The sequence below is a fragment of the Myxine glutinosa genome, chromosome 5, assembly GCF_964187855.1.
Source record: "Myxine glutinosa chromosome 5, kmMyxGlut1.1, whole genome shotgun sequence".
NCBI lineage: Eukaryota > Metazoa > Chordata > Myxini > Myxiniformes > Myxinidae > Myxine > Myxine glutinosa.
The window spans coordinates 30,710,112-30,854,290 of record NC_136265.1 but is presented as its reverse complement, the minus strand read 5'-3'; the positions used below and the strand labels follow the sequence as shown (position 1 = coordinate 30,854,290).

Sequence of the window (144,179 nt, the reverse complement as noted above, 5' to 3'; positions counted from 1 at the left end):
TCCCCTCTTGCCCCTCCCATCCAAATCCCCCCCCCTTGCACCTACACTCCGAAACTTCCCCCTTGCCCCTCCACTCTTAAACTCCCCCCTTGCCCCTCCACTCCTGAACTCCCCCCTTGCCCTTCCCCTCCTAAACTTCCCCTTTGCCCCTCCCCTCCTAATCCCCCCCTTGCCCCTCCACTCCTGATCTCCCCCCTTTCCCCTTCCCTCCAAAACTCCCCCCTTGCCCCTCCCCTCCTAAACTCCCCCCTCACTCCTCCCCTTCAAAACTCCCCCCCAATCCCTCCCATTCAATTCTCCCCCCATACCATTCCTCTCCAATTCTCTCTCCTCCACCCTCCTCCTCCAAGCTGCCTCCTCCCCACTTCGTCTCCCTTCTATCTCATACCTCCACCCCCCCAAACCTTCTACTTTCCTCTGCCCCCCCTCAAACAACCCCTCACTGTGCCGCATCCCTTCACCAGCAAACCTTTCATCCTCCTCATCCTTCCCTTTCTTGGAACTCTTCTGCAACATCTGAAACACTATCAACTGCTCTCCCTACCTCCCCCTCTCATCCTTCATCTTACCCTACTCCTCCCCTCCCCTGTCCTGTACCCGATGCTCCCCCTCTCTCTTCATTAACGGTATGGACCTCAAACATCCGGGGCCTTCGCTCAAACCTGACTGATCTCTCCATACAGGTTGCTTCTGACAATCCAGACTTGATCTGCTTAACAGAGACTTTCCTCCTTCAAGATGTCTCTGATTCCTTAATATCTCTTCCTGGTTACTCCCTCCTCCGGTATGATAGACCTGAGCCTCGGCCTGGTGGTGGGGTGGCTATCTTTGTCAAAAACTCTCTTCCTCACTCTCCTTGCACTGCTCTCTTTCCTCCTCACCCGCAGGAGTACCTCTGGTTACGGCTTCCTCTCCGCTCCCACCTTTTGTTCATATGTGTTCTGTACCGTCCCCCAAACAGTGATGACTCCATCTACATTTCAATGTCTGACAACATGGACCAACTTCTATCCACTCATCCCAACTCTCTCTTCCTCATATGTGGTGACTTCAACTGTCATCATGCCACCTGGTTGGGTGTGGGTTCCTCTCTCACTAGTCATGGCACCTCAGCAAAGGACTTCTGTGACTCACTGGGATTGACACAATCTGTCAATTTCCCGACCCGGATCTCAGCCAATGGAGTATCTTCTCTTCTAGACTTGGTTATGACAAACTTCCCTGCTAATGTCTGCTGCTCTTCTTCTGCTCCAATCGGTTCTTCTGATCATGTGCTTGTCAAAGTGGACATCTCTCTGGCCATTCTCAGAGAGCCTCCTCAGCGTCGACGAGTCTGGCATTTCACTCAGGCTGACTGGGACGGTCTTCAAGCAGCCATCAATCGTCTGGATTGGTCTCCCATCTCCACTGCCTCTGACATCAATTCTTCCTGGGAATTCTTCCAAAGCAAACTGATCTCTCTCATGCACAGATTTATCCCATCTCGCCTTCAATTGTCTTACCCTTCCTCCCGTCCATGGTACACTGAATCTTGTGGTGAGGCAGTTGCCCTGAAACAACTTGCCTTTGCCTCTTGGAAGGCTAATCCAACTGAAGGAAATCTCAGTTCCTTCCACCAAGCTCGGAACAAGTGTGTGTCTACCCTCAGGAGTGCCAGGAAGCACTATCTCTCCTCACTCAAGAATGAACTCTCAAACCTGTCTCCTTCCTCCAAATCCTGGTGGCGTCTGGTCAAATCCGTTTCTGGTGTTTGTTCCCCCTCCATCCCCTCCCTTACCTCAAATGGCCACACAGTTGACATCGCACGTGACAAAGCCGAATGCCTCAACTCTGTGTTCGCCTCGAAATCCTTAGTCCCAAACCCATCTCTCTCTGTTCCCACCTTTCCCAGTCGAACCCAAATGCTCCTGGACTCTGTGTCCTTCTCTCCTGACAAGGTGGAGGAGTTTTTGTCAAACCTCGACTCTGATTCTGCAACTGGACCAGACGGCATCAGCCCACGGGTCCTAAAATCCTGCTCTGCCGCTCTATCTCACCCTCTCTCTGTACTTTTCACCCTATCTTTTGCTCAAGGTCATCTGCCAGCATCCTGGAAATCAGCTAACATTACCGCTTTACACAAAAAAGGTGCAAAAACAGATCCTTGCAACTACAGACCAATCAGCCTGCTCCCAATTATCAGCAAAGTCATGGAATCCATCATTGCTTCGGATATGAAATCTTTCCTCTTCTCCAATGGCTTGATCTCTGATCATCAATTTGGTTTCAGACCAGGTCACTCTACTCTGGACATGCTGCTTCTGCTGTCTCAACAATGGATGGAGGTCCTGAACGCCAAACAGGAAATCAGAGCTGTCTCCCTTGACATATCAAGGGCCTTTGATACGGTCTGGCACCCAGCTCTGCTCACCAAACTCTCCTCCTATGGTATCCATGGAAATCTCCATGCATGGCTTGTGGACTTCCTCTCTGGTCGTAGTCAACGTGTGGCCCTGAATGGATTTCTCTCATCTCCCCTTCCTGTTCAGGCTGGAGTTCCCCAAGGAAGTGTGCTGGGCCCTGTGCTTTTTCTGGTCTTTATCAATGATCTCTCTGACTCTCTGGAAAATCCTCTCTATCTCTTTGCTGATGACTCCACTCTCTGCCGCTCCATTCCTCTTCCCTCAGATAGGCAGTCTGCAGCCTCCTCACTCTCTGAAGACCTGGACAAAATCACAGACTGGTCAAACAAGTGGAACATGTCTTTCAATCCTGCCAAATCTCACTCTCTTACTATGTCTCTCCGAAAAGATCGACTGGACAACCCTCCCATCTACTTTCTCAACAATCCTCTCCAAGAAGTTCTGTCACTCAAGCTTTTGGGTCTCACTATCTGCCATGATCTTTCTTGGGAAAACCACATTTCCAAGCTGGCCTCCAAAGCCAGTCGCCGACTGGGCATCCTCCGTCGTGCGAAGTCCTTCCTCGGCACACCTGAGCTCCTCACCACATACAAGGCTTTCATCCGCAGCTCAATGGAATACTGTTCTCCCCTATGGGCTGGTGCTCCTGCCTCACACCTGGCTCGGCTTCACGCTGTTGAATCCAAAGCTTTCAAAATCATTGGAATCTCCCGCGATGAAGCTATCTCTGAGGGCCTTTCACTCACTCACCGCAGGCAGGTAGGTGGTCTTTCTGTCTTCTACCGACTCCTCTCCGGCCTTGCTCCCCCAGCTCTCTCCGTGCTCTGTCCCCCAAATATTCCTGCAGGTCGCACAAGATCTGCCAGCAACCCTCTGATGGTTAAACTGCCGAAATCTCGGCTCTCTGCTCACCTTCACTCTTTCATTCCTCTTTTCTCCCGCCTGTGGAACAAACTCCCACACTCCCTTCAATCCCTCTCCTCCCTCCAGGTCTTTAAAACAGCTGTTCACCACCATCTCTTATCTTCCCCCATCCATAACCTTGATCTTTTCTACCCCCACTAATTCACCCCAGATCCACCTTGTTTGAAATTCCAACTTATTTCCTGGAAATCCTGGCAGTGTCCATATGTTTATACCTCTCCCACCCCCCCCCCCCCTTCACATGCCTCCCCCCCTTCACATGCCTCCCCCCTTCACATGCCTCCCCCCCAAAGCCCTCTCCCTCCCACAGATCTCTCGATGTCTCCATGTCTCTCGGTCCCTGCTCTCAAATGTTGTGTTTGTGTCCTTCCCCCTCTCTGCCCATCTTGTCTACCGCTCCCGATGTTATTTGTTTTATGTGTCTGTTTGTCTTTCTGTGTGATTAATTTTCGCTCTTTCACGAGCCTCGATCTTGTATACAAAAAAAAAAAAAAAAAAAAAAAAAAAAAAAAAAAAAAAACCAGTAGATCTCATTGCCATTAAAGCTATAGGAATGGCATCTGGCCATTTTAATCCTGCTTGGCTGCAGATCTTTGATAACTTATTCTTAAGGACCCCATTTTGTTGTTCGACTGCTCCAACCAATTGTGGATGGTAGGGACAATGGAAAGGTTTTTCTGTAAGGCTTTACACAATTCATGCACCACTTGTCCCGTAAAATGGATTCCCTGATCACTTGAAAGTTTACAAGGTATCCCAAATCTGCATATGAAATCTTTCATTAGCAGTTTGGCTATGGTGGTTGCCTCTGCCTTTATACACAGATATACCTCAACCCATTTGGATGACAAAGCAACTACAACTAGTATATTGTCGCGTCTACCCTGTAGTGAAGACCTCAGGGCGACGAATGGCCAAAACGAGCTTTCACTCCGAGGCGAGCAAGCCAAATCGATGGCGGTTCCTCTATATGGTGCATGCGGGAAACGGAGGTCCCGTGGTCTTAGTTGAATGGACGGACGCGACGAGGGTTTATCCAAAACCAAGAACAAATAAACGTACAAGACAAGAAATTGAAAATGCAACAAATAATGATTTAAAGAGAATAATGCAGGCAATAAAGAAATGAACGGTGAGGTAAACACTAGAATTCCTAAATGAGGATCCTCTGCTCAGACACAAATACAGACACAGGGAGAAAGAAATAAAATAAAATGTGGTGTGGTGCGTTGGCTGGTACTCAGCCTGGCGTCCTCAAACGGCCCTCGAACCCTGGTGGTCGTTGAATGGAGCCTGAGTCACTGCGCGGGAAAATGCACAATGGCGCAAATTCGCACCACAGCCAGCCGTCCGCGCGAGGCAGCCAAAATCCCTCCTCCAATCAACACGATCCACCGGGCTTCTACCATTTGCCTCGCGAGCGTGTACCACTCAACACGCAGCCGCCTCCACCGAAGGCCCAGGGAGAGAGATCAACAAACGGTGACCGCCTGCCCCGAACACCGGAACAGAGAGTGAGAAGGAAATGAGACCGCTCGTCACGAAGCCCAGCACAGAGAGAGCCAAAATGCATCCACTCGCCATGAAGCCAGCACGAGAGAGACAAAATGCGTCCGCTCGCCACGATGCCAGCACGAGAGAGAGCGAACCATCATGATCCCTTCGCTTTTTCCTCCTCCGTTCTCGATGGTTCCCTCTGACATCATCCTTCTGACCAATCGCCCAGCGCCGTCGAATCGTCCCAACCAACCATCCTTTGGGGCGTGGTCTCATGGCCATTCTTGACGCCCACTGACGAAGCTCGGAGCATGGCCTAGCCGTTCTTCGGGAATGTTCAACTGGGCTGGGTTCCTCTGTCGATCGGCATGTCCGGTCATACTGTCGGCGAATGCGGTGGTTATAATTGTTGTGCTTTTTAATTGTAATAAAACATAGGGAAAATCACAGGGAAATTACACACTGGGGATTATTCTTAAGCCATACCTAATTAGCATAGCTCCACCCCTCACGTGGAGACACACATACAATCTTACACGAACATTCGGCCTAATGGATTCCCTACTTAGTTACATGAAGGTTCTTCTTCTTCTTCACGACATTCGGGGCACGGTAATATATATACACAAAGAATTAAGTTAAGCACCCCCCCCGTTTTTTTACAACCTCGCACATTACAAGTTTGTTGTCGTCAAAACAGTGTAATATACCCATGATATTGCTATATTTTCTGGAGAAGTGATATTATGGTCACATAAAAACATAACAATCATGCCGTTTTCAATATTTTATTCTGAATAATTTAAGGTGAAATTTTTTGGGAATTTTAGGCATATTTTCACCTCAATTTAAGTATGGAGCTATAGGTCCATCACGGACAGTGTGGATGACGTTTATGTTTTCTAACGTACAGTCATTGTTCTGAGAAGACCTCTAGCGATCTTTGCGTCAATAACGTGTGTAGGACCCACGTGATCGGATCACTGACTCAACCAATCACTTTTTTTCACTTTGATCACTCAATTTCATCAATGGATAATTGCTAATGTCATACCAATCATTATTTGATCTCACATACCTTAGAATATATGCCAATGTATACATATACACAAAGAATATATATTAGGGGGTGCTTACCTTAATTCGTTGTGTAGGGGTGCTTAACTTAATTCTTTGTGTATACATTTCTTTTCCTGACCAAGGTATTTCATTACCTACCCCCACACATGTAACAGTATATTTATACCCACAACATGGTCGCATTTGAACAAAATCCATTTGTATATGCACAAAATGGCCCGTTGGAGGCGGATTTTCCGCAAGAGTCGTCCTTGGGCCTTTCCCTGGGTTATGCTCCTGACAAAGTTGGCAAGTTTTACAGTACTTTTCAGCTATAGGTGTGAATCCAGGAGCATAGCAATGTGATAAAATTAATGCACACGTCCCCCCTTTGCTAATATGGCTAACACCATGTGCCAGACGAGCAAGCCATGGCAACAAAGCATGTGGAGCCACCACGCCGCCGTGGCGTGAAGTCCATAGATGCGAGTCATTGTCATATTTGCAACCCAATGTTACCTACAGATCCTTTTCTTTTACATCAATGGCTGCTTGTAAAGCAGCCACATCCTTTAAGGACAGGGTATTGTCGGCTGGTGTGGCAACATATTGAGACACCAATAGGGTGTTAGGAAAAATTGCTGTCACTGCAGCTTCATCTGCTTTTGCATTTCCCTTTGAAACATCATCAGAACCTCCAATATGTACGTCACATTTAATAACAGCAATAGTGGAAGGTATCAGGATAGCTTTGAGTAAGTTAGCAATTAGATAACTATTCTTTATAGGGCTCCGGAATAAGTTAGGAACCCGCGTTCCCGCCAGAGTGTGCCAAAGTCATGCACGACGTCATATGCATAGCAAGAATCAGTATAAACAGTGATGGTTTGTCGTTGTGCCAGACAACACGCTTGTGTTAGAGCAAAAACTTCCGCTTGTTCTGCTGAGCAATTCTTAGGTAACCTTCCGCTTTTGATTACCCCCAACATGTACAAATGGCATAACCTGACAGCAATGAGCCATCAGGTGCACGTGAAGATGACCCATCAACAAAAAACACCAAATCCGAATTTTGGAGTGAGTGTCTCTTTTGGAGCGGAGCAGCATAAGCATATGCGTCACCACCTCCTCACAGTCATGTGGCTCTCTGTCTTCAGTGGTAGGCAAGAGAGAAGCAGGGTTCAGTGGTGGACAAAGCTGAATTATATCAGTCGCAGCTATTAACACAAGTTCATATGTAGTAACTCTTGAAGCTGACAAATGCTGTGTTTTTGCTCTTAATAGGACAGTGTTAACAGTGTGTGGCACCAGAAGGATTAACGTAGTGCCTAAAACAATAGATTCTGTAGCTTGTACTGCATAGGAGGCTGCTGCTAGTGCCCTCAAACACAGTAAAAATCCTAAAGCCATAAAGTCTAACTTTGTGTTATAGTAAGCAATGGGACGCATATTACCTCCAATCTTCTGTGTTTGTACCGCTTGAGCAAAGCCATGCATCTCATGGGAGTACAGATAAAATGCTTTACTGTAGTCTGTCAATCCTAATGTAGGGGCAGAGGAAAGAGCGCTCTTAAGCGCTACAAATGCTTCTTCTGCTTCTGACAACCAAACTAAAGGTTCTGGGCTACTCTTGGAACTAATATCCAACAACGGACAAGACAAAACAGCATAATCAATGATCCACTGTCTAGAATAGCCTGCTGTTCCGAGAAAAGACTTGATTTGTTTCGCGGTAGTTGGTTTTTGCAGCGCCAGTATTGTGGCTACACGTTCTGAGGAAAGAAGCTGAGAACTTTCTCTCAAGATGTACCCAATATATTTGACCTCCCTTTGGCAAGACCACAGTTTATTTTTTGAAGCTTTGTGTCCTTTGTTTCCTCGCGCTGTCAACAAAACTACAGTGTGTAGTACGCAAGCTTCTTCTGAAGGAGAACACACAAGCAAGTCATCTACGTACTGTATCAGTGTGGAACCCCTGGGAAAAGTGACCTCACTCGTCTTGTTGGAGCACCCAAGAAAACAAAGTAGGACTTTCCGTGTATCCTTGAGAAAGTACCATCCATGTATACTGCTTTCATTGATATGTAAATGCAAGAAGGAATTGGTAATGTGGATGGATCAGAACGGAAAACAAGGAGGAGCAAAGATCTACAACTGAGTAACACTTTGTATTGTTTGGAATGCTGGACAGTATGTTGACAGGGTTTGGAACTATAGGATACACAGGTTTGACGCAGTCCTCCATAGCCATCAAGTCTTGTACAAACCATCAGATCATCTTTTCTGGTTTCTTAACAGGTAAGATTGGTGTATTACATGGGCTTGTAGTTGGGACAATAATACCTTGACCTCGCAAAGACTGAATAACAGGAGCTATACCAGCTTCCGCCTCTGGTACTGCAGCTTACGAGGCCATGGTTTAGACATGTCTACTGTCATTTTGACTGGTCGCATACTCTTAATTCTTCCTACATCATTTGGATGCATTGTCCATAGCCAGTTCGGAACCTGATCTATTTGGACAAGAGAGACATTCGTGGCAGCTACATGCAGGATGTCAATTATCATAAAGGTGGAGGAAGTTGTCTCACTCTTCTTTTCCCATCGGAATCCATCATAGCGTATATGACAGAGTTGGGCATCATGCAAAAGCTACTAAAGCTGTTGCCTCCGACGCTGTTTTTAACCTAGTGATCATTGGACCTATATCCTTAGCCCGATATCCCTCAACCACAGCCAAAGTAACGTGTGGTGTTATCTCAGGTGGTTGCTTAAACAGTTCCAATTGTTCCTTTGACAGGTGTACTTCCATACCTATTCCCTGTTGTCCTATCCACAATGATTGCAATGTTACATCATACCTTTGTTGTAGGCGTGGAGATGCTTTTTCTGCGTCATCACCTTTTGCATCATAGTCTGTTGTACAGTGAAAATGAGGTTTCCACTGCGAAAGGTCTATCCCGTTATGAGTTATCAATCCTGTACTTGAGACACACAATCAGTCAATTTTGCAAAATCAGCCTTCAAAGTACTAGAGAGACCATCATCTATCTATAATTCCAGTAATCTCTGTGTGTATGTATGTATGTATGTATGTATGTATGTATGTATGTATGTCTGTATGTCTGTGACCGCTGTTTCTCGACAACCACGGGTTCGATATACTTGAAACTTGCCAGGTATATTGCTGGGGACCCGAGGATGTGCCTTTTCAAGGTTTCATATTAATCGGACAAGTAGTTACCGAGCTATGTCCAAAAAACGATTCAACCAATCAGAGAGCAGCGAGCTATCACGTGTGCCGAACGTGCCGAACAGACTCTGCCTCGGACGGCAGATTTGAGAGCGTATTCATTTATTTCACGTTGGCAAACTATGTTGCCGCTATGTTGGCGTTAAACTATGTATTAAAACTAATTTGCGATTCTTTCGCTTTCCTGCGCGTTTGTGCACGTTATGGCGATTTCTTTACCAAACTCCGCAAGCCGTTGGCTTTGGACCAAACCATTTCATGTAAATAGAGGGGGGGGATTGTCACCGTACTCGCAAGCCGTTCGCTTTGGACCAAACCATTTCATGTAAATAGAGGGGGGGGATTGTCACCGTACTCGCAAGCCGTTCGCTTTGGACCAAACCATTTCATGTAAATAGAGGGGGGGGGATATAATTTTAGATATATATATAGTACGGGCATGCCCTAGTCTATCTATAATTCCAGTAATCTCTCTGTGTGTGTGTGTGTGTCTGTGTGTGTGTATGCGACCGCTGTTTCTCGACAACCACGGGTCCGATATATACACAAAGAATTAAGTTAAGCACCCCCCCCCCCCGTTTTTGTACAACCTCGCACATTACAAGTTTGTTGTCGTCAAAACAGTGTAATATACCCATGATATTGCTATATTTTCTGGAGAAGTGATATTATGGTCACATAAAAACATAACAATCATGCCGTTTTCAATATTTTATTCTGAATAATTTAAGGTGAAATTTTTTGGGAATTTTAGGCATATTTTCACCTCAATTTAAGTATGGAGCTATAGGTCCATCACGGACAGTGTGGATGACGTTTATGTTTTCTAACGTACAGTCATTGTTCTGAGAAGACCTCTAGCGATCTTTGCGTCAATAACGTGTGTAGGACCCACGTGATCGGATCACTGACTCAACCCTACGTCTCATAGACCCTATAAGCCGTCGTATGCGTTGCTGTGGCAGGTTGTTCCATTCCCGATGCAATGCACGTTCCAATTCATCCAGATTGGCTATTGGAGGGACCATCTTCGCAATTTGTCGTCCCAACATGTCCCAAACGTGCTCGAGGGGGTTCAACCTGCCACAGCAACGCATACGACGGCTTACAGGGTCTATGAGACGTAGGGTTGAGTCAGTGATCCGATCACGTGGGTCCTACACACGTTATTGACGCAAAGATCGCTAGAGGTCTTCTCAGAACAATGACTGTACGTTAGAAAACATAAACGTCATCCACACTGTCCGTGATGGACCTATAGCTCCATACTTAAATTGAGGTGAAAATATGCCTAAAATTCCCAAAAAATTTCACCTTAAATTATTCAGAATAAAATATTGAAAACGGCATGATTGTTATGTTTTTATGTGACCATAATATCACTTCTCCAGAAAATATAGCAATATCATGGGTATATTACACTGTTTTGACGACAACAAACTTGTAATGTGCGAGGTTGTACAAAAACGGGGGGGGTGCTTAACTTAATTCTTTGTGTATACTTGAAACTTGCCAGGTATATTGCTGGGGACCCGAGGATGTGCCTTTTCAAGGTTTTAAATTAATCGGACAAGTAGTTACCGAGCTATGTCCAAAAAACGATTCAACCAATCAGAGAGCAGCGAGTTATCACGTGTGCCGAACGTGGCGAACAGACTCTGCCTCGGACGGCACATTTGAGAGCGTATTCATTTATTTCACGTTGGCAAACTATGTTGCCGCTATGTTGGCGTTAAACTATGTTTTAAAACTAATTAAAACTAATTTGCGATTCTTTCGCTTTCCTGCGCGTTTGTGCACGCTATGGCGATTTCTTTACCAAACTCCGCAAGCCGTTCGCTTTGGACCAAACCATTTCATGTAAATAGAGGGGGGGGATTGTCACCGTACTCGCAAGCCGTTCGCTTTGGACCAAACCATTTCATGTAAATAGAGGGGGGGGATATAATTTTAGATATAGATATAGTACGGGCATGCCCTAGTCATTCAAACTCCACTAATACACAAGGGTTTCAGTGGTTGTCTCTAGCAAGAGGAGACCCCAAATGCCCCCAACAACAGAGGACGTGTGGTCGCCAAATGGTTTGATGAACATGACACTGATGTTATCCACATGTCATGGCCTTCTCAGTCACCTGATCTGAACCCAATCGAGTATTTATGGGATATTCCGGAACGACGCCTGTGTGTGTGTGTGTGTGTGTGTGTGTGTGTGTGTGTGTGTGTGTGTGTGTGTGTGTGTGTGTGTGTGTGTGTGTGTGTGCGCGTTTGTGTGTGTTTGTGTCTATGTGTGTAACTGTGTATCCTTCCGGGCCGGGCTGTAACTTTTATATTATTGAGCTTTTGTCATAAAATGTAAATTTTCAACAAAGCTTTATTATGCAAATATAGAGAAGACAAATTAAGAATTTTGTCAAAACATCAAAGGTCAGCATGACATAAAATCGTCAATTTTCTTCCAATTGACCTGAAAATGTAACACTTTGCATATTGGGTCACTGAATTGGTTCACCAATCGATAGCTTGAAGCTGATTGGTTTTTTTATAGATCAAAAGGTCAAGGTTGCTCAAAAATGTCAATTTTCATCCGATTGACTTGAAATTTGAACAGGATTGGCTTGAAATATTGGGATACTAAAGCCTATTGCTTTTGAGGTCAAAAATGCCTTTTGTATACCATGTTGCTTTTGTTGATGGAAATAAATGTTGTTTTGATTAATTACCTCCAAAAAGCTAATTTACCTAATTTTGCATGTGATTCTGTGGCTTCTTGTCCACTACTGACTATGTAGTTTCCTCATTTCAGTGAACATGGCAATGGAGCGTAAGAAGCGGAAGGTTGACTCTGAGAATCGTCAGTTCAACAAGGAGTGGGAGGAGAAGTTTTTCTTCGTGGACCATAACGGCAAAGTTCTCTGCCTGATTTGCAAGAAGACAGTGGCGTTGCCTAAGAAGGGTAATGTGCAGCGCCACTACTCAACATGCCATGGCTCCATGTACGACAATGTCACGGGTGAAGCACGCAGGGAGATGATATCACAACTGAAGAAGACCATCCATAATCAAAAGGTGGTGTTCAAGAAGGTGACAAGCGAAGCGAAGGCCGTGACATGTGCAAGCTATGAAATTAGCACGATCATAGCCAAGAAGTTGAAGCCGTTTTCCGATGGGGAGTACATCAAGGAGTGCATCGACAAGTTTATGAAAACGTGCTGCCCTGAGAAGAAGGGCCTGGTTGAGAAACTTACCCTGAGTGACAGTACTGTTACTCGCCGTGTTGAATCACTGGCCAAAGATGTTCACCTGCAGCTCAAGGACACGATTGCTGGATTTGAGTACTTTTCGCTTGCTCTGGATGGCAGCAAGGATATCACCGATGTTGAACAGCTGGCAATTTACATCCGAGGTGTGGACAAGGACCTAAAAGTTACCGAAGAGATGTTGGAGTTACGTGCCATTCCTGGCAATGCAAAGGGTGAGGACCTGTTCAGGGAATTCCTTGCTGCATTCAATGCTCCCGGGTTGGTGCCTGAAAAGCTTTTTGGTATTGCTACTGACGGTGCCCCAAACATGCTTGATCCACACATCGGGCTCCAGGGCCACATTGAAAGATGGCTTGAGAGCCTGGAGCTGCCTACAGTGATATGGTACCATTGCATTATTGATCAGGAGGCACTTTGTGCAAAAACACTCCGCATGAATCACGTTATGGACGTTGTGGTGTCAATTGTTAGTTTAATTCGGGCATGTGGGATTAATCATCATGAATTCAAGAAAATGTTGGACGCGGTGGAAGCAGAGTATGGTGACATGCTGTACTTCACAGTTCCCTGGCTCAGCCGTGGGGCTGTGCTCCGTCGATTCTCTGACCTGATGACCAAGATATCAGCATTCATGGAGACTAAGCATCACCCAGTCACAGAGCTGGAGGATCCAGATTGGCTTCGTGATCTAGCATTCCTGGTGGACATTACCACGCACCTCAACATTTTCAACTGCAGTCTGCAGAGGCGTGATATGTTGGTGCATCAGCTCTACAGCACCGTGTGTGCATTCATCATAAAGCTCCGGCTGTGGAAGTGTCAGCTGAGGGAGAACAATTTCACACACTTTAAGGAGTTAAGCAAGCATACCAACACCGATGGGTCAAAGTATGCTGCTATCATTGATGACCTGGAGGGGGAGTTCAACTTCAAGTTCAGCGAGTTCAAAAAACAGGAGCGGAACATGGAGATTTTCGCGCAGCCCTTCAGTGTCGATATAATGATGGCACCTGATCATCTACAAATGGAGCTGGTTGAGCTGCAGGCAAGTATGGATCTGAAGGGACAGTTTCAGATGTCATCAATTCTGGATTTCTACCAGAAGTTGCCCACCTCGTCCTTTCCTGAGCTTCACAAGCATGCATCCAAGTTCATCAGCCTTTTTGGCAGTACATATATCTGTGAGTCAACGTTCTCGAGCATGAAGAATGCCAAGAGCAAATACCGTGCCCGCCTCACAGGCCCTCATCTCGAACAATGTCTCCGCCTGGGTAACTCTCGGTTCGTGCCCCGTGTGGACAAGATTGTGGACAGGCAAAAGCGACTGCACTGCTCGCATACACCGCACTACCCTGATCATTCATAGTTTGACTTGCTATCATTATTATATTTTGATGAACTATTGGTTTTACTCATTCCCATAAATGAACGTCGGTGCATCATCATGGCATGTAGGCCAGATGGTGAGGTGACGTGGTGACTGCAGGGTACTGTTGTCTATCAACTTTATTCAGTTTGCTACTGTAATAATCATGCTTAACGACCCGAATTGCCTCGGAGGAGAATGTTAGTGAGGATGGGGAGCAAACAGATACCCTTTTACTCAAGAACATTATGAAGGGGTGGTGTCCACAGAATGTTTCTTTCAATTGTTTAAAATGTCTCTGGTTGTGTGGCCTGCAAGGCGCTAGGGGATTTTAGTTCTGGCTCATGACCAAAAATATTTGAGGACCATTATCTAGCCACAAAGAAGCTGCACTTCCATAAGATTACCTCCAACAGCAAGGAGATAACGAAAGCTCTTCCAAATGAGGCGACAGTGAAAGACCTGAATAGCCTGGATCTCAACTTTGAAGTGCTGCCCACACAAATATCCCTTGGGGTGTACTGGTCCCTCAAACAGGAGACCTTCACTTTCCAAGTAAAACTGCAGGACAAACCATTGTCACAGCGGGGAGACCTGTCAGTTGTGAGCTCAATTTACGGCCCAATGGGCCTTGTAGCCCTCGTGACCATCGATAGTAAAGTCATACTCCTGAACTGATGGCTGAGATGAGAAAGAAACCAAACGTCCCACGGAACATATGGGAGAGGACACAGCCATAAGTACAGTTGTGGCCAAAAATATTGGCATCCTTGCACTTTTTTTTTTTAATATTGCTCCATTTCTTCCAGAAAATTGTTGAAATTAAAAATATTGTCACGTTCCCGGGGTTAAGACCCCTGGGTGACGGATGGCCGACCGAGCTTTAACTCCAAGGCGTATCAGCCGAATTGATGTTGGTTCCTTTGGCAGGCGCGGGGGGAGGTAGAACAAGGCCCTTACCTGAAAGTATGGACACGACAAGGGTTTTTTGAAACCACAAACAAATAAACGTACAAGACCCAGGAATTAAAAATGCACAAATAATGAGTTTAATGAAAATAATTCAAGGAGAACAAAATGAATGGTAAGGTAAAACTAATTCCTATATTGTGGGGCTTCCATTCGGACTCGCATACAACACAAGGGGAAAATGAAAGTAAAAATAAATAATGTTTCTGCCGGCCGGCACTTAACTCTGACCTTGAGGAGCACTTGGTGGGGTCGCATTGAACCACTGCGCGGGAAACACACAAGATGACGCAGAGCCGCTCCAGTAGCCAGCCGCCAGCGTGAGGCAAGCAGACAGGATAGCCTCCTTACGAAGGGAGTTGTCCACAAAAACTCCCCCCCCCCCCCAGCTCTGAGGTTTCTCTCAGGTGCACAGGGCACGAAGCGCAGCCATCACGAAGCAAGTACCAGAGACAGCGAAAGAATGTGTCTGCCTGCTACGAACACCGGACCGAGAGAGCGCAAAATGGCGATCACTTTGCCTTTTCTTTCCCCGTCCGAGAAAGTTCCCTCTGACGTCACGCGCACTCCAATCGCCAGGCGCGACTCGATCGTCCCATCGTTCCTCAACCAATCATCCTTCAGGGTGTGGCCTCAGGGCCATTCTTGACGCTCATCGAGAAGGTTCGGCTGGGCGGGGTAGTAGTATCTGGGTACCGTCGGCGATTGGGTTGTTGTAATTATGTGCCGAGTGCATGGCTGGCCGAGTAGGTTTTACAGGAACAAAGGGAAGAATCACAGGGGCATTTATACACTGGGAATTTATCCTTATGCCCTATCTAATTAGCATAGCTCCACCCCTCACATGGAGGCACAAACGCTTACATGGACATTCGGCCCTGACTTAGATACATGAAGATTCTTCTTTGCGACATTCGGAGAACGCTACTCTATACACTCTACCTCGTCTAAGGTATTTCATTACCTACGCCCACACACGTAACACAGTCCCCTCCCTGCCCCCCTCCCCCCCCAACCCCCCAGGAAACCGTAGCTCCTGCAATGTTCAATGCAGGCGTTACCATTCCAGCCTTAACACTTACCGACTCACACTTACTTAGCCTATGAAATAAATTAGGAGGGGCTGTGGGAAACGAACCGTAGCTAACTTGCCTGCTCTCCTTACCATTCTACACCCCTTAAGCAACAATTCAAATATTTACAACTCTTGGAATCCACGCTCCTAACTCCTGGGGCGGGAAGAAAAATGTCAACACACAAAGTCTACCTTAACCACAAAACTTGTGAAAAAAATATCCATGAACATTTGTACAACAACCATTTGTACATTTGTAAAGACCACATCCCCCGGTGGATGCCACAATGCCCAACGTTACTTGTGGAGCCATCCCAATTTTTCCATGGGTTTCCTGTCGGTGTGCGGTTTCCTGCCCACCAAGTGCTACCAGGACTCACCTGTCCTGGTCGTACAGGTGAGTCACATGCATCGGCGGATCCTCCCCCATTCACTCACACAACCCCCAGTAATCAGTCACACACATTTATCCAATAATTAAAGACACCCATTCCAAACCCCCTGCAAGACCATGGCTTAAATGTCGTTACACACGTGTGATCCTCAATTAGGCAGCGGGGAGGTACCGTACATGCAAGATTGTGGGGGCACTTCATGCTGTGGCGCCCGCAGTCACAAAAGCAAGTGTCTGACTTGCGACTTCTTCACCCCGCCCCCCCCCCCTTCAATTATCGGCCCCATGACAGCCAAACAGCTCCTTAGCTGTTGTCTCGCCGGGGAAGGTCTCCGCACCAGGCTCCTTCGGCCTCAGGCTCTCATAGACTCCGGGTCGCCAGGGGTCTCCATACCACTGGTCTCCCAACCAGACCCCCCTCCGACGGGTTTTCAATTCCAGACACCACCGGCTGCCAGGGGCAAATTACCTCGGGGGGGGGTGGGGGTCGCAGTCACCGCACCTCCAGAGCTTGATCCTTACCTCCCGACACACACACCTTCCCAACCCACAAAGTCCACAATGACACTCCCTCCCCCGCTGCCATTCAATTCTCAAACTGTCGTGCAAAACATGGTATTCGTGTTCCTACACTGCCATGGCCTGCTTACATGTGAAATCCCCATTCACATTCATTCTTCAACTACATCTCAATCCTTTCTTACGACCACACAAACACTTCACACATAAACAAACGCCACCCACAAGACACTTTGTGGCACACACTCTGATCCCCTCACCGACCATGTAATCACTCTCGCCCGCCGCCCCTTCCGAATTACTCATGTCCAAATTCATGAGCAAGTACCGAAACCCTGGGACATTGCTCATCAAGGCACCTTACCTTAAGTGCAGGTAGTCGCAGGTTGGTCGGGTCCAAGGGTGTCATTTACCACACCAAGTTTCCCCCGCGCCCTTCCAATCCACCCAGGAGCTTCCCGACCCAGGTAGGGGCTCAATCTATCCCTGTGGACTATCTGTGGAAGGGCATGCGGGCCCATCTGAAGTTTGCCAACTGCCAACTACGCCACACCTGCTGCTGCCAACTCCGCCATTACCATGGCCTCGGACCTGGGAGACATGGTCGCAATGCGTGGCATCCCCCAGCCACGTCCCCTGCACCTCTCCCATCCCCCAGTCTGACCACTTGCAGCCCTTCAGCGCCCAACCACATGTGACCTCGCCCAAGGTCTAGTTGGCAGTCGTGTTCAACCAAGAAACTCAACCGCAGAAGACATGGTCGCACACCTCGGCCACCCATACTACCACATTGACCTCCAGACTGCCCAACTCCATCCTTACAACCCCGCATTCCAATATTGGTGCCGTCGCCCCCGTAGCCAGTTGAAGGCTGTGTCCTGCTACTCTACCAATTTTGTCCCAGCCTCCAACACTTTGGTCTAACACACCTGGGTCAATAATGGTGCCACTGTCCCCAGTGTCCACTCGGGCCTCACAAAATTCACGCTTAAATTTTGCATCTAACCCTCAGGTTACCCGTGCCAATTTTTCCGCAATTCACTACTTTCACCAAAGGAAGGCGCTTCTCCATACACTTGACAGCCGAGCATGGCCCCGTATGCTCGGCTTGTTCCAATTTCCTAAATTTATCCCATGGCTCTCTTCCCAAGCCGAGAGTCCACAAATCACAGTGGAGCATCTGTGGAAGATCATTCTCACACAATCATGTTCCACAGATGCCCCAATGGTTGTCCGGTGGGCTATATCATACCTCTCCATGCGGTTCGACCCGCGTCCATAGACCAGCACAGCATGGCAGGTCACCACATGCTGGCTGTCCCAGAGTCTCAGGGAGAAGCTGCCAGGCCACATGCCCAGGCAGTCACCACATCAGGCCGTTGTTGGCCGTCCGTGGTGCTGCCACCAAAGAGCAACCTGCAACACCTCCCCCTAGTGGTCCTCAAGATACACTATGCTAGGTGCCTTGAGTCACCACCTCTGACCCCCCAGAGGTCTCAACCTCCCCAGGGTCCGGCAACCCTACCGGCCCGAGACACTCGCTTGGGCGGCGCCCCAATGGACCAGGGACGACACACTCCACCAGACCCCCCCCCCCCCGACCCTGTGGGGCCCGGGTTGTACCACAACACCCATGGTCGTACCCCACGTCCAAATCTCGCCAGCGCAGCCCCCCAGCAGCCTGGCATAAACCAATTTCAAAGGGGGCAAATTTCCCACCAGGCCGACCCCAATGACCTCTCCTGGTCCGAATTACACAGCCCGGGGACCAACTCCCACCATGGCTGCTCAAAATTAAATTCCCATTTAAATTTGAGATTGATTTTCATTGGATTTCAATTTTTAAATTTAGATTTCCTGTTTAAAATTTTAGCCTCGTGTGCCCAACTGCAGCTGCAGTTTACGACCCCATTCTTCTGGTTTTTCTGCCCTCCTTCGAGCTGTTCCGAATTCACTGTGGAGATCGCTTCCTTGGAGGCTCTATATCCCAACTCCTCCATGTTCAAGTCCAGCTCAGGGCCAAAACACCCCCCCCCCCACCCACAGCTGGGTATCCAATGTTGGAGTCTCCGGTGCCCGTTTGTGGTTCGTGGTGATGGTCACCTTAATCTCATCCTGGGGATATTTGACGGACCGACTCACCTCATCTCCCAAACTCAGTTTGCCCCGAGCAATCTCCTCCTTGGCGATATTGTCCAAAGTGCTCGACCGCTACTGTGTCAAACCCTTCATCTCATCCCCAATCAATTGTGGCCCCAACAGATCTTTGCTACTAACCACTTTACTTGGCACCTTTACAAATTTTTCAAATAATGCACCATTTCTTCCAGAAAATTGTTGAAATAAAAAAGTTTTTTGGTATACACATATGTATTTCTTTGGTTTGCAGTGGAACAAAACAAAAAAAGCTGAAAAAATGACGAAATCTTAGCTTATTCCACACAGAAATCCTAAAATGCCCGGACAATATTATTGGCACCTTTTTGAAGTTGTCAGAAATAATTAGATTTCAAGCAAGTGATTCTTCCTTACTTTGGAATTGAACTCACCTGTGGTGAGTTGCAGGTGCCTGCAATATAAAAATCACTCAGTCAATCAGTTTGAATAGAGAAAAGGAGTCATTCTGCTGTTTTGTGCCACTGTGTGTACCGCAATGAGCATGGAGAAAAGAAATAAAACCAGAGAATTGTCTGAGGCGGTCAGACACAAGATTGTAGCCAAGCATGGACAATCTCAAGTGCATCTCCAGAGACCTTGATGTTCCTGTGTCCACCGTACGCAATGTTATTAGGAAATTTAAGGCCCATTGCACTGTAGCCAACCTACCTGGACGTGGCCGCAAGAGAAAACCTGATCGAAGATTGCAGTGAAGGATTGTTCCAATGGTTGAGAAAGCACCTCCATCAACTGCCAAACAGATTCAAGCTGACCTTCAGACACTTGGTACGACAGTTTCAACTCGCACCATCCATCGCCAACTCAATGAAAGGGGGTTCTATGGAGGACTCCACTGCTGAGAGAGAGAGAGACATAAGAAAGCCTGACTGGAGTTTGCCAAAACACACCTGAACAAGCCAAAATCCTTCTGGGACAATGTCCTGTGGACAGATGAGACCAAATTAGAGCTTTTTGGTAAATCACATCATCTCTATGTTTACAGAAAACAAAATGAAGCCTTCAAAGAAAAGAACACCTTCCCCTACAGTCAAACATGGATGAGGTTCAGTGATGTTTTGGGGTTGCTCTGCTGCCTCTGGCACTGGGTGCCTTGAATGTGTGCATGGCATCATGAAATCAGGAGATTACCAATGCATTTTGGAGCGCAATGTTCAATTCAGTGTCAGAAACCTGGGTCTCTGTCGAAGGTCATGAGTCTTGCAGCAGGACGATGACCCCATACACACTTCAAAAAGCATGCAGGAAAAAGCATCCAGGAATGGTTCAAGAGAAAACGCTGGACTGTTCTGAAGTGGCCAGCAATGAGTCCAGATCTAAATCCCATTGAACACCTGTGCGGAGATCTGAAAACAGCAGTTGGGAGAAGGCTCCCTTCAGATCTGGGAGAACTGGAGCAGTTTGCACAAGAGTGGGCCAAACTGCCAGTAGGGAGGTGGAGGAAGCTCATTCATGGCTAGAGGAAGCGCTTGACTGCAGTTATTTTGTCCAAAGGCTGTGCTCCCAAATATTAAGTCTGGGGTGTCAATAATTTTGTCAATGCCATTTCTTTTTATTTTCTGATTTAAAAGCACATATTAAGTTCTGAATCAAAAACAAAGGTTCTGTAATATTAACAGTGAAATAAAGAATTGTGGAGACCAAATACTTTTGTCAATTTCAACTTATTTTTAGAGAAAATTGTGAGTTCTTTGAAAAAAGTGCAAGGGTGCCAATATTTTTGGCCACGACTGTATGCCTCCCCAGATGGATGTGCTTGCACAACGCACCACATCACTTAGACAACCTACAACTTCAACGATGCTGCCAGCCACAAAGACCTACCCAAGTGATGACGGAAGAGTGCATGAGGCAGACACTTCAGATCTACCTGAGACAGATCTCAAAACTGGTGCTTGTAGAGAAGGCACCTGTCTTAAATTCGCTTCACTCAAAGTAGTGACCAACAGACTCACGTGAACCTTAGTTCCTTGTGTTAATCAGTAAAAACAACCACTGCGAGTATTATTTCGGAGAGGAGTGTAATGGTCACTGTAATCATCATTGTAAACCTTCATTTAATGGCAACTTTTCACCACACTCGGCAGGCACCCTTACGAGCCAGAACAAAGCCATGGTGCCGCTATGAGAGGGACGATTAGCGCAAACGTCCTGCTAACGTATCTCTGTTAGAATTTGGTGCCGTTTCCCTCAGAATTCTGTATTTATATTGACATTACAGATCTTCCTTTAAATGTGACCTGTTGTGGAATCAAACTCAGCCCTCTGGCAATAATTGAGGTTTATTGAACTATTTCTCAAGCCAATCCTACAACACAAGAATACAGTTTATTAGTTCCATATAAAGACAACCAAAGCGTACATCTCTTTCTAGTTCCTTGCAAGCAAGCCTTTACGTACCTGTTAAATCTCGGTAGTCTACAGCGCAGGGATACAGTATGCCACCTCTAGCATACCGAATGGACACAGTTTATATAAGCCTTTCACGCTGGTCATTGCTGGTCACGCAAGGTCATTCCTTTCACGCTGATAGTCTCGCCACTCAGCTCGAGACAATACAACATACAGTCACGTGACAAAGTAAGTACACCCCATGTAAAGTTTTGATTTTTTAAACATATTTCAACATACAGCTATTTGATCTTCATTTCCACAATATTGATAGATAAAGGTGATATAATATAACAAATATCATGAAACAATTACATTTTGTAGTCCATTGTATAATTTTATATGAACATAAATACAAATTTCGCATGTGGAAAAAGTAAGTACACCCTTGGCTCTAATCGGTGGTATTGCCTCCTTTGGCAGAAACAAACTCAAGGAGGCGTTTCTTAAAACTGTCTACCAGTCTCTGACATCGACTGGGAGAAATTTTTGCCCACTCCTCCATGCAGAATTATTTCAGCTGTGCGATGTTTGAGGGGTTTCTTGCATGCACAGCTCGTTTCAAATCCCCCCACAACATCTCGATGGGATTTAGATCCGGGCTTTGACTTGGCCATTCCAGAACCCTCCATTTCTTTCTTTTCAGCCACCTTCGTACACCTTCGGTTGAGCTTCAACTTTCCGACAGATGGCCTCACATTATCCTCAAGCACCCTCTGATACAATGAAGAATTCATAGTGGATTCTATGATGGTGAGCTGCCCAGGCCCTGATGCAGCAAAGCTGCCCCAAACCATAATATTTCCACCACCATGCTTTACAGTTGGCATTAGGTTCTTGTGGTCAAATGCTGTCTTTGGTTTTCGACAAACATGTCTTCTGGTACTGTGGCCAAATAGCTCTACCTTTGACTCATCTGTCCAGAGCACATTGTTCCAGAAGTGCTGGTCTTTGCCTAGGTGTTCATTGGCAAACTTTAGTCATGCCCTGATGTTCTTTTTGGACAACAAGGGTTACCTCCTGGCACACCTCCCATGTAGATCAAATTTGTGCAGCCTCTTTCTAATGGTAGTCTCGTGCACTTTGACATCAACAGTGGCAAGAGCTACCTGTAGGTCCCGTGGTGACATTCTGGGGTTCTTAGAGACTTCTTTAAGCATCTTGCGGTCTGCTCTCGGGCTGAAATTGCTGGGGCGGCCTGGCCTGAACAAGTTGGCAGTTGTTTGGAATCTTCTCCACTTGTAGATGATCTTCCGGACAGTCGAATGATTGATTTCAAATTGTTTGGAGATCTTTTTAAATCCCTTCCCAGACCCGTACGCATCTATAACCTTCTCTCTGAAGGCCTCAAGAGAGCTCTTTTGATCTAGGCATGGTGACGCCGCACACTTCAACAACAAAGAGCAAACCAAACTAAATATCTGAGGTTTAAATAAGACAGGTTCCTCCAAGATCCTCTCTAACGATGTTCTAATCATTTGCACCTCAGCTGGTGCACCTGATTCTAATTTTAGGTATTTGAAGTAGTGATAAATGTCGGGGTGTACTTACTTTTTCCACATGCGAAATTTGTATTTATGTTCATATAAAATTATACAATGGACTACAAAATGTAATTGTTTCATGATATTTGTGATATTATTTCACCTTTATCTATCAATATTGTTGAAATGAAGATCAAATAGCCGTATGTTGAAATATGTTGAAAAAGTCAAAACTTTACATGGTGTGTACTTACTTTTTCACGTGACTGTATTTCATCACAAGACCCACTCCAGAACTACAGTCATGTGAGTAATTCACCAATTTATTGCTTCTTTATCCGATGATCTTGTGGAGAATGATGGATCACTATTTTAATATTGACTATCAATGACCTGATTTCAACATATCAGACTGATTTCTGTAGATAGCATTTCACAACTCTGTGCTACCTTTTCTTGTTATTAAGCATACTGCTTGGTTTATATTCAGATTCTCCTATGGCTTTGCAATATTTTTTTGCAATATTTAGTGCTATTTTTCGTGTTGTATATTTTACAGTCACCGTGAAATAAAGTAACTCGTGTTTCCGTTGACACGAGCTGGTGGAATTTGAGTTACCGCTCGCTTCAGACTACGCTCTCACAGAATTCCATATACTGTATACTGCTTTTAGTTAACTGAATTTCCAGTCCTGAGATTGAGTTCATTTTTGCTGAAGTAAATTTTTGAGGTGTTGGTTGTACATATGAACTGGTATTTTCCTGATAATTTTATCTGAAAAATGCCCTGCGTATTATACACAATAGCGGATTACAGTATACGCAAGTGATTGCAGTATTCCTTTTCTTGTACCAACTATCTATTTTGAAAATATTTGTTATTTAAGTTTTCTAATTTTGTAATAATATATTCAATATCTAAATCACTCATTTTAATCATCATATTGTTACGGATCCGGGTTTCGGGGTTTACCGTGAGGGGACTTCTCGGGCCCCTCCCAACTACCAGTCCTGAGGCAAACGGTCACGGATAACTCCGCTACCCGGTAGGTTGCTAATCAACCATGAACGCCAATCAGATGGCCAAATCTCCCAGAGTCATCCTTCTGACACCGTTTACCTGGGAGTGACATGGCCAACCTAACCAGGGATCACGCCCTGGGTTCGTATTCACCTTGTCTAATCAGTGGTAGCCGAGTATGGACTGGCTAGTGTTTTGGAGACAATTGGTTGGGGAAGAACGTCCCTGCTATCACTTGCACCTTTGCTGAGCCAATAGGAAAAGAAATGAAATGGGCAGGTTGAAAATAACTGTTTACCAAAATAATTCACCCGAGTATTTACAAGGAAAAATAAAGCAACACATTTACACAGCAATTTTTTCAATGGTCAAAATGAAAGCAATTTCAATCACAATTATAATTTACAAGCATAAGTGACAATAAAATAAATCACACAGTCAATAATCACAATCTGAAAAGCTTAATCCCACTTCATGCTTAAAACCTTCTGCAATCTTATTTGATTATTTACACAAGGAAAATGGGCCCAGCAGAATCACACTCCAAGGAAATTCAGAGAGGAAGAAATAGAGGAGGAGAGAATTAGTGCAAGGCTTAGGGTCGGCCCTTATCTTATTTGGGCACTGTCGATGGATGGTTACCAATCCTGATACAGGTAGGAGTGAATAGGGGGAATCGTCAGTGTGATAGTGTGGTGCTGTGCAGTGCAGTGCAGGCTCATCCTCCACCAGAGATCTCTGCTTAGCCTGCCTGCCTTTCACCACTTGCACATGCCCCATGCCAAGTGCAGCACGGGTCTTTCCCTCAGGGCAATGTGGGTTTCCCCTCAGATGACAGGCAAGCGATCCTTCCTCCCGTTTTTCACCACTTGCACGGCACTTCGTGCCCAGCACACATGAATATCCCTTGGCGCAACGGTCCCTCCCTCAACACAATGCGGTTTCTCCTCATATGACAGGCAGGCAATCCTGGCTCCCAACAGATCTTTGGCTTGGGGCCACGGCAGTCTGCCTTTATATTTGCTTAAGTGGAGTGGAGCCTGGTCCCGCACAAAGCACTACTCTACCCCGCTCTGCTGTGAATCATCCGTGAAAGCTCTGCTTCGTGCTCGGGGACCCGCCCCACCGAGCGCCCTACTCCTCGCATTTTCCACCAAGGCAAGTTAAAACTGAGGATGTGGCTGCTTTCATGTGTAGTGTTCGTGGTTACTAATTGAGGTGTTTGTATTTAATAAATGTGTCAGGATGGATAAATATTGGTTTTGAGGGTAATCAAGGGCCAAGAATGTGTACTGTATGTGTTTAAGGGTCGCTACTGTCTCAAATGTGTCTGGAGAGATAAATGAACCTAATTGGAGTCGTGTCTAACTGTATTTTTTATATTTTTTTGTATACAGAATCGAGGCTCGTGTAAGAGCTAACACGTGAAACACGAAAACATGCACGGACACATAAAACATCCAACAAAGGGAGCGGGAGACGAGAGGGGGAGAGAGAGGGAAGGACACAAGCACAACAAAAGTAGAGAACAGGAACGTCGGTAGATCTGTGGAAGGGAGAGGGCTTAGGAGTACACAGTATAAAGCAAATGAACACCACTCGGAATTTCAGGAAAGAAGTTGGAGATTGAAAGATGTGGATTTGGGGTGTTTTAACAGGGGTACAAAAGATCAAGGTTTTGCATGGGGGAAGATAAGAGATGGTGGTGAACAGCTGTTTTAAAGATCTGGAGGGAGGAGTGGGATTGAAGAGAGTGAGGTAGTTTGTTCCAGAGGCTGGAAAAAAGAGGAATGAAAGAGTGAAGGTTGGGCAGAGAGTCTTGATTTTGGTAGTTTCACAAGAAGAGGATTTCTTATGCATCCTGAAGGAATATTTGGGGGACAGAGCACAGACAGAGCAGGGGAAGTTATGCCGGAGAGGAGTCGGGAGAAGACAGAAAGACCACCGACCTGCCTGTCTTTCTGAAGACAGAAAGACCACCAATCTGGAAAGAGGAGAAGCAAAATTAAATAGTGTCTAAAATGCACAACGGTTACCAACCTATATGGCTGTGAATGTCGAGTTACAAAAGGAGGGTGTAGGTAGGAGAAGAGAATGGAGACAGGAAGAAGAAGACCTCCCTATAGCCACTTATTATGATTCGTTCGCCATTCCAGTTGAGCTGACCTCTTCTTAGCCATTCCAAGGAGCCTTCTTTGTCTATCACCACTTTGTCCAATTACTTTTTGTATTATCCTGCGATTTTGTCATTCTCCCAGTTGTTGGTGTATATTTCTTGATATTTCTTTTTATATATATTTCCTTGGCCTTCTTTGTAATTGTTGGGGCTGTATTTGTTGTTTCATTTTCTTGTGCGGCATCTTCTATTCACACCTGTTTTTGGAAGTGTGTGCGCGTGTGCATGCTTCATTACTTCGACCATTACTTCAGCCTTAGACCATGTATTTAACTAGAACGACACTCTTTGACATTGCGACATGACCGATATGTGTCCGACCACATTATTACATACGGTAAATATAATACTTGTTTGATTTACATCCCTTCAGCTGTTCTCAAGTATCACCGTTTTACCTGGCATGACCTTTGACCTCTTGACCCCAAAATTAAATCAGTTCATATTTGCATCATAATACATACTTGTACCAACTTTGGTCAAAATGCCATCACTGGTTCACAAGTTATCGCAATAACAATATTGAACAGGATTTAACAGGAGCAACTAGAACGGGCACTCGGTAGAGCGCATACCTTCGCCGCAGCTACTGTTCTGTACTTGGCATGGGAGTGTAGGGAACAGAACAACAAAAATACGATTTTGACCTTTTCGTGACCTTGACCTTGACCTTTGACCCGATTGCTCCCAAAATCTAATCAAATGTGTCCCGTATAATAACCAATCATCCCACCAAATTTCATGCAATTCGGTTGAATACTTTTTGAGTTATGCGAATAACATACACACACACACACAGACATACAAATAAATACACAGCGATCAAAACATAACCTTCCGCTTTTGCGAAGGTAATAACAGCATTTGTATCCCTAACGTGATCTTGACCTTTGACCTCATGACCCCAAAATCCAAGCAGTTCATCTTTACCTCGTTGTCTTACCGAGGAATTGCGGAGACATAACGAGGCTTACGAAGGACTGGACAGAAAATTCGGATTCACATGCTCCAGGTTTGCTCTTTAACAGTTTAAGCCATTCGGAGATAAACCTTGAATAAGGGAGGATGGCAAGTGTGACTGCGAATAGACATGAATTTCGGAGAATAAGAGGGAGAGGACATTGAAAACTAGAATCCGGGCACTCGGTAGAGCGCATACCTTCGCCGCAGCTACTGTTCTGTACTTGGCATGGGAGTGTATGCGATGTGAAACTTTATGTGAAATGCGATCGATTTTTAAAAATCAGAATTTGAGCAAATCTGTTTCATTCGTCTGTTAATATGCCTCCCCGATTGACAAATCTGCAATTTGAATTTCATTTGAGGTTGAAATGATTGCGGGAGATCGCGTTATAGTGATGACGTCTTGGATGGACATCCTCTTCTTCAGTCGCTCATAACTTTGAGTGAAATACGATCGAGTTAAAAATAGTCAGAATTTGAGCAAATCTGTTTCATTCGTTTGTTAATATGCCTCATCTCTTGACAAATCTGCAATTATAATTTTTTTTGAGGTTGAAATGATCGCGGGAGATTGCGTTATAGTGATGACGTCCTGGATGGACATCTTCTTCTTCAGTCGCGCATAACTTTGAGTGAAATACGATCGAGTTAAAAATAGTCAGAATTTGAGCAAATCTGTTTCATTCGTTTGTTAATATGCCTCATCTATTGTCAAATCTGCAATTATAATTTTTTTTGAGGTTGAAATGATCGCGGGAGATCGCGTTATAGTGATGACGTCCTGGATGGACATCTTCTTCTTCAGTCGCTCATAACTTTGAGTGAAATACGATCGAGTTAAAAATAGTCAGAATTTGAGCAAATCTGTTTCCCAAAATCTAATCAAATGTGTCCCGTATAATAACCAATCATCCCACCAAATTTCATGCAATTCGGTTGAATACTTTTTGAGTTATGCGATTAACATACACACACACAGACATACAAATAAATACACAGCGATCAAAACATAACCTTCCGCTTTTGCGAAGGTAAAAACATATATGGGGCTGAAAGGGCCAAAAAGTTAAAATGTTTGTTTGTCCGGTGTCTGCCTTATTCCATGTACGTAATAAATAGATGATCTGAACTGGAATTATGTTACGTGCTATTTCGGTTGTTTTAAGGTGTCGTTTCGTATGTAATTAACTAAGGAGTTTCTTCTTTGTGAAACTTTTCCCGTAATTAAGGAGTAAATGAGGTTTCGATGCCGGGTCTCACTGGAGGTGTATAGGTCAGCTAGGCGTGTACATCCTCCCTCCTTCCTTTTTATCCCTCATTCCTTCAAAGTGTAAAAAGCTGTTTGGATAGAATAACAGAAGGGTAGATTTCGTAATATAAGATTTATTAATTTTTGAGGAATGAGAAAAACAACATTACAATAGTTTACCTGAATTGTTTTCACATGCACAGGTGTGATCGCGATGTATTTCTCTTTGATTCTGTATCGAGATGACCGTTAACCAACTGTATCAATTCTGTATTTCCATGTTAACGGTCATGGATCGAGATCCCCCGATCTGCACCCACGATCCCAACTCCTCGGACTCCAAGTCGGTCTCTGATGGAGGGAACACGGGGGGTCCGGGAGGGGTCCGTGGGATCTGCGGGTTCAGGATCTTGGACGTTCAGAAGCTTCGTGATGGAGGGGACGGGACGGACCAGGAACCAGGTGCGGGGTTCTCTCATGATGGAGAAACCACCTTGATGAGTATATTTAACTAAATTCGGTAGACAGCGCATACCTCCGCCAAGCTGAACAGTTTATATTTTGTATCCCATTCATAGGCCTGATCTGGATTCGGACCTGAACCAAAATCTTAATCTGCTTGTTATATGCATCTAGATCTACACATCTAGATCTGCACAACCTATCCGCAACTTGTTGATATATCGTGTGCTATATCAATATATCTTTTTTAACCAAATCTCTCAATTATGAAGAATCACTTAAAAAACTAGAACAGTGCTCAGTAGAGAGCATACCTCCACCTGGTTGGCCATATCACTCAATGGTGAAGAATCGCTTAAAAAATTAAATAATTCTCAGTTCTGAATGCATATTCAGATCTTCACCAAAATTGAATCGAATAGTCCTTGTCAGACACCCAACCGGTCCACCAAGTTTCGTCCAAATCCACCCACAACTTTTTGAGATATCCTGCTACGTATCGTTTTTGGCCCTAACTCCTAATGGTGAAGAATCACTGAAAGAATTCTAGTAGCCGGATCCGAATCTTCACCAAAATCTAATCATTTCGTCCTTGTCACATATGCTACATCTCTGCCAAATTTTATCCGAATCCGTCGACAACTTTTTGAGATATCTTGTTCACAAACAGACAGGCAGACAGGGGTGAAAACATAACCTCCATCCACCTTCGGTGGCGGAGGTAATTACCCTTTAGAGTTCAACACAGTGGGTTAGAAAGGTTCTTCTTCATTTTTAAGAGATGGAAAGAAGAACATAGCTAAATATCGAAACGGCTTCACCGCTTCAAAATTATCTAACTCGCATGCGCGATCGGGATGGATTCAGAGATAAAGTACTGTTAAACGGTGGCTTTGTTTTCTGATTCGTGCTCAAAATATAACATTCAATTGAAATAAGTTGTTCCTCAATCATAAATTGATGGTTACAGACAGACGGACATACAAACATGGACCAATTATTTTTTGCTTCGCGTGCGTCGGGTAATTTTTAAAATTCTCATGTGTCCCCTTTTTGCCGGCCCTCTCACTCAATGCTGGAGAATGGCATAAAAATGTTGTATTCGGATCGAGATCTTCACCAAAATCGAATCAATTCATCTTTGTCACACACCCAACCTGTCCACTAATCCGTCCATAACTTTTTGGGATATCCTGTTCATAGAAAAACAGATATGGGTGAAAGCTTAACCTCCATCCACCTTCAGTGGCAGAGGTAATAAAGGAAGTGTTTAAGATGAGTTTGTTTTAAAGTAACAACTCTGAGCCTGAGCTTTGTTTGAAACAGGTTTTGTTTCTCTGCAGATCCTACAGTGGTGGTGAAGGTGGAACCTGAACCTACAGGTGGTTTCCCCTCACCAGGTAAGAATCCATAATAACATTGTACAAGTTGAAGATGACGATACTGGATGATGGGAATGGTGGGATCTGTTGTGTTGAGTTTGTTTTCAGACTCTATTTATGTTGTTGTAGATTTAAATGAGGAGGTGAAGGTGAAACTTGAACTTGGGGAGAATTGTTCTTCACAAGGCAAGTTCAGAACGACATTTAAACATTTATTCGTCGAATTTAAACTACGTTTTCACTCGCTTATTTGGTTATTTTATAAGGACTAGTGCACCCACAGACTCCGGGAGGGGCAGGAAGGGTCATTCCTCTTTGGGGTATATACATTACAGTCAATCTATGGACGGATCTCAAGAACATTGGGTGTGTGTTCATTTACCAAGTTTCTTGTGGAGAGATTGCCAAGTGGTTTAAGCATTCGAGCAAGCACTCCATTCAAAACCGTGAAGGAACGGCTGGCTTGGCAAGTGCTAGCTAGCTGCTTGGTAAAGGAGCACAACCCGAGCAACAGTTTCAGTTTCATATGCAACAGCAGGAGCGAGTTTCAAACATTTGCTACGAAAAATGCCACGGTAGTGGCAGAAAGGGCCATGTTATTAACCCAACATTTGTCGGTTATATGGAGTACAGTAGATCTTCGCTCAGTTCTGTAAGTAAACCTTACTTTACGGAGGTCGGGATTCCTCCAAATTTCTTCATTTAGTGTTATAAAAAGCATTAGCGACTGTTTAAAAAGCTAAGCATACGTGTTTGTGGTTTATAATATTTTTACTTCCTGTAAAAGCCAGGAAGCCAGTCCCATTGAAAGGCCATTATAACTATAAGCTAGTTCTACACATTATCACTGCCGGAAAAACGCCTTGGGAAAGTGAGACATTATTAGTATTTGTATTGTTTTGTAATAACATTAATAATACGCGATTATCATTAATTTTGTTATTAAAGCGTCTTTGGAAAAACGCCACGATAAATCTTCTTCTTTGGAAAAACGCCACGATAAAGCTAACTTAATATGGATATACACCTCAACACGCAACCCATTGACGGCAATGGCGGGGAAAACCTGCTCGGGGGAGAAAAACCCCTTGTGGAGGGGGGCAAATGAATGTGCTACAACCTTCATTATGTAACCCTTGGTCATCCTGTCAAGTTTGGTTGAGATTGGATAAGTAAGGACGGAATGTATTGGCGTCAAAAATTCATCTGACAAACGGACAGACACAAATGGCGTATATTAGTATGATGAGGGTGTTGTTGAGGCACTAACCGAAAACGAGCAGGAATTGACTGTTGGTCAGGCCGGAGTAATAGAGGGGATTTGTGGCACACCCAGGTTAGCGTAGTAGAGTAGTACAAGTAGAGTAGGGTACATGTCGTTGGCAGAAGAAGAATAGACAGACTAAAACCGGGTCAAAGATGGAGCAAAACACCAGTAAGGGGGAATGGAAATAAAAATGAACATTGCAAGATAGTACACTGCACGGTATTTCTATTTTGTGAACACCAGCTTTGTCTCTCAATTGTGTGTCTGATGGTCATAAGGGCTTCGGCTTTTATGGTCTCCCATTGTTCGTTGTGCTGTGGCCGCATATGCCCGTCATTGGGTAAGGGGTTTAAAATTAACAATTACACAATTAATTTCAGAAAATAGCATGCACTTTTCCAAAAAAAAAATCATTTATGCAATTCAATGTCTTATGCCACAGATACAAGCACATTCCCCATAGGGTGATTTCCCCTCCTCCTCCCCCAGTGAGACACACACACACCCCTACACGCATGTGGCCAATTACATTTTTACTGAGTAAACTTACACATGCAATTCTGACAACTCCTCAACCCCCTCCCCTACCGAACATACTTCCATCTCCCAAAGCCTCAACCTCCCCCTCCCAACTCTGTCCCGGCTTTAATCTCCCCCTCAACCCACCCAAACCCAAAGTCCTCACCCTTTCCCTCCCAACCCTGAGGTATCAATCTCATTCCCACTTCAAGCCTTAAAAAAGCCTTCCCACCCCCACAGCACAACTCTTCAACCCCTCCACCTCCCCACAAAGCCTCAACCTCCTACCTCCAAATCTGCCCCATTTTTACTCCCCTCCTCACCATCCTCCCACTCATAAAAGCAAACGAGCATTCCCACATCGAAAGAGTGGAATATTTAATGCTTTCTGCTCTCCTATAATCAGAGAATATGCCAGTGCTCTCTATGTAGGGTTGGCGTGGAAAAAAAAATGTCGCTCTCATCTGCTACATGCAAAACTAAAGTTGGATTTATCTTCTTTAAAAAGTCGTTTGGGCTACATATAAGAGCCTACCTGGTCTGTTCAGCTGATTGTCGAGGCAGGGATCCATTTTCAGTTCTCCAGACCATGGCAAAAGCAAAAAAACCAGATCGGTCAAACCCGGGAATTCATCTTGTTGTTCATAATAATAATAACTAGCCGAAACCCGTGGAACATCCACGGAAGGGAGGATGTGGTGTATGGATAGAGTGTACCATTATGGATGGCATAGGGGATTTGCTTGTCCGAGTAAGAGTTAGGAAGAAAGATGAGAATGAAGAGTGCGTATATGAACAACGATCGCCGACACCGGCACAAATGCATGCTCTGGATTGTCCACTCAGTGGACGGCTTGCTTTCGCCTTCGCCTGTCCAATCAGCGGACGGCTTGCTTCGCCTTCGCTGAGCAGACGCCAATACGATGGCGTCGTAAGATGGCGTCGTATCGGCAGTTAATCGGATGCTTTTGGGCCCCAACGTCGGCTAATTCAGATTTTTCGAGTATGGCTGTACGTGATAAACAAAGAGTGCGGTTCGTAGATCGTAAATCCATTAGTGCTGTGGGCATCGGGTCACTGGTTGCGGCGTAAAAGGGATAACAAAGTCGAGTCCTTACGCTATTATTATATAGATAATAATCTTCTTCAGACAGCATATTTCCGAGCTGCCTCTATCAATGGCAATGATTCTGCTACCATTCGACAGAGTTGTACTTCCTGCAATGTTCATTTTACACTAAAGGGAAAAAATTTCGGGGGGCAGTTATAAATTGTGGCAATTGTAAATTGTTATTGTAATGTGGCAATATAGTGGCAATTGTAAATTTGACAGCTTTGAAGATGCCTTTGACTTCATATTGCAGTGAGAACCAACATGGTGGCTGTAGTATAGAAATTGTGGGTGTAGTCAGGTAAACTGTCCAACCAATGGTTAGAACCCAAACAGATGCACGGACAGACACACAGCTCCTTTTATAGTACTGATGTCGATTCTGAGTACACGTCGAGTCCCGGACATTCCGGGGGGGGGGGGGGGGGGGGAAGTATCGACTTGTACACTAAAAAAAATACAATAAACGAGCTTCATCATCGGTGTATGGTTGAGCTGGGCTTGTACAACTCCCCCCCTCATTTTTCAAAGCCTGGCAAGTTGGTAAGTCACGTTGTGAAAGTGAAATAAGGACCATTTGGACAGGATGACAGGAGCGTAACTTTTAGGAAATGTACTCATTTTGGGAAATGTGAGAACGACCAGTACATTAGTTCCTAGAATTAATTTTTCGATTCACGGGAATGATAGCGGTTTCCTTTCTTTTTGTCCCCTGCCCCTCCGACAAGGTCAGAGATGGGGGAAATTAAAATGAGCTCCGTCTGACCGACCGATCATCTGTCCATGACCGATCATCCATTCAACTACTTTTGTGGGTGCGATATTTCAAAAAACGTTGAACATTTAGTTTTCATATTGCAGATGTCTATTCCTCATGACATTATCTCAACCTCACTATATCAAGGCGGTCATTGGCTGAATTATGTTGCCATGGCAACCATCTCGGTAACTTGGCTTGTGCACGTGTTATTTCAAAACCGTTCAAGATTCAGCTTTCATATTACACTCATCTATTCCTCATACCACCCAAAAGGCGGGGGTCATATTGGATCAGCTCCTTGTTGAAGTTGTGAAGATACGAACGCCAACCAACTGAATCAGTTCTGCAACTCTGTGCTAATGGTCATGGACTGATATCTCCTGTGCTGCGCCCACTCACATTTGGGCTCTGATGGAGGGAACAGAGGGGATCCAGGAGGTGCTGCTGGGATCTGTGGGTTCAGAACCTTAGTGATGGAGGGGACAGGACTGACCTGGAACCTGGTATGGGGTTCTCTCATGATGGATAAACCACGTTGATGAATATCTGGGAGAGCAAATAAAGGAAGAGTTTAAGACTAGTTTGTTTCAAAGTAACGACTCTGAGCCTGAGCTTTGTATAAAACAGGTTTTCTTTCTCTGCAGATCCTATAGTGGTGATGAAGGTGAAACCTGAACCTGCAGGTGGTTTCCCCTCACCAGGTAAGAATCCATAATAACATTGTACAAGTTGAAGATGACGATACTGGATGATGGGAATGGCGGAATCGGGTGTGTTGAGTTTGGTTTCAGACTCGATTTATCTTGTTGTAGATTTAAATGAGGAGGTGAAGGTGAAACTTGAACTTGGGGAGAATTGTTCTTCACAAGGCAAGTTCAGAACGACATTTAAACATTTATTCGTCGACTTTAAAATAAGTTTTCAATTTCTTATTTGTTATTTCATAATAGAGAAAACGATTGGAATTCCCACAAGATGTACTCGGTATTTAAAATACTCCACGGCCATGACGTCATTCCATTTCTGCACAGATGAAACGGGTCAAGTGATACCCGGATATTTCCATGGTAACGTTCCTCAGATGTTGAACATCACTCGTATGAAGGAAGAACCGTGTGAAGATTCACTCACAACAGAAAGTGAGCAATTAATGAAACTCTGAACCCTTTGCATCTGCGTTTAACCAAAATGATGTTTCACAACAAACTCCCTTTGTTGCTTATAATTTTGCTTAAAACATTGTACCATAGAAGTGTAAAGTATCATTGTTGATGTCCGGGAGCTCTTTGTGTTTATAGTTGCAGACACGTGAAAAACAAAAAAAAAGTTTTTTTCCCATGTTTTAATCAGAATTTAAAATGCATGTTTTTATATTTTGCTGTTTTTTTTTTAATCTTGCCTTTTACATTGTAACATGCACGGGTCTTGGTGGACCACCTACTTATTGGACACTGCATTGCCGAAAAGTGTTTATGGTCAAATTTGTAGGTCCAATACTTTTTAAGCATGAGGCACACCTTGCCCGGCCGAATCTTCCTCCGCATCTGTTTGTAGCCCGGTGCCGTGGCAATTGATAATAAAACAAGAATAAGAATAATGAATAGCCCCAAGTGTTAGACACTCATCCTCTGATGGAGGGTGGTTGTAGTTGGGTTGCCTTCGATGATAACGTTGATTTTCAATTTGATTCAATGGAAATTTATGGGCCCTGAAAGGGGTCTGAAAAGCCTGATTACGATTGCATTCACACAGTGAAAACTATGTAGGATGAGCATGTCCTGAATCGCTGAAAAACGTTACATTAGGTTTTATCCAGTGGAAGGTCCCTTATACTAATTTAGACCCTAAGGGAGTGTAAAGGAGTCTAAAGTGTTGAAAGGGTCATTAATGGGACTAAAAAGGTGTAAATTGGATGTTAATGGTCTTAGGGGTCTAAAGGGTATAAAGGATTAAAGGGTCATAAGGGTCTAAAGGTCTGAAGTGTCTTAATGGTATAAGGGGTCTACAAGGTCAAAAGGATCTCAAGGGTTTCTCATGTCGAAAAGGTGTAAGGATCTCAAGGGGTCTAAAGGATGTAAATGTCTAAAGGTGTCGAACAGGTCTAAAGAGTGTATCTAAAGTGTCAAAAAGGTCCAAAGGCTATACAGGTGTAAGGGTGTATAGGGGGCTAAACTGTCAACCCCGGATTGCCTCCATTTGTCGTTCATTTGTGCTAATATTCCCGGGGATGGTTTTTAAAATCTTATTGAGGTTCTTCTTCATCATTCCTGTTGCTCCAATTATCACTGGTACACTTTCGATGTCAGCTCTTCAGCTTCCAGGATGTTTTCATTTCATTCTTGAGGTCTTCATAATGTGATCTTTTTCTTGATTTCTGCATTATTTTTACCAAAATTGCTGGGTACTGATATCTCTATCAGCAATGTTGTCTTTTCCATTTTGTTACTGAGTACAATGTCTGGACGCAATGCTTTGTTTTCTATGTTCACACTCGATGGAATCATCAGGTCGTACGTGAGCATGACATCCTCATTTTCAGTGATTGCCCTTGGTTCGTGTTTCCATGAGGTTTCTGGTACTGGGATGTTTACATTTTTGCAGATATGCCAATGAATCACTTTGCATACTTTATTGTGCCATTGTGTGTAAAGTTGTTCTGATAGTTTTTTGCATGCCAAGGGCAGGTGAATAGTACCCTGTTTCTTGCAAAATCTACACTTGTCTGTCTGGCTCAGTCCCACCATCTTTTTAAATCCATTGGTGTAGTGTCCTTGATCTTGGTCATTTATTATGATTCCCAGTTGAGCTGACCTCTTCTTAGCCATTCCAAGGAGCCTTCTTTGTCTATCCCCACTCTGTCCAATTCTTTTTTGTATTTTCCTGCTCTTTTGTCATTGTCCCAGTTGTTGGTGTATATTTTTTTGTCTTTTTTGTAATTGTTGGGGCTGTATTTGTTGCCGTTTCATTTTCCTGTGCGGTATGTTCTATTCACACCTGTTTTTGGAAATTCTTTGCAAGGTGAGTTAGGGATACTTTTTCAGGTTTGTTGTGTTCATATTTGTTTACAAACTGCATTCGATAGTCTGTTGAGATTTTCACATACTCAGCTAGTCCTACACTCGTCGCTCTGTGCACCTGGTTTAGTTCCATCAGGCCACTCCCTCCCTCTTGTCTTGGCAGGTACATTCTCAGGATGCACTGGTTTTCGTAAAACAATTTGTGGATGGTAAGGAGTTTTCTTGTTTTGATGTCGAACTTGTTGATTTCTGATTGGGGCCAGTTTATTATTCCGCAGCTATATTGGAACACTGGTAGTGCGAGCTGGTTTATGGCTTTGATTTTTGTTTCTTGGGGAGAGGTATGTTTTCAGGATCCGCTTCGTTCTACATCGATATTCTTTGGAGATTGTTTTATGCATTTGTTGTGACATTTGGTGGCCCTCTTCTACTCCGAGGTATTTGTATGATGCTTCGTTTTCTAACCGCTGTATTGTTATTTCTAGGTCAATTTTCATGTCTGTTTTTGTTGGTTTACCTTGTACAAATGAGCACTTGCAGGGGTCGAATTACTCTGTAGGGAGGGCACAGCAATGTTTGCCTTTGATGACTTCAAATTTTTGGGGGCACCAAGGCATTTTCTTTTGGGTTTGGGGGGCACCAAGGCATTTTCTTTTGGATTTAGGGGGCACCAAGGCAATCTAGAATTATTATTGTGGGCACAAAGGCAAAGTGTGTCGGTAACTTAAACAGGCAGGGAAATGTTACTGACAGAACAAGTAAATCAACTTAAACTTTTTGATAATGTATTTTTAGAATATAAACAGTTTCAGAAAACTCAACTCAACTCAGAACTGCATTGTCATCATGTCCATGTAACAAAGTTTAACTTTTGTTTGACAGAGTTGAACTTTTTTCATCATCATCATCAGACATCATCTTTACTCAATACTGACTCAGTCTTGAGTCAGGTATACATGATTACAATTCAATCACCCTTGGGGGAGAGGGGTGTAGTATCAGGTCTAAGTCCAAATGCACTCATAGAATGCCACCTGGCAACGCTACGTGTAGGATCAAAGTCGTCAGGGTCGGGCCCTTCTGTGCTGATGCGCAGAAGGTGTTCCTGCATACCCAACCCCAGTTTTAGCCTCCAATCCCCAAGAATACGCTTCACTGCTGAGAACTGGGGCACAGCAGCAACTAAAGAAAAAGGGCACTGCAACTCTCTGCCGTAGTGATCATGAAAAGTTTGGGGGCAGCACGGCAAATAGCTTGGGCACGCCGGCTTTTGCCGTCGATGCCGTCGATAATTTCAACCCCTGCACTTGGCACACTTGTCTAGCCCAAATTCCATTTGAATGTCCTCGGAGAACTGTTTTACTAGTGTGTGTGTGTGTGTGTGTGTGTGTGTGTGTGCGTGCGTGCGTGCGTGTGTGTGTGTGTGTGTGTGTGTGTGTGTGTGTGTGTGTGTGTGTGTGTGTGTGTGTGTGTGTGTGTGTGTGTGTGTGTGTGTGCGTGCCGTTTGGAGAGGTCCTGGGCTGAAAGGATTGAAACCTCGAGGAAGAACGGTGCCCAGCTGATGATCCATGCAGTGGGGAAACTAGTCAGTTGCTTACGGGTTAACGTTCTTGCTTTAGGTGGAGGAACTATGTTGGAGGTTTAAAATTTAAATAAAGTTGAATATGGGATGTTGTAAAATTAACATCATTTACAACAATCATTTAAATTATTTAAGTTTAGGAACAACCGATACTGTACAATTAATTAAGTGTGTGTGTGTGTGTGTGTGTGTGTGTGTGTGTGTGTGTGTGTGTGTGTGTGTGTGTGTGTGTGTGTGTGTGTGTGTGTGTGTGTGTGTGTGTGTGTGTGTGTGTGTGTGTGTGTGTGTGTGTGTGTGTAAGAGAGGGATAGAATTGTGAGGAACAGAAATGAAAAAACGAGGTGTGTGTGTGTGTTCGTGTGTTCGTGTTCTCCTCTATAACTTCAAAACAATGAAACTCAGTGACCCCGACTTTGCAGGCACACTAAGGGAACATGCATTCTGAGAATTTACCACATTAGCTGAAACCCCTAACGCGTAATTTTTACATAAGTAACAATGTAATAAGTGGAAGTTGTTTGGCAGAACGTGGGTGGATGGGAAGACACAAAGACAGAGAGATAGAGATAGTCTAACTTTTGTTGCAGTTAATGGTGTTACACTCTGAGCACTATCTTTTATTTTATCAGCATTTGCACGAATCGTTCGTAAAGTGGATTCCATAAGTCCAAACGCTCGGTCAATGTCCACGGCTCATTCACCTTTCTCATATCACTTGATCATTTTTTATTTCACATTTTCTGAAATAGCATTCCTTACAGAAGAACTTGTTTCACTTGCTGATCCTCTACCAATCATCGTGGTGAAGGACAAGCAAGATATTGCACGATAAGTTTAGGTTTTGAGGCGTGCATGCACGGATATGACTGACAAATAACTGGAGGCTGAGGGTCGCTGCGTGTTTAGTATTGGTCTGCGCATACTCAGCATCCCGCCAGCCATCTCGGGCAAGTTTAGTTGGCGCAGAGACAGCTTGGTGATTGCCGGCAGCCTCACACCAAGGAAAAATGTCCACGGTCCATGAAAAATGGTCCTAAATTCATCAGCCACTTAATAACGAAGATGCATGAAATGAATGCACGTTATGCGAGGAAATACCGCATTGCGATGAATGGTGAAGCATCGGATACTTTTTCAAAACAATGTCGAGTGTTTCTATTTGTCTTTTTTAATTTATTTTTTGCATTGCAGAGGCACGGATGGAGAATCCCATCAATTTGTGTTCAAGTTGGTCCCGCTCTTTTTCAAGAAACGCTATTTTGAAAAGGAACATGGACAGGAGAAGGGGAACCTCATTTGTTTTGAAGAATAATGAATTAATTCACACTGGTGAGAAAGCACAGCAATGTGCTGTTTTTGAAAAAGCCTTCACTACTACTCCATCTGCTATGAAGATGCACGAAAACACTCGTAATGATGAAAAGCTGTACAAGTGTTCTCTTTGTGAAAAATCCCTTACAAATTCGTTTTCTCTAAAAACACACAAGCTCGACCACAATGTTCACAAGCCACACAAGTGTTCCTTTTGTGAAAAGGCCTTCGCAAGTTTTTCTTATGTAAAGATACATGAGAGGATTCACACTGGAAATAAGCCATACAATTGCACTTTTTGTAAAAAAACATTCCGAACTTCAATTCACCAAATTGTACATGAGAGGATCCATACAGGTGAAAGACCACACAAGTGTTCTGTTTGTGAAAAGTGTTTCACGACTTCATATTATTTGAAGATGCATGAGAGGATTCATACAGGTAAAAAGCCATACATGTGTGCTGTTTGTATGAAAGCTTGCACAACTACATATGCATTAAAGAGACATGAAATGATTCACTTGACAGAAAAGCCACACAAATGTTCAGTTTGTAAAAAATCCTTCATAGGTGCATACGATCTGAATATTCACATGATGATTCACACCGGTGAAAGGCCACACAAGTGTTCTGTCTGTGATCGAGCCTACAGATACTCCTCTCAACGAAATGTGCACGAGAGTAAACACATGAGTGTTGAAAATCCACACAAATGTTCGTTTTGTAAAAAATCCTTTCTAGCTTCATCCGAACTAAAGAAACACGAGATGATTCACAGCAGAGAAAACCCGCACAAATGTTCATTCTGTAAAAAATCCTTTATGTGTACATCTTCCCGCAAGAAACACGAAATGATTCACATGGGAGAAAAGCCACACAAATGTTCTGTTTGCCAAAAATCCTTTATAGTCTCATCCGAACTAAAGAGACATGAAATGACTCACAGGGGAGAAAGCCTGCACAAATGTTCATTTTGTAAAAAATCTTACACGTGTTCATCTTCCCGCAAGAAACACGAGATGATTCACAGGGGAGAAAAGCCACACAAATGTTCTGTTTGTCAAAAATCCTTTATAGAATCATCCGATTTAAGGAAGCATGAGATGACTCACAGTGGAAAAAAGCCACACAAATGTTCTGTTTGTAAAAAATCCTTTATAGCCGCATCCGAACTAAAGAGACATGAAATGATTCACAGGGGAGAAACCCCGCACAAATGTTCATTTTGTAAAAAATCCTTCGCGTGTTCATCTTCCCGCAAGAAACACGAGATGATTCATAAGGGAGAAAAGCCACACAAATGTTCTGTTTGTCCAAAGTCCTTTATAGAATCATCTGATCTGAAGAAACATGAGATGACTCACAGTGGAAAAAAGCCCCACAAATGTTCATTTTGTGAAAAATCCTTCACGTGTTCATCTTATCTCAAGAAACACGAGATGATTCACAGTAGGGAAAAGCCGCATAAATGTTTTGTTTGTCCAAAATCCTTTATAGAATCTTCCGATCTAAAGAAACATGAGATGACTCAGTGGAAAAAAGCCACACAAATGTTCATTTTGTGAAAAATCCTCCATGCGTTCATCTTACCTCAAGAAACATGATAATTCACAAGGGAGAAAAGCCGCATATGTGTACTGTTTGTCGAAAATCCTTCATAGAATCATCCGATCTAAAGAAACATGAGATGACACACAGCGGGGAAAGGCCACACAAGTGTTACGTTACTGAAAAGTTCTTCACTAGGACGTGGACATTGAAGGTACATGAGAGGATTCATGCATGTGTGTATTGTTTATGACAAAACATTCAGATATCATCATCAACTGGACATTCACGTGAAGAATCATAAAAGATGAAAGCCATGCGAATGTTCTTTTTTTTCTTCTTTTTTTTTAATCCCCAAAATCTTTTGTTACATTATCACATTTGAAGAAATATGAAAGTATCCCTCAAGGTGGAAAGACACACAGATGCTTTTTCTGCAACAAAGCGTTCACATCTGCAAATTGCCTAAATAAACATTGAATGATTCACATGGGTGAAAATCCCAACAAGTGTTCAGTTTGTGATAAAGTTTTCACAACCTTTTACGACTTAAAAATACATGAGTTTGATCATACGAGGAAATCAGCACTTCATTTGCATCTCCAATGTACATATACACTATACAGGTTGTTCCAAAAAGACCTGGACAACTTTGGTTAATATGTTTAGTAGGGTGGTCCAAAAAACATCGATCTCTCCGATTTTGATGCTCTACTGGATTATTGTTAGAAATGGTCGAAAACATTCACCCACCAAATATTTTCGCTCAATTCCATCTAGAAACTCATACACACTTCAATTGAAATATGGCGTTTTTCACCAAATTTGGCTAAATGAGAACAATCTAATAGCAACCTAGGTGGAAAATGTACATGCACTATTGTACTAAGCCATTTTGTGGTTCATGACTTTTTGCATGCGCATTGCGCCTGTGAGTATGAAATCATCATGGTCGAAACATGTTTGACAATGCTTGAAACATGTTTGAAACATGTTCATACATGTCTGACTCATGTTTCGACCATGAGGACTTCACAGGGGTATGTACCATCAATGACATTATTTAGGGAAAAAATATTTCTAAAGTCTTTGTAAGCCTCTCAACATGGACGATTTTCATTAAAATTGACCAAAATGACAAATTTATATGTTGAGTGTGTATGAGTTTGTAGATGACTCAGATGCAAAATATTTTTTGGGTGAATGATTTAGACCATTTCTAACAATAATCTGGGGAAAGGCCACATCAAAATCCACATCAAATCACAGGCCACATCAAATCACATCAAATCACAGGCCACAAAATCCACAGGCCACATCAAAAGCATCAAAATCCAGATAAAAAAGTGCTTTTTTTTGCATTTTTGGACCACCCTAATGTTTAGTGCCATAAATGATATAACTATACGCTTTGTTATATATATATATATATATATATATATATATATATATATATATATATATATAAATATATAAACTCAAAAAGTCTTCTTCATTTTCAGGTCTGGTGGTTTAATGTAAAAGAAAATGGCGACTTCATAGGAGAGCTCAGTGCGTTGAATGGTTCATCCGGACGAGATCCGACGCTCACGTTCAGCGTAATTTCCATACAAGGTCTGAATGGAATCCACCATTGAGGACTTGTATCAGAGTGGAACGAGAGGTTTAAGGAGAATGGAAGTTGTCAGAAACAGAAAAGTACCGGCCAACCAAGCACGAGTCCCGTAGATGTCGAACGATTGCGTGAGACATTTCAGCGAAGTTCCATAAAATCAATCCGACACACATCCAGAGAACTGGGATGACCAACCACCACTGCACACAGGATTTTGCATAAAAGACAGAAGCTTTATGCATATAAAGTGCAGAATTTGCAGGAACTCAAAACAAATGATGGACATAAAAGCAAGGCATTTGCCTTGGAAATGCCCAGTCGCATAGAGGATGATGAAGATTGCCTGAAAAAGGTCATGTTCAAAGACAAAGCTTGCTTTCATGTATCGGGGAAGGTAAACCTGCACAATGTGAGGATCTGGGGCTCCGAAAACCTCATGTGGTCATTGAACACATACGCGACAGTCCAAATGTCAATGTGTGGTGTGGCCTTCTCCATGACCGCTTGGTGGGTCCGTTTTTCTTTGCGGAGGATACAGTTACCTCAACAATTTACATGAACATGTTGGAAGGATTCGACCTTCCCACATATTTAAGACCTGCAACCAACCCGATGTCTTTTTTCAACAGGACAGCGCTCTCCCTCATTGGGTCTTAATTGTCAGAGCCGTCCTGAATGAAAAATTTCCAGGTTTCTGGATTGGCCGAGACGGACGAAGCACTTAGCCCCCACGATCACCAGACATAACCCCCTTGATTTTCTTCTGTGGGGCTTTGTCAAATATGTTGTCTACAACACCAAGGTGGCATTCCTGCAGGATCTTCGTTCTCGGATCACAGCTGCATGCGTAGACGCAAACATGCTGAGCCAAACATGGCAGGAGCTCGTGAACCGCCTTGATGTCCTGTGCACGACAAACGGAGCTCACATTGAAATGTATTCATGGTGTGCACAAAACATTGAGTTTCTGTATGGTATAAACCAAGGGGTATCGTATCATTTGTGATTCAAAATATATTTATTATTAACAACATATATTATTAACATATTATTAACAACCAAATAAATATAATAAATAAAATATAATAAAATATAATAACAACCAAATACAAATATAATTGTTAATATTTTTACGGTTTTCCGCCGCCCTTCCTACCCTTACCAAGGGGAGATTAAGCCCCTTGTTCCTTCTGGGCCGGCGTAACCAAGACCTGAAACGCCCCTTCCGGGCAAACGCAAGGTAAGGTTTCGGGACAAGTCTCACACCTACCTAAATACCTGTGCCGCCACAGAAGCGGGGAACCAAGCCTCGCACGAGCCACGTGTAATTTGGGTACACCGAGCGGATTGCATACCACGTGGTCCGTGCAGTTACCGTTAGTATTGGAACCCGATTAGAGCGGTTTTATTCGTACCACGCTTACGAATAAAATGTTTTCCATCATAGTCAATGATGGAAAACACGAGACGATCGAATAAAGGAAGAACACTATTTAATTATTATTTACACTTATATGTACAAGTCGGTAGAAAGCAGACACAGAGCAGAACTTAAGCAGTCTTATATTAACCCAGACACGGGCCCGATCACACTCACAAAGGGGGAATGCAGGTGGGATGGTGTTCACGCGCTGCCTTGGTCGTCCAGGAATGGCTTCGCCCGGCGTGGCTCTCCACGGTCACAGCACGTCCCGCGAAGATGGCAAGCAGGTGGTGGAAAGGATCCTCGTAGCGCGTCTCTCGAACAAAGGGGCAGATGAGGCAGGAAGGCGGGAGGGAATGTACGCGTCTCTCGGCGGCTTTCCACAGCGCGTTTAGTTGCTGGCGCGCTATCACTCACGTAACCCAATAGAGGCTCGGCCTCGAGCTCAACCGAGCGTCCACTTTGGTACGAGCGCTTATACTTGGTTCATGCGCGTCTTTTCCCAGAACTCGTAACTCTCATCACGCGCCTCCCTTCGCAGAACTGCTCAAGCTCATCACCCAGCTCATAACTCATCAAGCTCATCACCCAGCTCATAACTCACCGAACTGCTAGTGGGGGCTTCACTCAACGGGTTTTATTGCCACGCCCTTAGCCTTCTCGAATGTTCCAACCACACCCTATGACGCATTGCCGCAGCCACTCCCTTCGAGCCCTGATTGGTGGCTCGCGCTTACCGTCAGCTTCTCCGCCGCCCTCATTCGGTCCCTGCTCGATTTGCCAGGCCTGCCTCGTGTTAATTCGCGCCAAAAAGCCACAAAGGCAGCATAAGGAGGCGTAAGGCAGCAGAAGGCAATGGAGGAACAATGAAAAGGACCTAACTCTCATTATTCTACTCAACGCAAAACCAACACAGGAAAAGGACTATGCTCACAAATACTAAGAGATAACTGAACTATCGCGAGGCTACATGTTGTTGTGTGACTAAACTATGAGGGGGAAATTTAACCTTTATTGTACAAAACTCAAAACCGCAACAATATATTATGAACAACCAAAGTTGTCCGGGTCCTTTTGGAACCCCCTGTATATCACAGAAGATGAAAGAAAAAGGAGTTGCCTGGCAAGCCAGACACGATACAGCTCAAGACCAGGAGCTAAATGACCCCCGAATACAACAACAACAACAAGCATTTTAAGGCCATTTTCCCGGCTCGTGCGGGGGGTTAGCCTTGCGGGCCCCGTGACAATCTTTTCCATTTTGCCCTATTTTCTGCATCTCCCCTTGTTAACCCCCTTGCCCGTAATTTCTTCTTCCACCATCTTTAGCCAAGTCTTTCTCGGTCTTCCCCGTCCTCGACTTCCTTCTACATTCATTTCCATCATTCTTCTCAACCAGTCATTTTCATCCTCCACACATGACCAAACCATCTCAACCTGTTTCTCTTCACAGCATCCATTACAGGCTCTATTCCCATCATCTTTCGCAATTCATAATTTGTCTTCCTCTCTCTCAACAATACTCCGCACATCCACCGAACCATTCGCATTTCCACCCTTTCCAGCCTTCGTTGCTGCTCTACGTTCATTACCCATGTCTCACTCCCATAAATCATAACACTTCTCTCACATGCAGCACACACCTTTCCCTTCAGCTTCAGACACTTCCCTCCTCATCAGCACGCCACTCAGTTCCCGAAACTTCTTTCATGCACATCTCACTCAAGCAAACGTTGCCGAGTCTGATCCACCTTCTCCATTCAGCATGTCTCCTAGGTAGCAAAATGTTTTCACACCTTCCAGCTTTACGCCGTCTCCAAGATCCAACTCAATATTTCCTCCATCTGTAACTCCCTCTGTGCACACCTTACACTTGAATGTAGCTGCCACACTGGTTAATGATCCTCAGACCACTACATTTTTGATGAACACATTCAGCGCACATTGTACATTGAATGGAGTTCACTCCGACACCCTTCCTGCACACAGCACACGTCCACTTTCCAGTTCTTTCCACCTCACCACATGCTTTACTACTTGCCATCACCTTCGTTTTTCTGATATTCACTTTCAGACCTTTTGTCTCCATACATTCCTTCCACTTGTTCATCTTCTCCTTCAGTCCATCCATACTTTCCACAATCAACACCAGATCATCTGCATACAACAACTCCCATGGTAACCCTCCTTTACATTCCGAGCCAGCATCTCAATCACAGCTACAAATAGTAGTGGGCTTTGTACCGACCCCTGATGCACTTCCACCTTCACCTCAAACTCACCACTGTTCCCGTCCTTCGTCCTTACAGCTGTGCGCGCTCTATCGTACATTGCCATCACTACTCTGATCAACCATTCCTCCACTCCTAACTTCCTCAGTGCCCATGTCACTACTTCGCGTAGAACCCTATCGAATGCTTTCTCCAGAACAACAAACCCAAGAAACAGCTTCTTCCTCTTCTCCATGTACTTCTCCTGCAACTGCCTTACAATACAAAGCGCGTCTGTCGTTCCTCTTCCTGACATAAATCCGAACTGCATTTCATCGATCTTCACTTTCTTCCTTATCATCCTCTCCAACACCCTTTCCAATACCTTCATTCCATGCTCCAATAACTTTATTGCTCGATACGAGCCACAGTCCAGAGGGTCACCTTTCCACTTGTATAGAGGGCCGAGGGTACTCAGTTCCCAATCCACTGGAATGCGGCCTTCTTTCACCGCCAGATTACAGATCTCTGTCATTCTCTTCACACCCCAACTTCCCGCTGCCTTCAACATATCTCCCACAACTCCCGCCGGCCCTCCTGCTTTTCTACTTATTGCTTTTATAGCTTCCTCAACTTCCTTCTCAGTTATCTTCTCTACTGGTCCTAAAACTGGGTTACTCTCTATGTTGCCATCCCATTCATTCTCTGCATTCAACAGCATTTCCATATATCTCTTCCATTCTCCTTTAATTCCATCTGGGTCCACAACGAGTTGTCCCTCTTCATCCTTCAAGCAACTCACCCCCATCACATCGCACCTCTCTTTCGCTATCTGCTTTGCAATCCTGAATACCACTCTCTGACCCTCTTCAGAATCCAAGCGTTCTCCGAACATTTTCCTACATGCCTCCTGCGCCTTTGCTACCTCTTTCGTTGCAGCCTTCTTGGCTGCCTTATAACTTTCATGTTTGCCTTTTCTGCCCCCGTATCCTTTGCCTTCTGCCACTCCTTGAACTTCTTCCTGTTCTCGTCAATCCTCTTTCCAACTTCATCATCCCACCACCATGTTTCTGAGTGCTTCGGTGGTCTTTTTGTCCATCCACATACCTCACTAATGGCTCCCAACAGACTATCTTTCATTGACATCCAACCACTTTCAAGCTCAACCACATCATCCTCGACCATACTCAGCCTCTCTTTTAATGCCTCCGTCACCGTCACCTCTTTCAACCTCCACACCTTCATTCTCGGTTGGTACTTCACCCGCCGAGCTCTCCTCGCACCTTTCACCCTTATGTCGCAGACAACCAAGTGGTGCTGTGAAACAGCCTCCTCCCCAGGATCACCTTTGTGTCCCCGGAGGTGCCCCCTATCTCGCCTACGCACCATCAGGTAGTCAACGGTTGTCGTCGACCCATCTGACATGTACAGTCATGTGAAAAAGTAAGTACACCCCATGTAAAGTTTGGACTTTTTCAACATGCAGCTATTTGATGTTCATTTCAACAATATTGGTAGATAAAGGTGATGTAATAGAACAAATATCATGAAACATTTACATTTTGTAGTCCATTGTATAATTTAAATAAACATAAATGCAAATTTCACATGTGGAAAAAGTAAGTACACCCCATGAAATGTGTTTTATCTTTTTAACATATGTGGACATATCAATATTTGATCTTCATTTAAACAGTATCTATAGATAAAGGTGATCTAATTGAACAAAAAACAATGACAAATTGACTTTGCAATAATTTATTCAACAACAAATTAAGATGTTTGAGGGGCTTCTTGCATGCACAGCTCGTTTCAAATCCCCCCACATCATCTCAATGGGATTTAGATCCGGGCTTTGATGTGGCCATTCCAGAACCCTCCATTTCTTTCTTTTCAGCCATTCCTTGGTGGATTTACTGGTATGTTTAGGGCCATTGTCATGTTGCAACGTCCACCTTCGGTTGAGCTTCAACTTTCCGACAGATGGCCTCACATTATCCTCAAGCACCCTCTGGTACAATGAAGAATTAATAGTGGATTCTTTGATGGTGAGCTGCCCAGGCCCTGATGCAGCAAAGCTGCCCCAAACCATAATATTTCCACCACCATGCTTTACAGTTGGTATCAGGTTCTTGTGGTCAAATGCTGTCTTTGGTTTTCGCCAAACATGTCTTCTGGTACTGTGGCCAAATAGCTCTACATTTGACTCATCTGTCCAGAGCACATTGTTCCAGAAGTGCTGGTCTTTGCCTAGGTGTTCATTGGCAAACTTTAGTCTTGCCCTGATGTTCTTTCTGGACAGCAAAGGTTTCCACCTGACACACCTCCCATGTAGATCAAATTTGTGCAGCCTCTTTCTAACGGTAGACTCGTGCACTTTGACATCAACAGTGGCAAGAGCTACCTGTAGGTCCCGTGATGACATTCTGGGGTTCTTAGAGACTTGTTTCACATCTTGCGGTCTGCTCTCGGGCTGAACTTGCTGGGGTGGCCTGGCCTGAACAAGTTGGCAGTTGTTTGGAATCTTCTCCACTTGTAGATGATCTTCCGGACAGTCGAATGATTGATTTCAAATTGTTTGGAGATCTTTTTGAATCCCTTCCCAGACTCGTAGGCATATATAACCTTCTTTCTGAAGGCCTCAGAGATCTCTTTTGATCTAGGCATGGTGACGCTGCACACTTCAACAACAAAGAGCAAACCAAACTAAATGTCTGAGGTTTAAATAAGACAGGTTCCTCCAAGATCCTCTCTAACGATGTTCTAATCATTTGCACCTGAGCTGGTGCACCTGATTTTAATTTTAGATATTTAAAGTAGTGATAAATGTAGGGGTGTACTTACTTTTTCCACATGCAAAATTTGCATTTATGTTTATTTAAATTATACAATGGACTACAAAATGTAAATGTTTCATGATATTTGTTATGTTATATCACCTTAATCTATCAATATTGTTGAAATGAAGATCAAATAGCTGTATGTTGAAATATGTTGAAAAAGTCAAAACTTTACATGGGGTGTACTTACTTTTTCACGTGACTGTATGTAACAAGTTTATTATCCTCTTTATGGAACTGAGTATTACAAATCAACAAATCAGCTCCATCAGCAAACTCCAAAATCCTTTCACCTTCTCCATTTCTCACACCATATCCGTAACCCCCATGAACTCCCTCAAAGCCGTCCATACTCCTTCCCACATGTCCATTTAGGTCTCCTCCTACCACAACAACTTCCTCATCTTTCACGTTTTCCATCAGCTTCTCTATTGCACACCACAAATTGTCCTTCTCTTCATCACTCCGACCAACCTGCGGAGCATATCCCGAGATGACGTTCACCAAGAGCTTTCCAATCATCATTTTCACCATCATCAACCTTTCTCTCACTCCAGTCACACTCACCACACTGTCTTCAAACTCCTCAGAAAACAGGACACCAACGCCATGCACGTCCTCCGGGCACCCTTGCCACACAAACTTCTATTTCTGTCCCTGCCTACCCTTCACCATTCTCACACCACTTCCCTTCCATCTCGTCTCCTGCACACAACATATGTCCACTCTTCTTCTGACCAATACTTCCACCACTTCTGATCTCCCTGTCATTGTCCTGACATTCCATGCCCCAAACCTCAGAAACCGATCTCCACGTGGGGCATCAGACGTTTCGTCGTCATAAATGGAGTGATTTCCACCCTTGCTTCGATCAGGTTCCCCACCTTGATTTTGACGAGAGGGGGTGAGGTCCCCCACAGGGTACTTCGGGCTGTACCCTGCCCATATGTAGTTGGCAGGGTTCTCTTTTTGTCCCCCGTCGCACAGCGGAGCGAAAGGGGGACTATGGTTTTCCCCTCCGTCCGTGTGTCTGTCCGTCCGTCCGTCCGTGTGTGCATGCGTGTTTGCGTGCGTGCATAAGCGAAGGACCACATTCGAATTTGGTGTGTGGGTGCAACCCACGTCAAAATCCAAGATGGCCGCCACCATGTATGTCTGATGCCATGTATGTCTGAACCTTGTGAGATGAATATCTTGAAAAACAAGCGACGTACCAACTTCTAATCTGGTGTGTGGGTGTATCTAGGCATAAGGAAGAACGCTATTGAAAATTGGGTCGCCACGTTAAAATCCAAGATGGCCGCCGCCATGTATGTCTGAACCTTGTGAGATGAATATCTTGAAAAATAAGCGAAGTACCAACTTCTAATTTGGTGTGTGGGTGTATCTCGGCATAAGGAAGAACGCTATTGTAAATTGGGTCGCCACGTCAAAATCCAAGATGGCCGCCACCATATATATGTCTGAACCTTTTGAGCGAAATATCTCGAAAAATAAGCGAAGTACCAACTTCTCATCTGGTGTGTGGGTGTATCTCGGCATAAGGAAGAACGCTATTGTAAATTGGGTCGCCACGTCAAAATCCAAGATGGCCGCCACCATATATATGTCTGAACCTTTTGAGCGAAATATCTCGAAAAATAAGCGAAGTACCAACTTCTCATCTGGTGTGTGGGTGTATCTAGGCATAAGGAAGAACGCTATTGTAAATTGGGTCGCCACGTCAAAATCCAAGATGGCCGCCACCATATTGTTGCGGATCTCTCTGTCGGCCCCTTTTCCCCTTATCAAGGGGGGATCAATCCCCTTGTCCGCGACTGACCGACGTGAGTCCTGGGGGTCCCAACGCTCCTCCCGGTCGGGAGCAGCCAGGGTATTTGGTCTACGAAAAGTCCCAAGGACCTGAGTGCCACTCCTGACCGCGAGCAGGGGAGGGACTCCCGCTCGAACCCCGGTTTTAGATGTTATAATTGCCGAGCGGTGTTAGCAACACGACGTTCGAGCCATTACCAAAGACTAAACCCGATCCTAAACGTTGGCCAAATCGTGCCACAGGTATTCAATGATGGAAAAGACAAGGACTAACGGATGTGAAGGAAAGAAGGCAAGGTAGGAAGAACAAATATAATTTATTACTAACTATTATGTACAAGACCAAAAGAACCAAGGAGAAGGAAAGATAAGAAAATAATTTACAGAAGGATGGAAGGACCAGAAGGACACAGTGCAATATTAACTTATACAAGCTTACTTATACCCAGGGACAAGACACACAAAACAAACTCACGTACACAAAAGGATGGAACGGCAGGAATGGTTTGGGACGGCAGAGGAGGGTCCAGGTAGATGGTGGCGTCGAGGTCCGGCTCCAAGCGCGCGCTCCAATCCACGCTTTGGGGTCGACGTGAAAACCCGGCAAACACAGCTCCGCTTCGCGTCTCACCGACCGGCAATAGGGCCTAGAGGGTCTCGGCCTATTGCCGCAATACAGGCACCCCCTCACGTCTCTCTCTTTCAGTCTTGCTGGATCACGCCTCTCGTTCGTGCCTTCTCACCGACCTTGTACCTTCTCTGTCCAACTCTCATGAACCTTCAAGCACCTCCCTCCACAGAACTCTCACTTCAGAACTCCTTCTGCAGAACTGCTCGTGGGGCTCCCTCACTCATCTCTGGTGGGGGCTCCCGGCAACGGGTTATATAGGCCACACCCTCTCAAGCCATACCCCTGAGCCTTGGTTGGTCGTTCGGGGCTCCACCCTTCATGATGAGGTGGGGTCCACGCCTTTCTTCTCCGAACCGACCGCGTGTTTAATGGAGGGCGAATGCAATTGGCAATCGAGGCTTTGGGAATGGGGGCTTTGGGAATGAAAGGGAATCTACCTTATTTGAATTCGGTGCAATGTAGTGTCAACTAATGGGAAACACAACCTTAAACTAATACACATACAACAACAACAACAACATGCATTTTAAAAGGCCATTTTCCCTGCTAGAGCGGGGGTTAGCCTTGCGGTCCCCATGACAATCTTCTCCATTTTGCCCTATTTTCTGCATCTCTCCTTGTTAACCCCCTTGCCCGCATTTCTTCTTCCACCATCTTTAGCCAAGTCTTTCTCGGTCTTCCCCGTCTTCTACTTCCTTCTACATTCATTTCCATCACTCTTCTCAACCAGTCACTTTCATCCTTCCTCAACACATGACCAAACCATCTCAACCTGTTCCTCTTCACAGCATCAATCACAGGCTCTATTCCCATCATCTTTCGCAATTCATCATTTGTCTTCCTCTCTCTCAACGATACTCCGCACATCCGTCGAACCATTCGCATTTCCACCCTTTCCAACCTTCGTTGCTGCTCTACGTTCATTACCCATGTCTCGCTCCCATAAATCATAACACTTCTCACACATGCAGCATACACCTTTCCCTTCAGCTTCAACGACACTCCCCTCATCATCAGCACGCCACTCAATTCCCGAAACTTCTTCCATGCACATCTCACTCGAGCAACCGTTGCCGAGTCTGATCCACCTTCTCCATTCAGCATGTCTCCGAGGTAGCAAAATGTTTTCACACCTTCCAGCTTCACACCGTCTCCAAGATCCAACTCAACATTTCCTCCATCTGCAGCTCCCTCTGTGCACACCTTACATTTGAATGTAGCTGCCACACTGGTTAATGACCCTCTCAGACCACTACATTTTTGATGAACCCACTCAGCGCACATTGTACACTGAATGGAGTTCACTCCAACACCCTTCCTACACACAGCACAGGGCCACTTCCCAGTTCTTTCCACCTCACCACATGCTTTACCACTTGCCATCACCTTCGTCTTTCCGATATTCACCTTCAGACCTTTTGTCTCCATACATTCCTTCCACGTGTTCATCTTTTCCTTCAGTCCATCCATACTTTCCGCAATCAACACCAGATCATCTGCATACAACAACTCCCACGGTAAACCCTCCTTTACGTTCTGAGCCAGCACCTCCATCACAGCTACAAATAGTAGTGGACTTAGTACCGAAACTAATACACATAATAAAGAAATAACTATTTAGAAGGGTATATGGTGGCCTGCGTGTATGTATATGGAGTAACTAAGAGGACGACCTTTGACCTTTACACACCAAACGGAGATATTTACAAGAATTCATTACACTCTGCAGAGGGTGATATTTCCAACAATTCTCAAATCCACAACAATATATGTGTCTGAACCTTGTGAGTGAAATATCTTGAAAAATAAGCAAAGTACCAACTTCTAATCTGGTGTTTGGGTGTATCTAGGCACAAGGAAGAACGCTGTTGAAAATTGGGTCGCCACGTCAAAATCCAAGATGGCCGCCGCCATGTATGTCTGAACCTTGTGAGCGGAATATCATATCATAGCATGTTTTCTGCGTCTTCCACTTTGTCAACTCACATCACTTCACCGACGGGGGACCTAGGTGTAACGCTTGTTGAGGCAATGTTTTTATTGGTGGATGCCCTTCCTGACGCCAACCCTTTTAGTTGCCTCTTGCGACATGCAGGTATACGGTCTATCTATTCTAAACCGGTGTACACCCGGAATGGAATACACAATCAACAAGGAAGAATGAAAAACAAATCCTCACCCAATACGGCCTGTAAGGACTCTTCTTCATCAGCCTGAGTTTCCATTGGTGTAACCCTGTCTCAGCATACAAGTACAGGTATCGTTTGGTCTTTGACATGTCTGCGGATAACTCGGCTTCCAACTCTTCTTTTGTCTTTCAGCACCAAGTCGATTGTCGGATTTCTTGTGTTCCTTGGTCACGGGGTGCGTTCCCTTCCAACAACCCATGTGTCCCCATCCATGTGTAACCCATACAAATCCCATGTCTCGCCAATGTGGGCTAACCCACAAAAATCCCATGTACAGCATATGTGGCCGAGCCCAGTTGGGACCATAGTGGAGGCTATTTACAAATCCAGTTGGGGCCCAGGTGCAGGACACACTTGGGACCCACAAGTTAGCCCACATTGGACCCGGCTGGGCTCCTTGGCCATGGCGTCTTGCAAATGGTGAAAAAGGTCCACTTCCTCTCACCATGCACAGAGTGGCAGTTCCTCGAAATGGCGTCGTCCCTGAGGGTAGTCTCCATGGAATATTTTTCACAACCTGGGTTATTGCCTCCATGGAATGGAGAACTTGGCAAAGAAGTTGGTTGTTTCTTATTCCTCTCATATGTAATGGAGGTCACCAGGTGAAGCAGACGGGTCGTGCTGTCATGAAGCTTTGTAACTCGTGTTGGTAACATCGGTGATGGACTGATGGTGCTGCCGAATGACTCAGCAAGGAGGGATTAATTGCATACCACAGAGAATCATCGATGTGAGGGTCCATGGGAAACACCTGTTCTTGGTCCACTTGCTGATGAACCAACTTCGCCATGCTTTCATCATGCTGGTGTGCAATGGTCGTTTGAAGGCCTGGGCCAGGCCTATGAGCCTCTTGACGCCTCGCATTGTCGTATACAGTACAATTGCCTGTCGCACTGTACAAATTCCTCGCCCTGTCGTATACGTATACAAATGACCCCCGAATGTACAGTGCAATTGAACACAAATAAAGCTGATTGGAAAATATAATTGGAAATCATTGTGAGATATTTATTTAATCTCGTATTAAAAAACTTGGATATTGGAAGAATTGGATGGAGGGAAAAGGCCACTAAATATGATTGGGGCAACAGGTGGACAATGCAATGAATGAACAGGAAAGAAGAGAAGAGCAAAACCAAGATGGGAATTTGCAGCTAAGAAGGAGGGAATTAAAAGGTGTTCATGGTGGTTAAAAATGTGCGGATCGTGATGAAAGAAGACATTCGATTTGCTGTGAACTGCTGGCTTGAAGCTGTGGGGGGGGGGGGGGGGGGGGGGAAGAGTGAGGTGGAACTGACTGAAGAAGGTGCTTCCACAGGGGAGAAGAAAGATGATGAAAAGAGTGGAGGTGAGTAGTCAGAAAAGAGGTGAGTAGTCATAAACTGATTCTTTTTGTTGGTTTTGCAAGGCAAACAAGGATTCTGTTGTTTGAGGGACGTGTACATCCTGCAGGGTCTTGGTGGGTTGGAGGGATGAAAAGCAGAGGGAGCAAGAAGAGAGGCGTGAGAAAAGAACAGGAGACAGACAGACTTTGGGACTTCTCTGGAGCTGCCATGATCTGTTTGGAGTGGTCTTTTAAAACCGACATGCACAATGAAAGGGAGCGGGGATGTTCTGTACGTGAACCTGTGAAGGTTTAATGACGCACCAATTCTTTTGCCACTGTGGCTCATCTTTAACCCACTGTGTGCTGGAGCTTCAACTTACTTCCGTACATATACCCTGTGATGTATTCTTCTTTGCTGAACTCCCTCAACACTTTGTTGGACCTCCATGTTGGACATTGTAGCCTACTCCACTTGTTATCTCGAGGGCTATATGAACGCTGCTCCTTGGTATTCCCTCATTGGCACCGTTTTTGATGATGTATGTGCCTTTTCAGGAAGGCAGTCGGCGTGTTGACTCGTGTGAATCCTCAGAGCTTATTTGTCCCTCCAACCACTCCTATCCATTAACCATGTCGTCCTTTTCAGCTTGCAGTTCCCCAATACATTATCTGTGTTGCAGCTTTGACAGCTGATTCGAGTTTTTCTCCAGGATTTGGTGATTCACCTTCTGAGGACTAATGAAACATGACCGCCTGTGTCGGCTTCGCCGTTTTTTGTGCACCCTCCGAACTTTGATCCTTTCAATGGAGCTCACCATTGACCTTTAACCCATTTATAAACCGCTTATCATGGTGGCAGAGCATAAGAATTGTGCACTTTCTTATACAAGTACCAAACATTTTCACAAGTGTTAAGAAATGTATTTCGAATTATTTTAGATATAGAGGCCACCAGGATGGTTCTCAAGTAGTATAAAAACAGGTGCATGGTCGCTGCTCTGGAGGTATCCCGTGTCATAGGCGAGTCCCTCATACGTATACCAATCAGAGCTGGGAATCTGGTCACATGACAGGGTGATGTGATTACGTCTGAGGTCATTACGGCGGTGCTGCAGCTGACTCTCCACACACCGCCTTTTTGATATACTAGGGCATGCCGGCATGCCCGTACTATATATATATCGAAAATTATATCCCCCCCCTCTATTTACATGACATGGTTTGGTCCAAAGCGAACGGCTTGCGAGTACGGTGACAATCCCCCCCCTCTATTTACATGAAATGGTTTGGTCCAAAGCGAACGGCTTGCGAGTACGGTGACAATCCCCCCCCCCCCTCTATTTACATGAAATGGTTTGGTCCAAAGCGAACGGCTTGCGAGTACGGTGACAATCCCCCCCCTCTATTTACATGAAATGGTTTGGTCCAAAGCGAACGGCTTGCGGAGTTTGGTAAAGAAATCGCCATAGCTCGGTAACTACTTGTCCGATTAATATGAAACCTTGAAAAGGCACATCCTCAGGTCCCCAGCAATATACCTGGCAAGTTTCAAGTATATCGGACCCGTGGTTGTCGAGAAACAGCGGTCACAGACAAACATACAAACATACAAACATACACACAGAGATTACTGGAATTATAGATAGATATGCCGTTCATGCCGAACATATTGGCGAACCTGTCATATATCACAATCGCCATGTTCTACCTTTACGTTTTTCATTCTGTGTGAAACACAAACAAACCGATTGTTAAAATGACCATCAAATATCTCTTCCAACAATACAGTATATATAGGCCTTAGGCGTTATGACTCACCTCCGCTTCGGACAAATTAAGCCCAGGTTTCTTAATACAATGGTATCGTTTCAGTCATATCGTTTTCGTAATAATAATAATATAGTAAATATAACCATAACACTTTAATCCCAATGTCGGGAATGGAAAGTTCATGGATTGAAGCGGTGTAATCGCGGAAGTAAGGAATTCACCTCGGTTTTAAAAAAATAATATAATTTTCGTAACAATAACGTAACGTTATTATTATAGTAAATCTAATCGTAACACTAATCCCTTTGTAGTGACTGCAACGTTACTGGAGGTTAAATTTATATCTTATATATACTGTATATATATTATTATGAATTTGGGTAGAGTGATATATAGAGTCAGATAGATCTGTATGGGTAGGTATTCGACTGTCGCAATAGGGAATCTACCTGTAATAAGTTATATGGTTAGCCGGATGTCGGTATAAGCTGTATTGGTGTCCCCGCCACATGGGGGTGGTGCGTGCTAAGTAGTACAGGGATTATGGATAAGATTCCTTTGTTCGTAGTCCCCTCTGTCACCAAACCTGTGTCCCTTATGGCAATACACATTCACATAGACATTAGATAGATCCCTTAGAGCACACATTAAATAATTCCCTCCCCTTACAATGACTGACCGGAAAGACAAGCAGGCAGCAGCTGCGCAGTACGCTATCATGGGCGACCAAGCATCGAGCAAGGCTGGGAGCCACGCCCAGGAGGACTGTTTATTGGCCAGGGGGAGGGGCGAGCAACACCACAGGGCGGGAAGCACTTGGCCAATGGGAGAGGGCACCAGCGCAGTCAGAACATTCGAGAGACGAGGCTCTGATTGGGAACGCGCCAGAATTGACGTCACACGCGAGGTGACAAAACGACTCGCTGGACGACATTTTCTCGCTTCGCGCTGGACCCCTTCGTGTTGGAGATCGCCATTCGCCCTCTTTTTGCCTCTGCGCTGGACCCATCGTGCTTGCTCTTTCTTTTTGCCTGGACCCTTCATGCTTCGCTCTTGGAGATCTCTTGGAGCTCTTAGCTGGTTTGTCGTGGTGCTCGGAGCGAGTGGGACCTCGTGTGCGGCAGACGGGCTGGGAGTGAGGCGTGCCACTGAGCAGACGAGGCCGGGGCCTACCTGGCGGCGTGCGCTCCGGGCCTAGCGGAGTGCGCGAGCAAGGCAGACGGAGGTTTCTTCGCGCCACTGGAGCCTAGACGATTCCGGACGACACACTGCAGACTACTGACAGATAAGGCCGCACCCCACAGAACATTACAGGACGGGACAGTTATTTTATGTAATTCATTCCTTTGTCTCGTATTTGGAAGTCGGTGTGCGGGATCCCGATTTCGGAAAATTATTTATCTTCCGTGGCGTTTCATTGTCTTGGGTTTGACATAAATCATTCTCTTTGTACATTTTACTTCCCGTGTTCGTTGAGTTACTTTCCCCTGCAGGATCGGAGCTGCCGTCTGATTACAGGTACGTGCTTCCGCTTCTTCCCCTTCATTCTTCCGCCCTGTGCTTGTAGTCAAACCCGTATTTGGTCGTTGCCTCAAGTAAGCCCGTTTGGTCATCCGCGAGCCCTGGTGTTAACCGAAGGGATCGCGCGACAATATTAAAGTAGCGGAGGTTTTGTGTCCGGCCGTCATGCTACGTCATTACGTATATGATGTCATTACGGCGTAAACACCCGCTCACTTCGAGTTCGGCAGGAAAGGTCATTCCTCTTTGGGTTATATAGATTACAGTATCTCTATGATCCGATCTCAAGAACATTGGGTGTGTGTTCATTTACCATGTTTCTTGTGGAGAGATCGCCAAGTGGTTTAAGCATTCGAGCAAGCACTCCATTCAAAACCCTGAAGGAACGGCTGGCTTGGCAAGCGCTAGCTAGCTGCTTGGTAAATGAGCACACCCCCAACCCTTGTGGGGTATATAGATCCTCCAAATTTATTTGTTTAATGTTATAAACAGCATCAGCGACTGTTTAAAAAGCTAATCATGTGTGTTTGTGGTTTATAATATTTTAGAAGCCCGGCTACGCCGCTGTTAGACTTTTGGTCTTGTTTTAAGGTGTTTAACTTTTCCCGTAATTAAGGAATAAATGAGATGTCGGTGCAGGATCTCATTGTCGGTGTATATTTGAGCTGGGCTTGTACATCCTCCCTCCTTTCTTTTCACCTCTTGCTCTGTGAAAGTAAAACAAGAATTGTTGACATCGGATGTGTTCATTTTGGGAATGACATGTGTATAACAATAACAACAATAGTTCACCTGAATTATTTTCATATCCACTGGTAGTTTAATTTATTTTTGTTGTTGTGAAGAGACGAACGTTAACCGAGGGGATCAGTATTCAGTTGTGTAACCCTGTGGTGATTGATGGTCATGGATCGAGATCCCCCGATCTGCACCCACGATCCCAACTCCTCGGACTCCAAGTCGGTCTCTGATGGAGGGGACACAGGGGGTCCGAGAGGGGTCCATGGGATCTGCGGGTTCAGGATCCTGGACGTTCAGAAGCTTCGTGATGGAGGGGACGGGACGGACCAGGAACCAGGTACGGGGTTCTCTCATGATGGAGAAACCACGTGGATAAATATGGAGGAAAGAAAATAAAGGAAGAGTTTAAAACTACAGTAGTTTGTTTTAAATTAACAACTCCGAGGTTGATGTTTGTTTAAAACAGGTTTTGTTTCTCTGCAGATCCTATAGTGGTGGTGAAGGTGGAACCTGAACCTACAGGTGGTTTCCCCTCACCAGGTAAGAACCCATAATAACATTGTACAAGTTGAAGATGACGATACTGGATGATGGAAATGGCGGGATCGGGTGTTGAGTTTGGTTTCAGACTCGATTTATCTTGTTGTAGATTTAAATGAGGAGGTGAAGGTGAAACTTGAACTTGGGGAGAATTGTTCTTCACAAGGCAAGTCCAGAACGACGTTTAAACATTTATTCGTCGAATTTAAAATGAGTTTTCAATTTATTATTTATTATTTTATAAAAGAGAAAACGATTTAAATTCCCACAAGATGTACTCGGTATTTAAAATCCTCCACGGCCGTGACGTCATTCCATTTCCCCTCAGATGAAACGGGTCGAGTGATACCCCGAGGTTTCCATGGTAACGTTCCTCAGATGTTGAACATCACTCATGTGAAGGAAGAACCGTGTGAAGATTCCTTCATAACAGAAGGTGAGCAATGAATGTAACTCCGAATCATTCCCAAGTGTTTTTAACCGAATGTTTTATTACACACTCCCTTTGTTGAAGTAATTTTGTCTGAAACGCCGTAGAAGTGCAAAACCTCGTTTCCTCCCTCGTAAAGGATAGGTATTTATTTCCTTTGGGTCCATTTGTCTGTCTGTCCAATTATTACCAACAATTATTTTTGAGGTCAACATTGGCCAAAAGGTCACCAACTTAGGTGAAGTTTCTAAAATCCTCAATTAACATCCAATTGACTTGAAATTTGAACAGGATGTATATATCAGGTCACTTAATGCAACCACCAATTATTTTTGACGTCCAAAGGTGAAAAGGTCAACCCCAAAATCGTCAATTTTCATGTGATTGACTTGAAATTTGAAGAGTATTTCCTTGACATATTTCTTGTTTTTTTGTCTGTTCCTCTGCACACAATGTGCTGACGTAGGCCACAAACATGAGCTGTTCGTAGCCACTACTATAGTAGTAGTACACGTTCTAGTTTTAAACGATGAAGCCACTTCAATGTTTGGCTTGTCCTTCCTTCCATCCGTCCTTAAGAAAATAAGGAGAAGAGCCTTTCTAATCCACTGTGTTTAATTCTAAACTCCAAAGGGTTAAAAGTGTAATTCTAGAGGGTTCTAAAGGGTAATTCTAATGTGTTATCTTGCTATAATTCACCAAATGTCCGTCCGTCTGTTCGTAGGTACCGTAAAACCTGCTGAACCGATCGCAAAGATATTTTGGGTGGGTAATACTGGGACCCCTGGGAGTAAAATAGGGTATTTAGTTTTTCCAATTTCAGCTTTTGTCTCCAGCATTCTCAGGTTTGGACTTCCGCCTAACATTCGCGTTCGCATAACGTCCATTGTTCTCATTGTGACGACGCACAAACGGCTGCACCCGGGAAAGCAACATGTCACCATCGATCGCGAACAGATCGCTGTCTCCATCGATCGCGAACAGATCGCTGTCTCCATCGATCTTGCCAAGGCTGTAACAGCTATCGGCTCAAAATCCTTTTAACTGTTGATTTGGTACAGCTACACGTATCGGGAATTTGGTACACGTATCGGGAGTACATACGACATAGCGATTGTGAACACGATTATCGATCACGATTCTCGATCACGATCATCACGATCATCATGTATCGATCACGATTTGAAACACGATGGAATAATATTTACCGATATGAACAGTGATGTGGCTTTTATTGAAATTCTAAAGATATTGTTTAGATTTTGATGATTTGCGTGTGATATGATTCAACGGATGTTCATATGAATCGTTTAAAATAAAAAAAACTCTTCAATTTCTGATATTTTGCCATCGCCATATGCAGATTCGCCACGGTCCCACGATCGATGTTTCTATACGTGAACGTACCCGTTTGTTTGCGAACGGGTACGTTTTTCATGGAAGTCCTTCGCGAACTTGCTGTCCATGTCTGACGTGCGACTGAAGGTGCAACAGGAATGTGGAATTTATTGGTTTCATGCTTTAGCATTCGCCGTATCTGCATTGCCTGCTTCCTTCTGGCCTCCCACCCGTGCGTAGCATGGGTATCTCCCGAGTAAAGGGTAATTCTAATGTGTTATAAAGGGTAATTCTAATGTGTTATAAAGGGTAATTCTAATGTGTTATAAAGGGTAATTCTAATGTGTTATAAAGGGTAATTCTAATGTGTTAAAAGGGTAATTCTAATGTGTTATAAAAGGTAATTCTAATGTGTCATAAAGGGTAATTCTAATGTGTCATAAAGGGTAATTTGAATGTGCTATAAAGGGTAATTCCATTGTGTCATAAAGGGTAATTTTAATGTGTTCTAAAGGGTAATTCTAATGTGTTATAAAGGGTAATTCTAATGTGTCATAAAGGGTAATTCAAATGTCTTCTAAAGGGTAATTCTAATGTGTCATAAAGGGTAATTTTAATGTGTTCTAAAGGGTAATTATATTGTGTTCTAAAGGGTAATTCGAATGTTTCCTCAAGGGTAATTCTAATGTATTCTGAAGGGTAATTCTAATGAGTTCTAAAGGGTAATTTGAATGTGCTATAAAGGGTAATTCTAGTGTGTTCTAAAGGGTAATTCTAATGGGTTCTAAAGGGTAATTATATATTTATTTAATTCTAATGTGTTCTATGGGGTAATTTGAATGGGTTATTCAGGGTTATAATGAGTACGTCTATAAAGTATGTACAATTATAATGTGAGTACGTCTATGAAGGATGTACAATTATCATGCGAGTACGTCTATAAAGTATGTACAATTATAATGTGAGTACGTCTATGAAGGGTGTACAATTAGAATGTGAGTATGTCTATAAAGTATATACAATTAGAATTGGGGTTTTTTTTTGTTTTTTTTTGTTTACAGAATCGAGGCTCGTGAAAGAGCTAACATTTATCACACAAACAAATCAAACAGACAAACAAACAAAGTATATAAAAAGGGGAGCGGTAGACAAGATGGGGAGAGAAGGGGAAGCGCATAAACACAACATTTGAGAGCAGGGACATCGGAAATGTGTGGGAGGGAGAGGGCTTGGGGGGAGGCGGCGTGGGAAGGGGGGGGGGGGGGAGGGGGGGGTGGGAGAAGTATGAACACAAGGACACCAAGGACGTCCAGGAAAGAAGTTGGTATTTCAAAAAAGTGGATTTGGGGTGAAATTAGCGGGGGTAGAAAAGATCAAGGTTTTGGATGGGGGAAGATAAGAGATGGTGGTGAACAGCTGTTTTAAAGACCTGGATGGAGGAGTGGGATTGAAGAGAGTGAGGGAGTTTGTTCCAGAGGTGGGAGTAAAGAGGAATGAAGGAGTGAAGGTGAGCAGAGAGTCTTGATTTTGGCAGTTTAACCATAAGAGGGTTGCAGGCAGATCTTGTGCGACCTGTAGAAATATTTGGGGGACAGAGCCCAGAGAGAGCTGGGGGAGCAAGGCCGGAGACTGGCTTTGGAGGCCAGATTTGAAATGTGGTTTTCCCAGGAAAGATCATGGCAGATAGTGAGACCCAAAAGCTTGAGTGACAGAACTTCTTGGAGAGGATTATTCAGAAAGTGGATGGGAGGGTTGTCCAGTCGGTCTTTTCGGAGAGACATCGTAAGAGTGTGAGATTTTTCAGGATGGAAAGACATGTTCCACTTGTTTGCCCAGTCTGTGATTTTGTCCAGGTCTGCAGAGAGTGAGGAGTCTGCAGACTGCCGATCTGAGGGATGAGGAATGGAGCGGCAGAGAGTGGAGTCATCAGCAAAGAGATAGAGAAGATTTTCAAGAGAGTCGGAGAGATCATTGATGAAGACCAGAAAAAGCACAGGGCCCAGAACACTGCCTTGGGGAACTCCAGCCTGAACAGGAAGAGGAGATGAGAGAAACCCATTCAGGGCCACACGTTGACTACGACTAGAGAGGAAGTACACCAGACATGCGTGGAGATTTCCATGGATACCAAAGGAGGAGAGTTTGGTGAGCAGAGCGGGGTGCCAGACCGTATTGAAGGCACATGATATGTCAAGGGAGACAGCTCTAATTTCCTGTTTGGCATTGAGGACCTCCATCCATCGTTGAGACAGCAGAAGCAGCATGTCCAGAGTAGAGTGACCTGGTCTGAAACCAAATTGATGATCAGAGATCAAGCCATTGGAGAAGTGGAAAGATTTCATATCCGAAGCAATGATGGATTCCATGTCTTTGCTGATAATTGGGAGAAGGCTGATTGGTCTGTAGTTGCTAGGATCTGTTTTTGCACATTTTTTGTGTAAAGCGGTAATGTTTGCTGATTTCCAAGCAGATGGCAGATGACCTTGAGCAAAAGAGAGGGTGAAGAGAACAGAGAGAGGGAGTGAAAGAGCGGAAGAACAGGATTTTAGGACCCGTGGGCTGATGCCGTCAGGTCCAGTTGCAGAATCAGAGGCGAGGGTTGACAGAAACTTTTCCACCTTGTCAGGAGGAAAGGACACAGAGTCCAGGAGCAGCTGGGTACGACTGGGTACGGTGGGTACAGAGAGGGATGGGTTTGGGACACAAGATTTAGAGGCAAACACAGAGTTGAGGCATTCAGCTTTTTCACGTGCGGAGTCAGCTGTGTAGCCGTTTGAGGTTACGGAGGGGATGGAGGGGGAACAAACACCAGAAACAGATTTGACCAGACGCCACCAGGATTTGGAAGAGGGAGACAGATAAGAGAGTTCGATCTTGAGAACGGAGAGATATTGTTTCCTGGCTCTCCTGAGTTGTTTCGGGCTTTGTGAAAGGAAATGAGTTTTCCTTCCGTTGGATTTGCTTTCCAGGAGACGAAGGCAAGTTGTTTCTGGGCAACAGCCTCGCCACAAGATTCCGTGTACCATGGACGGGAGGAAGAGTATGACAACTGAAGACGAGATGGGATAAATCTGTGCATGAGAGAGAGCAATTTACTTTGGAAGAATTCCCAGGATGAGTTGATGTCAGAGGCGGTGGAGATGGGAGACCAGTCCAGATGATTGATGGCTGCTTGAAGACCGTGCCAGTTGGCCTGAGTGAAATGCCAGAATCGTTGACGCTGAGGAGGCTCTCTGAGAATGGTCAGAGATGTCCACTTTAACAAGCACATGATCAGATGAGCCGATTGGAGCAGAAGAAGAGCAGCAGACATTTTCAGGGAAGTTAGTCATAACCAAGGCCAGAAGAGAAGATGCTCCATTGACTGAGATCCGGGTCGGGAAATTGACAGATTGTGTCAGTCCCAGTGAGTTCGTCTATAAAGTATCTACAATTAGAATGTGAATACATCTATAAAGTATATACAATTAGAATGTGAGTCTGTCGATAAAGTATGTACAATTAGAATGTGAGTGCGTCTATAATGTATATACAATTAGAATGTGAGTACGTCGATAAAGTATGTACAATTAGAATGTGAGTCCGTCGATAAAGTATGTCCAATTAGAATGAGTACGTCTATAAAGTATGTTCAAATACAATGTGAGTACGTCTATAAAGTATGGACAATTAGAATGTGAGTATGTCTATAAAGTATGTACAATTAGAGTGCGAGTATGTCTATAAAACCACACAAAAAGTGTGGGCGAGTGTATGCTGTCTTTGCTCATACTAGTTTATGTTCGGGAGCTCTTTCTATTTATCGGTGCAGACACGTGAGAAATTTTTAAAAAAGATAAAAAAAGAAGTTTTATTTCATGTTGTTGGATTTTTAATGAGAATTTCAAATGCATGCTTTTATATTTTGCTTTAATTTTTTTTCTCTTTCCTTTTATATTGTAATAAATCCGGGTCTTTATTGGGCACTGAATTTCCGAGAAGTGTTTAGTGCTAAATTTGTAGGCCTGATACTTTATAAAGAACGAGGCACAACCTGCCAGGCTGAACCTTCCTCCGCAGTTCTTAGCCTGATGCCATGGCGATTGATAAATAAAACAAACAAACAAAAAAAAAACTTCAAAAGCATCGGAACATGCAAAGCCCGTCCGCATCCATTTGTATTCAGATGTCTTCTTATTCCATAAGCTAAACATGATGAAAACATCGTTAATTTGTTCTGATACGTTTTACATTTTTGAATATCAGAAGGGTTTGGGTGGCGTAGTATACTATTTTTGTATGGAATGTTCATCGTCTTTAATGGTGTAACACTGTGCACTCGCTTTGATTTTTCCGCCATTTGCCCAAATCGTTCGTAAGGTGGATTCTGCAAGTCCAAGTGCTCGGCCAATGTCCACTGCTCGTTCACCTTTCTCATATCGCTCGATAAATTTTCATTTTACTTTGACTGAAATAGCTTTCATTTGTTTTTAGGCACAGAAGTAGTAGTTTCACTTATTAATCCCACAACAGTTATTGTGGCGAATGATGTACAATATATTATGTGATAAATTTAGTGGATATTTTGAGGCAAGCACACACCAAGATGGCTGACAATTAACTGGAGGCTGAATGTTGATTTGTGTTGGGTATTGATCCACACATGCCCAGCATCCCACGACTCATCTCGGACTGGTTCAGTCGGCAAAGAGCGATTGCCGGATGATTGCTGGCATCCTTGTAATAACAAAAATGTACGCAGTATCTGAAAAATGGTCCTAAATCCATCAGCTGCTTAATGTGAGCAACGAAAGCGCATTATGCCAGGAATTACTTTCCTGCAAAGAATGATAAAACATCAGATACTTTTTCAAAATAATATCAAGTGTTTCTGTCTGTGCTTTTTTTTTGCATTGCAGAGGCACAGGTGGATCATCCCATCAATGTGTGTTCAAGTTGGTCTCGTTCTTTTTCAAGCAACACTATTTTGAAAAGTAACATGGACAGGAGTAGGGAAACCTTCCTTGTTTTGAAGAATATTGAATTGATTCACACTGGAGAGAAAGCACAGAAAAGTGCTGTTTTTGAAAAAGCCTTCACTACTTCATCTGCTTTGAAGAAGGATGAGACCACTCACAATGATGAAAAGCTGTACAAGTGTTTTCTTTGTGAAAAATCCTTCACAAATTTGTGTTCTCTAAAAACACACAAGCTCGACCACAATCTTCACAAGCCACACAAGTGTTCCTTTTGTGAAAAAGCCTTCACAAGTTGTTCTTATGTAAAGATACATGAGATGATTCACACTGGAAATCAGCCATACAATTGCACTTTTTGTAAAAAAGCATTCCGAACTTCAATTGACCAAATTGTACATGAGAGAGTCCATACAGGTGAAAAGCCATACAAGTGTGCTGTTTGTACGAAAGCTTTCACAACTTCGGGTGCATTAAAGAGACATGAAATGAGTCACTTGACAGAAAATCCATACCAATGTTCAGGTTGTAAAAAATCCTTTCGAAGTTCATACGATCTGAATATGCATATGATGGTTCACACCGGTGAAAGACCACACAAGTGTTCTGTTTGTGAACGAGCCTTCAGATACTCATCTCAACGAAATGTGCACGAGAGTAAACACATGACTGTTGAAAAGCCACACAAATGTTCGTTTTGTAAAAAATCCTTTACATATTCATCGTACCTCAAGAAACACGAGATGATTCACAGGGGAGAAAAGCCTCACAAATGTTCTGTTTGTCAAAAATCCTATGTAGTCTCATCCGAACTAAAGAGACATGAAATTATTCACAGCAGAGAAAATCCGCACAAATGTTCATTTTGCAAAAAATCCTTTACATGTTCATCTTACCGCAAAAAACACGAGATGATTCACAGGGGAGAAAGGCCACACAAATGTTATGTTTGTCAAAAATCCTTCATAGCCTCATATGATCTAAAGAAACATGAGATCACTCACAGTGGAGAAAAGGCACACAAATGTTCATTTTGTCAAAAGTCCTTCACCTGTTCATCTTACCTCAAGAAACATGAGATGATTCACAGCGGGGAAAAGCCGCATAAATGTTCTATTTGTCAAAAATCCTTCATGAGTTCATCTTACTTCAAGCAACATGAGATAATGCATAGCATGGAAAATCCACACAAATGTTCAGTTTGTAAAAAATCCTTCATGAGTTCATCTTACTTCAAACAACATGAGATAATGCATAGCATGGAAAATCCACACAAATGTTCAGTTTGTAAAAAATACTTTCGAAGTGCATACGATCTCAATATTCATTTGATTGTTCACACCGGTGAAAGACCACACAAGTGTTCTGTTTGTGAACGAACCTTCAAATATTCGTCTCAACGAAATGAACACGAGAGTAAACACATGAGTATGGAAAAACCACATAAATGTTCGGATTGTAAAAAATCCTTTACATATTCATCGTACCTCAAGAAACACGAGATGATTCACAGGGGAGAAAAGCCGCACAAATGTTCTGTTTGTCAAAAATCCTTTATAAGCTTATGCAATCTAAAGAGACATGAAATTATTCACAGTGGTGAAACCCCACACAAATGCTCGTTTTGTAAAAAATCCTTCACTTCTTCCTATTCCCGCAAGAAACACGAGATGATTCACAGCGGGGAAAAGCCGCACAAATGTTCTGTTTGTCAAAAATCCTTCATACAATCATCCGATCTAAAGAGACATGAAATTATTCACAGCTGATAAAACCTGCACAAATACTCATTTCGTAAAAACAACCTTTACATGTTCATCTTGCCTCAAAAAACATGAGATGATGCACAGCGGGGAAGAGCGGCACAAATATTCTGTTTGTTGAAAATCCTTCACGAGTACATCTTACTTCAAGAAACATGAGATAATGCATCACGTGGAAAAGCTACACATATGTTGTGTTTGTAATCAAGGTTTCACAACTTTGTATTACTTAAAAATACATGAGTTTAATCACATTGGGTAATCATCACCTCAAATGTACAAATAAACCACAGAAGATTAAAGACAAAGGACTAGGCTGGCAAGCCAGACACCAACCATCTGTAGACCAGTGGTAAATAACCCCAGAATATATAAATGAACACAAATAAAGTTTATTGGAATAGATAATTGGACATCACTTTGAGCTATTTATTATCTCTCCCACCAAAGGTGTACAGAAGTTGTGTTTTCACCCCGTCTCTTTGTTTATTTGTCTGTTTGTCTGTCTGTCTGTGAGAAGGATATCACAAAAAGTTGTGGACAGATTTGGACGAAATTTGGTGGACAGGTTGGATATGCGACAAGGATGAAACTATTATATTTTCATGAAGATCTGGATACTATCATTTTTTAAAAAGTGATTCTTCCCCATTAAGTGATAAGGCCACAAATGATATATCACATGACAACTCAAACAGTTATGGATGGACTTAGACTATGGATGGATGGATCGACTTAGACAAACTTTGGTGGAAACGGTGTGTGTGTGACAAGGACGAAATTATTTGATGTTGGTAAAGATCCATATCTGGATGCTGATCCGATAATTTTCTAATTAAAAAAGGAAAGAACTAGAACAACACTCTTCGATGTCACGACATCGACTGATATGCCTCCGCCCACATTGTTACATCGTTGTAATACTTGTACCAAGTTTGATTTACATCTGATTTAAATCCATTCAGCTGTTCTCAAGTTATCAAATTTTTACCTGACATGACCTCTGACCTTTCACCTCTTGACCCCAAAATTTAATCAGTTCATTCTTACATCATTATACATACCTGCACAAAGTTTGACTAGGATCCCTTCAGCCATTCTCAAGTTATCGCAGTAATGAAAACCTATCACAGACAGACAGTCAGACGGACAACCTGAAAATAAACTGAACATCAAAAGAAACTTATCACTTTCATTTTTTGAAATGTGCAGCTTTACAAACACGTTTCTTCAATTGTAATGGCTGATTATGTAACGGGAACTTCACTTCAATCACTTGGTTGATCAACAATGGCATGCTTGAGTGGTTCTGTATAGGGATCTTTCCCTTTAATTAATGACCCTCATAATGAAATCCTTCAGTTCTTGTGGTTAGACATTCATTCACTGCTGTCTATAGTCACTCTAGACTCTAGAGGCTTCTGACAGGGAAAACAACAAGAAATTCAGATGCCACGCCTGACATCTGAACAACGTTTAAGGGCAATTGGAATGCTTGAGGCTGGTGTAAGCCAGCGAACAATTGCCCAACGTCTTGGTTGCTCACAGCCTGCAATTTCCAACCTGGCCTGGCGTTGCGGTGAAACTGGAACTGTGAATTATGGTCCACGAAGAGGAAGTCCACGGGTAATCACCCCAAACCAAGACCGCTGGAATGTGCTGCAGCATCTTCGTGATCGTTTCCGCCCTGCGACGCAAACAGCTGCAGTGACAAAAGGTCGCCACAACAACCGCATCAGTGTCTCTACTGTGCGGAGGCGCTTGAGAAGTCGGGGCCTGGTGGTAAGATGTCCCCGCAGAGGTCCAGTGTTAAACGCAGTGCATCGGCGGAACAGACTAAGATGGTGTCTGCAGCATCGCCGCTGGACACAGCAACAGTGGAGTGCAGTCTTGTTCAGCGATGAGTCCAGATTTTGCCTCCATGCTGCTGATGGGCATCAACAGGTATGGCGCAGAGGTGGGGAAAGGTATGCATCATGCTGTATTTGCCAGATCAATCATTGGGGAGGACCCAGTGTGATGGTGTGGGCTGGCGTTTTCACCCGTTTCAGGACACCACTGGTCATCATAGAAGGCAATCTCACTAGTCAGCGTTATGTCAATGAAGTTTTGAGACCTCACCTGCTGCCATTTCTCCAGGCTCATCCTGTCATCACAGTTTTCCAGCAGGACAACGCTCGACCCCATGCTGCTCACCTGACCACCAACTTCCTCCAGGAACAGGGTGTTGAAGTGATGCCTTGGATGCCTTATTCCCCTGACCTCAATCCCATTGAGCATTTATGGGATGAGCTTGGTCGACGTCTTGCATCGAGGATATCAACGGCTGTCAATCGGCAAATGCTCATTCAAGGCCTGTTGAAGGAGTGGGACAGACTTCCCCAGGACCGCATCAGATGCCTGGTACAGAGCATGCGTCGGAGGTGTACAGCCTGCATCACAGCTCAGGGAGGACTCACACAATATTGAGGATTGCTGTCATTCTGTTCTTGACTGTTAGGAGTGTTGTGTCCATTCCTGTGTCATTTTGTTTTGACTGTATTCAGGTGCGTGCCTTTGTGTTGCAGTGCTGTGACTTTTGTTGTGACCACCCCTTGTGATGTTCATGCTTTTTGGTTTTTGTGATTGAGGCAACCGCTTGTTTATTGACGTGTTTAGTAAAGATAGCTGAACTTTACCTCTGTGTTCAAATATTTTTCATTTTTGCATGGAGGATTTCAATGAGTGTCTTTCTAAAGATATTTGAAAAGTTTATTTTGATGTTGAGTATATAATGGCTCCGGCGACTTTGTCGGTATAGGCATAAAATTTTTCACCAATCAGATATGGGGCCAAAAACGGTATATAGCACTGTTTCAAAACATGGATGGATTATGACAAAACTTGGTGGATGATTTGGGTAGGCGACAAGAACAAGAACAAATTAGATTTTGTTTCAGGTCCATGTGCAGATCGGGCCTTGTGCTTCCCTGTGAGAGAGGTAAATGGTCAATGTGAAACTGTGCCTGACAGATGATATTCAGCCTGTTGGGGAGTTTCTCAAGTCAGCTTTGATATTTTATCTGCCCAAGAATGATCGTTGGTGTTTGTAAGACACATAATTTTAAAGAGACTGAACCTTGTTCCAATGGTTTATCATAATGGTAGATTGAGGTCACATGGAGAACAATCCCTTTTGGAGAAGCAATTTTGATTGTGAGTTGTTCCTGGATTGAACGACATGTTCCAGGTGTCAGACTAGTATTTGTTTCTTTCCTCATCTGCAGAGATGGAAGCATCCGGTGTTACTGATACTGCACAAAGCGAAAAGTGGGGTTAAGCAATTGGTTTACTTTGTCTGTCTGTGTGTATGTCTACCTACAAACATCAGTTTATGATTGAGGAGCAACTTAATTTCAATTGATTGTTATATTTTGAACACTAATCAGAACATGAATCGGTAAACAAACCTGTAGTTCAGCAGTACTTTGGCTCTAAATTTGTTGCGATCGTGCATGTGCAGAGAGGAGTGAGCTAAAAAAAAATAAAAAAAATTAGGCTGTCTGTCAATCAAACAAAATTGAAAATCATTCCAAAGTCGAATCTTACTGTTTTTAAGGACGTCATAAAGGACACAAACAGCAGGCACAACAAACTAATGAAATGTCTTGATACGGTGGCGTATAAGACGTTGCATCAACGGCGGTAAACTTCCGATGAAAGTTTTTTCCCCTACACCTTTAAAATCATTTATTTCCATTGAACACTGTAGAATGCAAATCGCTTTGCTGGCACTTTCAAAAAGCATCCGTTTCGCAGTACTTGGACAAAATATTGTGGTATTTTACGTCATCTCGACCAATCAAATTTACCAATCAAACAAAAGCATTTCCTTTTCTCACGATTGCGTGGGGTAAGGCATTCCATGAACGCTCTGAATTTTTTTCTAATGGTAGTGTTTTTGGGGAGGTTGATATCTGGTGTTGGAGTCCGGATGTCAAATGGCATTTTGAGGGCTCGGTGTGCATTGCTGTCCATCAGATGTTTTTTTTGCATTTTTGGTATGTTCAAAGCCTCAATGTTTCACCAAACCTTTATCTATCTATAATTCCAGTAATCTCTGTATGTGTGTCTGTGTGTCTGTGTGTCTGTGACCGCTGTTTCTCGACAACCACGGGTCCGATATACTTGAAACTTGCCAGGTATATTGCTGGGGACCCGAGGATGTGCCTTTTCAAGGTTTCATATTAATCGGACAAGTAGTTACCGAGTTATGGCGATTTAGCCGTTCGCTGTTCGCTTTGGCTTTGCGAATGGACCAAACCATTTCATGTAAATAGAGGGGGGGGGTTCTGTGGTCGTTGCGAATGGACCAAACCATTTCATGTAAATAGAGGGGGGGGGGTTCTGTGGTCGTTACTGCCACGTGGTTTCAAAGTTTTTTTTTGTTGTTGTTTGCACGCATGTTTTTTTGCATGCACGTACGGGCACCCACGTACGGGCACGTCCTAGTTATGATAATACAGAGAAGGGTTTCGGGAACTGAGTGGCGTGCTGACGAGGAGGGGAGTGTCGTTGAAGCTGAAGGGAAAGGTGTATGCTGCATGTGTGAGAAGTGTTATGATTTATGGGAGCGAGACATGGGTAATGAACGTAGAGCAGCAACGAAGGCTGGAAAGGGTGGAAATGCGAATGGTTCGGTGGATGTGTGGAGTATCATTGAGAGAGAGGAAGCCAAATGATGAATTGCGAAAGATGATGGGAATAGAGCCTGTGATGGATGCTGTGAAGAGAAACAGTTTGAGATGGTTTGGTCATGTGTTGAGGAAGGACGAAAGTGACTGGTTGAGAAGAGTGATGGAAATGAATGTGGAAGGAAGTAGAGGACGGGGAAGACCGAGAAAGACTTGGCTAAAGATGTTCGAAGAAGAAATGCGGGCAAGGGGGTTAACAAGGGGAGATGCAGAAAATAGGGCAAAATGGAGAACATTGTCATGGGGACCGCAAGGCTAACCCCCGCTCTTGCAGGGAAAATGGCCTTTTAAAATGCCTGTTGTTGTTGTAGAGAAGGCAAATTAATAATTTTGTCCAAAGTTCAAATGTCAGCACACATAAAATCATCAATTTTCATCCAATTGACCTGAAATTTCAATTCACCATTTGAGTTTTGTCATCAAATCTTCAACAAAGCATTATTATAATCATATGGAGAAGGCAAATTCATAATTTTCTCAAAAGGTTAAAGGTCAATGTCACATAAAATCATCAATTTTCATCCAATTGACCTGAAATTTAAATTTACCATTTGAGTTTTGTCATCAAATTTTCAACAAAGCTTTATTATGAGAATATGAAGAAGGCAAATTAATAATTTGGTCAAAAGTTCAAAGGTCAGCGTCACATAAAATCGTCAACTTTCATCCGATTGACTGGAAATTTTAAAGAATTTGCATATTGGGTCACTGAATGAGTTCACCAATCAAAAGCAGCAAGCCGATTGTCTTTTGTTTTTTTTAGATCAAAGGTACAAAGGTCAAGGTTGCATAAAATCACCAATTTTCAACAGATTGACCTGAAATTTCAGGAATTTGCATATCGGGTCACTGAATTGGTTCACCAAACAAAAGGGAGGAGTCTTGTTTTTTTTTAATATCAAAAGGTCAAGGTTGCATGAAATCATCAATTTTTGTCCAATTGACCTGAAATTTAAAGAACTTGCATTTTGGGTCACAGAATTGGTTCACCAATCAAAAGTTAAGGGCTAATTTTTTTTTTTTTCGATCTAAAGGTCAAAGGTGCTGTTTGTGCTCAAAGGTGCTGTCAAAATCATCAATTTTCATTTTGTATTTTTTAAAAACTGTTTTCGCTATTTTGAGCTTGAAGAAGAAGAATACGGCTGAATACAAACAGATTGGACGGGCGTTTGCATTTTCACATGCTTTCTTGTTTTTATTATAGTAATACTTGGCGAGTTTGAGGGGATAATGTCTGACCAACAGTCATAAAAAGGTTGCGCTATACTGTCTGGTTGAGTGACCTTTTGATGCAACTATGGTTGTGGACCCATCTGGGAGAGCTTCAGGGCTTAAGGATCAACCTCTGTGATATGATGAAGGGAGCCCAATTGCAGATGTACGTGCTGCTTCCTTGCTTGGTGCTCAGCATTTCAAAAAAAGACAGAACACGAACAAACAACCATAGGCTGGCAACCATTGCATCACTTCAATGGGCCTAATGACACCCTTCTTCATTGAAGCTCTTTGTAAGGGAGCTCTTAGCATTATTGTTATTACTTGTGGGCACCGCTGCCCTCTGGGTGGGAGTACCCATGTCGCCCCCCCAAACACGAATGCCCGCATAGTGTCTGGGGAGTCAAGGAAATGTAAAATTGTAAGGATAGTACCACGATCAATAATAGTAATCAGTAGGATGATCCATGAGGTGAGGAAAGCATCTGAAAAAGATGCGCTGCCGGCATTATGATACTCCAGAGCAGACATGGAAATTTCTCGACCCTTGTGAAGACACTTGGAGACCTTGAGGTCCAATGGAACGCCACTAGTGAAGTGTAAATTGGATGTGCTCACCATTTCAATCAAAATACAACAAACAACAACATGCATTTTAAGGCCATTTTCCCTGCTAGAGCGGGGGTTAGCCTTGCGGTCCCCATGACAATCTTCTCCATTTTGCCCTATTTTCTGCATCTCTCCTTGTTAACCCCCTTGCCCGCATTTCTTCTTCCAGCATCTTTAGCCAAGTCTTTCTCGGTCTTCCCCGTCCTCTACTTCCTTCTACATTCATTTCCATCACTCTTCTCAACCAGTCACTTTCATCCTTCCTCAACACATGACCAAACCATCTCAACCTGTTCCTCTTCACAGCATCCATCACAGGCTCTATTCCCATCATCTTTCGCAATTCATCATTTGTCTTCCCCTCTCTCCACGATACTCCGCACATCCACCGAACCATTCGCATTTCCACCCTTTCCAGCCTTCGTTGCTGCTCTACGTTCATGACCCATGTCTCGCTCCCATAAATCATAACACTTCTCACACATGCAGCATACACCTTTCCCTTCAGCTTCAACGACACTCCCCTCCTCATCAGCACGCCACTCAGTTCCCGAATTTGCCCGGCAATCAAAATGATGTCTTGATATTGAGATTCGTTTGAGTGGTTCCTGGGATTGAAAGGGTTGACCATTTCAGGGTCTTTTGCTCAGTCCCTGGTCCTTACCCTCCCCTCTCTTTTCCTCCTGACCTCAACTGAATCCTCCTCGGTCTCCTCTCCTTTCGTCCCACCTCTCTCTCTCTCTCTTTCTTTCTCTCTCTCTCTCTCTCTCTCTCTCTCTCTCTCTCTCTCTCTCTCTCTTTCTCTCTCTCTCTTTCTCTCCCACTCCCACGGGGCCTGGGAGTCTGGAGGGAGGGGAAAAGGTGGGGTGGAAGTATGAAGGGATGGATCGAGGTGGTGGGAGGAAGAGGGAGGGGAATGGATGTGTGACAGAGGCGAAGGGGTGGGAGTGGAAGGATGGAAGGGGTGGGGTGGGAGGATGGTAGGGTGGTGGAGGTGGAAGAAGTGGAGGTAGAAGGAGGGAAGGGTGTGGTGGGGAGTCTGGAGAGAGTGGAAGGAGGGAAGGGGTGGGGTGGGAGGCTGGTGGAGGTGGAGGGAAGGGTGTGGTGGGGAGTCTGAGGGGAGTGGAAGGAGGGAAGGGGTGGGGGTGGAAGGAGGAAAGAGGTGGGGTTGGAGTCTGAAGGGAGTAAAAGGAGGGAAGGGAGTCTGGAGGGAGTGATAGGGGTGGGGTGGGGAGTCTGGAGGGTGGGTGGTGGGGGGGGGTAGAAAGGAGTGGAAGGGGTGGAGTGGGATGAGGAGGGAGGGGACAGGTCAGGATGAAGGAGGGGAAGGGGTGGGAGGAGGGACCCTGCATTGCCCGGCAACGCCGGGTACCTTTGCTAGTATAATATAACAAAGTGCCAGCTAGTGGTTAATTTAACTGGACAGCAGGCAAGGCCCACCCAACTGGTAATGTGAATTCACCATACTTAATAAGGGCCACGAGTCCTGATCAAGCTCACCTGGATCAGGAGCAACAGTCACTCAAACGTCATGCAGACCCCTTTAGACATTGATATATTTTAATGCCATGAACAATCTTTGGTACATCATGGGTGATGAAGGTTATGGTCAAGTTGCATCGAAATCGTGTGTGTAGTTTCGGAGAAGAGAGCAAATACCTATTATGGGAGGAATGGGGGGGGGGGGGGGTGTCATACCCCTCCTCCCCCCTTGGACCCTCTTAATGAGCGCATATTTTGATGCGGTCATCCTCGTTAGGCATCAGATATGAATGTTGTGACCAAGTTTCATCAAAATCGTGTGTTTCGTTGAAGCAATAATGAGTGAGGTGTTTACGGACTCTCACTCACTGTCCCACTGACACGGCTAGATCGCATAAGCTCACCGGACTAAAGTCCAAGTGATCTAACAACGTTTCATTTACTACATATGCACAATTTTTATTGATATAACAAGATGAACTGTTCAATGATATTGTTATACTCGCAGGCAATGCTTTCAATGGCGTAACAACAAGGATTGCAAGAGATCAACATGAATGCATCAAACGACAGGCCCACTGACACTGAGGAATGTGTTCAAGTGGTTACATCACTTCCTTTTCCTGTTGCATCACTTCCTTTTCCTGTTTTGATTAATGCTGAGTGCGATTAATCTGGAGCAGTGAGAAAAGAGGCGCAATTGTTATGACGTCACTGGTACCCAGGGTATCACGGGAAGTGACGGCACTTCCTCCAATCTCAGTGTCTGTTTGGTTGTTATCTACATTTTCGGGTTTCCGGAGGTGGAAGGGAGTCCTCCCAGGACCCAAAGTATCCACCTCTTCGGTAATGGATGTGTTCTTGGTTCATGGACCAAGATGTTCAACTTTTATTTTTTATTTTTTATACAACATCGAGGCTCGTGAAAAAGCTAACGTTGTCTTTAATCACACAAAAAGTCAAACCGACACATAAAACACAAAATAAGGGGAGCGGTAGACAAGATGGGGAGAGAGGGGGAAGGACACAAACACAACATTTGAGAGCAGGGACATCGAGAGAACTGTGGGAGGGAGAGGGCTTGGGGGGAGGTGGGAGAGGTATAAAACATATGGACACTGTGCAACGACTTCCAGGAAAGAAGTTGGAATTTCGAAAAAGTGTATCTGGGGTGAATTCGCAGGGGTAGAAAAGATCAAGGTTTTGGATGGGGGAAGATAAGAGATGGTGGTGAACAGCTGTTTTAAAGACCTGGAGGGAGGAGTGGGTTTGAAGAGAGTGAGGGAGTTTGTTCCAGAGGCGGGAGAAAAGGGGAATGAAGGAGTGAAGGTGAGCAGAGAGCCTAGATTTTGGCAGTTTAACCATAAGAGGGTTGCTGGCAGATCTTGTGCGACCTGTAGGAATATTTGGGGGACAGAGCACAGATAGAGTTGGGGGAGCAAGGCCGGAGAGGAGTCGGTAGAAGACAGAAATACCACCAACCTGCCTGCGGTGAGTGAGTGAAAGGCCCTCGGAGTTAGCTTCATCGCAGGAGATTCCAATGATTCTGATAGCTTTGGTTTCAACAGTGTGAAGCCGAGCTGGGTGTGAGGCAGGAGCACCGGCCCAGAAGGGGGGGGGGGGGGGGGCAGTATTCCATTGAGCTGCGGATGAAAGCCTTGTATGTGGTGAGCAGCTCAGGAGTGCCAAGGAAGGACTTCGCACGACGGAGGATGCCCAGTCGGCGACTGGCTTTGGCAGCCAGTTTGGAAATGTGGTGTTTGTTTGTGGAAATGTTTTTCAGAGTTTTCTTCCATGGGCTCTTTTCAGGATCATCACCGAACCCCAGATTGCCTCCAGTTGGATTTCATTTGTGGTAATATTCCTGGGGATGGTTTTCCAAATATCAGTGAGGTTCTTCTTCATCATTCCTGTTGCTCCAATTTATCACTGGTACAATTTCGATGCTCTTCAGCTTCCAAGATCTCTTGACCTCATTTTTGAGGTCCTGGTATTTGGTCATTTTCTTGATTTCTGTGTCGTTTAGGCCAAACTCGCTGGGTACTGATATCTCAATGATCAATGCTCTCTTTTCCTTTTTGTTCCTGAGTACAATGTCTGGACGCAATGCTTTGTTTCTATGTTTACACTCGATGGAATCATCAGGTCGTACGTGAGCATGACGTCCTCAGTTTCAGTGATTGCCCTGGGTTCGTGTTTCCATGAGTTTTCTCGTACTGGGATGTTTAAATTTTTGCAGACATGCCAATGAATCACTTTGCATACTTTGTTGTGGCGTTGTGTGTAAAGTTGTTCTGAAAATAGTTTTTTGCATCCCAAGAGTAGGTGACTAGTACCTTCTGTTTCTGTCTTGCATAATCTGCACTTATCTGTCTGGCTCAGTCCCGCCATCTTTTTTAATCCATTGGTGTGGTGTCCTTGATGTTGGGCATTTATTATGATTCGTTCGCCGTCCCAGTTGAGCTGACCTCTTCTTAGCCATTCCAATGACGCTTCTTTGTCTATCACCACTTTGTCCAATTACTTTTTGTATTTTCCTGCGCTTTTGTCATTCTCCCAGTTGTTGGTGTATATTTCTTGATATTTCTTTTTAAATATATTTATTTGGTCTTCTTTGCAATTGTTGGGGCTGTATTTGTTGTTTCATTTTCTTGTGCGGCATCTTCCATTCACACCTGTTTTTGGAAGTGTATGTGTGTGTTTCATTACCAGCCTTAGACCATGTATTTAACTAGAACGACACTCTTCGACATCGCGACATGACCGATAATGCCTCCGCCCACATGATTACAGAAATATAATACTTGTACGAAGTTTGATTTACATCCCTTCAGCTGTTCTCAAGTATCACCTTTTTACCTGCCATGACCTGAGACCTCCTGACCCCAAAATTAAATCAGTTCATATTTGCATCATAATACATACTTCTACCAACTTTGGTCAAAATTCCATCACTGGTTCACAAGTTATCACGATAACAGGATTTTTATATCTAACATGATCTTGACCTTTGACCTCATGACCCCAAAATCTAAGCAGTTCATCTTTACCTCATTGCCTTACCGAGGAATTGCGGAGACATAACGAAGAGGACAGAAAATTCGGATTCTCATCCAAGGTTTTTGCTTTGCACAAAAAAGGTGCAAAAACAGATCCCAGCAACGACAGACCAATCAGCCTTCTCCCAATTATCAGCAAAGTCATGGAATCCATCATTGCTTCAGATATGAAATCTTTCCTCTTCTCCAATGGCTTGATCTCTGATCATCAATTTGGTTTCAGACCTGGACACTCTACTCTGGACATGCTGCTTCTGCTTTCTCAACAATGGATGAAGGTCCTCAATGCCAAACAGGAAATTAGAGCAGTCTCCCTTGACATATCACGTGCCTTCGATACGGTCTGGCACCCCGCTCTGCTCACTAAACTCCCCTCTTTTGGTATCCATGGAAATCTCCACGCATGGCTGGCGGACTTCCTCTCTAGTCGTAGTCAACGTGTGGCCCTGAATGGGTTTCTCTCATCTCCTCTTCCTGTTCAGGCTGGAGTTCCACAAGGCAGTGTTCTGGGCCCTGTGCTTTTTCTGGTCTTCATCAATGATCTCTCTGACTCTCTTGAAAATCCTCTATCTCTTTGCTGATGACTCTACTCTCTGTCGCTCCATTCTTCATCCCTCAGATCGGCAGTCTGCAGCCTCCTCACTCTCTGCAGACCTGGACAAAATCACAGACTGGGCAAACAAGTGGAACATGTCTTTCAATCCTGACAAATCTCACACTCTTACGATGTCTCTCCGAAAAGACCGACTGGACAACCCTCCCATCCACTTTCTGAATAATCCTCTCCAAGAAGTTCTGTCATTCAAGCTTTTGGGTCTCACTATCTGCCATGATTTTTCCTGGGAAAACCACATTTCAAATCTGGCCTCCAAAGCCAGTCGCCGACTGGGCATCCTCCGTCGTGCGAAGTCCTTCCTTGGCACACCTGAGCTCCTCACCACATACAAGGCGTTCATCCGCAGCTCAATGGAATACTGCTCTCCCCTCTGGGCTGGTGCTCCTGCGTTACACCTAGCTCATCTTCACGCTGTTGAAACCAAAGCATTCAGAATCATTGGAATCTCCCGCGATGAAGCTAACTCCAAGGGCCTCGCACTCACTCACCGCAGGCAGGTTGGTGGTCTTTCCGTCTTCTACCGACTCCTCTCTGGCCTTGCCCCCCCAGCTCTCTCTGGGCTCTGTCCCGCAAATATTCCTACAGGTCGCACAAGATCTGCCTGCAACCCTCTTATGGTCAAACTGCCAAAATCAAGACTCTCTGCTCACCTTCACTCCTTCATTCCTCTTGTCTCCCGCCTCTGGAACAAACTTCCTCACTCTCTTCAATCCCACTCCACCCTCCAGGTCTTTAAAACAGCTGTTCACCACCATCTCTTATCTTCCCCCATCCAAAACCTTGATCTTTTCTACCCCTGCTAATTTCACCCCAATTCCACTTTTTTGAAATACCAACTTCTGTCCTGGAAGTCCTTGGTGTCCTTGTGTTTTATACTTCTCCCTCCCCCCACACCCCTTCCCACGCCTCCTCCCCCCAAGCCCTCTCCCTTCCACACATCTCCCTGCTCTCAAATGTTGTGTTTGTGTGCTTCCCCTTCTCTCCCCATCTTGTTTTCCGCTCCCTCTTTTTATATATTTTGTTTGTCTGGTTGATTTGTTTGTGAAGTAAATGTTAGCTCTTTCACGAGCCTCGATTCAGTATACAAAAAAAGAAAAAAGAAAAAAGGTTTGCTCTTTAAGCCATTCGGAGATAACCTTGAATAAGGGAGGATGGCAAGTGTGACTGCGAATAGACATGAATTTCAGAGAATAAGAGGGAGAGGACATTAAAAAAAACATTTATGGGGCTGAAAGGGGCAAAAAGTTAAAATGTTTTTTGTCCGTTGTCTGCCTTATTCATGTACGTAATAAATAGATGATCTGAACTCGAATTATGTTGTGTGCTATTTCGGTTATTTTAAGGTTCTGTTTAGTATCTTATTATAATAGAGCAAATGTATATGGTCTTGTATGTTTGTATGTATGTTTTTATGCTACCAAAACGTCTTCTTCTTCTTCTTAAAACAAAATGAACACCCTCTTAATTACGTTTTGACTGCTGAGACCCCTCAGACCTTTGAGGACCCTTTAAGTCCCCCAAGACCCATAAATAACCAAAAGACCCTGAAGACCTTAAAGACCCAGAGGAACCAAAAGACCCCAAAGACCCAAAACACCCCAAAGACCCAATATTCAGACTACGGTGGGGAATTGTCTTTGTATAATAAATGGGGTCATGCCAAATGTTGCTTCCCCTTCTGGACACAGACTCTGGAGAGTTTGAAGGAGGAATGTGCGGGAGATGTTGTTTAAATGGCTCCTAGGGGTTGATGATACTTAGTATAGAGGGAATTGTTTTCTGAAAACGAATGTCTAGATTCAAGAGTAAGCATTTATTTATTTATTTATTTATTTTGTATACAAGATCGAGCCTCGTGTCACAAACATTAATTACGAAAAAAAACGGGCACACAAAACATTCAATAAAGGGATGGGGAGAGAGGGAAGCACACAAGTACAACAGCAGTTAACAGAGACATCGGGAGATCTGAGGGAGGGAGAGGGCTTGGGGGGAGGAGGCATGGGAAGGGGGTGGGAGAGGTAAAAAACACATGGACACAGCTGGGACTTCCAGGAAAGAAGTCGGTATTTCAAAAAAGTTGATCTGGGGTGAATTAACAGGGGTAGAAAAGATCAAGGTTTTGGATGGGGGAAGATAAGAAATGGTGGTGAACAGCTGTTTTAAAGACCTGGAGGGAGGAGTGGGATTGAAGAGGGCGAGGGAGTTTGTTCCAGAGGCGGGAGTAAAGAGGAATGAAAGAGTGAAGGTGAGCAGAGAGTCTTGATTTTGGCAATTTCACCAGAAGAGGGTTGCAGGCAGATCTTCTGCGACCTGCAGGAATATTTGGGGGACAGAGCACAGATAGAGCTGGGGGAGCTAGGCCGGAGAGGAGTCGGTAGAAGACAGAAAGACCACCAACCTGCATGCGGTAAGTGAGTGAAAGGCCCTCACAATCAGCTTCATCACAGGAGATTCCAATGATTCTGAAAGCTTTGGTTTCAACAGCGTGAAGCCGAGCTAGGTGTGAGGCAGGAGCACCAGCCCAGAGGGGAGAGCAGTATTCCATTGAGCTGCGGATGAAAGCCTTGTATGTGGTGAGGAGCTCAGGTGTGCCAAGGGAGGACTTCACACGACGGAGGATGCTCAGTCGGCGACTGGCTTTAGAGGCCAGCTTGGAAATGTGGTTTTCCCAGGAAACATCATGGCAGATAGTGAGACCCAAAAGCTTGAGTGACAGAACTTCTTGGAGAGGATTGTTCAAGCATTGTTAAAGCATGAAGTAATTAATTGTGTTATTAGATATGCGTAGCTTACATGTCTTGTGAGACAACATGTACCCACCCATCACAATTTATTTCGTGAAAATCACATCCAGTAAGTGACCGACACGGGCATCCACACAAAATTGTGCCCGCTGCATAACACTCCATCAACGATGCCAGTTTTAACAACTGAAATTTGAGGATTTCTCTACGGATATTGTCCTTTAGTTCCTGTAAGGTCCTGGTTTTTTGATGGTATATCCTGTCTCATTGTCCTTTTTCATAATCTGACACAATGAAGTCTCGGAAATCTGCAATTTCTGGGATCGCCATTTACACTATTTATTCGGGGAGTGCGCAATGTCTTCCTGGACAGCCGCAATGTTTGCTGCCGTTCTCACTGACCTCGGACGACCTGACGTTTTTCCATGTGCCACTAAACCAGTCTGTCGGAATGCTGTCACCCCATATCCTTATGGCCTTGTCTGTTGGTGCTATTTTGACAGGATAGAAGGGCCAATGGACGGTGCAAAGTACAGGAGAGTCCTTGATGAAAACCTGCCTGAGACAGCCTTGAATCTGAATCGTCCATGAGGGGATGGGACGGACCTGGAACACGGTGCGGGGTACTCTCATGATTGAGAAACCACGTTGATGAATATCACAGAGCATATAAAGGAAGAGCTTAAGACTAGTTTGTTCAACTTCAACTCACCATGTGCTCTTCGGAATTCACACTGTGCACACACAACACTACAAATCGGCTCCACAATCGGTGCCCTCTGTGGAAGTGTCCACTTATCCATGATAAATTAAACCCTTATGATTAACCTGCAACAGAAAAACAAACATTTTGTACATTGCCTTCAGCACAATTTGCAACGCAAATACAGTCACAACTTTTGGCAGACCCTGTGCAAGTTGAAGATAACAATACTGGATGATGGGAATGGCCGGATCAGTTGTGTTGAGTTTGGTTTCAGACGCGATTTATGTTGTTGTAGATTTCATTGCTCACTTTCTGCTGAGAGGAGGTGAAGGAGGTGAAGATGAAAGTTGAACTTGGGGAGAATTGTTCTTCATAAGGCAAGTCCAGAACGACATTTAAACATTTATTCGTCAAATTCGAATTAGGTTTTAATTTATTTATTTTTTGCTTTATAATAGAGAAAACTATGTAAATTCCCACAAGATGTACTCGGTATTTAAAATCTTCCATGGCCGTGACGTCATTCCATTTCTCCACAGATGAAACGGGTCGAGTGATACCTGGAGGTTTCCATGGTAACAGTCCTCCGACGTTGAACGTCACTCGTGTGAAGGAAGAGCCGTGTGAAGATTCCCTCATAACAGAAGGTGAGCAATGAATGAAACTCTCAATCATTCCCAAGTGTTTTTAACCAAAATAATGTTTCACAATACGCTCCCTTTGGTGCCTTTTATTTTGCCTAAAACATTGTAGAAATTTAAAGATCCATTTTTTTATGTTCGGGGGTTCTTTCTGTTTATAGTTGCAGACACGAGAAACAAAAAAAAGTTTTATTTCATGTTTTTGAATTTTTAATGAGAATTTCAAATGCACGTTTTTATATTTTACTTTCGTTTATTTTTCTTTCCTTTTATATTGTGACAAACCCGCGTCTTTGTGGACCACATACTTTGGGCACTGGATTTCCTAAAAGTGTTTAATGCTAAATTTGTAGGCACAATACTTTGTAAGCACAAGTAGTAAGGGCATTTTATGAGATATTTCACAAATCTGTTAACTAAATTGTTACCAAAAAATTTCTTCACCAATATGTTTGTAAAGGTGTGTAATAACATGTGTTAAAATGTTGAAGTTCAACTCCCGTGGGAAACCCAGAAAAAAAGCTGTTGAATTCGGGTACCGAAAAATTATTTTCGAGAATTTTCTTTTTTTTTTATCGGCCCTTAAGTAACTTATGAGGGGTCAAATAAGGGTTTTTCATGATTCTGAGTTGATTGTTAACATGTTAACACAAAGTAGCTTTTATTTCACATACATATATAATACTCAAGAGTTATTTCTCATTCACAATGTCAGAAGTTTCAACAGTCATTGTCTATGTCTTCTTCAGACTCAACAACATCATGACTGCAGTTTCTGCATGTAATGCCATTAGAGACTCCACAGGCCGAGATGCACGTGACCCCATTCTTCTTGCAGCTGCATCGCCGGTTGCTGCAATCTCCATGACAATTACAGCTCGTGAACTGCAATAGCTCCTCAGGAGCCGTGGGGTCCAGTGTTGGAACTGGCTCATACCCATGCACACCTATTGTCCATCCATAGTCACTGGGGTTCAGAGACATGCTCTGTAGAAGGATCCAGTCCCGGGTCTGCAGGTAGGCACGGAGTGAATGTTGTGCAGCTGCACCCTCTGTTGGAGGTAGAGTCTCTGGTTTGATCACTCCTGCCGCTGCCTTCCTTGAGAACATGTTGTACCGAATTTCACCCAATGTAGTATCTCGTCCATGGTAAATGTCCATGGCTGATCATGAGCCAGGGAGGAGGAAAGCTCAGCGAGGGGGAGAAACATGATCGCGTTCGTTCCTATCTGTTTCCTGTTCGTAAATGGAATAATCTTTACTTCAGTTCCTCTCAGGATCTTAGCTTTGTCGAGTGCCTTCAACTTCACCCGGGGGAAAGCTGCTGTTGTCTGTGGATCTGGCAAAGGTGGTGCCGGAGAGGTGAATTTGATCCAACCCATTGAGTGAAAGGGAGTGTTTCCGTGAATAGAGACAATGTTTAAATCTATATTGTCTCCAACAAACTGAGTGACTGCATTGTTTGTTTCCCCAACCTCCATAAAGACCACCTGATCATTACTTGACAATTCACTTTCACTGGCTGGCACTTTGGCTGTCATCACTGATTGATCCTCAAGCGCAGCATCAACCGCAACCTCATCATTGATCTGTTCATCGGTTTCCTCCACAATGGTGTCAAGAGTGCCAGAAGTATCTGGAACATCATCTCCACTCCTACTATTAAGGAAGCAGTATTTGTAGTTTTGTGTCTCCGTGTAAGACTCAGTGTATCCCAGCCGGTGGAACTTGTTGAGCATCCATTTTGACCCAAATCTATGATCAAGTTGTATGGCAAGCCCCATTTGATGTGGCAATACTCCAGACCGAGGTCGACAGGCCTTAATAAAGTTCTGCCCCCAAACGGCAACTCTTTCGTCTGTCTTGACAATCGGTCTCAAGAACATCTGAAGGCTTGCAGGAACAAGTGTCAGCTGACTATCGATGTCAGTCATACTGTGTGTGGTGGGGTATGACTTTGGACCTAAATCAATCAAGGCAATATCATTGGATATGAACTTGAGTGCCGTCTTTATGATCTGAGTCTTCTCATCTCCTTGGTCAAGATTAGCATGATGCGCTCGCAGAATATTGTCGGTGCCATCTTTGAGACAGAGTACATCTGCCCTTCTTTCCTGTGTTGTGAAATACAAGGTGTCTTCGTATTTCTCTAGAAGTTTTATCTTTAGCCAATGCTTTGAATAAGAAAGGCTCTTCTCTGGTGACTGATCAAACTCCTGCAGCTTTTCATGGACTTGGTCCATGTTCATTACCCCATGCTCTAATTCTGAGTCTAACCATTCGCAGAATTCAATAAAAACTGCCTCTCGCTCCTCATCAATACTCCTCTGTCCTCTCTTCCTTTTTCCTTCCTCATCAGTCTTGGACAAACTGTCACCTCTCGCAAACATAAGTTTGCATCGCAAATGGTACAGTGTTTCTTCTGCTACCAAGTCGTTGATCCCTTCCAGGCGTCCAGTGACTTCAGTGCCCCAGTCATCCCCGCGACTCCGTGCTGTCTTCAGCAAGCTTGCCTTCAGTGTATCTGCAGTCAAATTATCTGGCACTCTGTATTTCTTTCTAGCTTGTGCTGGATTATTTTTGTAGAGCTGGGCTGGTTGGTTGCAAAGAATGCATACATCCTTATACAGGAGGTCAACTGACTGTGATCTTCTAGAACTGCAGCCAGTTGATGAACTGAACTCACAAGTAGTGCGTCTTCTCTTCAACTTTGATGACTCTTTCTCTGCCTTTGATGCTTGAGCTGACTTCTTGGTGGTTGCAACAAAGTTGTTGTACAGATCATTTTTACACTTCTGGTGGTACCTCAGTTTTCCTTCCTTTTGAGCCTCCTTCATGCATTCCACAACAGTAACATTTTCGACAGTTTCTGCTTGTTTCAATAAAGTTGAGTATCCCTTTGGAGTTGCCTGTATGAGCCTTTCAGCTGGTGTATCCGAGCGTGCACAGATGAAGCAATTGAGCACAGGTGGAGTAACGTCTTCATCCATATTGCTAGACTCCATGTCCTGCAAAGTAGAAAATGAGATATATTTAGAAATTATTTTTCCACAAAGGAGTGTCTGTGGTGAAATATAAATGTTAACAATCAACTCAGAATCATGAAAAACCCTTATTTGACCCCTCATAAGTTACTTAAGGGCCGATTTTAAAAAATAAAAATTCTCGAAAATAATTTTTCGGTACCCGAATTCAACAGCTCTTTTTCTAGGTTTCCCACGGGAGTTGACCTTCAACATTTTAACACATGTTATTACACACCTTTACAAACATATTGGTGAAGAAATTTTTTGGTAACAATTTAGTTAACAGATTTTCATATGTTTCCCTTACTAAAGGCACACCTTACTCGTAGCCGATACCATGAAAATTCATGTTAAAACAAGAATAACTAGAACGGCACTCGGTAGGGCGCAAACCTCCGCCAGACTGAACAGTTTGTTTTGTATCCTACTGATAGGCCGGATCTGGATTCGGACCTGAACCAAAATCTAATCGGCTTGTTCTTGTCACCTAACCAACTCGTCCACAAAGTTTAGTCATAACTCGTCCATAACTTTTTGAAATATGATGTTATTTATCACTTTTTGCCTGCTCGCTTCACCTTTTCGATCAATGGTGAAGAATCACTTAAAAATTAAATAACTCTCATCCGATTCCATATTCAGATCTTCTCCAAAATCGAATTGCTTCGTCTTTGTCACACACACAACCTCCCCACCAAATTTTGTCATAATCCGTCAATTACTTTTATAGATATCCTGCTCTATGTTGGTTTTAGCCTTATCACTCAATGGCGAAGAATCAATTAAAAATTCTACTAGCTGGATCCGGATCTTCACCAAAATTGAACAAATTATTCCTTGTCGCACACCCTACCTCTCCACCAAGTTTCGTCCGAATCCATCCACAACTTGTTGAGATATGGTGCTATATATCGTTTTTGGCCCAATCTCCCAATGGTGAAGAATCACTTGAAAAATTAAAGAATTCTTATAGCCGAATTCATATTCAGATCTTCACCAAAATTGAACAAATTCTACTAGCTGGATCCGGATCTTCACCAAAATTGAACCAATTCTTCCTTGTCACACACCCTACCTCTCCACCAAGTTTCGTCCGAATCCATCCACAACTTGTTGAGATATGGTGCTATACATCGTTTTTGGCCCAATCTCCCAATGGTGAAGAATCACTTGAAAAATTAAAGAATTCTTATAGCCGAATTCATATTCAGATCTTCACCAAAATTGAACAAATTCTTCCTTGTCGCACACCCAGCCTCTCCACCAAGTTTCGTCCGAATCCATCCACAACTTTTTGAGATATCTTTATATTTATCGTTTTTGCCCCTATCTCCCAATGGTGACGAATCACTTTAAAAATTCTACTAGCCGGATCCGAATTCAGATCCTAACCAAAATCTAATAATTTTGTCCTTGTCACATACTCTACCTCTCTGCCAAATTTTGTCCACAACATTTTGAGATATCTTGTTCACAGACAGACAAACAGACAGACAGGGGTGAAAACATAACCTCCATCCACCTTCAGTGCCAGAGGTAACAATAAAAAGGGAGGTTTGGTGGAGGAGAGACCTGATCCATTTTACATATTGCCCCTCTGCACAAAACAAACTCCTTCATTACATTTCATCCACGTATCCTTGTAAACAAAACACTGTCATGTGGACGGTCCTGGCCAAACCACCAAGCTGAGATTTAATCTCAAGGATGGACCGCATCAGGGAAGAGCTTGGACAAGTGGGTTTCCAGCTCTTTTATGCTATTAATTTCCATTGAAGGAGCTGCGCTCCAACGCGAGTCGAAAGAATTGACGCGACCAAAGACGGAATTCGTCCGAGTTGCTTTATTGAAACAAAACAGCTCAGGTATTCTCTCAAGCCCGTTTATCGGGCAGCAATATATATACACATTTATGCCGGGGCGTTTGCCCGGGAAAACCGAGACCGGGCATGCCCGGGTGTCAAGGGCGAGTCCTGGAAAGGCGAGTCTGGACATGCCCGGGCGTCCTGGACGCGGCCTGGCAAGTCGAGGCTGGGCGTGCCCGAGCGCTCTGGGCGAGCCCTGGAAAGGCGAGAGCGGGCATGCCCGGACGCTCTGGGCGAGCCCTGGAAAGGCGAGTCTGGACATGCCCGGGCGTCCTGGACGCGGCCTGGCAAGTCGAGGCTGGGCGTGCCCGGGCGCTCTGGGCGAGCCCTGGAAAGACGAGAGCGGGTATGCCCGGGAAAGACGAGACCGGGCGTGCCCGGGAGGTTCGGGCGTGCCCGGGAACAGCGAGTCCGGGCATGCCCAGGAGAGGCGCGTCTGGGCCCGTCCGGACGAGCCCGGCATGGCGATCGCGCCCTGGCCGCGTCCTGGCAGGTGCAAGGCGATTGTGTACATTCAGCGGGAACCGCTACACACGCCCCTCCAGAATCGACCTGCACCGGCAGGGTCAATTTAAGGGGGGTCCGGATGACCCGGCCGAAGCGACCCCTGGAGGGTCGTAGGGGGGGGGGGGGGGGTCCGATCCGGTGGTGGGTGGTCGAGCGGGGGGGACTGTGGATGGGGGGCGGCCCCGCCGCGGAGGAAGGGCCAACCGTGGTGGTCGGTCGACGTCCACGTGCGCCGGTTTGAGGCGGTCCACAGAGATCCGGTTCGACCGGCCGCCGACGTCGACGGCGAAGGACTTGTCGCCCCGTCGCAGGACCCGGAAGGGCCCGTCGTACGGCGGCCGGAGTGGCCCCCGGTGCGCGTCATGACGCACAAAGACGTACTCCGCTGTGCGAAGCGCCGGGAGGACGTAGGACTGGGGGCCACCGTGGCGGGACGTTGGCACGGGGGCAAATCATCGGGCGGCCTCCTGGAGGTCCGAGCGCTGGTGTGCGGCGGACCAGGGACTGGTAGCGTCGGGCACGAACTCGCCCGGGACGCGGAGCGGCTGGCCGTAGACGAGCTCGGCGGCGGACGCCCGGAGGACCTCCTTGGGGGCCATGCGGAGGCCCAAAAGGACCCACTGCAGCCGGTTGGTCCAACCGTCGTCCTGAAGGCCGGCCATGAGTGCGGCCTTCATGGAGCGGTGAAACCGCTCGCACAACCCGTTGGCTTGGGGGTGGTAGGCCGTGGTGCGGTGCAGCGTGACCCCCAACGAGCGGGCGACCGCGCCCCAAAGTTCGGACGTGAACTGTGGGCCGCGGTCGGACGAGATGTCCGCCGGTGCGCCGAAGCGCGCGACCCAGGTGGCGATGAACGCCTGCGCCACGTCGGCGGTGGTGGTGGAGGTGAGGGGCACGGCCTCCGGCCACCTGGTGGTCCTGTCCACCATGGTGAGCAGGTGGGTGAACCCCCGCGATGGGGGCAGGGGACCCACCAGGTCCACGTGGACGTGGTCGAAACGCCGTGCAGGCACGGTGAAAGGTGCTAGCGGGGCCTGGGTGTGGCGGTGGACCTTGGCCCGCTGGCAGGCCGTGCAGGCGTTGGCCCAGTCGCGGACGTTCCGTCGAAGGCCGTGCCAGACGAAACGCGCCGACACCAGCTTCTGAGAAGCTTTCCGGCCCGGGTGAGAAAGGCCGTGGATGGAGGCGAAGATGCGGCGCTGCCAGGAAACGGGCACGATGGGGCGAGGCTGGCCCTGGGAGACGTCGCAGAGCAGGACGGTGCCCGCGAAGGGGATGTCGGCCAGGCGGAGGTCCGTGTCCGCCGCCCGGAGGGCCTGCACCGAGGTGTCGGTGGTCTGGTCGGCCGCCATGAGCGCGAAGTCCACGCCGAGGTGGACCGCGTTCACGCTGGCCCGAGAAAGACAGTCGGCCACGGCGTTGTCTTTGCCGGCGACGTGCCGGATGTCCGTGGTGAATTCCGACACGGCGGAGAGGTGGCGCTGCTGGCGGGCCGACCACGGCTCCGTGACTTTGGCCATTGCGTAGACCAACGGCTTGTGGTCGACGAAAGCCGTGAACGGGCGGCCCTCCAGGAGGTGTCGGAAATGGCGAACGGCCAGGAATAGACCGAGCAGCGCGCGGTCGAACGTGCTGTATTTTAACTCGTTCGGCCGGAGTTGCCGGCTGAAAAAAGCGAGTGGCTGCCAAACCCCGTCCACCCATTGTTCATGGACGGCGCCCACCGCGTAGTTGGAGGCGTCCGTAGTGAGGGCGATGGGCGCGTTGAGCACCGGGTGAGCCAGCAGCGTTGCGTCGGAGAGGGCCCGTTTTGCGCTCGCGAAGGCCGCGTCCATGGCCGCGGACCAAACGATGTCATGCTTGGCCGGCTTGCCCCGGAGGGCCTCGTAAAGGGGCCGCATGAGCTGAGCAGCGCGGGGCAAGAATCGGTGATAAAAATTCACCATGCCGAGGAACTCTTGTAGGGCCTTGATGGAACGGGGACGCGGGAACGTGGTGATGGCCTCGACCTTGGTCGGCACCGGCACGGCCGCGGTCTTGGTGATGCGGTGGCCGAAAAAGTCAACGGTCGTCGTGCCGAAGTGGCATTTGGCCGGGTTGACAATTAAGCCGTGCTCGCTGAGGCGACCGAACAGTGTTCGGAGGTGGAGGAGGTGCTCGGCGCGGGACGTGCTGGCGACGAGGATGTCGTCCAGATAGACGAAAAGAAATGGCAGGTCGCGCAGCACGCCGTCCATTAAGCGCTGGAACGCCTGGGCCGCGTTCTTGAGGCCAAACGGCATCCTCAAAAATTCGAACACGCCGAACGGCGTGATGACGGCCGTCTTCGGGACGTCGGCCGCCCGGACAGGTACCTGGTGGTATCCCCGTATCAGGTCAATTTTGGAAAATATGACCCGTCCCGCCAAACGGGTGGAAAAGTCCTGGATGTGCGGGATCGGGTACCTGTCGGGGGTGGTAGCGTCGTTGAGGCGGCGGTAGTCGCCACACGGGCGCCATCCGCCCCCCGGCTTTGGCACGATGTGCAGTGGTGAGGCCCACGCGCTATTGGAGCGCCGCACGATGCTGAGGTGCTCCAATGCATCAAACTCGGCCTTTGCCACGGCGAGCTTGGCCGGGTCGAGGCGGCGGGCCCTGGCATAGACCGGCGGGCCCGTAGTGGGTATGTGGTGCTCGATCCCATGCCGCACTGCGACGGCCGAAAACGTCGGCCGCGTGAGGGCCGGGAATTCCGCGAGCAGGCGAGCGAACTCGTTCGCCGTCGGGAGGGCGCATGCCAGTTCGGTCGGCGCGGAGCTGCTCATCGTGCACGCCAGGGAGCTGAAGGTCTCGGCGTTGACAAGGCGACGTCGTTTGACGTCGACCAGCAGCCCGTGCGCGCAGAGGAAGTCGGCGCCCAGCAAAGCCATGGGGACGCAGGCGGTCACAAAGGTCCACTGAAAGCGCTGGCTGCCGAAGCAGAGGGTGACGTCGCGCGGGCCGAAAGTGCGTATGGCCGAGCCATTAGCAGCGACCAAAGAGGGGCCGCAAACGGCGTCCCGCCTGTCCTGCTCGGAGGCGGGTATGACGCTCAGTTGGGCGCCGGTGTCACAAAGGAAACGCCGCCCGGACACTTTGTCCTGAATAAAAAGCAAGTTGCCCGAGTGGCCGGCGCTCATGGCTGGGAATGAACGCCGGCCCGGCCGTTTCCCGACTTGCCGAAAGTGCACGGGGGTCGGCACGTCCGAGCCTTGTGTCCGAACCTGGCGTGGTAATAACACCACGCCTGGTCAGGTGGAGGCCCCGGCTGTCGTGTCGGAAGCGGTCGGCGCGGCGTGGCAGCCGCCAGTTGCACCGGCAATTCGGCCTCCAACAGCGCAGGGCGCTCGGGCGTCGTGGGCGTCGCCTCGGACGGCGGCAGGCTCCAGGTAGCCGCGCCGATGTGTTGGCCCGCCGAGGAGATCTTATCGGCTTCCCTGGCGAGGGCGCGGGGATCGGTGATCGACATGCCAGCCAGGGCGAGGCGTACCGGGTGAGGCAGCTGGCGAAGGAACAGCTCGCGGAACAGAAAATCCGGAGAGTGCTCACCGAGCAACGAGAGCATATAGTCCATGCGCTCGGACGGGCGCGTGTCACCGAGCTCGGGCAGGTCGAGCAGGCGCCGTGCGCGTGCCGCCGGTGAGAGGGCGAAAGCGTCGAGGAGGAGCGTCTTCAGCGCGTCATACTTGTCGGCAGCCGGCGGGTGCTCGAGGAGGCTCAGGGCGTGGGCCGCGGTGGCGGAACCGAGCGCTGCCACGACGTGGTGGAAGCGGGTGTCGTCCGCGGTGATGCCTCGCAGGGCGAACTGGGAGTCCGCCTGGGCGAACCAAACAGCCGTGTGAGCCTCCCAGAAGGTAGGCAGTTTAAGAGTCACTGCCGTGTCCATGTCGGTAGGTCATCAGTGAAGGAGCTGCGCTCCAACGCGAGTCGAAAGAATTGACGCGACCAAAGACGGAATTCGTCCGAGTTGCTTTATTGAAACAAAACAGCTCAGGTATTCTCTCAAGCCCGTTTATCGGGCAGCAATATATATACACATTTATGCCGGGGCGTTTGCCCGGGAAAACCGAGACCGGGCATGCCCGGGTGTCAAGGGCGAGTCCTGGAAAGGCGAGTCTGGACATGCCCGGGCGTCCTGGACGCGGCCTGGCAAGTCGAGGCTGGGCGTGCCCGGGCGCTCTGGGCGAGCCCTGGAAAGGCGAGTCTGGACATGCCCGGGCGTCCTGGACGCGGCCTGGCAAGTCGAGGCTGGGCGTGCCCGGGCGCTCTGGGCGAGCCCTGGAAAGGCGAGAGCGGGCATGCCCGGGAAAGACGAGACCGGGCGTGCCCGGGAGGTTCGGGCATGCCCGGGAACAGCGAGTCCGGGCATGCCCAGGAGAGGCGCGTCTGGGCCCGTCCGGACGAGCCCAGCATGGCGATCGCGCCCTGGCCGCGTCCTGGCAGGTGCAAGGCGATTGTGTACATTCAGCGGGAAACACTACACCATCACGTTAAGTGATGAACTGTGTTCCTTTACCCAATGTGGGTCTCCTCCTGGGTCACCAATTAAATACCAAAATGGTTTCCCACGTGTGGAAAATGGGATGAGATGGTGAACACGTTCTTGTAAATAAACGGATTTATTTCGAGAATAATGAGACGGGGTGGGAGTGTGTGGAGGTGAAAGACTGAAAATCAGAAGAATCCAGCAGTCAAAGACCATGTATAACGGGGAATGACACAAACTTGGTAAGACAAGAAACTAGACCCCCTATCGCGCCAACACACATACTCGTACCAAAACTATGGGGCAGACAAGGATTATCGGAGGTCTCCCAGCAGCGATCCTCGAACTGCAGCTGGAAGCCACAAAGTCAGGCCTTGGCTCATATCTCTGCTTCACAGCAACTTTCTCTTTAACTGCACCCAGAACCCTTTAGCTCACATGGACACACAGGCCAAGTCTCTCAACTACAACCAACTCCTTTTGCAACTTTGCTCGCCAGTTCCATTACCCCGTGCACGCAAAGTGAAAAGCAATTGGATCATGCCTGTCGCACGAATTGTTCTTAAGGTGGATTCTGTAAGTCCAATTCAATGTCCACTGCTCATTCACTTCCTCATATCGCTTGATCGCTTTTAATTTAACCTTTAATGAAATAGCATCCCTTTGTTTCTTCGTTAAAGAAGCACGAGTTTCACTTGTTGATCCCTTACCAGTCATTGTGTCGAATGATGCCCAAGATATTGCATGATTAGTTGAGCATATGTTTTGAGGCAAGCACACACTCAAATTTGAGGCTAAGCTTTGCTTGGGTGTTTGGTATTGGTCCATGCATGCCTGGCGTCCCACCTCGGACTAGTTCAGTCAGCGAAGAATGATGGCCGGGTGATTGCTGGCATCTGTGTAATAACAAAAATGTACTCACTATTTATTAAGGGTCCAAAATTCATCAGCCGCTTAATAACGAAAACGCGTGAAGCGAAAACGCTATATGCGAGGAATTACCTCACTGCAAAGAATGATAAAAACATCGGATACTTTTTCAAAACTACATCAAGTGTTTCTGTTTGTCTTTTTTTTCCTTGCATTGCAGAGGCACAGATGGACCATCCCATCAATTTGTGTTCAAGTTGGTCCCGGTCTTTTTCAAGCAACGTTATTTTGAAAAGGAACATGGACAGGAGAAGGGAAACCTCATTTGTTTTAAAGAATAATGAATTTGTTCACACTGGTGAGAAAGCACAGCAATGTGCTGTTTTTGAAAAAGCCTTCACTGCTTCATCTGCCATGAAGATGCGCAAGACCACTCACAATGAGGAAAAGCTGTGCAAGTGTTCTCTTTGTGAAAAGTCCTTCACACATTCGTTTTCTCTAAAAACACAGATTCTCAGCCACAATGTTCACAAGCCACACAAGTGTTCCTTTTGTGAAAAGACCTTCACAACTTTTTCTTATGTTAAGATACATGAGATGATTCACACTGGAAATAAGCGACACAATGGCACTTTTTGTAAAAAAAACATTCCGAACTTCAATTCACCAAATTGTACATGAGAGAGTCCATACAGGTGAAAAGCCATACAAGTGTGCTCCATGTATGAAACCTTTCACGACTTTGTGTGCATTTAAGAGACACGAAATGATTCACTTGACAGAAAAGACACACAAATGTTCGGTTTGTAAAAAATCCTTCACAAGTGCATACGATCTGAATATTCACGTGATGATTCACACCGGTGAAAGGCCACACAAGTGTTCTAGATATTCATGAGAAGCATCATAAAAGATAAAAGCCATGTGAATGTTACTTTTTCGAAAAAAAAAATGTTGTTACATTGTCGCATTTGAAGAAACATTAAATAGTAAGGGCATTTTATGAGATATTTCACAAATCTGTTAACTAAATTGTTACCAAAAATTTCTTCACCAATATGTTTGTAAAGGTGTGTAATAACATGTGTTAAAATGTTGAAGTTCAACTCCCGTGGGAAACCCAGAAAAAAAAGCTGTTGAATTTGGTTACCGAAAAATTATTTTCGAGAATTTTTTTTTTTTTAAATCGGCCCTTAAGTAACTTATGAGGGGTCAAATAAGGGTTTTTCATGATTCTGAGTTGATTGTTAACATGTTAACACAAAGTAGCTTTTATTTCACATACATATATAATACTCAAGAGTTATTTCTCATTCACAATGTCAGAAGTTTCAACAGTCATTGTCTATGTCTTCTTCAGACTCAACAACATCATGACTGCAGTTTCTGCATGTAATGCCATTACAGACTCCACAGGCCGAGATGCACGTGACCCCATTCTTCTTGCAGCTGCATCGCCGGTTGCTGCAATCTCCATGACAATTACAGCTCGTGAACTGCAATAGCTCCTCAGGAGCCGTGGGGTCCAGTGTTGGAACTGGCTCATACCCATGCACACCTATTGTCCATCCATAGTCACTGGGGTTCAGAGACATGCTCTGTAGAAGGATCCAGTCCCGGGTCTGCAGGTAGCTTAGTTTGTTTGCTGCAGGAATCCTGTTGAGAAAGACACGAGCAACTCCTTGTCTCTATCGTTGTCGAATGGCTTGATCTCCTCAAACCATTTTAGGACAAGTTCAACTGCCTCTGCATCTCGCTTCATCTGTGTCTTGGCAAGGTCTCTGTGGACTGGAACATGTTCATGTTTACTGACGTCCTCCTCCATCCGCCGGTTGACATCAGACAGGTGACTGAGGGTGAGCACCCAGCATTTGTGGCCAGAAAAACTGTTTCTCATTCTTCCTCTGCTCAGTCCACCTTGTGACTTGGCTGCCTTCATTAATGTCTGCTCAATGCAAATGTCACACCATGTGTCGGACCACTCATGACTTGAGTAACGGACAACGTGGTTCCCGTGGGCAGTGAGACGTTCTAAGGTGTCTTTGTAAGCAGGCAAAGTTTCTAGTTCCTTCATGAGTTGACAGTACAGCCGTGCGCCCTTGGCATACTGATGATGGCCTGCAGCGGCAAAGATGTGAAGCATCTTGGTAACAATGCAGGACAGATGCCCATTGTGGTCTGCAAGTCGCTCGGTTCTGATAAAGACCTTGATCACATCTACCATGTGGTGGTACTCCACCCAGAGAGCAGGTGTTCTTCCTCCTTTTGCGAGTCGTTTGAAGGTTTCTTCAAACCTTTGCTCAAACACTGGCACTACTGGGTCTGAGTGTCTGGCTCCCATCTTCCCATCAGCCACCTTCTCCATGACCCAAATCTATGATCAAGTTGTATGGCAAGCCCCATTTGGTGTGGCAATACTCCAGACCGAGGTCGACAGGCCTTAATAAAATTCTGCCCCCAAACGGCAACTCTTTCGTCTGTCTTGACAATCGGTCTCAAGAACATCTGAAGGCTTGCAGGAACAAGTGTCAGCTGACTATCGATGTCAGTCATACTGTGTGTGGTGGGGTATGACTTTGGACCTAAATCAATCAAGGCAATATCATTGGATATGAACTTGAGTGCCGTCTTTATGATCTGAGTCTTCTCATCTCCATGGTCAAGATTAGCATGATGCGCTCGCAGAATATTGTCGGTGCCATCTTTGAGACAGAGTACATCTGCCCTTCTTTCCTGTGTTGTGAAATACAAGGTGTCTTCGTATTTCTCTAGAAGTTTTATCTTTAGCCAATGCTTTGAATAAGAAAGGCTCTTCTCTGGTGACTGATCAAACTCCTGCAGCTTTTTATGGACTTGGTCCATGTTCATTACCCCATGCTCTAATTCTGAGTCTAACCATTCGCAGAATTCAATAAAAACTGCCTCTCGCTCCTCATCAATACTCCTCTGTCCTCTCTTCCTTTTTCCTTCCTCATCAGTCTTGGACAAACTGTCACCTCTCGCAAACATAAGTTTGCATCGCAAATGGTACAGTGTTTCTTCTGCTACCAAGTCGTTGATCCCTTCCAGGCGTCCAGTGACTTCAGTGCCCCAGTCATCCCCGTGACTCTGTGCTGTCTTCAGCAAGCTTGCCTTCAGTGTATCTGCAGTCAAATTATCTGGCACTCTGTATTTCTTTCTAGCTTGTGCTGGATTATTTTTGTAGAGCTGGGCTGGTTGGTTGCAAAGAATGCATACATCCTTATACAGGAGGTCAACTGACTGTGATCTTCGAGAACTGCAGCCAGTTGATGAACTGAACTCACAAGTAGTGCGTCTTCTCTTCAACTTTGATGACTCTTTCTCTGCCTTTGATGCTTGAGCTGACTTCTTGGTGGTTGCAACAAAGTTGTTGTACAGATCATTTTTACACTTCTGATAGTACCTCAGTTTTCCTTCCTTTTGAGCCTCCTTCATACGTTCCACAACAGTAACATTTTCGACAGTTTCTGCTTGTTTCAATAAAGTTGAGTATCCCTTTGGAGTTGCCTGTATGAGCCTTTCAGCTGGTGTATCCGAGCGTGCACAGATGAAGCAATTGAGCACAGGTGGAGTAACGTCTTCATCCATATTGCTAGACTCCATGTCCTGCAAAGTAGAAAATGAGATATATTTAGAAATTATTTTTCCACAAAGGAGTGTCTGTGGTGAAATATAAATGTTAACAATCAACTCAGAATCATGAAAAACCCTTATTTGACCCCTCATAAGTTACTTAAGGGCCGATTAGAAAAAATAAAAATTCTCGAAAATAATTTTTCGGTACCCGAATTCAACAGCTCTTTTTCTGGGTTTCCCACGGGAGTTGACCTTCAACATTTTAACACATGTTATTACACACCTTTACAAACATATTGGTGAAGAAATTTTTTGGTAACAATTTAGTTAACAGATTTTCACATGTTTCCCTTACTAAAAGTATTCCTCTGGATGGAAAGGCACTCAGCTGTTTGCATTGCCATTTTACGTAAAGAAACACGAGATGATTCACAAGGGTGAAAATGAGAGAATTGGAATGCAGGACCAAAGCCAAGAACCAATGCCCATGCAGATATAAGATTTTAAAAAAGAGCTTGACACAACTGGGATCGACAAGGAAGGCTCATTAGAATGGCTAAGAAGAGGTCAAATTAATTGGGATCGAGAAAGAGTCATTATAAATGCCCAAGACCAAGAACACTCACTAATGGCTTTAAGAAAATGCAGGTTTAACAGGAAATTGATCCAATCAGACAAATGCAGGTTTTGGGGAGTAGAAACAGAAAGTACCAGTGACCTCCTTTCGGGATGTAAAAAACTCATGTCAGAACAGGTGTACACAGAAAGACATGACAGCGTCTGTAGCATAATCCACTGGCACATCTGTAAACATTTCAACATTTCTGGTTACAGAGACAATCATGGAAACGCAAACCAAATCCGTTCCTTGAAAATGAACATATGACAAGATGATGCCATCAAGTGTGTACAATGTAAACAAAGCATTGTGTCGGGACATAGTGCTCAAGCACAAAGGAAAAGATGGCACTGTTGATTGAGGTTTCATTTCCCAATGACTTTTGACTAAATGCTTCAGAAACCAAGAAAATGCTCAAATACCAGGAGCTGAAAAATGAAGTCAAGAGGGCTTGCAAATTGGAGAAAGCTCAAATTGTACCAGTGATAGTAGGAGAAACAGGGATGATGAAGAAAACCCTAAATGAGCACTTAAAAAGCATTGTGAGGAATAGCGCTACAAAGGAGATGCAAGTTGAGGCTGCCGGTGAGGATTCTAAAAAGAGCCCTTGGAACGAAGCTATGAGAACGAAATTTAACAATCTGGTTCATGAATAATGATCCTTTACGGAAAAAGGACGCTGAGATTTTGAGTTCTGGGAGAACTTCCTCTCACCTAAAACCCGCATATGAAGATAACAACCAACGTGATAACCACTCAAATGCTCGTTCTGAAACGAAGCCTTCACATCTGCAAATTGCCAAAAGAAACATGGAATGACTCACACGGGTGAGAATCCCAACAAGTGTTCCATTTGTGATCAAGTTTTCACAACTTCATATAACTTAACAAGAATGACCGCACTGTGGTTACAACCTGCAAGAAAATCCGGTAACGGGCTGATTGGGAAACGCACATTTAATGCGCTATTAAAAGATTAACTCGACACCTCTCACCATGAGAGCCTCCGCCACGGTTATATCAGAACGAGTTGATTCTCCGCACGGTCATGGATTGTTTAACCCCCATTATGGGGCTGTTCAAAAATTACATCAACGCGATTTTTTTGGGGGAGGCGCATACTGTGCGTATTGACTGCTTTATTAAATCTTACTAATAATTTTTATTCAACATTGATTCGATGTTTTGGGGTACCTCATCGTGAGTAGCACTCAACCCAAACAAAGCCAATGGAAATTTGATGCAACAAACGCAGGCAGTGTATAATCAGGCCTACAGGCCTGATGACTTAGGCCGGCCCACCAGAAAACTAAGATGGAAGCCATCTTATTTTGTCTGGGTGCCATGGTGGGTGGAGTCGAGTGACAAGTGACAAAGGTGGGTGGAGTCAAGTCCTTCTACCCACTCCTCTCTGGCCTTGCCCCCCAAGCTCTCTCTGGGCTCTGTCCCCCAAATATTCTGACAGGTCGCACAAGATCTGCCTGCAACCCTCTTATGGTTAAACTGCCAAAATCAAGACTCTCTGCTCACCTTCACTCCTTCATTCCTCTTTTCTCCCGCCTCTGGAACAAACTCCCTCACTCTCTTCAATCCGACTCATCCCTCCAGGTCTTTAAAACAGCTGTTCACCACCATCTCTTATCCTCCCCCATCCAAAACCTTAATCTTTTCTACCCCCGCTAATTTCACCCCAAATCCACTTTTTTGAAATACCAACTTCTGTCCTGGAAGTCCTTGGTGTCCTTGTGTTTTATACTTCTCCCACCCCCCCCCCCTTCCCACGCCTCCTCCCCCCAAGCCCTCTCCCTCCCACACATCTCCCTGCTCTCAAATGTTATGTTTGTGTGCTGCCCCTTCTCTCCCCATCTTGTCTTCCGCTCCCTCTTTTTATATATCTTGTTTGTCTGGTTGATTTGTTTGTGAAATAAATGTTAGCTCTTTCACGAGCCTCGCTTCAGTATACAAAAAAAAAAAAAAAAAAAAGGTGAATGGGGTCCGGCTGCTATCCGACCAATGGGTGCACATTTCAAAAATCGACCCCCAACAAGAACCACAACAACAACAATGCGTACGTAGCTCTTGAGGACCTGTGACACGTTGCAGGTAAAAATACATGAGTTGGTTCACACTGTAATCATCACCTCATTTGCATCTCAAATGTACAAATACATCACAGAAGATGAAAGAAAAAAGGAATTGCCTGGAAAGCCAGACACCAAGCAGCTCAAGACCAAGGAGGTACATGACCGCAGAATATATAAATTAACACAAATAAAGCTGATTGGAAAATATAATTGGACATCACTGTGAGCTATTTATTAATTAGTCCGTCCCCCAAACAGCAGGAGACGGCCTTTTGCAATCGCTTCGTGTGTGTGTGTGTGTGTGTGTGTGTGTGTGTGTGTGTGTGTGTGTGTGTGTGTGTGTGTGTGTGTGTGTGTGTGTGTGTGTGTGTGTGTGTGTGACTCTGTGCCGTGACCTTTTTTTACCATTTGAGTTTTGTCATCAAATTTTCACCGAAGCTTTAGCATGAGAATATGGAGAAGACCACCTGTGGTGTGAGAATATGGAGAGCAGTTTCAATACTGTGGTTGGTGCGGAATCCGGATTGGAATGTTTCAGGTTATTGGCAGAGAGGTGAGTGTTTGTTTAAGTTGAGTTTGTTTGTTTAACTGTTTAAGTTGAGTGGCTACAGCGCGTTCCAAAACTTTTGACAGAAAGGGTAGGTTGGAGATGGGTCTGAAGTTGTTTAGGATGTCAGGGTTGAGTCCAGGTTTTTTCAGAATGGGGGTAACAGCAGCAATTTTGAGGGATGGTGGGACGATGCCTGTAGACAGGGAGGAGTTTATTGTTGCAATGATAAGTGGAGAGAGAGCAGGAAGGGAGGCCTTGACAAAGCTGGAGGGGATGGGGTCAAGAGTGCAGGTGGCAGTTTTCATTCCTATGAGGAGTTCAGAGAGGTCAGTAGGGGAGACTGGGGAGAACTGAGACAGGGGTTGGCAGGATAAGGGGGGGGGCAGGTGGTTTGAGGGGGAGCAGGTGCAGTGGTGGTTAAGCTGCTGTAGATGTTGTCAATTTTGCTTTGGAAGAATGAAAGGAAGGAGATGCAGTTGTCTACTGTGAATGACTGGGTGGTGGTGTCCAGGGGGCTGAGGAGTTTGTTTATTGTAGAGAAGAGTGCTTATGGGTTTCCAGAGCCAGAGTGGATAATTTGAGAGTAGTAGGCAGAGCGGGCACGGGAGAGGGCATCTTTGTAGTGTTGTAGGTGGTCTTTGTAGGCTTGGCAGTGGATTGTGAGACCTGTTTTATTGCGGAGTCTTTCAAGTTGGCGAGCACGAGTTTTCATCAGGCGGAGTTCAGGGGTAAACCAGGGAGCAGAATGGGTGAAAGAAACTGTTTTGGTTTTCAAGGGCGCAAGATGGTCAAGGCAGGAGGAGAGAGTGTGGTTGTAGTAGTCAGTGAGGTCAGAAGGGGTGTGGAGGTCAACGAAGGGAGAAGTGGACATTTTTTCAGAGAGGGTGGATGAGAATGAGGTAGGTGAAAGAGCGTTTAGCTTACGGAAATTGATAGTGCGATAATGCCTTGGTGCTGGGGTGGGGATGTTGATGGTCATAGTGATGGCTAAGTGGTCAGAGAGGGTGAGGTCGGAGCCAGAGTACTTTCACTCTTGTACTTTCACGTTTGGAATGTCCAGCTGTGACACCTTCAGTGGATTGATGTGGGTCTTGTCACGCTTGGCTTGCGCCCTGGTAACCTCTTTTTGTGCCACTTGCTGAGTCCAACCCGGGTCTGGATTGTTTGCTGCTCGTGCCCCTGGCAGGGGCGTATCTATGGAAAATAGCGCCTATGGCAAGCACTGAAATTGTGCCCCTGTCCAAACATCTGACACCCATCTTTTAGATAACTTTACCATAAAATCAGCTAAAAAATACAAGTCAAGCTCGTTAATCTTTTAATTAACAAATTATGGCACTACATGAAAATTACAACTGCACCTTCCTTGCTTTCACTGATGCAAATTGGTCTATGATGTGCTCAAAGTCAGTTTTTTCAGTTTCTTCTCTTTCTACACTCAGCAGAGCAAGATCGCAGAGTCTGTCTTGACCCATGGAGGCTCTCAAATACGAAAGTATTAGTTTTAACTTGTGCCTGATCAGGTGTGCCTGATCAGTAGTCGAGTCGAACATGAGACCATAGTACTTGGCTTTACGAATGCTTCTCAGTAAACTCTGGCGAACAGTGGATGCCATCATGTGGATGAATTCGTTCTGGACACCCGGTGAAAGAGAAGACGTGGATCCAGGATGACTTTCCACACGAGTGAGGTGTTCTTTCATTACAGGGTCAAAGACGGCCAGTAGTTTCAGTAAGCCAAGGAAATTTCCCACATTGGAGTCATCGTCCAGCTGAAGTGACTCCCTGTGTCCTCGCAAAGCCAGGTTCTGAGTCGCAAGGAATTTTATGCAGTGAAGGATTCTCGTCAAGATGTCACGCTACTTCTGCTTTTTCTTCTGAACCTGTGACTGAAGTTTCGCATCAATCAATAACTCCTCTGTTTTCAGCTAAATTTCTTTCCATTTCTTTCCACTGTGTGAAGCACTCCCGATGATTCTTAACATTTTCATGAACACTAATCCTTCCAGGTGCTTTCCACTGGTTGAATCCACTTTCCTGCTCCAATGAGGATTGATGGTCTGACCGGGAACGGGAATAGAGAAGACAACAGATACAAAATGCAGACTTTTTAGAAGGGGAAAAGACTGACTGGACAACCCTCCCATCCACTTTCTGAATAATCCTCTCCAAGAAGTTCTGTCACTCAATCTTTTGGGTCTCACTATCTGCCATGATCTTTCCTGGGAAAACCACATTTCAAATCTGGCCTCCAAAGCCAGTCGCCGACTGGACATCCTCCGTCGTGCGATGTCCTTCCTTGGTACACCTGAGCTCCTCACCACTTACAAGGCTTTCATCCGCAGCTCTGGAATACTGCTCTCCCCTCTGGTCTGGTGCTCCTGCCTCACACCAAGCTCGTCTTCACGCTGTTGAAACCAAAGCGTTCAGAATCATTGGAATCTCCCGCGATGAAGCTAACTCCAAGGGCCTTTTTCACTCACTCACCGCAGGCAGGTTGGTGGTCTTTCCGTCTTCTACCGACTCCTCTCTGGCCTTGCCCCCCCCAGGCTCCCCTCTGGGCTCTGTCCCCCAAATATTCCTACAGGTCACACAAGATCTGCCTGCAACCCTCTTATGGTTAAACTGCCAAAATCAAGACTTTCTGCTCACCTTCACTCCTTCATTCCTCTTTACTCCCGCCTCTGGAACAAACTCCCCCACTCTCTTCAATCCCACTCCACCCTCCAGGTCTTTAAAACAGCTGTTCACCACCATCTCTTATCTTCCCCCATCCAAAACCTTGATCTTTTCTACCCCCGCTAATTTCGGTCCCCTTGTGTTTTATACCTCTCCCCCCCTCCCCCCCCCCTTCCCATGCCTCCTCCCCCCAAGCCCTCTCCCTCCCACATTTCTCCCTGCTCTCAAATGTTGTGTTTGTGTGCTTCCCCTTCTCTCCCCATCTTGTCTTCCACTCCCTCTTTTTATATATTTTGTTTGTCTGGTTGATTTGTTTGTCAAATAAATGTTAGCTTTTTCACGAGCCTCGATTCAGTATACAAAAAAAAAAAAAAAAAAAAGCAAATTAATAATTTTGTCAAAAGGTCAAAGGTCAGCATCACCTAAAATCATCAATTTTCATCCAATTGACCTGAAATTTTAATTTGCCATTTGAGTTTTGTCATCAAATCTTCAACAAAGCTTCATGATAAGAATATGGAGAAGACAAATTAATAATGAGGTTAAAAGGTCAAAGGTCAGTGCCACTTTCTTACACACGTCACACCGGGTTTTTTTTTGGTCAAAAGTCAAGGTTGGATGGAATTGTCAATTTTCATCCGATCGACCTGAAATTGTAAGAATTTGCATATTGGGTCACTGAATTGGTTCACCAATAAAAATCTAGAAGCTGATTGTTTTATTAGATCAAAAGGTAAAGGTTGCATAAAATCATCAATTTCCATCCAATTGACTTGTTATTTGAACAGGGTATATCGCGTCATTGATTTTGAGGTCAAAAGGTCAAGGTCGCCTAAAATCGTCCATTTTTGGTATTTTTCCGTTTCCGTCATGTTTATCATTTAGAAGAAGTCTGAATATAAAGCGGACGTGGACGGGCTTTGCATTTTGTAGTTTTATCTTGAATTCAAAACTTGGCTCTTGGAAGAATGGGATGGATGGGAAATGGATCCAAAAAAGTTTTGTTTTTGTTTTCTTCGACCTTTAAAACCTTTATTTTATTTCCATTGAATTATACACTTGAACACTGTAGAACACAAATTGCCTTCTTAGCACTTTCAAAAACCTTCCGTTTAGCACTACCTCAACAAAATTTTACACCATCTCGACCAGTCAAAGTTGGCGCTTGGGGTCTCAGCTTGGGGGATTGAATGTGATATTTCAATTGAATTCGGACTTGATTTCAATTGAATGTGATATTTAGAACATGAATCGGAACACGAACCTGCAGTTTAGCAGTCCAGATTGTGCATGCGCAGAGAGCAGTGTGGTGATTGCCTGTCAGCCAAACAAAGTTGAAAATCTCTCTAAACAGAAAACTTACTGTGTTTAGGAACACCATAATGGAGACAAACAGGCATGAACAACGAATGCATGTAACATGTTAAGTAAGGTGGTGTAAAAGATGCTGCATCAACGGTGGTAAACTTCCGACAATTTTTTTTTGTACAACCATTAAAGCCTTTATTTTATTTAAATTTAATAATTTACTTGATCACTGGAGAACACAAATTGCCTTATTCTGTTGATGTAGGTGTGTGTGTGTGTGTGTGTGTGTGTGTGTGTGTGTGTGTGTGTGTGTGTGTGTGTGTGTGGTGGGGGGTGGGGTGGGGGGATGTGTGCGTGTGTTTGTGTGGGGGGGGGGGGGGTCTGGGGATGTGTGTGTGTGTGTATCGGGGTTGTATCCAAGGGGGTTGTCTCAAAGCATGTCCAATGAAAGTGGGGTTGTATCAAAAGTGGGGTTGTATCAAAAGTGGGGTTTTATCAAAAGGGGGTTGTATCAAAAGTGTGTGCGAGTAAACCGGTCATCACTGCCAGCAGTTTTAAAGTGGCAGTTCTAGTTTTATTTAAATTTAATAATTTACTTGATCACTGTAGAACACAAATTGCCTTATTCTGTTGAGCAGTACAAAATATGGCATTTAGGTCATCTCAACCAATCAAATTTGCCGTTCACAGACCCTTCACATGTCCTTTTTTTCTCAAGGCTGTGTGGGGCAAGGTGTTCTATTCTGGCTGTCTGTATGTTGTGCTGTCTGTATGTCAATCGCCTACAGGTCGCAATTTTACTCCGATTGTCATGAAACTAAGTCACCTTGTAGAGGTAGTCAGAAGTTAGAATGCTGTTCTTGTTTTTAGGTCAAAAGGTCAAGGTCACATAAATCTTCAGTTTTCATCCAACTTAGTTGATGTCCTATATAATATATGTTGACCGTAATCACTAATTCTGTTTGCACTAAATGGACTGCTTGATCAAAAACTTTGCTTCGATATTAGAGAACATGACGAATAGATGAGTTTCGGGTATGCAAGAGAGGTGTAGGTGCTAAATATTTCAGCATAATCTAATGAAAATGTGATCACACTATTTCTATCTCACCATTGACAATTGACATGCACTTTACGCGTGCTATTTCAACGTGCTATTTCAAAATTGAATCCATTCTTAGCACGTGCTATTTCACGTGCTAAGAATGGATTCAGTTTTGGTGAAGATCCGGATCCGGCTCCAGCTAGTATAATTTTTTCAGTGATTCTTCACCATTGAGTGATACGGCCAACCAGGCAGAGGTATGATCTCTACTGAGTGCCGTTCTAGTTCCACACAGCAATCCTAAAATGGCCTGGACAATATTATTGGCAACTTTTTGAAGTTGTTAGAAATAATTATATTTCAAGCAGGTGATTCTCTTTTACTTTGGAATTGAACTCACCTAGGGTGAGTTGTAGGTGCCTGCAATATAAAAATCACTCATTCAACCAGTTTGAATAGAGAAAAGGAGTCATTCTGCTGTTTTGTGTCACTGTGTGTACCGCATTAAGCACGGAGAAAAGAAATACAACCAGAGAATTATCTGAGGAGGTCAGACACAAAATTGTAGCCAAACATGGACAATCTCAAGGCGACAAGTCCATCTCCAGAGATCTTGATGTTCCTATGTCCACCGTACGTAATGTTATCAGGACGTTTAAGGCCCATGGCACTGTAGCCAACGTCCCTGGATGTGGCCGAAGGGAAAACTTGATCGAAGATTGCAGTGAAGGATTTTTCAAATGGAGGAGAAAGTACCTCGATCAACTGCCAAACAGATTCAAGCTGAACTCAGACGCAAGGTACGACAGTTTCAACTCGCACCATCCGTCGCCAACTCAATGAAGGGGGGTTCTATGGTGGGAGACCCAAAAGGACCCCACTGCTGAGACAGAGACAAAAGAAAGCCCGACTGGAGTTTTTCCAAAACACACCTGAACAAGCCAAAATCCTTCTGCGAGAATGTCTTGTGGACAGATGAGACCAAATTAGAGCTTTTTGGTAAAGCACATCATCTCTATGTTTACAGAAAACAAAATGAAGCCTTCAAAGAAAAGAACACCTTCCCCTACAGTCAAACATGGAGGAGGTTCAGTGATGTTTTGGGTTTGCTGTGCTGCCTCTGGCACTGTGTGCCTTGAATGTGTGCATGGCATCATGAAATCAGGAGATTACCAATGCATTACCAATGCAATGATTACCAATGTTATGTGTTATGTGAAATCAGGAGATTACCAAGGTATTTTGGAGCGCAATGTCTAACCCAGTGTCAGAAACCTGGGTCGCCGTCGAAGGTCATGAGTCTTGCAGCAGGACAATGACCCCAAACACACTTCAAAAACACCCAGGAATTGGTTCAAGACAAAACGCTGGACTGTTCTGAAGTGGCCAGCAATGAGTCCTGATCTAAATCCCATTGAACACCTGTGCGGAGATCTGAAAACAGCAGTTGGGAGAAGGCTCCCTTCAAATCTGGGAGAACTGGAGCAGTTTGCATAACAAGAGTGGGCCAAACTGCCAGTCGAGAGGTGTAGGAAGCTCATTCATGGCTATAGGAAGCGCTTGACTGCAGTTATTTTGTCCAACGGCCGTGCTACCAAATATTAAGTCTCGGGTGTCAATAATTTTGTCAATGCCATTTCTTTTTATTTTCTGATTTAAAAGGATATATTAAGTTCTGAATCAAAAATATAGGTTCTGTAATATTAACAGTGAAATAAAGAATTGTGGAGACCAAATACTTTTGTCAATTTCAACTTATTTTTTACAGAAAATTGTGTGTTATTTGAAAAAAGTGCAAGGGTACACGACTGTGTATGTATATATGTGTATGTATATATGTGAATGTATATATGTGAATGTATATATATATATATATATCGGTCACGATGGGCCCCTTCTCATTGTGCTTTCGGAGCCATTGTAAACCCGGACCTACTTGTAAAGGGAAGAGGACAAGATACCTCAATAAAGTATGTACAATTAGAGTGCATGTACGTACTTTATATGCCGTCTATAAAGTACGTACTATAAAAACACAAAACAAGTTGTGACGAGTGCCTACAATCCGTGATTGCTCTCTGTCGCCCGGGAAAATCACGTGTTGTCCAGATGATGATATAAACAGAGGCTATCTATTTATTACGTCAGCACGGAATCGTGATCGTTCACAGAAGATAAGTGAGGATGACAAGTGTGACTGGGAATAGAAAGGAATTTCGGACAATAAGAGGGAGAGGACATTAAAAAAAACATTTATGGGGCGGAAAGAGGCAACAAGTTAAAATGTTTGTCCGGTGTCTGGCTTAATCATGTACATAATAAATAGATGATCTGAACTGGATTTGTGTTATGTGCTATTTCGGTTCTTTTCAGGTGTCATTTAGTATGTAATTAACTAATGAGTTTCTTCTTTGTGAAACTTTTCCCGTAATTAAGGAGTAAATGAGGTTTCGATGCAGGGTCTCACTGGAGGTGTATAGTTAAGCTAGGCGTGTACATCCTCCCTCCTTCCTTTTCATGCCATAGTCCTTCAAATATTGGAAAAAGCTGTTTGGATGTAATAACAGGAGGGTGGATTTCTTAAAACAAAATGTATTAATTTTGGGGAATGATAAAAACTACATTACAATATTCATCTGATTTGTTTTCACATGCACAGTTGCGATTTATTTTAATGTATTTGAAGTTGTGAAGGGACGAACGTGTGAATCGGTTGTGTCACCGTGGGGTGATTGACGGTCATGGATCGAGATCTCACAAACTGCGCTCACGATCCCAGCTCTTCTGAATCCAATTCGGGCTCCGATGGAGGCAACGGAGGGAGTCCAGGTGAGGTTGTTGGGATCTGCGGGTTCGGGATCTTGGACGTTCAGAACCCTCGTGCTGGAGGGGACGGACCAGGAACCAGGTAGTGAGGTGCGGGGTTCTATCGTGATGGCCGATAAACCACGTGGATGAATATGTAGGAGAGAAAAGAGCACTCGGTAGAGAGAACACCTTCTCCAGGCTGAACAGTTTACCTTTTGTGTCAAACCGATAGGCCGGATCTGGAGTCGGACCTGAACCAAAATCCAATCGGCTTCTTCTTGTCACCTGTCCAACTCATTCACCTAGTTTAGTCATAATCCGTCCACAACTTTTTGAAATATGCTGTATATTTCCGTATATCGTTTTTAACTGGAGCAATTCGGCTCCGTCGCCAATATGTCCGTGACAACAAGTACACGCCCTCGTTGACTGTCCTAAAAATAAACAAGTTTGATTTAAATCCCTTCAGCTGTTCTCAAGGTTCACGTTTTTCACCAGCCATGACAGGTTTCACATCGATCGGGGAAGCGGTTTCGGACAAGGGTTTTTTAAAATATCGGCTTCCAAGCTAATATGGCTGCCAAACCACGTGACATATGACATCAAAAATGTACACTCTGCATATGTGTGGGTAGAGCATCACGTTTGTGAAGTTTCATGCTGATCGGATAAGGATCGGTTTACTATCCAAGATGGCTGCCAAACCACGTGACCTATGATGTCATAAATTTAATATTTCAATACGAATGGGTCATAGATCATGTGCATGAAATTTCAGATTTTTAGGATAAGGAATTCGATTAAAATATTTTTGGCTGGTATACCACTTTTCCAATGATGTCATGATTATGATGCTCTTGTTCCCCATTGGGAGGACTTGACAATGTGCCAAACTTCAAATTTTTCCATTCAGCTGTTTCTGAGAAATATATATATATATATATATTAATTATTTGCGTTTAATCCAAGATTTTTTTTTTTTAAATCCAAGATACCTGCCATACGACGTGACCTATGACGTCACAATTATAAGAACATTATATATGGGTGTCGCTCCTACCCTGAAAGTTATTTCATCCGAATCTGTCCATGCCATTTTGAGATATCGTGTAATCAGACGTCGACAGACACAGACAGGTGAAAACATAACCATCGTCCGTCCACCTTTTGTGGTGGAGGTGATGAGGGGTCATACTGAACCGTGCCCGGAGACATCTGGACTTTTTTGTTTTTTAGCAAAAGAAAAAAATTCACGTATTTAGTTGGAACAGTTTAGCTCAATTCTGCACTTTAAATTTTGAGATTTGGTTCAGGTTAAGACATTGTAGAAGCTTGTCACATTTTAGTTGTAAAACATGTGCGGAAAGTAAATAAATGGACGAACACTGCCCAGAGAGTTGGATGAGGGGGGAGGGGTTAGGGAAGAGGTAACCACGAGCGGTGGGGAAGGGAAGGCAGCGCCATAGAATATGAGAGCTTAGCAAACTTAACTAGAGGTTCCAGGGAACCTGAACTCAACTGGTCTATATCAACAAAAATTGATTTTTCAATATGGCCGCCCTGCCGCGCCCATTTTTGGACGTGCAACGCCCAAATGCAATCCCAAACTAGTTTATGTCTTAAAGATGCTGCATAACAAGTTTCATCAAATTTGATCAATATTTGTGACTTTTAGAGCGTAGACGTCGAATTGTTTATAGACGACACAGACAGACAGACAGACAGACAGACAGACAGACGACGGACACTGGGTGTCGACAAAAACTCAGCTGGACATAGTCCAGTTGAGTTAACAAAGTGTCCGGGCATCTTAGGGCGGTGTTTACTATTTAGACGAGTTTGTTTTAAAGTAACAACTCCAGAGCCTGAGCTTTGTTTAAAACAGGCTTTGTTTCCCTGCAGAACCCATAATGGTGGTGAAGGTGGAACCCGAACCTACAGGTGGTTTTCCCTCACAAGGTAAGAATCCATAATATCATTGTGCAAGTTTAAGATATTGTGATGGTTTGTGTTGAGTTTGGTTTCAGAATCTGAGTTATCAGCCTGTCCCCCACGTACTGGGGAGATGGAGTTTTGCAATCACTTCTGTGTGTCTGTATGTGTGTGTGTCCGTCTGTCTGGGCCATAACTGTTTTATCATCTGAGCTTTTGTCATCAAATTTTCAACAAAACTTTATTATGAGAATTTGAAGAAGGCAAATTAATAATTTGGTCAAAGGTCGGCGTCATGAAATCGTCAATTTTCATCCGCTTGACGTGAAATTTAAATAATTTGCATATTGGGTCGCAGAATTGGTTCACCAATTAAAAGCTAGAAGCTGTTTGTTTGGTTTTTTTTTTAGATCAAAGCTCAATGGTGATGGTTGTGTAAAATTGTCAATTTCCATTTTGTATTTTTTTTTGGTCAATTTTCATATTGTAGTTTTTTTTGTTTTGTTTGTTTTTTTTTTAAACTGGTTTCGTCATGTTGAGCATACGGATGAAGATGTGTGAATACAATTTGACGTGGGTGGGATTTGCATTTTGAGATGATTTCTAGTTTGTTGTTTATATCCCTACGCTTTAAAAACAAATGCCGGGGTATGGGGGAAGGTATTGTAATCTGCTCCAACTCTGTCTGTCATGATATCTCCTAAACTGCTGTACAGAAATTCAGAAAACTTAGTAATTATAATCACCATATGGCAAGAAGGTGCGAGAGCAGTATCAATTTTGGCCCCGGGCCCCAGGGACAGCGTCAAAATGTCGAGTACCGAAAAATACAATTATGGGCACATTTTAAGACCTATTTTCATCAACATTGGCAGGGACACATGAAATATGTAACGATTTTTGCATTTGACCCGCGGTTCATGCTCCAGCGGTTGGGGGTGACATTAGTCAAAACGTTTTGTTTTTTAACACAAAATTATTTGATATTGGGACATTCCTGGCGGAAAGTTTTACCATCTTTCAACTTTGTTTTAGGCGAGAAGCGTGGGGATTTGTGATGGCACGCCATCGACTTCACTCTTGATGTAGATGTAAATGAGGTGGAGGTGAAACTTGAACTTGGCGAGAGTTGTTGTTGACTTGGCAAGCCCAGAACTACATTAAACCATTTTACGGTGTAGCCCATAGGGCAAAGCCGTTGAGAACAGTGTTTGTCTGTTTGTATGCATGTATGTATGTCCCCCCCCTTAGCCTGGTGTTGGGCTAGCGGCTAGGGTGCCAGCTTAGGATCCTAGGATCCTGGGTTCGAATCCCGGTCGATCGCTGAATTAACGCCAGGGGGGTTGACTCAGCCTGTCATCCTTCCGAGGTCGGCTAATTGAGTACCAGTTCACTGGTAATTCCCTGTTTGTCGTAAAAAGGCAACAAAAAGGGTTGGTGGCAGGAAGGGCATCCGGCCGTAAAACATTGCTTCAAAAAGGGGACCAAAAAAACAACAACAACCACGGTCCCCGAAAAAGGCCAACCCCCGCTTGTGGGGAAAAATGGCCTCTAAAGGTGTTTATTTTTTATTTTTTATGTATGTCCCCTTAAGCATACACCAATCAGAGCTGAGGATCTGGTCACATGACAGGGGTGATGTGATGTCATTACGGCGGTACGACGGCTGACTCCACACACCACCATTTTGATTCCTATGCCGTTCAGGCCGGACATATTGTTGAACATGTCATCTATCACAATCTGCATGCTTTACCTTCACGTTTTTCATTCAGTGTGAAACGCAAACAAACACGTGAAACACGTGAAGTAAAACATGTGAAAATAAGGATCTTTTATAACACTCGATTGTTATCGTGGCTGTGGTTGTTGTTTGTGTTTTATATTGTTGCGGACGCGGTTAAAGATGTTATTTTACCGAGCGGTTGGTATTACCGCGACCGAACAGTTATTCCCCGATTAGAACCCGATTCCACCCAAACGTTGGCCGGATCGCACCGCGGCTGCTCAATGAGGGAAAAGACTAAAACGACGAATGCAAAGAGGAAGACGAAGGCAAAGAAAGGTTTGGAAATACTACTAAATTTATTTACTATTTACACACATAAGCAAAAAGAAAGCAGTCACGTTTATTTACAGCACATAAGACGCAGGTGACACAGTGAAAATACTAGCTTACCTACAGTCTTAATTAACCCAGGACAGAACAAACAAAAGACAGACTCACGCGGGGAATGCTGACAGGAATCGCAGGAGGTGGATGGCTGGAGGTGAACGCTTGGTGGAGCCAACGCGGAGCTTGGTGGAGCTTTGGTGGAGCTGAACGCTTGGTGGAGCCAACGCGGAGCTTGGTGGAGCCTTGGTGGAGGTGAACGCTTGGTGGAGCCAACGCGGAGCTTGGTGGAGCCTTGGTGGAGGTGAACGCTTGGTGGAGCCAACGCGGCTGGTGGGGGGTTGGTGTGACGGGTTCTCTCTTCTTCCCTCACAAGCTTCAGGACTCTTTCTCTCTCTTTCTTAGTCCCACCCAGTCCAACAACTTCCTGTCTTGCTTAGTCCAACTCAAGGCCTTCCTGTCTTCTGATCTCCTCCCTCCTCGACTCTCTCCGGGGGCCTCTGCCTCGGGTTATATAAGCCCCACCCTTGACCCTTTGTGAACCTCCCCAAAACGTTCTCTCTCCGCCCTCTAAAGCCAACCCCTCGTTCTGGGTTGGTCGGCAAGGGCTGGTTCACTCCTCCCCTCTATGATGAGGTGGGGACCCGCCTTTCTTCCCCAACCCTGCCTCGTGGTCAATGGCGGATGAAGGGAAAACCGCCCAAAATGCAGTTGGCAATTGACGAAAAGGGGGAATGGAGGTTTTGGGAATGGGAATGGAAGTTTTGGGAGTGGGAATGAAGTTTTGGGAGTGGGAATGAAGGGAATCTATCTCTTTCACTGGTGCAATGGAGTATTTCAATTAATGGGAGACACAGCCTTACCCTAAAACACAGAATAAGATATAACTATCGAACAGGGGTATTCTATGATTGGCTGACGTGTATGCTTGTGGACTAATTATGGGACGCCCTTTTGACCTTTACACAGCTCCGGAGGCAGGAGGCGCAGACTCGAGCAATATTCATCACCAATTTACCACACTACAACACAATCAAAAAAAAATACAGTCCTCATATCTGCAACAATATATTTGTGAATATATAAAATTTGAACCCAGGTGTGATATTGTGTTTGTGTTCGCCATTCGTAGTTTTATATATTTTTCTATTGCTTCGCAAAATATCACGACTGTATATATAATTTTGTATGCTCGTTCTGTGTCCTTAAAAGGATTTATACTGTCGTAGAATAATAAATGTTCCCGTTCAAACTGCTGTGTGAATAAACCATACATTACATTAGCGCTTCTTCCTCTTCTTCAAACCCGCAAAGAGGCTTTGAGAACTGGCAAATTAATGATTAAACAAAATATTTTTTTTCCGGCGTAGATGTTTGGCTCCTGTGTTTACAGCGTTTGTCTCTCCGTATGTATGTATGTCCCTCACATATTTATCCTACATATTGGGTGAGTTTTATAGCCGACAATTTCGCTTCTGAAAGGTAGAATGTAATGCCATTGGCTTTGCCAGTTGTTTCTTTCAACACCCTTTAGGGAACGTTCATATATTACGTCATACACCTGGTTGCGGCAAATTATCACACTTGATGATTGTGTGATAAATGATGGCGAACTGAAATTATGACAACAGCGTGATGATATATGACAGGGGGAGGGGGTGGGGGGAGTTTTTGCATGCCCCCCAAATCATATATAATTAAAACTTTGATTAAAGGCTCTTCAAACATTGAAGCATTTCTTATGACTGCCTCCAACCACCCTAAGCCTGGTGTTGGCTTAACGGTTAGGGTGGAGGGCTTGGGATCCAAGGGTCCTGAGTTCGAATCCCATTCAGCTGTTGAATTAACACCAGGTGGGGTGGACTCAGCCTGTCATCCCTCAGAGGTCGGCAAAATGAGTAACAACTCACTGGGTCCTCTCTCAAGGAGGTTGGTGGCAGGATTTGCACTCCGGCCGCTGTAAAACACCTCATTCCGTAACACTCACAGTGGTGTGTGTCGGGATGGTGCTGAGGTCACTTTGATAGTGTTGACTAACTGACCAACATATAGAATAAACCAGGGTCTCAATGCAATCTCTTCACTTCCATGGTGACAGCTTCGAGACTTAGAGTACTTCAAAATAATTTAATACTTACATTATTTGCAAACTGGCATCTCCACCCAGGTCATACTATCCTCTTCAACTGAAGTATTAAACAAGTCTGGCTACGCCGCTGTTAGAATTTCGGTCTTGTTTTCATCAAATTGAAATTAAATTTTCAATTTGGTATTTGGCTATTTTATAACAGAGTAACAATTTGAATTCTACCTACATGATACACTCAGTATTTGAAATCCTCTGTGGCCCTTACCTCCCCGATTATCGTGTCGAGCATTATAATGTATTGACATGCGAACGCCCCCTGGTGAGGAAATATAGACTACGTGCCAAGACTTCTCACTGGAGAGTCCTTGTCTTTTGTGCTCATTATACACTTGAACACTGTGTATAATGTTAGAAGTGGAGGAATGGTTGATCAGAGTTGTGATGGCAATGTACAAAAGAGCGCGCACAGCTGTAAGGACGAAGGACGGGAACAGTGGTGAGTTTGAGGTGAAGGTGGGAGTGCATCAGGGGTCGGTACTAAGTCCACTACTACTTGTAGCTGTGATGGAGGTGCTGGCTCAGAACGTAAAGGAGGGTTTACCGTGGGAGTTGTATGCAGATGATCTGGTGTTGATTGCGGAAAGTATGGATGGACTGAAGGAAAAGATGAACAAGTGGAAGGAATGTATGGAGACAAAAGGTCTGAAGGTGAATATAGGAAAGACGAAGGTGATGGCAAGTGGTAAAGCATGTGGTGAGGTGGAAATTCGTGTCGTGTCTTTTGAGGCCTTGTACAGTGTCCAACCTTGAGGCTTTGTTTTTCTCTCAGCGGTCCGTCGTTTGTGCTCCAATAACTTTCGTTCTCTGTTTTCCCAGTCTTTTCACCCCATAGCCTACTTCGTTGTTTAAAATCTCAACAAAAAAAACCAAAAAAACAAAAAAACAAACATTTCCTTCTCCGTTCTTATTTGTTGTTCTCATTCGTTTATTCGTTCTTATTCGTTAGTTCGTTCTTCGACCACTTGTTTCTCCCCCATTTCCCCAGATAGTTTTCACTGGTAAACTTTAAAATGTTTACACTTTCCCCTCAAGTTCTGTATTCCGTCGTATATTATAACACCTTCTTCTTCTTCTTCTTCTTTAAAAGGCTGCTTTTGACTTGCTCACCAAATCTATTCATCCCCAAAAAAAATTCCATCTCTTACAGTGCCTCTTTTCTACATTCCCTAAACTCTCCTGCACTCCATCCTCCCTCCAGCGTCCTTAAACGTATTTTTGACTCGAAGGTCACAAGAAACTCATTTTGCAATAAATGTTCGTTTCCCATTAATCATACACTTTCTAAAATCCAATCTCACCCCTCCCCTCCAAATCTTCCCCATAACCCCTCCCCTCCAAATCTTCCCCATCACCCCTCCCCTCCAAATCTTCCCCATCACCCATCCCTTTCAAATCTTCCCCCTTGCCCCTCCCCTCCAAATCCACCCCATCACCCATCCCTTTCAAATCTCGCCCCTTGCCCCATCCCTCCTAAACTCCCCCCACACCCCTCCCCTCCAAGACTCCCCCTCACCCCTCCCCTCCAAATCTCTCCCATATCCCATCCCTTTCAAATCCCTCCCCTTGTCCCTTCCCTCCTAAACTCCCCCCTCGCCCCTCCCCTTCAAATCTCTCCACCCTCATTTCTTCTCAATTTCCTCCCTCTCACTCCCCCTCCTCAAAGCGTCCTCCCCGCTTCTTCCCCCTTTCAACTCTCACCTCCATCTCCCCCAACCTTCTGCCTCGCTCTGCCCCCTCCTCAAATAACACCTCATTGTGCCTCACCCAATCACCATCAAACCTTTTGTCCGCCCCATCCTTCCCTTTCTCCGAGCTATTCTGAAATCTCTGACACACCTTCAAGAGCTCTCCCTACCTCTTCCACCGCTTCCACATCTTACCCTACCCCTCCTCCCCCCTGTTCTGTATCCGATGCTCCCCCTTCCTCTTCATTAACGGTATGGACCTCAAACACCCAGGGCCTTCGTTCAAACTTAACTGATCTCTCCATACAGGTTGCTTCTGACAAACCAGACGTGATCTGCTTAACAGAAACTTTCCTCCTTCATGATGTCTCCGATTCCTTAGTATCTCTCCCGGGTTACTCCCTCCTCCGGTATGATAGACCTGAGCCTCGTCCTGGAGGTGGGGTTGCTATCTTTATCAAAAACTCTCTTCCTCACTCGCCCTGCACTGCACTCTCTCCACCTCACCCCCAGGAATACCTCTGGCTACGGCTTCCCCTTCGCTCCCACCTCTTGTTCATATGTGTGTTGTACCGTCCACCAAACAGTGATGACTCCATCTACATCTCGCTGTCTGATAATATGGACCAACTTCTATCTACTCATCCCAACTCTCTCTTCCTCATATGTGGTGATTTCAATTGTCACCATGCCAGTTGGCTGGGTGTGGGTACTTCTCTCACCAGCCATGGCTCCTCAGCAAAGGACTTCTACGTCTCACTGGGACTGACACAATCTGTCAATTTCCCGACCCGGATCTCAGTCAACGGAGCATCTTCTCTTCTGGACTTGGTTATGAATAACTTCCCTGAAAATGTCTGCTGCTCTTCTTCTGCTCCAATCGGCTCATCTGATCATGTGCTTGTTAAAGTGGACATCTCTCTGACCATTCTCAGGGAGCCTGCTCAGCATCGACGAGTCTGGCATTTCACTCAGGCCAACTGGCACGGTCTTCAAGCAGCCATCAATCATGTGGACTGGTCTCCCATCTCTACCACCTCTGACATCAACTCATCCTGGGAATTCTTCCAAAGTAAATTGCTCTCTCTCATGCACAGATTTATCCCATCTCGTCTTCAGTTGTCATACCCTTCCTCCCGTCCATGGGACACGGAATCTTGTGGTGAGGCTGTTGCCCAGAAACAACTTGCCTTCGTCTCCTGGAAAGCAAATCCAACGGAAGGAAATCTCATTTCCTTTCACAAAGCCCAAAACAAATGTGTGTCCACCCTCAGGAGAGCCAGGAAACAATATCTCTCCGTTCTCAAGACCGAACTCTCTTATCTGTCTCCCTCTTCCAAATCCTGGTGGCGTCTGGTCAAATCTGTTTCTGGTGTTTGTTCCCCCTCCATCCCCTCCCTTACCTCAAACGGTTAGACAGCTGACTCCGCACGTGAAAAGCTGAATGCCTCAACTCTGTGTTCGCCTCTAAATCTTGTCCCAAACCCATCCCTCTCTGTACTCACCGTACCCAGTCGTACCCAGCTGTTCCTGGACTCAGTGTCCTTTCCTCCTGACAAGGTGGAAAAGTCTCTGTCAACCCTCGACTCTGATTCTGCAACTGGACCTGACGGCATCAGCCCACGGGTCCTAAAAGCCTGTTCTTCTGCTCTTTCACTCCCTCTCTCTGTTCTCTTCACCCTCTCTTTTGCTCAAGGTCAACTGCCATCTGCTTGGAAATCAGCCAACATCACCGCTTTGCACAAAAAAGGTGCAAAAACAGATCCTAGCAACTACAGACCAATCAGCCTTCTCCCAATTATCAGGAAAGTCATGGAATCCATCATTGCTTCGGATATGAAATCTTTCCTCTTCTCCAATGGCTTGATCTCTGATCATCAATTTGGTTTCAGACCAGGTCACTCTACTCTGGACATGCTGCTTCTGCTGTCTCAACAATGGATGGAGGTCCTCAATGCCAAACAGGAAATTAGAGCTGTCTCCCTCGACATATCACGTGCCTTCGATGCGGTCTGGCACCCCGCTCTGCTCACCAAACCCTCCTCCTTTGGTATCCATGGAAATCTCCACGCATGGCTGGCGGACTTCCTCTCTAGTCGTAGTCAACGTGTGGCCCTGAATGGGTTTCTCGCATCTCCTCCTCCTGTTCAGGCTGGAGTTCCCCAAGGCAGTGTTCTGGGCCCTGTGCTTTTTCTGGTCTTCATCAATGATCTCTCCGACTCTCTTGAAAATCCTTTCTTTCTCTTTGCTGATGACTCCACTCTCTGCCGCTCCATTCCTCATCCCTCAGATCGGCAGTCTGCAGCCTCCTCACTCTCTGCAGACCTGGACAAAATCACAGACTGGGCAAACAAGTGGAACATGTCTTTCAATCCTGACAAATCTCACACTCTTACGATGTCTCTCCGAAAAGACCAACTGGACAACCCTCCCATCTACTTTCTGAATAATCCTCTCCAAGAAGTTCTGTCACTCAAGCTTTTGGGTCTCACTATCTGCCATGATCTTTCCTGGGAAAACCACATTTCCAAGCTGGCCTCCAAAGCCAGTCGCCAACTGGGCATCCTCTGTCGTGCGAAGTCCTTCCTTGGCACACCTGAGCTCCTCACCACATACAAGGCTTTCATCTGCAGCTCAATGGAGTACTGCTCTCCCCTCGGGGCTGGTGCCCCTGCCTCACACCTAGCTCGGCTTCACGCTGTTGAAACCAAAGCATTCAGAATCATTGGAATCTCCCGCAATGACGCTATCTCCGAGGGCCTTTCACTTACTCACCGCAGGCAGGTTGGTGGTCTTTCCGTCTTCTACCGACTCCTCTCCGGCCTTGCTTCCCAAGCTCTCTCTGGGCTCTGCCCCCCAAATATTCCTACAGGTCGCACAAGATCTGCCTGCAACCCTCTTATGGTTAAACTGCCAAAATCAAGACTCTCTGCTCACCTTCACTCCTTCATTCCTCTTTTCTCCCGCCTCTGGAACAAACTCCCTCACTCTCTTCAATCCCAGTCCTCCCTCCAGGTCTTTAAAATGGCTGTTCACCACCATCTCTTATCTTCCCCAATCCAAAACCTTGATCTTTTCTACCCCCGCTAATTTCACCCCAAATCCACTTTTTGAGGTGCCGACTTCTTTCTTCCTGGAAGTCCTTGGTGTCTTGCGTTTTGTACCTATCCTGCCCCCCCCAGGCCCTCTCCCTCCCATACATCTCCCAATGGCCCTGCTCTCAAATGTTGTGTTTGTGTGTTTCCTCCCCTTCTCTCCCCATCTTGTCGACCGCTCCCCTTATTATATACTTTGTTTGCTTGCTTGTTTGTTTGATTTGTTTGTTTGATAAATGTTAGCTCTTTCACGAGCCTCGACTCTGTATACAAAAAAAAAACAAAAACCAACAACTGGGAAGTGGCCATGTGCTGTGTGCAGGAAGGGTGTCGGAGTGAACTCCATTCAACGTACAATGTGCGCTGAGTGGGTTCATCAAAAATGTAGTGGTCTGAGAGCGTCATTAACCATTGTGGCAGCTACATTCAAATGTAACGTGTGCACAGAGGGAGCTGCAGATGGAGGAAATGTTGAGTTGGATCTTGGAGACAACGTGAAGCTGGAAGGTGTGAAAACATTTTGCTACCTCGGAGACATGCTGAATGGAGAAGGTGGATCAGACTAGGCAACGGTTGCGAGAGTGAGATGTGCATGGAAGAAGTTTCGGGAACTGAGTGGCGTGCTGATGAGGAGGGGAGTGTCGTTGAAGCTGAAGGGAAAGGTGTATGCTGCATGTGTGAGAAGTGTTATGATTTATGGGAGCGAGGCATGGGTCATGAATGTAGAGCAGCAACGAAGGCTGGAAAGGGTGGAAATGCGAATGGTTCGGTGGATGTGCGGAGTATCGTTGAGAGAGAGGAAGACAAATGATGAATTGCGAAAGATGATGGGAATAGAGCCTGTGATTGATGCTGTGAAGAGGAACAGGTTGAGATGGTTTGGTCATGTGTTGAGGAAGGATGAAAGTGACTGGTTGAGAAGAGTGATGGAAATGAATGTAGAAGGAAGTAGAGGATGGGGAAGACCGAGAAAGACTTGGCTAAAGATGGTGGAAGAAGAAATGCGGGCAAGGGGGTTAACAAGGAGACATGCAGAAAATAGGGCAAAATGGAGAAGATTGTCATGGGGACCTCAAGGCTAAACCCCGCTCTAGCAGGGAAAATGTCCTTTAAAATGCATGTTGTGTTGTTGTATACACTTGAACACTGGAGAACACAAATCGCCTTCATAATACTTCCAAGAAGCATGCTATATATACAGTCATGTGAAAACGTAAGTACACCCCATGTAAAGTTTTTCCTTTTTCAACATATTTCAACATACAGCTATTTGATCTTCATTTCAATTATATTGATAGATAAAGGTGATATAATACAACAAATATCGTGAAACATTTACATTTTGTCGTCCATTGTACAATTTAAATACACATAAATGCAAATTTCACATGTGGAAAAAGTAAGTACACCCCTACATTTATCACTACTTCAAATACCGAAAATTAGAATTAGGTGCACCAGTTCAGGTGCAAATGATTCGAACATCGTTAGAGAGGATCTTGGAGGAACCTGTCTTATTTAAACCTCAGACATTTAGTTTGGTTTGCTATTTGTTGTTGAAGTGTGCAGCGTCACCATGCCTAGATCAAAAAAGCTCTCTGAGGCCTTCAGAAAGAAGGTTATAGATGCCTACGAGTCTGGGGAGGGATTTAAAAATATCTCCAAACAATTTGAAATCAATCATTCGACTGTCCGGAAGATCATCTACAAGCGGAGAAGATTCCAAACAACTGCCAACTTGTTCAGGCCAGGCTGCCCCAGCAAGTTCAGCCCGAGAGCAGACCGCAAGATGCTGAAAGAAGTCTCTAAGAACCCCAGAATGTCATCACGGGACCTACAGGTAGCTCTTGCCACTGTTGATGTCAAAGTGCACGAGTCTACCATTAGAAAGAGGCTGCACAAATTTGATCTACATGGGAGGTGTGCCAGGAGGAAACCATTGCTGTCCAGAAAGAACATCAGGGCAAGACTAAAGTTTGCCAATGAACACCGAGGCAAAGACCAGCACTTCTGGAACAATGTGCTCTGGACAGATGAGTCAAAGGTAGAGCTATTTGGCCACAGTACCAGAAGACATGTTTGGCGAAAACCAAAGACAGCATTTGACCACAAGAACCTGATACCAACTGTAAAGCATGGTGGTGGAAATATTATGGTTTGGGGCAGCTTTGCTGCATCAGGGCCTGGGCAGCTCACCATCATAGAATCCACTATGAATTCTTCATTGTATCAGAGGGTGCTTGAGGATAATGTGAGGCCATCTGTCGGAGAAGTTGAAGCTCAACCGAAGGTGGACCTTGCAACATGACAATGACCCTAAACATACCAGTATATCCACCAAGGAATGGCTGAAAAGAAAGAAATGGAGGGTTCTGGAATGGCCAAGTCAAAGCCCGGATCTAAATCCCATCGAGATGTTGTGGGGGGATTTGAAATGAGCTGGCATGCAAGAAACCCCTCAAACATCGCACAGCTGAAAGAATTCTGCATGGAGGAGAGGGCAAAAATTTCTCCCAGTCGATGTCAGAGACTGATAGACAGTTATAAGAAACGCCTACTTGAGGTTGTTTCTGCCAAAGGGGGCAATACCACCTATTAGAGCCAAGGGTGTACTTACTTTTTCCACATGCGAAATTTGCATTTATGTTTATTTAAATTATACAATGGACTACAAAATGTAAATGTTTCATGATATTTGTTATGTTATATCACCTTTATCTATCAATATTGTTGAAATGAAGATCAAATAGCTGTATGTTGAAAAAGTCAAAACTTTACATGGGATGTACTTACTTTTTCACGGGACTGTATATATATATATATATCGGTATATAGCATGAGAGGGCGTGCCAAGTGAGAGGGTACAGTATCGTGGTGAAGAAGCCACCAGTCTGGCTATGTACAATGCCTATTGACGCTGCTTTCTGTGATGATCAATAAAGCCTCCATCTCCTAAACTGCCGCTCACCGTCTTGTTGCCGAGTATAAGGTTGATGCAGAAGGCTGCTTCAGCAGAGCTAAACTTCCGGATTAAAAAACCCCGATCTTTAAAGTCATTATTTTGTAAAATTAAGGTATAAAGTGGATCGCTGTGTGGGGTATCGTGTCCTACGAACTCTAGTTTAAAACGGGTTTTGTTTCTCTGCAGATCCTATAGTGGTGGTGAAGGTGGAACCTGAACCTCCAGGTGGTTTCCCCTCACCAGGTAAGAATCCATAATAACATTGTACAAGTTGAAGATGACGATACTGGATGATGGGAATGGCGGGATCGGTTGTGTTGAGTTTGGTTTCAGACTCGATTTATCTTGTTGTAGATTTAAATGAGGACGTGAGGGTGAAACTTGAACTTGGGGAGAATTGTTCTTCACAAGGCAAGTTCAGAACGACATTTAAACATTTATTCGTTTAATTTAAATTAAGTTTTCAATTTCTTATTTGTTATTTTATAATAGAGAAAACGATTTAAATTCCCACAAGATGTACTCGGTATTTAAAATCCTCCATCGCCGTGACATCATTCCATTTCTCCACAGATGAAACGGGTCAAGTGATACCCGGAGGCTTCCATTGCAATCTTCCTCCGATGTTTAACGTCACTCTTGTGAAGGAAGAGCCGTGTGAAGATTACTTCATAACAGAAGGTGAGCAATGAAGGAAACTCCAAATCATTCCCAAGTGTTTTTAACCGAATGAATCTTTTAAAACACATTCCCTTTTTTGTATTTAATTTTGCCTAAATCAATGTAGAAGTGTAAAGCCTTTTAATATCTGTACAGGTACAAAACAGCCTCAGGAGGTAAATACTTCTACGCTCGATAAAGACAACTCGTTTGGAAACACTCTTAGCAACACCAGAAATTTCAACGTTTTTGTGAAGCTCAATTGATCGAGCTTTTTATACTTGTAGTTACAACAACAACAACAACAACAACAACAAGCATTTTAAAAGCCATTTTCCCTGCTAGAGCGGGGGTTAGCCTTGCGGTCCCCATGACAATCGTCTCCATTTTGCCCTATTTTCTGCATCTCCCCTTGTTTAACCCGCTTTCCCACATTTCTTCTTCCACCATCTTTAGCCAAGTCTTTCTCAGTCTTCCCCGTCCTCTACCTTCTTCTACATTCATTTCCATCACTCTTCTCAACCAGTCACTTTCATCCTTCCTCAACACATGACCAAACCAGGTAAACCTGTTTCTCTTCACAGCATCCATCACAGGCTCTATTCCCATCATCTTTAGCAATTCATCATTTGTCTTCCTCTCTCTCAACGATACTCCGCACATCCACCGAACCATTCGCATTTCCACCCTTTCCAGCCTTCGTTGCAGCTCTACGTTCATTACCAATGTCTTGCTCCCATAAATCATAACCTTTCTCACACATGAAGCATACACCTTTCCCTTCAGCTTCAAAGACACTCCCCTCCTCGTCATCACGCCACTCAGTTCCCGAAACTTCTTCCATGCACATCTCACTCCAGCAACCGTTGCTGGGTCTGATCCACCTTCTTCATTCAGCATGTCTCCTAGGTAACAAAATATTTTCACACCTTCCAGCTTCACGCTGTCTCCAAGATCCAACTCAACATTTCCTCCATCTGCAGCTCCCTCTGTGCACACCTTACATTTGAATGTAGCTGCCACACTGGTTAATGACCCTTTCAAACCACTACATTTTTGATGAACACACTCAGCGCACATTGTACATTGAATGTAGTTCACGCCGACACCCTTCCTGCACACAGCACACGGCCACTTCCCAATTCTTTCCACCTCACCACATGCTTTACCACTTGCCATCACCTTCGTCTTTCCGATATTCACCTTCAGACCTTTTGTCTCCATACATTCCTTCCACTTGTTCATCTTTTCCTTCAGTCCATCCATACTTTCTGCAATGAGCACCAGATCATCTGCATACAACAACTCCCATGGTAAACCCTCCTGTACGTTCCGAGCCAGCACTTCCATCACAGCTACAAATAGTGGTGGACTTAGTATCGACCCCTGATGCACTCCCACCTTCACCTCAAACTCACCACTGTTCCCATCCTTCGTCCTTACAGCTGTGCACGCTCTCTCGTACATTGCCATCACTACTCTGATCAACCATTCCTCCACTCCTAACTTCCTCAATGCCCATGTCACTACTTTGTGTGGAACCCTATCGAATGCTTTCTCCAGATCAACAAACCCAAGAAACAACTTCTTCCTCTTCTCCATGTACTTGTCCTGCAACTGCCTTACAATAAAAAGCACGTCTGTCATTCCTCTTCCTGGCATAAATCCAAACTGCATTTCGTCGATCTTCACTTTCTTCCTTATCCTCCTCTCCAACACCCTTTCCAATACCTTCATTCCATGCTCCAATAAATTTATCGCTCGATACAAGCCACAGTCCAGAGGGTCACCTTTCCCCTTGTTTCGAGGGACGAGGGTACTCAGTTCCCAATCCATGGGAATGCGGCCTTCTTTCACCACCAGATTACAGATCTCTGTCATTCTCTTCACACCCCAACTTCCTGCTGCCTTCAACATATCTCCCTCAACTCCCGTCGGCCCTCCCGCTTTTCGACTTTTCATTGCTTTTATCGCTTCCTCAACTTCCTTCTCAGTTATCTTCTCTGCCGGTCCTAAAACTGGGTTTCTCTCTATGTTGCCATCCCATTCATTCTCTACATTCAACAGCATTTCCATATATCTCTTCCATCTTCCTTTAATTCCATCTGGGTCCACAACGATTTGTCCCACTTCATCCTTCAAGCAACTCACCCCCATCACATCACACCTCTCTTTCGCTATCTGCTTTGCAATCCTGAATGCCGCTCTCTGACCCTCTTCCGTACCCAAGCGTTCTCCGAACATTTTCCTACATGCCTCCTGCACCTTTGCTACCTCTTTCTTTGCAGCCTTCTTGGCTGCCTTATAACTTTCATGCTCTGCCTTTTCTGCCCCCGTACCCTTCGCCTTCCGCCACTCCTTGAACTTCTCCCTCTTCTCGTCAATCCTCTTTCCAACTTCATCATCCCACCACCATGTTTCCGAGTGCCTCGGTGGTCCTTTCGTCCATCCACATACCTCACCAACGGCTCCCAACAGACCGACCTGCGGAGCTTTCCAATCATCATTTTCACCATCAACCTTTCACTCACTCTAGTCACACTCACCACACTGTCTACACTCCTCAGAAGACAGGACACCAACACCATGCACGCCTTCCGGGCACCCTTGCCACACAAACTTGTATTTCTGTCCCTGCCTACCCTTCACCATTCTCACACCACTTCCCTTCCATCTCGTCTCCTGCACACTACATGTCCACTCTTATTTTGCCCAATACTTCCACAACTTCTCCTGATCTCCCTGTCATTGTCCCTACATTCCATGTCCCAAACCTCAGAAACCGATCTCCCCGTGGGGCATCAGACGTTTCGTTGTCATAAATGGAGTGATTTCCACCCTTGCTTCGATCGGGTTCCCCACCTTGAGTTTTGATGAGAGGGAGTGACGACCCCTACGGGGTACTTCGGGCTGTACCCTGCCCATATGTAGTTGTAATTGTCGTGGTTCCCTTTTTGAGGCAATGTTTTATGGCCGGATGCCCTTCCTGACACCAACCCTTTTAGTCGCCTCTTACGACACACAGGGATACGGTGTACCTATTCTAAACCGGGGTGCACACCAGGTACAAAGCATTCGGATGTTGATGGCTATTTGTCTGAACTGGCAGTGAGCAATGTTTGTTTGTTTATTTACTTATTTGGTTAATTTAAAATAATAAAGAAAGTAGTGTTGTGCAAATGGCTCCATAGATCCTAAGGAAATCCTCCTAAGAGATGGCTCTGCTCCGCAAAGCACATAACGTCTGAAAGAGTTCTTGAGGATGCTAAGCAGCAATATGCTGCTTCTGTACCCGATTCCATGGCGACTCAGCAGCTTGGCTCTCAGGACTTTTGGCGGATTGCCGACAGTGTACTCGACCTCAATAAATCTTCTATACCTGAGGTTGTTACTTCACCTCTGGATAAGGCTGACCTCTTTCTAAATCGCTTTATTTTTTATTCTAACCTCATTGATCAGGGATACCCTCTTCCTGATTTTCCTTCTCATCCAAACTCTAATATCCCTGTTCCATTTATCACTCCTAAGAAGGCTGCCAGAATTATTTGTACCCCAGATGCCTCAAAAGCAACTGGTCCTGATGGAGTCCCTGTGATTGCATTGAAGATGTGTTGTCCCGAACTGTCACCGATTCTTGCCAAGCTATTCAACATGTGCTTGTCTGTTTCAGTGTTTCCTTCATCATGGAAAGTGGCTTCTGTTCCTGTTATCAAGGGTGCGGGTGAGCATTCTGAACCAAGTAACTATCGCCCCATCAGCCTTCTTCCTGTAATAAGGTATTTGAATGCTTCATCAATGAACAACTTCTCAGCATCTGGAGGACAATGAACTTCTCACTGACTGCCAGTATGGCTTTCGCTATTCTCGCTCTACTGGTGATCTGCTATCCTTAATTACAGATCATTTCAACAGGGCATTGGAGCTCAAAGGTGAAGCTCGACTACTTGCTTTGGATATCTCAAAAGCCTTTGATAACATTTGGCACAGGGGTCTGCTCCACAAGCTTCAGTCATATGGTGTATCTGGAGTGATGCATTCAATCATCTCAGCTTTCCTTACAAATCGCAAGATGAAGCTGGTACTTGAGGGTCAATCTTCTCCATCTTCTATCCTTGGTCCCATTCTGTTCCTTGTTTATAATCGATGATCTTCCTGATAATTTGTCTCAACTAGCCATGTATATACTGATGACTCCTCACTTGACTCCTCACTTTACTGCACATCTGCTGATTCACTCAACATGACTCGTTATAAGGTTGGAGTTTCACTGTACAATGATTTGGAGAATACGTTGAAGTGGAGGCACGACTGGCTGGTACCCTTCGATGCAAAGAAAACGAAATCGTTGTCCATATCTCGCTATAGAAACAGGTCTTTCCCTTCTGTGTACATGGGGTCTTCAACCTCAACAGAATTATGAGCTTCGTCTTCTTGGTCTGGACGTGTCTTCTAACCTCCGTTGGGATAAGTACATTTCTGGTGTTGCTAAGAGTGTTTCCAAACGAGTTGTCTTTATCGAGCGCAGAGGTATTTACCTCCTGAGGCTGTTTTGTACCTGTATAAGGCAACTATACGTCCCCTCATGGAGTTGCCACATTTGCCACATTTGGGCTCGAGCACCAGCCTGCAACTTACAGTCACGTGAAAAATTAAGTACACCCCATGTAAAGTTTTGACTTTTTCAACATATTTCAACATACCGCTATTTGATCTTCATTTCAACAATATTGATAGATAAACGTGATAGAATATAACAAATATCATGAAACATTTACATTTTGTAGTCCATTGTATAATTTAAATAAACATAAATGCAAATTTCGCATGTGGAAAAAGCAAGTACACCCTGACATTTATCACTACTTCAAATACATAAAATTAGAATTAGGTGCACCAGCTCAGGTGCAAATGATGAGAACATCGTTAGAGAGGATCTTGGAGGAACCTGTCTTATTTAAACCTCAGACATTTAGTTTGGTTTGCTCTTTGTTGTTGACTTTGTTGTTTGTTGTTGTTGTTGTTGTTGTGTTTGTTGTTGAAGTGTGCGGCGTCACCATGCCTAGATCAAAAGAGCTCTCTGAGGCCTTCAGAAAGAAGGTTATAGATGCCTACGAGTCTGGAAAGGGATTTAAAAAGATCTCCAAACAATTTGAAATCAACCATTCGACTGTCCGGAAGATAATCTACAAGTGGAGAAGATTCCAAACAACTGCCAATTTGTTCAGGCCAGGCCGCCCCAGCAAGTTCAGCCCGAGAGCAGACCGCAAGATGCTGAAAGAAGTCTAGAAGAACCCCAGAATGTCATCACGGGACCTACAGGTAGCTCTTGCCACTGTTGATGTCAAAGTGCACGAGTCTACCATTAGAAAGAGGCTGCACAAATTTGATCTACATGGGAGGTGTGTCAGGAGGAAACCTTTGCTGTCCAGAAAGAACATCAGGGCAAGACTAAAGTTTGCCAATGAACACCTTGGCAAAGACCAGCACTTCTGGAACAATGTGCTCTCGACAGATGAGTCAAAGGTGGAGCTATTTGGCCACAGTACCAGAAGACATGTTTTGTGAAAACCAAAGAGCATTTGACCACAAGAACCTGATACCAACTGTAAAGCATGGTGGTGGAAATATTATGGTTGGGGTAGCTTTGCTGCATCAGGGCCTGGGCAGCTCACCATCATAGAAGCCACTATTGATTCTTCATTGTACCAGAGGGTGCTTGAGGATAATGTGAGGCCATCTGTCGGAGAAGTTGAAGCTCAACCGAAGGTGGACCTTGCAACATGACAATGACCCTAAACATACCAGTAAATCCACCAAGGAATGGCTGAAAATAAAGAAATGGAGGGTTCTGGAATGGCCAAGTCAAAGCCCGGATCTAAATCCCATCGAGATGTTGTGGGGGGATTTGAAACGAGCTGTGCATGCAAGAAACCCCTCAAACATCGCACAGCTAAAAGAATTCTGCATGGAGGAGTGGACAAAAATTTCTCAGTCGATGTCAGAGACTGGTAGACAGTTATAAGAAACACCTACTTGAGGTTGTTTCTGCCAAAGGGGGCAATACCACCTATTATAGCCAAGGGTGTACTTACTTTTTCCACATGCGAAATTTGCATTTATGTTTATTTAAATTATACAATGGACTACAAAATGTAAATGTTTCATGATATTTGTTATATTATATCACCTTTATCTATCAATATTGTTGAAATGAAGATCAAATAGATGTATGTTGAAATATGTTGAAAAAGTCAAAACTTTACATGGGGTTGTAATTACTTTTTCACGTGACTGTATCTTTACTTGATAGGCTCCAGAAACACATTGTCAACCTGATTGGTGTGGAGATGGGTTCATCTCTTCAACCACTCTCTCACCATAGGTCAGTTGCCACTCTTGGTTTGTTCTACAGATATTTTCATGGCAAATGTTTTGCTGGACTTTCTAACTTGGTTCCTCCCATACAAGGACGCAAGACTCTGTTTGCCATCTCTGCACACCCATACACTATGGCTGACCCAAGATGCAGAACGAAAGGCTATGCAGATAGTTTTATCTCTCGTGCTGGCTGTTTTGCTCTGGAATTCACTACCTGTAACGTGCTTCCCATTATCCGACGATCTACTCAGCTTTAAGAGGAATGTCAATTCCTACTTCCTATATCTTTGAGGTTTCATCACATTTTACCTGACTTTTGCTACTTCTGGTGTCTTGGATGTTTTGTTGTTATTTCTTTCTTTTTTTTATTTCGTTTTGTTTTATCCTCACCTTGCCTTACCTCGAGTGGCTTTTGTAATGCCGATTGCTTATCTCATTCCTCTTCAACCCTGAAATCCAAACTGAACATCTATATAGTTCTGCACCTTCCCATCCACTCTTTGTTACAAATGCCAACACAACTTTTGATGCACAGACAATCAGATGAATTGTATGAAAGTCGGAACATCGTCATGCCTTTGGCTTCTTTCTTAGAGTGATCATTAGGGTCTGCATGAAGTCTTCTGACCATTCTCTTGATTCGGCTGAGGCCAAGTGAAGCGAGGTCGAGGCCATTTGTTCCTGATACGTTAAACACCCTGGAACCCATGCATACAGAAAATGGTCTTTTTGCATTTTCCATTTAAACATGTTACTTTATTTAAGAATCTTCCATGGGTAGGCACTCCTATATTGAAAGTTTTGTGTCACCACCCCCCACCAATCCAATCCAATGGTCAGCTCTCCAAGTTCTTCCGCGTTGTGTTCGCATAGCGTACTCACGTGATTATATTTGCTCTGCATTTTTCACGTTTCTGCATTTTTTTTGCTTTTTCATTATTATTTTTTTCTTTCATTTTGCTCTTTACTATGGCCCCTAAGCATGCATTGAGTTTTTGTGTTAAAGATGACAAGAAGGTGAAAAGGGCAAAGAAGGTAATGACCTTAAAAGGTAAAATTTAAATGCTTAATAGGCTTAATAGGAGAATGGAGCGGAGCATCAGTGGGACGCATTATGGGGTAAACAAATCCTCGATTTGTACAATGAAAAAGCGTGAGGCTATGATAAGGGAAAGTGTTGCTGGTGGCACATCGAAAAGTGCAAAAGTATCTTGTCTAGAACGACCATAATCTTGAAGAAATGGAAAAACCTCTAAATATATGGATGGAAGACCAGGCCCAGAAAAAGTACATTTAAATACCGATATTATTCATGAGAAGGCCAAGCGGCTGTTCAAGCACGTTGTGGAAAGTTTTGGGGAGGGAAGTGTGTTGGCTGGTTTGAGAACTTGGAAAAAAGGTACAGCCTGCACAACATAAAACTTACAGGGGAATCAGCCTCAGCAGATCAACAGGCCACTGCACTGTATCCTGAAGAATTGAAGAAGTTGGTGGAGAAGTTTATGGAGAACTTAGTGGAGAACTTACCGGAGCAGGTATTCAACGTGGAAGAGATTGCCCCTTTTTTTTGGAAACTCACGGCTAATAGAACCTTCATTTCTAAGGCTGAGAAGTCTGCTCCAGGATTCAAGGCAGCAAAGGACAGGCTGACCTTTCTCCTTTGCAGAATGCTTCAGGAGACTGCTTCATCAAGCCGATGCTCCTCTTCCAATCTCTAAACCCTGTGCTCTGAAGGGAAAGAATAAGAACCACCTCCTTGTAATTTGGAGGTCTAATCACAAGGCATGTAGGTCACTTCTATAATCTATATTGACTCGTTTAACAACCGCGTTGTCAATGAGGTGGAGCAGTACCTGCCCAAAAAATATCTGGCCTTCAAGGTGCAACTCATCCTTGACAACACACTCTGTTAACCCTGAGGGACTCCAATCTAACCATCCCAATGTTGAAGTGGTATTCCTCCCTCCCAACATGTCACTTCTTCAGCCCATGGTCCAGGGTGTAATATCTATGTTCAAGGGTTATTACACATACCACACTTTCAGCCACATCTTGGATGCAATGAAGAAGGATGAGACAGTAACAGTAGTGGAGTGCTGTTTATAGCTACAGTGTCATCCAAGACTCCATGGATGAGGGGAAGCCGTCAACGCTCGACACTTGCTGGGGTAAACTTGAGGGAGGCAGTGAATTATTTAAAGGCTCCCCTTCAGTTGATGCTGAGATGAAGTGCATTGTGCAGATTGCGTGAGAATTGCCGGGCAAGGGGCTGACCGGCATGCAGTCTAATGCTGTTGAGGAGTATTTGATAGGAAACTAGAACGGCACTCGGTAGAGCACATCCCTCCGCCAGGCTGAGCAGTTTATGTTTTGTATCCCACTGATAGGCCAGATCTGGATTCGGACCAACATCAAAATCTAATCGGCTTGTTCAACTCATCCACCACGTTTTGTAATAAGTCATCCACAACTTTTGAGATATCGTGCTATATATCGTTCTTGGCACCATCACTCACTCGTGAAGAATCACTTAAATTAAAAATTCTCGTATCCGGATCCGCATTCGGATCTTTTCCAAAACTGAAACAATTCTTTCTTGTCACACCCCCAACACAACATGTCCACCAAGTTTTGTCCGAATCTGTCCAAAACTTTTTGAGATATTGTGCTATACATCGATTTTACCCTATCTCTCAATGGTAAAGAATCACTTTAAAATTCTCAGATCCAGATCCAGATCATCACCAAAATCTAATAATTTCATCCTTGTCACAAACCAAAGCTCTCCATCAAATTTCGTCCGAATCCGTCCTCAACTTTTTGAGATATCCTGTAAACAGACAGACGGGTGAAAACATAACCTCCATCCACCTTTGGTGGCAGAGGTAAATTTGAGGTATATTGGCCAAAATCATTTGTGGATCAATAATTGCACAGATGACCAGGTGTGGGGTGCAACTTTGATTTCTTATTTTTGTTACCCCATACACGCCAAGCGAAAAGCAGGGTTAAGCAATTGGTTCACTTCTGTCTATACATCCATCCTTCGACAAACGTTACTTTATGATCAAGAAACAACTTATTAAAATCGAATGTTATAGGTTGAACACGAATCGGAACATGACGAAGAAAAGTTTGCCGTTTTGCTGTACTTTTGCTCTGAATTTGTCCCGATCGCATTTGCGCAGAGAGGAGTGAGATTAATTTTTTTTATACTCTGTCTGCCTGCCTGGCAGTGAAACAAAATTGAAATAATTCCAAACAGCTCCCTGTTTTTAAGGAGGTCATAAAGGACATAAACAACAGGCATGAAGAACTAATGTAACGTGTTGGGTTAGGTGGTGTATAAAACTATCTACAATGATAAATGGTTTTTTTTTTCTGTGACCTTTAAAGTCTCTTTTATTTCAAACTAGCGAAGTACCCGTGCTATGCACGTGTTATGCACGGGTGGGAAGCCAAAAGCGAACATACAATGCGGAAACTGTGAATGCTAAACCTAAACCAATAAATTCCACATTCCTGTGCCACCTTCAGTCAAACGTCAGGCATTGACAGCAGGTTAGTGAAGGACTTGAACAAAAATGTACCCAGTCTGAATGGTTCTACACCCAATCAATGGCGAATCTGCATATGGTGAATCCGCAAATGACACAGCTAGAAGGTAGAAACCATCACGTCATTTCCTCATTCATATTTAACCTCAATATCTCTATTTTCATTCCAAACAGCATCATTCCAATCAAACATTAATATTAAAACAAAATGCAGTGTTAAATCACGATTGTATTGAAATATTAACAAACCAGCCCATTGTCGTCATCTGTTCACTTCCGGATTCGGGGTAGGTTTGTATGGAGTCATTTTCGAAATCATAATTTTATTGAGGAATTTATGAAATCTCCTACCTACCTTACAACATCTGCTGGGACCCCAAAACGTTGGGAGTAGTTTGGGGACGGTCTGACAGACAGACAGACAGACACTTCTGTTTTATAATATAAATGAATTATATGCTTAAACACTGGAACACAAATTGCCTTTTTAACACTTTCAAATCCCTTTCGTTTAGCAATACCTGGACATGTTAAATAACGTGGTGTATAAGACATTATCAACGGCGCTAAACTTCCACCAGAATTTTTCGAATACAACCTTTGAAATCATTTCATTTTAATTGAATTATACAACTATGTGCGGTCAGGATAAACTCAAGGATAAACACTATTTCCTTTTCTTTTGTAATTATTTCATGAGCATTGTGTCACTATCTTAATTTTGTGTGTACATCTATGGATGATAAAGGCACTATATTTTCCTTTTTCTGTAAGATGAATCTACTGATCTTGTACTGCTAAATGTTGTAAAAATAGTAGGAGACCAGCCTGTAGGTCCCGTGACCAAATTCTGGGAACAAAGGTTTGAAAGTGTTTTTGTGTTCCCTGATGAATACCGAACAATTTTGACTTGGGCTGCCCCCTTGAAAATGTCAGGCATTTCCGGGAAGGGTCAACAAAGGTCAAACAGGGGTCAAAATTCAAATATATTCCAATCGTGTCGATATGCATATCAAATTACTCGTCTAGTCATGAGGATTCCAAAAATGTATAGTTTGTTATACCTCTGACCTTAAATGAGGGCGCTATGGTCAAAAACGTCGAAAGGTCAACGCACTTTTGACTGGCGGTCAAATTCACCAACACAGTTAACATTGTCCGATTCTAATGATTTTAGTGTCTAATAATATGTTTTCTGACATGGCAAATTCAAATAAGCAACTTTTAAAAGTAAAGGTGGTTGCCATAACCTTGAAATTTCAAAATGGCTGCTAAAAGGTTAACATAAATTAGCCAAAAACAACAATTTTTTTCCCAAACCCATGGATAAGAAATTATTAAATGTTTGTCACCGAAACGTCACGAACAATTGAAACACTCCATTTTTAAAACAAAATAATGATTTTTAATTATGTGTATCATTTTTCTTTAGAGCACATGTTTGATATAATATTGTGTACCATATAAAGTGTATAGGTAAATGATGATGATGGGCTGTGAATATCTGGTAGTCATTTGTTCTGTTTCATGACGTCCACATACTAGTAATTTTTACAAACATTTCTTCTGTGTATTGATGTAAAGTAAATATGATTAGGATCCCCATAGGATCAAGACTAACATCTGCTCTGTATTTTTATATTTTAGATCTTCTGGGAACAATGTCAGCACCAAAGTCAACACCAGTACTGAAGCCTCAACCAAACAGAAAAAGAAAACGAGAGGAAATATCTGGACTATGTATTTTGTGTAATGAACAATGCGATGAAGATAAAAGCAACATTTCTCCTGAAGCATGGGAACGCATGAAGGGCAAAGCACAAGATTGGAAAGGGTTGCATAAATTTGGAACTGTTTATGATTCAGTCAATTGGGATGCAGGACCGAATGGTGTCTATTTTCATAAGGCATGCAGGACTGCATTGGCAGCTCAACGTGGACTTCAACAAGCATTAAGAAAAAGAGATCAAGAACAGAAACAACAAACAGTGGACACACAAGAAACGCATGCAAAAGACCAGCAGCAAGCTGGACGATCTTCACGTAGCACAGGTCTCCTTCATGAAAAGAATCTGTGCATTTGGTGTATGAAACCAGAAGACTTGAAAAATTCCAAAACATTATGTATTATCCAACAGTTGAATGCGTGGAACACCTTCAAGTCACATACAATACACTTGGAAGATGACCAGATGAGAGAAAGAATTTTAACTGTCATAGATTCTACCCCTGATCCCTTTGCGTCAGAAATACGCTATCATCGTTCCTGCTGGATGAAGTATGTGAAGCCTCACTACAAACATTCTGATTCATCTGGTGACCGAATGCACTTACAGAACGTGCGACTTACAGAGGTTAGACAGATGTTTTTTAGGCATGTCCGTACAGTTGTGCTGGAGATGAATGAGCCAAGAACATTACAGGGTCTTCTGGTTGATTATAACCAAATGAGTGCAAACTTTGGTTTTGAAACTGTGATGAAAACCAGCACTATAAAACAAATGCTTCAAAATGAATTCAAAGACAACATTGGATTCCATGATAGTTTCCACAAGAACCAGAGCACAATTGTCTATGATGCATCTGCTGGTGGAAGTTACATTGAAGCAGCCATTTATTCTTGGGGAATAAGTGATGAACAGTTACTAAACAATGTTGCAAGGCGTCTGAGAAAGAAGTTTACAGAAGAAGTGGGTTTATCTTGGCCTCTCCGTGTTGATGAGCTTGAAAATATTGAAGAACCCCATGAACTTTTGCGCCAACTTTTGACATGGCTCAAGGATCCTGATTCCAATGACTTTACTGAAGCATGTCATGATCCACAAATTGCTGCTTTGGCATCCCTCTTGTTTTCGTTCATCACCGGCAAACGCACATCCTTCCAAACAAAGTTATCAGTGACTCTTCATGGATTAACTCGGAGTCGTGAAATCATTGACATCTTGAAAAAATGTGCTCTTGGAATAAGTTACAAAGATGTTCTTGCTCTGTATGAAGCTTGGGCCATGGATGATATCAAAGCAAATGTTGCTTGTCCTGACGAGTTAGCAGATGGTTTTCCAGGAACAGGTATCCTAGATAACGATGACCTCAAAGATGATACATTGACAGGGGCCGATACATCTCACCGGACCAATGTTATGTTTGTACGACCTGATGATGTTACATCAATGGACTCAGAGGAGGGTCGTCCTATACTTCAATTGACCAAGTCTGAAGATTTGAAAGATTTAAGTACTTTACAACACAAGATTCATCCTTACAAAACAGTCAAACGTGGCCAGCCAGCAGTTCGTCAGGAAATTGATATCTCACTTCAAACAAGTGATGAGCAAAGAAAGCGAGGTGTTATGCACGTGTTGGCCCGTCTGGATATTGCAGGGAAGAACATACCAGCTGATGAACAGAAAGTTGGAAGTTTCACTGGGTTCCAGGCTAATATCCATGAGTATGTGGTGAAAAGTACAGCATACTATTTTCTGACATTTCCAAAGCCACCTCAGAAGTCAGTGGTTCACGAGGTTATGTGTCGCATGGTCACCGCAGCCGAGTGCAAGTCAATGCCATTTATTCAGCTGGTAGGCGACCAACCAGTCTATGCCCTTATTGTCCAGCTGAAAAATGAGAATCCTGAGAAATTTCAACTTATCCTTCCATTCTTGGGTCCATTCCATGCTCACATTTCCTTCATATTGGCGATAAACAAGCGGTTCCATGGCTCAGGTTTATCTGAAATTCTTGTGGCAGCCGATATAATTTCAGAAGGATCAGTTGACCAAGCACTTCGTGGTAAACACTACAACAGAGGCATAAGGTGCCTTTCACTTATGTATGAGGTGCTCATTCGCAGGATTATTTTTCGCGGGGTCAGCGAGGGACTGAAGCTATCATCGGAGCTCAAATCAAAGTTGGAAGTTCTTAGAAGTCCACCCAATAGCTCAAAAGAACAATTACAGGCCATCGCAGATGATTTCCTGATGGATGCAGAGTTCAAGTCCTTTGTAGAAAGAGCATTTGAGAGTGTTGGGAAATCAGACAGCCCTATGGCAAGGTTCTGGTTGAGCTTTATGGAAATGGTTGAAATACTGATCATGAACATATACGCCCTGAGGACACAGGATTGGGATTCATTCAAAGTATCCCTCCGAATGATGATGCCATGGCTGCGGATATACGACAATGATAAATACAGCAGATGGCTTGTAGAATTCTGGCTTGAGATTAGCAGTCTCCCCGAAGAAAAAGAGAGGTACATGCGAGATGGCCTATTCGCGCAATCAATGACCGGGAAACCGTACTCGTGCTTACCCCTGGATCTCTGGATAGAAATGACCATGAATAAAGGGTTGAAGATGAAAGCAGGTTGGAAGCGCATTTAAAAAAATGAAAAGATGTTGTTGACTCACACAAGAACCGTCAACTCTGTGAATAGAGTTAGAAGTTCACTACATGCATTGGCAAACCTCACCAAATCATCTGAAGGTCACAGAGAGAACTCCACAACGAGGTTGTTGCTGGATGAGCACGGTGTACAAGATCTAGACAATTGCATCACGGAATTTGATTGTGACCCATTCGACCTTACACAGCCTATCTTGAGGTCGCTCCAGTCAGGAATGGTCGCATCAGATGCACTTGTCAAAGACTTTGACTCGGCACATGAGGATGGGGAGACTCTAATGCAATCATTCTTCAAAGAGCGCAAGTTCTCTGGTGATAAACAGTTTGATGCAACCATACACAGAAACAGCAGACACAGCTTCAGCAAACCACCAGTTATCAAAGACGCATCAAAACAGAAGGTCACAAAAACAGATGCTATGGAAAACAAAGCCATGGCCGAGATCATCACTTTGGCACAAGAGTTAGATGATGGTCTAGTGCTATCTGAAGTCATGGAATACCGCGTGACAGAAGAGTGTCTCCCCATCTTCAATGTAAATGGAACAATGCGCAAAGGGCAAAAATGTAAACTGGCACAAAAGTTCAACTTTATTGAACTGGAGTTCCGGGATAGATACATTGCACTAGTAGATATGGGGTTCATTTGGAGGCTATCAACCCCGTCTGCTGAGGATAGAGAGAAGCAAGACGAAAGTGCTTATACATGGGGCGATTATGCTGCTAAAATGTTTAACCTTGTTGTCCAACGCCATCCTACGGCTTCCCAGATAATATTTGTAAATGACCCATATGATCTACAACACAGCATCAAAGATAGTGAACATGAAAGGCGAACAGGTGAATTGCCTTTTGTTGGTGGGACCAGGAATATTTTCATCAAGAGAAATGATGAACTGCCATCCCCTAGGCACTTCAACAACATGTTCAAGTACCCAGGAAACAAAATTCGTCTGCAGCAATTTCTGAAGACTGAGTTCAAAACCCTGTTACTCCAACATCCAGATACCAGATTTATTTACTCTGTGAGGGAACGCTGTGGTGATTTGTCCACTGATGAGGAGGTAGTTGAGTTGACATGTCAGCATATGGAAGCAGACACCATTCTGTTGTACATATATTCCCAACTAAGAAAGTCGGGAGTAAAAGATGCCGTTGTCATTGATGCAGAAGACACAGATGTGTTGGTTTTAGTATCGTATGCGGCACATCAAATTGAAGGTATGCTAGGACTGAAAAGGAAGAAAAGCATAATTGATTGCGCAACACTCCTTGATAAGGATATTAGTGATATCATTATCCCATTTCACATCCACACTGGTGCAGATGCTATTTCCAGTTTCTATGGCCGTGGAAAACCATCAGTCTTTGACAGCACAATGACGTCAGAAGAGGCACGAGAGCTACTTAGAGGGCTTGGGAAATGTCTCCCAGTGACATCACAAACTCTTAAACAGCTAGAGCAGTATACCATCAAATACATATACAAGGATAAATCAAGCAAGACACTCGCAGAAGCTCGGGCCAAAAAGTGGGAGGGGATGAAGAGGAAATCGACTCTCAGGATTCCTCCTGATACAGATTCACATAATTTGAAGGTAACACGGGCCAACTATCAGGCATTCATCATGTTAAACTTTATGAATCCAGATGCTCCATCATCGCCCCTTCAGCATGGTTGGAGCTTGAGAGAGGGCAAATGTTTGCCAATACGGTATTCACAGCCGGCACTACCTCAACGTCTACGGGATGCCAGAACAAACCGCACTGTAGACTCTGACACAGATTCAGATACTAGTGATTGTAACAGTGATTCTGACTCTGATTCTGATGGATATGACACTGAGTAGGATGATGAGCTTCTTTTTTCTTTTCTTTTTTTTTTCTTTTTGTATACAAGATCGAGGCTCGAGGCTCATATCGAGGCTCCAAGCTGGGCAATAAAGCAAGATAAGCATCATTGGACAATGTGTTTAGAAATAACTGTGTTATTGTTGGCCAAGGATCCTGATTCAAGTCTTTCAGTAGCCCTTTTGCCAGCCATTTTGAAATTTCAAGGTTATGGCAACCACCTTTACTTTTAAAAGTTGCTTATTTGAATTTGCCATGTCAGAAAACATATTATTAGACACTAAAATCATTAGAATCGGACAATGTTAACTGTGTTGGTGAATTTGACCGCCAGTCAAAAGTGCGTTGACCTTTCGACGTTTTTGACCATAGCGCCCTCATTTAAGGTCGGAGGTATAACAAACTATACATTTTTGGAATCCTCATGACTAGACGAGTAATTTGATATGCATAGCGACACGATTGGAGTATATTTGAATTTTGACCCCTGTTTGACCTTTGTTGACCCTTCCTGGAAATGCCTGACATTTTCAAGGGGGCAGCCCAAGTCAAGATTGTTCGGTATTCATCAGGGAACACAAAAACACTTTCAAACCTTTGTTCCCAGAATTTGGTCACGGGACCTACAGGCTGGTCTCCTACTAAAAAGTAGCACTACTAAAAACACTACTAAAAAAAAGTGTTTCAAAAGAAAAGCCAATGTTTCTTTCTGCTCTTTACATTGCAGAAGCGGCCATAGAGCAACCTGGAGACTGGTATTCAAGTTCGTCTTGGTCTTTTTCAAGCAAGGATACTTCAGAAAGGGACATGTGCAACACTGAAATTAATCACATTGGTGAGAATATACATCACAGTGCTGTTATTGAAAAAGCCTTCACTACTTCATCTGCTATGAAGATCCGTGAGACCGCCCGTGATGATGAAAGGCTGTACAAGTGTTCTCTTCGTGAAACGTCCTTCTCAAATTTGTTTTCTATAAAGACACACAAGCTCGTTCACAGGCCACACAAGTGTTCCTTTTGTGAAAAGGCCTTCACGTCTTATTCTTATGTTAAGATACACGAGATGATTCACACTGGAAATAAGCCATACAATTGCGCTTTTTGTGAAAAAGCTTTCCGAACTTCAACCTCGAAAATAATACACGAGCGGATCCACAACGGCCTGAGTCCGTTCAAGTGTGTAGTTTGTGAAAAATGCTTTGCAAACCCTTACAACCTGAAAAGCCACGAAAACAGTCACAATGGAAACAAGCCACACGAGTGTGGGGTTTGTAAAATGTGTTTCACGACGGCGTATTATTTGAAGATACACGAGAAGATCCACACAGAGGAGAAGCCGCACAAGTGCAGTGTTTGTACGAAAGTCTTCACGACTCAGTTTGTATTAAAGCGACACGAAATGATTCACTTGAAAGACAAACCACACAAATGTTCAGTTTGTAAAAAATCCTTCACAAGTGCGTACGATCTGAATATTCACGTGATGATTCACACCGGTGAAAGGCCACACAAGTGTTCTATTTGCGAAAGGTGTTTTACGACTTCATATTATTTGAAGATGCACGAGAGAATCCATACGGGTGAAAAACCATACAAGTGCGCCGTTTGTATGAAAGCTTTCACGACTTCGTGTGTATTAAAGAGACACGAAATGACTCACTTGACAGAAAAGCCACACAAATGTTCAGCTTGTAAAAAATCCTTTGCGATTGCATACGATCTGAATATTCACATGATGATCCACACCGGTGAAAAGCCACACAAGTGTTCTCTTTGTGAACGAGCCTTCAGATACTCATCTCAACGAAATGCGCATGAGCTAAAACACACGAGTGTTCAAAAGCCGCACAAATGTTCATTTTGCAAAAAATCTTTCACATGTTCGTCCTACCTCAAGAAACACGAGATCATTCACAGCGGGGATATGCCATACAAATGTTCTGTATGTGAAAAATCCTTTGTAGCCTCAGCAAATCTAAAGAGACATGAAATGACTCACATGGCAGAAAAGCCACACAAATGTTCTGTTTGTCAAAAATCCTTCACAACTATATATGAATTGAATACTCACGTGATGGTTCACACCGGTGAAAGGCCACACAAGTGCTCTTTTTGTGAACGAGCCTTCATGTACATCTGTCAACGAAATGTGCACGAGGGTAGACATAGGAGTGTTGAAAAGCCACACAAATGTTCTGTTTGTCAAAGGTCCTTCATCGCCTTATTCAATCTAAAGAGACATGAAGTGATTCATTTGACAGAAAAGCCACACAAGTGTTCTTTTTGTCAAAGATCATTCGCTACGACATGGAAATTGAAGGTACATGAGAGGAGGATTCATGCCTGTGTTAAACCATACAAGTGTATTGCTTGTGACAAAGCCTTCAGATATCCTCGTCAACTAGATATGCATAAGAAGAAACATAAAGGTTAAAAGCCATGCAAAAATGTTTTTAACTTTCGGCACATCATATTTAAAGCAACATGAAAATATTCACAAGGATGGAGAGGCACACGGCTGTTCTCATTGGAAGAAGTGCTTCACATTATCATCTCGAACACGAGATGATTCATTTGGGAGGAAAACCACACGTGTTTTTGCAACGAAGCCTTGACATCTGTGTATAGCCTAAAGAAACATTAAATGATTTGTATCAGTGAAGATCCTTATTTGTGTTTGTGATAGGTTTTCACAACTTCATATTACTTAAAAATACATCATTTTAATCACATTGAGAAATCACCACCTCAGTTGCATCTCAAATCTGCAAATGAATCAAAGGATTAATGTAGAGTAAATTCCACTGCAAGCCAGTTATTAATGCAGCTGGAGACCTGGGGTAAATAATGCCAAATTGAATGATTGAACGCGTCAATAAAAGCTGATTGAAAAAGAAAAATGGATATCACAGCTTTTTTTTGTTGCTTGTATTCAAAATATTGGTAACGGAAAGAATGAGATGTTGGCATTGGGGTAACCAGTGGACAATGCAATTATTGAACAGGAAAAACAAGACTGGCAAACGCAAGATGGGAATGTGGAACTACGAAGGATAGCTTGAAAGATTGTTCATAGCTGTGGAAAGCCATTGTTGTAAGACTTGAGAAGACTGTGAACTGCTAGCTTAAAGCTGTTTACGGAAGTGAGATAAAACTGACCAAAGAAGATGGTTCCACAGGAGGGAGAAGAAAATTGAGGAAATTGGAGGGGGTGAGAAGTCATCTTTGATTTTGGAAGGCAAACAATTAGTCAGTTGTCTGTGAAATGTGTACACCCTGCAGGTGTCGGCATGTGTTGGATGGCTGAAAAGCAGATGGAGCAAGAAGAGAGGTGGGAGAGAAAATAAGAGGACAAATCCAGTTGTTGATGGGAGAGCAGTAGGCCTTGTGCTTCTACTTATTTGAGGGAGAGGTGAATCATGTTGAGATCTTTGGATTCCATAGCATCCAGGAGTGAAAGGTTTCAAGTGGAGGAACCAGCCCATCATGGAGAGCTGTACAACATAACATTGAGCTTTAGCCAAATGCCACACATCACTTCAACCATGCCACACACCGTAGTCGGCCAACTACTAACAGCCTGAATATAAGCATGACAGCTTATATTCAGGCTGTTAGTAGTTTTTCAAGTCAGCATTAATATTGAATCTGCCCAGGAGATGTTGTGGATGTTGGTGAGGCACCGAATTTTAATGAGACTGAACTTTGTTGCAGTAGTTTATCATGATGTTAGATTGAGGTCACATTTAAGACAATCCCTTTTGGAGAGGCAATTTAGGGATTGTGAGATGTTCCAAAATTGAACGAAATGTTCCAGGTGTCAGACCAGAGTAGGGGGGAAATGAGAATTCTGGAACACCCCCCTAATCGGGATTAAACC

The 144,179-nt window shown here is 44.4% G+C and overlaps 3 protein-coding genes across 9 annotated transcripts; all 3 read left to right on the top strand.

Annotated features, from left to right (window-relative positions):
- The first annotated feature begins 28,153 nt into the window (after positions 1-28,153).
- Positions 28,154-41,456, top strand: LOC137427753 (uncharacterized). 3 transcript variants are annotated; one of them, XM_068117467.2, is made up of 8 exons: positions 28,154-28,642; positions 29,986-30,042; positions 30,154-30,210; positions 34,326-34,382; positions 34,494-34,550; positions 34,713-34,820; positions 36,862-36,907; positions 39,472-41,456. In XM_068117467.2, coding segments are annotated over exons 1-8 (603 nt in total). In that variant the 5' UTR covers positions 28,154-28,422; the 3' UTR covers positions 39,473-41,456. The 3 variants fall into 3 exon arrangements, with proteins under 3 accessions (XP_067973568.1, XP_067973565.2, XP_067973567.1); XM_068117464.2 differs by lacking the exon at positions 36,862-36,907 and having other exon boundaries at positions 28,249-28,642; XM_068117466.2 differs by lacking the exon at positions 39,472-41,456 and having other exon boundaries at positions 28,249-28,642; positions 36,862-37,027.
- A 17,809-nt stretch (positions 41,457-59,265) lies between these two features.
- LOC144892229 (uncharacterized) lies at positions 59,266-95,827 on the top strand. Of its 2 annotated transcripts, XM_078777796.1 has the most exons (8): positions 59,295-59,555; positions 59,702-59,758; positions 59,868-59,924; positions 60,087-60,194; positions 83,209-83,321; positions 83,707-83,788; positions 83,951-84,058; positions 95,045-95,827. In XM_078777796.1, the coding sequence occupies exons 1-5, from the start codon at positions 59,378-59,380 to the stop codon at positions 83,211-83,213; spliced, it is 405 nt and encodes a 134-aa protein (XP_078633922.1). In that variant the 5' UTR covers positions 59,295-59,377; the 3' UTR covers positions 83,214-83,321; positions 83,707-83,788; positions 83,951-84,058; positions 95,045-95,827. The 2 variants fall into 2 exon arrangements, with proteins under 2 accessions (XP_078633921.1, XP_078633922.1); XM_078777795.1 differs by lacking the exon at positions 83,209-83,321 and having other exon boundaries at positions 59,266-59,555.
- A 13,406-nt stretch (positions 95,828-109,233) lies between these two features.
- Positions 109,234-143,199, top strand: LOC137427755 (uncharacterized). 4 transcript variants are annotated; one of them, XM_078777817.1, is made up of 7 exons: positions 109,324-109,535; positions 111,417-111,473; positions 123,637-123,693; positions 123,805-123,861; positions 124,024-124,131; positions 130,579-130,752; positions 141,025-143,199. In XM_078777817.1, the coding sequence occupies exons 1-6, from the start codon at positions 109,448-109,450 to the stop codon at positions 130,743-130,745; spliced, it is 534 nt and encodes a 177-aa protein (XP_078633943.1). In that variant the 5' UTR covers positions 109,324-109,447; the 3' UTR covers positions 130,746-130,752; positions 141,025-143,199. The 4 variants fall into 4 exon arrangements, with proteins under 4 accessions (XP_067973569.2, XP_078633943.1, XP_078633941.1 ...); XM_078777815.1 differs by having other exon boundaries at positions 130,579-130,780; XM_078777814.1 differs by lacking the exon at positions 130,579-130,752 and adding an exon at positions 127,781-127,886.
- Positions 143,200-144,179: the final 980 nt, after the last annotated feature.

What these genes read in the sequence shown, in the direction of transcription:
- LOC137427755 (XM_068117468.2), top strand. Translation starts at nt 109,448, where the DNA reads ATGGATCGAGATCTCACAAACTGCGCTCACGATCCCAGCTCTTCTGAA. An exon ending in AGGCAACGGAGGGAGTCCAG is followed by an intron (nt 109,536 to 111,416) that starts GTGAGGTTGTTG and finishes GTTTCCCTGCAG; the next exon opens with AACCCATAATGGTGGTGAAG. An exon ending in AGGTGGTTTCCCCTCACCAG is followed by an intron (nt 123,694 to 123,804) that starts GTAAGAATCCAT and finishes ATCTTGTTGTAG; the next exon opens with ATTTAAATGAGGACGTGAGG.
- LOC137427753 (XM_068117464.2), top strand. Translation starts at nt 28,423, where the DNA reads ATGACCGTTAACCAACTGTATCAATTCTGTATTTCCATGTTAACGGTC. An exon ending in CGGGACGGACCAGGAACCAG is followed by an intron (nt 28,643 to 29,985) that starts GTGCGGGGTTCT and finishes GTTTCTCTGCAG; the next exon opens with ATCCTACAGTGGTGGTGAAG. An exon ending in AGGTGGTTTCCCCTCACCAG is followed by an intron (nt 30,043 to 30,153) that starts GTAAGAATCCAT and finishes ATGTTGTTGTAG; the next exon opens with ATTTAAATGAGGAGGTGAAG.
- LOC144892229 (XM_078777795.1), top strand. Translation starts at nt 59,378, where the DNA reads ATGGTCATGGATCGAGATCCCCCGATCTGCACCCACGATCCCAACTCC. An exon ending in CGGGACGGACCAGGAACCAG is followed by an intron (nt 59,556 to 59,701) that starts GTACGGGGTTCT and finishes GTTTCTCTGCAG; the next exon opens with ATCCTATAGTGGTGGTGAAG. An exon ending in AGGTGGTTTCCCCTCACCAG is followed by an intron (nt 59,759 to 59,867) that starts GTAAGAACCCAT and finishes ATCTTGTTGTAG; the next exon opens with ATTTAAATGAGGAGGTGAAG.